The following is a 143,145-nucleotide window of genomic DNA, read 5'->3' on the forward strand; positions in this document are numbered from 1 at the left end:
ACCCAGGCGCCCCTACAGTGACTGTCTTGCTGTTTCTGAGAGGCTTCACAGACTTCCTTTTCAGTACGACCTCTAAAGCGTGTGTCCCATTATATTAAAGGACAGGGATATTTACATCTGAATGTGAAAGCTTCCACAGGTCTTTGATGACAATAGTAGATTATATTTTGCATATGGTGATATTTCTACATATCCTGTAAACATACATTCCTATTTATGTGATCAAGACTTCTTCATCTGGATGAAATGAAACAGAATAATAGTGTCGTGGATTGTGCCTTCCATTGTATGCTTTTAAAATGGCAGACACAAGGGGCGCCTGGGTGGCTCAGTCGGTCAAGCATCCAACTTTGGCTCAGGTCATGATCTCGCGGTTCGTGCATTCGAGCCTTGCGTTGGGCTCTGTGCTGATGGCTCAGAGCCTGGGACCTGTTTCAGATTCTGTGTCTCCCTCTCTCTGCCCCTCCCCTGCTCACATTCTGTCTGTCTCTCTCTCTCAAATGAATAAACCTTTAAAAAAAATTTGTTTTTTAATGGCAGGTATGATAGCGCTATGATCCACAATGGAACATGTCAAAACACATCAATAACTTTATCAGACTTCTTTGTCACACCCCCTTTATGCATGTGAGCCATTCCTGGATCATGTGAGGGAAATGAGGGAGAAGATTCTTGGACGCCATCAAGTGGCCATCTGGGGAATACCCAGGGTGAGCTGGGTGAAGACCATGGGGGCCTGGTTTGGAGCAGAGCAATTTCCAGGAGAGATGTTGGAGGAGCCTGGTTGGTGGGTGAGGAAAACCACACGATGGCCTGAGAGGAGAGAAATGGTTGCAGCAGCCAAAGCATTTCCAGCGGGAGCATCTCACAAGGTTTCTTCAGAAGAACAGTTGCAAGGCATAACACGTCCTTAATCTAAAGACACTCGGAGATTTATTTCTCTTCGTTGTTTTCCCAATTGGCCACAAATATGAACAACCCCAGAGTCATCTGGTGCCAATAAAAATATTGGCAAATTTATTAGAAGAGTAGTGTGTTGATGAAAACAGCCCATCGCCTGTGCAGACGGCAGATATCAAAGGGGACATTACCCTGCCTCACGAACTGAAACCAATGAACAGATCCATCCATGTAAAAGATGACAGTAAAATGTCTTTGAGGCCATTACAGGCTCTGTCAGGTGAACGGTGCCCACATCAGTTGAAAACCCGATGTATCAGGCAGGATCCCAACAGAAAAGAGGCGGCACACTGGAAAGGGGACATTTCAGAGAGGCTAATGGAGGGATTACAAAAGTTTGAGCAGGGTTCCTGAAGCCAACGGGGAGGGGAGCTAGCAACAGAGGGAAGCTACCCTCATACCTGGAAGGGCAAAAGGAAGGGGTGGTTATGGAAACTGCTCTCTATCCCTCCACGTTGATCTGCCGCTGATGCACACCATCGGCAAACCCAACTTCCTGATTCAGAGAGGAGTGGACAGTGGACCCGAAGGGCCAAAGAGAAAAAATCTAGTGGACTCAACTTCGCTTTGGCTTTAAAAATTAAGAGTATTTTATTGAACAAGATTCCCTGAGGGGGGAAGGCTCCGTGGTTAGTATAATTGGGGACGTCATGGAGGACCCAAAGTCTTTCATCTGTCTCCTCTCCTCTCCCCAGGCTAGATTCTGTCTCAGTCACGAGAAGGCTGCTGTTGCTCGAGGTGCCACACTCAGACCCAACAATGATCAGCAAAAGAGGATGACTCTTCCTGGGGGTCTGTTTTTGGGAATGAGGAAACCTTTCTCAGAAGTCTCCCCAGGAGATTCTCTCTCTCCCTCTCTGTCCCTTCCCCACTCATTCATTCTCTCTCTCTCTCCCTCTCAAAATACATAAATAAACCTAAAAAAAAAAAAAAAAAACCTACCACCAACAAAAAAAGAAGTCTGAACAATCTCGTCTAGGGAAATGATACCCAACTAATCAAAATTTGCCTCTGAGCCAGTTTCTAGGGGAGGCGGGAGGTACATAGATGTTTGCACGAAATCGAGATTCTGTTAACAAAAATGAGGGAGAAACGTTGTGTGAAGGCAAACGGAGGGGTGTACAAAAAGCAGGAGCACAATCATAAGGTTTTTTTAGTATGTTGGAATTGGAGATAAAGGTGTGGGCTTTGCTTGGGCGCGATGTAGAAGGGTAATGTGGCCAGCCGAGATACATAAAATGAATACTGGCATACTTAGACAGCAGGTAGGGATTATAGTTTGGTTTTTAGAAGGAGTTCTGTACCTGAAGTGGAGCAGCCCCCTCGCCACTGAGAGAGGAGCCAAGACAAAAAATGGAAGAAGGTTCCAACCACATAGATGTCCCGGTCACAGAACACAGGCTGGAGGCACGTCGGGAGCTACCAACCGCATAGAGAACTAGAATAGGCAGAAGGGGAGTGTCCCCGTCAGTCTCCGTACAACAAAGGTACTTTTCCCACCCCCCGCCTCTCATGGCAGAAGAGTGAGGTGCTTACTAGAATCAAGAATAATTAATGCTGGGGCTGGCAGGACTTGTTTAAGGGAAGAAAAAACCTTTTAGATTTTTAAACCTAGGAAATCACTTAACGTTGTTAGCTTGAGTTCTATGCAATAGAGGTTTTATAGTTGAAGCATAATTTAATATTTGCTGTCATCAAAAGCCAGGCGTGTCTAAGAAGGTATGCATTTGTAAAATTGTGGTGAGCGCAGGTCCCCCCGAGGATGGCTGCTTCCTTAGAAGAAAGTGAGTGTCTCCCTCTTCCTGATTTATCATGTCCAAGTAATGGGCTGGGGACCAGCATAACTCTAATTTATTTCAGAGGTCTGGTGGCCCTTGAGAGCACAAGAAGACAGACAGATTAAGAAATCTCATTTGAGGCCTTTTAGTGAGGGGGAGGCCAACAGACGGCTCTTCACATATTGGATGAGAACGGTTTCCAGGAAGTGTTATGCTATTTAAATCACTTTTAAGACTTAATGCAGGAGTTCCGGGCTGTAACTGTGGATGAAACACGTACATCTACATTCATTCCCTCTAAAACCCTTATTAAAACCATAGTAAACTGATTTTTAACAAACTGCAATAAATCTACAAGGACAAGGAGAACAGAGGAGACAATGGTAACGCAATTTTGGAGGCCAGACAACAGAAGAGGGATGGTGATTGTCTTAGAAGATCCAAGCGACCATTCCCGAGCCAGAAGTGGGATTCGGTAAAAACCAACGCAGTTTATATTATACCACAGAATCCTAAAAAGGAACAACCACCCAAAGAACCAGGAATCCCAGGAATTAGGAGCAAAGGAGGGTCTAAGATAATGAGGATTGGGTAGATCAATTTGAGAGCGCTTAGATCCCTGGATCTCCTTACCTGCTGGTCTCCGTTTCCCATTGGCACGCTCATTCTGACCATATTTTCTTTTAGTTCTTTGGAACGTAACTTTCTCTTACATCTTTGGACATACTTATACTACTTAGAGTCTTTGCTAAATCCAACATCAGGACCATCTTGAGGTCAGTTTCTACCGACTGTTTGTTGTTTTTCATCTGGGTCACATTGTCCTGTTTTCTTGCCTGTGTAGGGATTTTAGATTGCTTAGTGGCCCCTGCGGATGATACCCTGGAGGTGCTCTAGGTTCAGTTATCTGCCAGACCTCCAGGATCTGTTTAATTCTCAGCCCTGTAGCAGCCTCTCGCCGGAAGCCCCGCGTAGCCTTTCCCTACACACGAGCGTCCCGGCTGTCAGCCAGCGGCTCACAGGGGACCTCCCACAGAGATTTCTGCCCCCCCCACGCATGAAGCAGCGTCCCTTCCAGTGCCATGACCTGTAGCTTGAAGCTGCTTCGGCAGCCCTGGACTGTGATCTCTGCTTCCTCAACACAGCCGGGCACCACCGTGTGCCACGATGGGGTTGGAAACCTGTTCCCCAGCAGACAGCCAAGACGATTTGGGGTCTATCTCCTGTTCCCCCTCTGAGATCAGTGTCATGCACTACCTGTTGTTCAGAGCCTGAGAATGGTTGCTCGTATCTTTTGTCCAGTTTCACGGTTGCTTTATGGCAGGAAGGCTAATCTGGTACCCGGATGACACCATCACTGGAACCCTTCCGGGATGTATTTTTATTTTCTTGTTATATCCTCCCTCCTGCCCTTCTTCATCTATCTAAGCCAGTTCTCTGTTTATTGGCTCCGATGAGAGATGAAGCGGTAATGAGAGGAGAAAACGATACAGTAGGCCCCCCTTATCCGCGGTTTCGTTTTCCACGGTTTAAGTTATCCACGGGCAGCGCAGTTCAGAAGCAGAGGGCATAGGCGAACGCCACGTCAGGGTGCCTACGTCACTCACCTCCCTTCACCTCATCATGTAGGCGTTTTATGTCACATCCTCACAGGAGGAAGGGCGAGAACAGTACAATAAGGTATTTTGAGAGAGAGAGAGACCACATTCACATAACTTTTATTACAGTACATTGTTAGATGGTTCTATTTTATTATTGTTGTTGTTAATCTCTTACTGAATTTATAAATGAAACTGTACCCTAAGTATGTATGTATGTATGTACAGGAAAAAATAGTTTATGGGTTCAGAATTATCCGTGGTTTCAGGCATCCCTTGGTGGGGGTGGTTTTGGAACATACTCCCTAGAGATAAAGGGGGGGGGGATCCTATAGTCCCAAAACAATAGTTTCCAGGGGCCTACACCTATAAGAAGACAGAATTCTAGGGGCAAATGGGTGGCTCGGTCGGTTAAGCGTCCGACTTCCGCTCAGGTCATGATCTCACTGCTCATGAGTTCGAGCCCCGTGTCGGGCTCTGTGCTGACAGCTCAGAGCTTGGAGCTTGCTTCGGATTCTGTGTCTCCCTCTCTCTGCCCCTCCCCTGCTCATGCTTTGTCTCTCAAAAAAAATAAACGTTAAAAAAGAAAAGAAGGAGAAGAAGACAGAATTCTCTATGGAGACCAGATAAAAAGCCCCTCACACAGAGGAAAAATAAATGAGGAATTAATTTGTGAGAACAGTGATGAGGTGGGTTCCAGAAAGAAAGGCCAGGGGCCCTGCTTCCCGGGAAGCACCCCAGGGAACACGATGGCAGAGAAGACACTAGCTGTCTAGGGTGTCAGGGCAAGCTGTGCCCCAGGCAGCCCCTCTAAGACCCCCAGGCCCTCGTCTGGCACCATAGCGGCAGAAAGATCCCCATGGCCCCCAAAGTGGGAAGGGAAGTTGAGGAGAGAGTCCGGAAGAAGGCACATGTACAGGAACAAGATACTTCTGGCTGACTCTGGGGAAACATAAGGACCACCCACCCTCCCCACGTTGGCACAACATGAGCCTCTAGAACACAGGTACCATTCAGCAGAAAGGAAAGAAGAGCCCCGATTCCTGAGATTAATTTGCTGTCACTCCGGCCAGTTGGGAGCCCAAAACATAGAATTATCTCAAAATAAAGACAATATTGGGGTGCCTGGGTGGCTCAGTCGGTTAAGCGTCCGACTTCGGCTCCAGTCACGATCTCGCGGGCCGTGAGTTCGAGCCCCACATCGGGCTCTGTGCTGACAGCTCAGAGCCTGGAGCCTGCTTCAGATTCTGTGTCTCCCTCTCTCTCTGACCCTCCCCCCTTCATGCTCTGTCTCTGCTCTGTCTCTTAAAAATGAATAAATATTAAAAAAAACACTTTTTTTAAATAAAGAAAATACCATTTATCACACACCTGAGTTGGTAAACTGAGATTCATGCTACGATAGGAAAGACCACCGTTTGTAAGGACTTGACAGAGCACTTTATATCCATTACCTCATTTAACCTCATTTCATGTGATGGGAGTTCACGACACGTGACAGGGCAGATGTCCCCAACGGGCATTTACTCTGTGCCAGGCCTTATGCTAAGGGCCTCGTGTCGCTTAATTCTCATCCTAATCCTGTGAGACGTGCACCACCACCTCAATTCTACAAATGTGAAAACAAATTCAGTTTTTAGAGTCGAAACTGCTAGAAGCTTTATTTTATGTTACTAGATCCAGGAGGCTAATAGGAGAATCTACAATATGATTTATAAAGTGAGTTTCTTTTTAGTTTAAATACACAAATTCTGTTTTCTTTTCTACAACAAACGTTCTAAGATTAAAGGAATGAATAATCTTCTTAGCCAAATATTATATTCTTTGCAGTTAACATTGTTCTTGCTACTTTATCTTTCTGTACTTTCGTTTGGATATTTCCCATTGGCCCGTTTTCAAGTTTACCAACCTCTTGCCTCTGCTGTGTCCAACTCTGCCGCTCAGCCCATCGGAATTCTTTATTTCAGATGTTACATGTGTCCACTCTGGAATGTTCATTTGGCTTTTACAGATTCCAGTTCTCTGTTGAAATTCCCCATCTGGTCCCCATTTTGTCTGTTGCCCCCACTATTTTCTTTAACATATTTAAATAGTTATTTATTTATTTATTTATTTTAACATTTATTTCTTTTTGAGACAGAGAGAGAGCATGAACAGGGGAGGGTCAGAGAAAGAGGGAGACACAGAATCTGAAACAGGCTCCAGGCTCTGAGCTGTCAGCACAGAGCCCGACGCGGGGCTCGAACCCACGGACCGCGAGATAACGACCTGAGCCGAAGTCGGACGCTTAGCCGACTGAGCCACCCGGGCGCCCCTTAAATAGTTATTTTAAATCCTTGACATCCAGATTAGATGTGGGTCTACTTTTGTTGCCTCACTTTTCCCCTCTTGATGATCAGGTGCATTGCCCTGCTGTATCAGTTTCCTATTGCTGCTATAAGAAATGACCACAAATGTAGTGGTCTAAGACAATGATGATTTATTATCTTACAGTTCCGGAGGTCAGAGGTCCAGAATCAGTCTCGTGGGGCTAAAGTCGAGGTATTGGCAGAGCTGGTTGCTTCTGGAAGCTCCAAGGAAGCATCCAGTTTTGTCTTTTCCAGCTTCTCGGGGGACCTGCATTCCTTGACTTGTGATCCCGTCTCCCCATAACTCCAACTTACTGCTTCTACCTTAATGCCTCCTTCTACTGACTACGACCCTCCTGCCTCCTTATAAGGACCCCTGTGCTTTTATTGGGTCCCCCTGGATAAACCAGGATAATGTCTCCATCTTAAAATCCTTAATCACATCTGCAAAGTCTCTACATTCACAGGCTCCAGGAATTAGGACAGACATATCTTGGGGAGGCCAATGTTCAGTCTACGATTACCTGCTTTTTCGATGACTTATAATGTTCTATTATATGCCAAATATTGTGTATAAAAGAGTCACAGAAGTTGAAGTTAACTATATTTCCCCCGGAGGGTTTACCCATCCTCCGGAAGGCACCATAGCTTAAAGGGATGATGCCTCAACCCAATCAGAATGGAGCTGAGTTGAAGTGAGTGGCAACTTTAGTTAGACTCTGTCCACCCCTGTTTTTAATTACCATGAGAATGAGATCTGCCTTGTGTTTGTTGCAGGCCCTTCCCTTTAGCGGGACTCGGCCTTCTAAACACTAAGAGAATGCAGATCTTACCCTGCCTTTCCAGCCAAGGCCCCAGCCAGGCCCTCCCCTATCCCCTGCCCCCAGTCTACCCCAGCACTTACCAAATATCCCATGGGCAAAAGAGCCTCATATCTAGATTCTAGCCTGTAACAATAGCCTGAGTGGCCTCAACAGTTCAGTGTAAACCAAGCCCAGTCGTTAGCCTATGACCAGACTTCACAAATGACCCAGGGAAAAAATGACCAACAATCTCAGCTCACCCAGAATGGGCTCTTCCTTCTCTGTTTTCCACTGCTCTTTGATGTCTTTAAAAATATGATGAGTCGGGGAGGGGTGCCTGGGTGGCTCAGCTGGTTGAGCATCCAACTTCGGTCAGGTCATGATCTCCCGGTTCGTGGGTTCAGGCCCCATATGGGGCTCATGGAGCCTGAGCCTGCTTTGGATTCTGCGTCTCTGTCTCCTCTGCCCCTCCCACACCCCGCGCGCGGGCGCGCTCTCTCTCTCTCTCTCTCTCTCAAAAATAAATAAATAAACTTAAACAAATATATATGATTTTTGTAGCTTATCCTTCCCCCCCAACTGCTGCAGCAGGAATGATGACGTACTGATACCTACTACATCCTACTCCGAGACAGAAGTTCCTTGTGGATAACACCGAATATTCTGGAAGAACTTTGCCGCTATCACTGGATATCTCAGAAAGCTTCCTAAATCTTCTCAGCAAACATAACACAAGGCAGGCTGTGTATACATAACCTTAACTTTATTTACTTATTTTTAAAATTTTATTTATTTTTTTAGTAATTTCTACACCCAATGTGGGCCTCAAACTCACGACCCTAGATCATGGGTTGCAATCTTGATTGACTGAACCAGCAGGCACCCCTAACCTTAAATTCAGTTAAGATCTTGCTTCATCTATTTGGTCTCTTAACTGTTAATGTTTTTTACTTTGCTCCTGAGTGATTAGGAGTGTAAATATACTTATCTTACTAGAACATACTTTGGAAATTCAATGTTGTTGATGTAATAGGATTTGTTCTTCCTAAGGTTTATAAAATACCATTGCAGCCTCTAGTTTTTGTATTTTTAGAAGTCTGTATTTAATACTATGAATGGGTAACACTCTCAGATGTGTAAATGTGGAAAGATAGAAAAGGATATACAGAGAAGTCTTTCTACGATTCTTTCACCCATTTACTGAGTTACCGTTCCACAACACGTATCTTTGATTATTAGTTTCTTATCAGAAAAAATTAAATGCATTTGCAAGCCGATACATAGAAACACTATTTTCCCCTCGTATTATTACATAAACAGTAGTATATTATGCCTATAGTTTGCACCTTGCAAATTTTTTAAGTATGAAAGGGAACTTAACATCTCATGAACTTGACCGCACTGCAGGATCCAGGGCGTCGGACAATCCAATCAGAACCCAGTTTCTTTCCCTATCTTGCCTGTACTCTCCTCTGTGGTGGTTTTTCCCAGGCTAGCTCCCACTCCTCCTCCACCTGGTGCTCCCTTCGCAGTCCCAGCTCCAAGATGACACCCTAACAGGTTGACAACCCCACCAGAAAGGGGACATCTGCACTGCTCCCAGTACATTCTAGCAACCGACCGGCTGGAACCACGGGCCCATCCCTGAACCAATCACGGAGGCCTAGACAGCGGGAGATGCTGATTGGCCAGCCGGAAGTCACGTGACCGCCTCTGGGGCTCCAGGCGTGAGAAGCCATTCCCGCAACGGCCAGAGCCGCGTGGCCTGGGAGTCAGAAGGGGTGGCTCTCCGAAGGGATATCAAGATGCGGCGAACAGACGGTCCTCCACGGGTGAAAACGACAGATGTTTACCGCGGAAGGTTCTCTTTTGTTGCCTTTGGGGTTTTGGGGGGGGGGGAGCTTTTTCATGCCTGGAAGCTCTTATGGTATGCCCAACACACACGTGGCCGCGGTGACACACTAGCGTCTTGGAGAGTGTCCCAGCGTGGAGAAGCGCTGCTCAAACCGTTTTTCTGGATTCTGTATTTGTGTGCCTGACATCTCCTAACCACAGGCCCGTCCGAACAGCCAAGGTTGTTTATATCTCGCGTGCGATGCTGCTTTTGCAAGCTCTGAAAGTCCTACTCAAACCCTCCCGCCTGTCCTACGCCCACACCCACAGGCCCCTCCTTTATATAACCCTCGATCCCTTTCCCCTGCCCTAGATCAACCCAGGGTTTGGGGCCAGACATCTAGGGACAGCCCCTATGCCCCCAATCCTGCTGGAATTATTCAGACTAGGACTTTATCAGGTAAACATTCGAAAGCAAAACAGAGGAGGTGGGGGTGGGGGGGTGAGCAGGGAAAGGTCTGGGACAGCCAGGAGACAGGGGAAAAAAAAAAAAAGGAAAAACTTTACCCATCTAGAGATACAGCTGTCTGGCTGTTCTGAAAGATTTTTTTTAAGTTTATTTATTTATTTTGAGAGAGAGAGAGAGAATCCCAAGTAGGATTGAACTCACAAACTGTGAGGTCATAACCTGAGCCAAAAAACAAGGTCTGGCGCCCCTAAAAGATTTTAAGAGGAAAAAAAAGATGTGTGTTGGGAATCTTCCAAGAAAGGGACAGGTTAGGTTGTGGAAATATTGGGGCTCTTCTCTCTCCGTCTTTCCTCTTATCAGCTGGAGACAGAAACTAGAAACCACTCTTTTGGGCAGCTAAAAGCCTGAAACAGGAGAAAAACAGTAGGCAGAGAAAAAAGAACAAAACATCCCTAGATGCAGAGGGAGAAAATAAAAGGTAACTAAATAGATTTTGTATCTATATAATATTTTAACACAAATGTATAACAGATACTTTACATATGTATACATGATATCTAACTAAAAGACATTTCCTTAATTTGACCCAATTGGAAATCCAAAGTTTATATACAAAAAACTTACATACTAAAACAATTTGTATAACAAAAAGATAAAAACAGGGATGATTGTCTTTTGTGTGTCTGCAGCCAAAGCTCTAAATTAACTCTAGCAGTTGCAAAATGTACCAATTGACAAAACTTTATGGTTTTAATACTGGGGCTCAAATTGTAGTTAGAGCCAGAGATTCCACTAAACTTAAACATCGTGCCTGCTATAATCTTAAGAAAGTAATTAAATATAAGCTAGAGAAAAAAAAAAAAACAACTTAGGAATGTCTCACTTTATAGCCTTGCCTAAATTTTCCATAGTCAGAATACCCATTGCCCTAAAAATATGCCATATTGGACAAACATGCTCTAATGCAATCAACAATAAATTAAAACTAAATCCTTGGCTGGGGCACCTGGGTGGCTCAGTTGGGTAAGCGTTTGACTCTTGATTTCAGGTCAGGTTGTGATCTCGTGTTTCGCGAGATCTAACCCCGAGCCAGGCTCCGCACTGACAGTGCAGAGCCTGCTTGGGTTCTCTCTCTCTCTCCCTCTCTCTCTCTGCCCCTCCGCCACTCATTTGTGTGTGCTCTCTCTCTGGCTCTCAAAATAAATAAACATTTTTTGAAAACCCAACAAACTAAATCTTTAGCAGTTACAGATTGGCTCAATACACTGGACTCCAGACACCCCTTAGTTGAAATAACTATTATGGCCCAATGTAAGTTACAGTAGGGCCTTCAAGGATTAAAACCTAATTAACAAAGGGGTGATGATCCCCACTGCTTCTCCATTTGACAGGCCAATTTCGCCTGTTTCTTAAACCTGGAAAATACAAAAGGTGCTGTATCAGCTTGGGTTGTCATAACCAAATACCACAGAATGGGTGACTTCAATAGCAGGAATTTATTTTCTCACAGTTATGGAAGCTGGGAAGTCCAAGATCAAGGTGTTGGCTGATTCAGTTTCTGGTCAGGCCTCTCTTCCCGGCCTGTAGGCCTTCTCACTGTGTCCTCACGTGGCCTTGCATGTGTGGTGCAGGGAAAAAGAAATCTCTCTCTTCCTCTTTTTGTAAAGCCACCAGTCCTGTTGGACTAGGGGCCCACCCTCATGACCTCATTTTTTTTTTTTTTAACGTTTTTATTTATTTTTGAGACAGAGAGAGACAGCACGAACGGGGGAGGGGCAGAGAGAGAGGGAGACACAGAATCAGAAGCAGGCTCCAGGCTCTGAGCCATCAGCCCAGAGCCCAACGCGGGGCTTGAACTCACGGACCGCAAGATCGTGAGCTGAAGTTGGACGCTTAACTGACTGAGCCACCCAGGCGCCCCTCTCATGAACTCATTTAATCTTAGTTGTGTCCGTAAAGGCCTTATCTCCAAATACCGTCCCAGTGGGGGTGGGGCTTCAATGTATCAGTTTTGGAAGGAGACTAATATTCAGTCTGCAACAGGTGACTCGTGGTGGATTACTGCATCATTAATGCTCTGGCCCTCATACCCAACATCTAATATTATTAAAATTACTGAATCTAGGGGCGCCTGGGTGGCTCAGTCGGTTGAGCATTTCAAGTCTTGATTTTGGCTCAAGTTGTGTTGCCAGGGTCATGGGATTGAGCCCCAAGTGGGGCTCTGTGCTGAACGTGGAGCCTGTTTAAGATTCTCTCTCTCTCTCTCTCTCTCTCTCTCTCTCTCTCTCTCTCTTTCTCCCCCCTCCCCGCCTCTTTCCCCAACTTGTGCTCACTCTCACTCGTTCTCAAAAATAAATTTACTGAATCTATCCAGTCAGTAATGGGTTTATATTTTGCTCTTATAAATGTGGCTAATACATTACATCGAGTCCCCGTTTCAACAGCCTCTCATCTGTGCTCTGCCTTCACCTCTGAGGGGACACAACGTAGCTTTTCCAGGCATGGGGAGCCTCAACAGATTTCCCACTGCATGCAGTCTGTGCAGATAAGATCTTCACCGTGTCCACCAGGAGCACAGGTATGCCATGATGACATCTTTCTGCAAGGAGACTCATTTGACACACTCATTGTGGACATATAGTTCCTGTACCTTTTAGTCCTTTGGGGGGCTGGTGGCAACATACTCCTCATTTACAAGTTTTACTTCCAAATTAAAATCAGCGGGCACTCCCATTAATGCCCTCAGAAACCCCTTCACTGTAGAGTCTTTGGCAACCTCTTCTTATGCCTCCTGGAGTTTCTAGACTACTTACGATGGCAATAAGTTGCTCAAAGGCTTGTGATGCAAGAAACGAGCCCTCTAAGCCTCATGCTGTACGCTATTAAAACAATGATAACTGGCTACACACTGGACTCTCCTGGAAATAGAGGCTCTCATAGACCCTGAGGCTGTGACCTTCCGTATCCAACTGGGCCACCCATTGTGCTTTGGGTCATGGAGACTGACTCCCACAAGACACCTGCCTCATGACCTGAGATCATGACCTGAGCCGAAGTCGGACGCTTAACCCTATGAGCCACCCAGGCACCCCTTCAACATGTTTTTAATACAGTTTGCAAATTTGACAAAAATATTATTAGAGGGGCACCTGGGTGGCTCAGTCGGTTGGACAGCTGACTTTGACCCAGGTCATGATCTTGCAGTTTGTGAGTTCGAGCCCTGCGTCAGGCTCTGTGCCAACAGCTCAGAGCCTGGAGCCTGCTTTGGATTCTGTGTCTCCCTCTCTCTGCCCTTCCCCTGGTAGTGCTCTGTCTCTCTCTCTCTCTCTCTCTCTCTCTCTCCCTCAAAAATAAATAAACATTAAAAAAATTTAAAAATACATTATTAGAGGCCAAAAATTTCAAGTCTGTTTTTTTTTTGGCTAATGCCATATAAATGGAAAACTGAGTTATGGGCTGGCCTGGAAGGACTCCTTATACTTCCCACCTGTTCCTCTTTTTCACGCTCATAGTAAAATGCTCTGAAAATGTTTCCTGTGTTGTTTCAAGCAACTTAGGCCCTACTTCCTGAAAGTCTCCGCTACTGTCACCTGAAAGTTTCCTTGGTACCAGACAGCCACAGGGCCAACTGTTCTGTGTTTTGTTTTTTACATTCTGTATTTGCCCTTTTGACATCTGCTAAACACACTGCCAAATGAAGAGCCAAAGCGTGTGATCCTACTTTTTCAAGCACAGAAAGTCATATCAGAAACCCTGCAGCCAATCTCAAGTCCCTAACACAGCCGCCTCCTTATCTGACTCTCCTACCCTATGCCAATGTTTGCCCTGGATGAAATCATTTCAGGGCCAGGTACTAGACATCTGGGAACAGTCCCCAAGCCTGGGGCCTTCACACTTCACAGGATTATTCACACTAGCCAATCCCAAGCCACTTTCCCTGCCCTGGCTTGCCTTCCCTGTACGAACCCCGATTAAGTGTCTGGCTTAGGTTTCTCCTTGCTCCTCTCTGCGTCCTGACCACACCTGTTGCTTCCCCACGTGGCCCCGTGTGGCGTGCTTCCTCCTCTCAGGAAACACAGAGTAATAAAATCTCTCTGTGTCCTCACTCAGTCACTTCTATAAATTAAAATTTTACAGGTTCAATGGAGACAGGAGCCACTGCTCAGTTCTCAGACCCAGAATACCAGGCTCGTGTGCATACCTGTGTATCCCTGTGTGTGTCAAAGTGTATAGGACATAAAATTTAACATTAAACATCTTACGTGTACAGTTGAGTGACGTCAGTTACATTCACAGTGTTGTGCAACCATCACCAGCATCCATCTCCAGACCTCTTTTATCATCCCAAACAAATTTTACCTGTTTAACAGCAACTCCTTCTTATACCCTCCACCCCAAACCCTGGTAACCACTACTTTACTTTCTGCCTCCGAATTCTGGGTACCTGATGTTAGTGGAATCACACAGTAATTGTCCTTCTGTGCCTGGCTTATTTTATTTAGTGTAATTTCTTCAAGGTTCATATTGTTACATGTGTCAGAATTTTATCCCTTTTTAAGACTGAATAATATTCCGTTGCCTATAGATATCATATTTGTTTATCCACTCATCTGCCAATAGATGTGGTTTTTTGGCTATTGTCAATAACAATGCTATGAGCATTGGTGTACAAATGTCATTCTCCACATAACAACCAAAAAGAGCTTTCTAAAATCTGTTCAAGTTACTTGTGTTTTGTTTTGTTTTTGTTGCAGTTTTATACCTTTATTTGACAATCAGTGATTAGCTCCCATCCACATTACTGGTCTGTGGATTTTTGAAAGTGGTGACAGGTACAGAGGCAACTAACGTATAGAGCTGTATTGGTGAATCTTCATCCTCGTTATGTTTTCTAGCCTACCGCACACGGATACGGTGTGGAACATTCCTTACACCTTTCGGCCCAGAAAGTTTCCATCTGGAGTTTCCATCTCCCTCCTGGAAAATTTCTGGATCTCTTTGAGTACCCGAGGGGCACGCTTCTTGAACTCCACTCCATGGATGTGCTCGTGAATGTTGATGATGTGTTCTCTGGTCAGTACCTCAGTGATGGCAGAATGGCCCGTCTCCTTCTCACCACCCTGCTATGCAGGAGCCATTCTGCTGGGCCCAGGGTTGGAAAGGAACTATCCAAGTTACTCTTCTCCTGAAAACCTTCTATAGTAAGTTAAACAACAAGGAGATACCATTAAACATCCTGCAGAATGGCTAAAATGAAAAGGATTGGCAATTTCAATGTTGATGAAGATACAGATAATGGGACACTTACACGGTGTTAGTGGTAGTATAAAATGATACACCCGCTTTGGAAACATGACTGTTTCTACCAAAGGTAAATATACGCTTACCCCTATGGCCCAGAAACCCTATTCCTAGATACTGTTTACCCCCCAAGAAGAAGTGATGCATACGATCACAAAAGACTTACGTAAAAACGTCCACAGCAGTTTTATTTATGATAGCCAAAGGGAAAAAACTCAAATGTCCATCATTAGATGAATGGATAAATAAATTGTAGCATGCTCATACAATTGCATACTGTTGATAAAAGAATGGTTTTTAAAATCAAGTATAATCATGACTCTTATAAAGACATAAAATAAACACATGTCAAAGGTTTTATTTAACTCATTAATTAATGAGATCCAGAAAGATAGTACAAAGGAAAATTCAAAGTACCACACATATATACTATAGAGAAATAATGAAATACTTTACAAATAGATGCAAAACTGGCAGAACTGATCAAATTGACAATAATTAAATGCGTTCCTCTGGACACAATTTGCATTTCTATAGACAAGAACCTGTCTTTAAAACAATTTAGAGATGTTCTTTACCTCGAAGACAATGAAAGGCATAGAGCCTACATGGGATCAGATACCCCTGAGGGTGTGCTAGACAACACCTTATTTTTCACTGGACAAAAAGGATTTTGGGGGCCATTTCACAGTTTTCACAAAATTGGTAATAAAAGAGAATGAGTCTCTGGTACATACAATATAAATAAAGCTCACAGATACTATGTTGAGAAAAAAAAAAAAAAGCAGTTATAGAATATACACTGTGTAATACCAGGTTGCTGCTGGGGGGAGAGCGAGCTGGGAAGCTCCACAAGGGAATCTTACCAGGTGCTGGAAATGGTACGTACCTTGATCTGGGTGGTGGAGATACATACATATACACGTATATGTAAAATCATTGATTTCACTTAATATTATGGCACCAGGCTCTCCCCTATCCCACTTGTCGCCACATCCAACAATTGCCACTTACCTTTAGGGTGCAGTCCAAACCGCGATCTGGTCCGTTTCCTCTCGAGTATCATCTCTCCATATTGCTCACTTCCCTGCCATTTCCTCAAAGGTACCTTATTGTTGTCTTTCCAGTTTCCTGGCCTTTGCTTCCAAATCATACCTCTTACTCATCTCTCAGAATCCCACCTAAAGCTGTCACTCTGTGGATGTGTCCTTCCTAGGTACTCCCATAATATGATCACTATTCCTATCGCTTTTGTCATCAATGTGCAAGTGTCCGCCTCCGCCACCGACGTCTACGTCTAACATCCTGTGCGCTCCATGAGAAAGTTCTCAAGAGCTTCGCACAATGACTGGCACTAGGGAAGGCAGAAATGTGAAGGACAATGAAGAAAAAAGCTAAAGGAGAATTCAGGCAGTGTGTGGCCCCGGCAATTTCAGCTGGGTTTCACACCTCATTGAGTTCTGAGACGACCCGATCATTCTGGGTAGTACCCTCCTTTTGAGTCTAAGTGTACTCAGCTTTCTCTTTTGGTAGATTTTTCATACCTTGTACCTTGTCTCCATCTTGCTTCCTATTTGGCCATTTGGCTATTAAAAACCTGCTTTTGCTTTTTCCTGTAGACAGTAATTTAACAATGTGTTTTGTTTGACTGCAGTGTTATTTTTGTAGCATTTTAAAATCGGCGGATTTCACACATAAACACGTTTTCAATTTTTATTAGAAGAGAAGGGAAGTTAGGAAGGGAGGAAAAGTAGAGAGGGAAGCGGAAGGGTGGGAGGAAAAGAAGGAAGGGAAGGACATTAAAAAAAAAAGATCTGGCATCACAGAGCCCACAGTCGCGCGTGTCAACAATCAACTGGAACAGCAGCATGGCTTCTCACTCAGGTACCTCACCTGTCCACCGAGGCATCTGAGTTTGAGATCCCTTTCCCCGTCAATGACAATTTACAGTCGCTCACGTATTGGGGCAGAGGCCAGCTCTACAAGGGGGTGGAGAGCAGAATCCCCCCAAGTCTCACAGAGACAGCGGATAAGAGCCAAAGAGGCAGGGGTGCAGAGCTTTGACCTGGCCTGTGGGAACTGCCTAGTCTCAGGCTCCTCTCAGTTCCGGGGTTTTTCACCCCAGCTCGCTTCTAGGCGCCTGTCTTCTTTAAAGCCTCCCCCGACGGTAAGAAACACAAGGACAACAAAGATCCCGAGCGTGCCGGAAGCCCACGTTGAACCACGGTCACCTGACCTCGGATCTCAGACTCTGATTGGGTGTTGGGAACACCCCGCCCCAGCAGCCCACGGGGGCGGGGACAGGTACCACGGGGCAAGGGCACTGGTCGGTCTCCTCAGGAAGCAACCAATCGGAATCGGCCGGCTTCCGGCGCGAAGTGAGCTGGCGCGCGGCGCGGTGCTGCGGCGGCGGCGCGGGGAGTTTGGACCGGGGTTCCGCCCGCTGCGGGCCTGCCGGAGAGGTGAGTGCGGCGCGCTGGAACTTGACAGGACTGCGGGCCCGGCGCCGCCCAGCCCCGCTCCCGGCGACCCGGCCCGGGGCCGGAGAGGAAGGTTCTCCGTTGCCCGTCCCAGTTGGGCGAGGCCCGCGGAGCCCTCTGTCGCGGCCCGTAGCCCGAGAGAACGCGAGAAAAAGCACGCGTGTTCCCAGATGGGGAAACAGGCCCCGGGGGTGGGGCCGGGATCGCCCCCGGGGTCGGTGGAAGAGCCGGCCTGGCACCCATTGTGTTGTTGTTGGTGTACTCCGGTACCTACCACAGGGCCAGGCACACTGCAGTCTGTGGATGATACCAGCCCAGACCTCTGGCACTTCCCCCATCTCCCCGGTGAAGACCGAAACTGTGCTTTTTCTCGAGCTTTCCACGGTCACGAGCCGGGCTACTGTATTTTGGGCGTACTGTGTGCCACGTGCCTGGGACCCATTTGGTTACAATCGTAGCCCCACAATACCTCCGCAGAGGGAGGTGGTTAAGGACACAGACCGCATCACTTTTCCTGGCTTCGAATCCGGGCTCTTCCACCTACTAGCTCTGTGATTGTCCACTCGTCATTTAAACTAAGTGCCTCGGTTTCCTTCTGTCGTGTAGGGGAAATCATCTCTTCTGCACCCTGGAGGTTTTGTTAGGATTAAGTGGCTTAATATATACAATAAGTGCTCCAAAGGGGACTTGCTACATGGTAAGGGTTCTGTTATCACCATCACCCGGAGAAGTAGGTAAAATTGTCCTCATTTTTGACAAGGAGAATCTAAAGCACAAAGAGCTTGTCCCTGTGTGGAAAGAGCTGCCTGACTCCCAGGCATCTGCCACAACACCAGGCTTCCTCTCATAGTCCTCACCTGCCCTCAGGTTACTCAGAACTTTGGGCACCTATTGGCCTGAGATGGAGCAGGCACCTGACAGCTCCTGGTGCCACCAATGTAGATAAGTAGCGTTCCTGTGCCCCTGTCAAGGTTAAGGGACAGTAATGGCAGAGCCTGGGTTAGAGGTCAGAAATTGGGAAAGAAGGCAGAAGTATTCCGTATGGGAAATGAAAATAGACCTAAATTGAACAAACATTTTGTTAGCTAGGCTGCTGTCAGAAAGTAGCTTATAGGGGCGCCTGGGTGGCTCAGTCAGTTAAGCGTCCAAATTCGGCTCAGGTCGCGATCAAATGATTAGTGGATTCAAGCCCCTCCTTGGGCTCTGTGCTGACAGCTCGGAGCCTGGAGCCTGGAGCCTGCTTCGATTCTGTGTCTCTGTCTCTCTGTCTCTGTCTCTCTCCCCCCAAAATAAATAAACATCAGAAAGCAGCTTATGGTCTCCTTGGAAGAAGCGAAAATTTCTGGGTTTTGAGTTCCTTTCAGTGGCAGTCGTGATGATGATAGCTACCACATACGTTCTGTATCTTTTTTTTTTCTTAATTTTTTTTTAATGAGAGAATGATGGAGGGGCAGAGAGAGGGAGTGAGAGAGAGAGAGAGAGAGAGAGAGAATCCTAAGCAGACTCTGCACTGTCAGCGCAGAGCCCGATGTGGGGTTCAGACCCACCAACCGTGGGTTGATCATGACCTGAACCGAAATCTAGAGTCAGATGCTCAACCAACTGAGCCACCCAGGCATTTCAGCGTTCTATTTCTAATCCACTGACTGGGAAAGGTAGCTCTTGCCTTCACTTTACTGATAAACCCAGAGTTAAAAAAACTGGGCAAAGCCCATAGTGTTAGATGTGTAGTAAAAGAACAACATTCAGATAAATCATATGCATCCACTTTGGGGTAGTCAGTATTATCTGTGAGGAGGGAGGGAAGAGAAGGAGATGAGTGGAGTGAATGATGGATGTGTGTGATTTTAAATACATCCAAAATGTTTTATGTCTTTGAAAGAGAAACAGGACAGAATTTAACTTCTTAAATTTGGTTGGTGAATACATGGGTGTCAACTTTTTATTGTATGTTTGAAATTTAAAATTAAAAGGAATGTGTATAAAAGTTAAACATAAATATATTGTTAATACTAATTTTAACTAAGGGGTGCCTGGATGGCTCAGTCAGTTAAGCATTGACTCTTAATATCAGCCCAGGTCATGATCCCATCATTCGTGGGATCGAGCCCCAAGTCAGGCTCTGTGTTGACAGTATGAAGCCTACTTAGGATTCTGTCTCCCTCTCTCTGCCCGTCCCCTGCTTGCTCTCTCTCAAAATGAATAAATAAATATTTTAAAAAATACTAATTTTAACTAAATAGATATTTTAACATCAATATATGTTTTTTATATTTCTTATATATTTCTTTCCTTTTTTAATGTTAATTTATTTTTCAGAGAGAGTGAGCAAGAGCTGGGGAGGGCAGAGAGACGGGGACAGAGGATTCGAAGCAGGCTCTGCACTGACAGCGGAGAGCCCAGTGTCGGGCTTGACCTTGTGAACTGTGAGACCATGACCTGAGCCGAAGTTGGATGCTTAACTGAGCCACCCAGGCACCCCAATATATATTTCTCTTAAGGGAAAAAAGGATAGAACAAAGAGGTCCAAAGTAATTGCAAAATACTCTCGGGAGCTAAATGCTGAAAGCCCCAGTGGGTCTCCATTGCCCGTAGTGTGATCCCCGAGGTTTTTAAACAGTCTCCAGCCACCTGCTATGTGCCTCAGACTTGGTACAAATAGTGCATAGACTACCCTTCACATCTGCACCCTGTCTGGAAGGTTTCACCTGGGCTCCAATTCAATGTTCTTTGGAAAGCTTCTGTACGATTTTCTTGAGTTTTTCCTTCATCTGGGAAGCCATAGACTCACCCCCACCTCCTTTTGAAATTGAGGTATAGTTGAAGCACAATGTTACATTAGTTTCAGGTGTACATCATAGTGAGTTGACGACTCTATATGCTAGCTCACCACAAGCATAACTACCATCTGTCACCACACAAGGCTGTTACAGTACCACTGACTATTGCCTAGGCTGTACCTTTCAACCCCTCGACTTAGTCATTTCATTACTGGAAGCCTGTACCTCCCACTCATCTGTTTTGCCCATTTTGCCCATGTCCCTCCCTCCTCTCTGACAGCCATGAGTTTATTCTCCGTATTTGTGTGTCTGTTTCTGTGGGAAGTCACATTTTGTGTTTGTTTGTTTTTTTAAGTCTTATTTAAGTAATCTCAACACCCAACGTGGGGCTCGCACGCACAACCCCGGGATCAAGAGTTGGGTGCACTTCCTACTGAGCCAGCCAGGTACTCCAGGAAGTCCTAGACTTTTAAGAAGAAACCTTTTCTCGTGGGACTTACTTCACTAAGTTGTAATTATTTGTTGCCATGTCTGTTTCTGCCAGCCTAGGAGCTCACTGAGGGGAGTAATTATGTCTTGCCCATCTCTGTACTCTAGTGCCTAGCATGATGTCTGGCATTGAGTGAAAAATACAAGTTGAAGTCAATTTGTGAAAGGTCTTGGGGTTATGACATGGATTTTGTTCTCTAGAATCACAAGGAACTATTGAGTTTTCTTTGTTTAAAAATTCCTGTATCTTAATGAAACATATTTGCAGTATCCAGGAAAATACTACAGTCATGATCGTGTCTTTAAATCATATCAGCTATTTTCCTTTTTCATGAGTCCTTTACAAATTTTAGCTATGCAGCCTTCTTAGCTGTAAGCATAATGCACTCATGATTTAGTCTTTTGTTTTCCCAATATTAAATTATTCCATGCAGCTACTCAGTCTTCATGGTTGCCATTTACCTTATAAATTATCACAGTATTCCACTCTCCTTGATTTAATAGGTATGAAATGTTGCTTCATACTATTAATTACTAGAAAAGTTGAATGTTTCTTCCTAAGTTTATTTAATGTCTATATATTCTGGTGAACTGTGTGTTTATACTCCTGGATCATTTGTTCATGGCAACTTGGATGTTCTTTGTATGGTTTTGTTTATTTGTTTGTTTGAGTAGGCTCCAACATGGGAGCCTCGTGACCCTGAGATCAAGACCTGAGCCGAGATCAAGGGTCAGACACTGACTGAGCCACCCATGTGCCCTTCTTTGTATGTTTGTAATGTTAATCCTTTATTTGTTTTTGCTAATTTTTCTTTCTCAAATTTTTTGAGAAAGATACGTAATACCTTAGAAAGTACATAGTATATATAATTTAAAGAATAATTATTAAAAAATTATAAAGTTTAATTACACGTTAAAATTATGTAAACATAAAGATAATTATAAAGTTTCAATTGCACACAACCCTCAAACAGATCGAAAAATAGGTATTATTGGTACCCCAGAAGTGTGGCTCCCCTCGTCGTAACTTCCTCCCCACACTAGAGACAACTTCTCTGATTTTGTGGTAATTTTCTTGTCTTCATGGTATATTCTGTGTATGCATCCATAAGTAATATAGTTCAGTCTTGCCTGGTTTTGAGATCTACAAATAGGGTGAGAATTTATGTATTCTACTTTGTCTTGTTTGCTTCAACATTATGTTTGTGAGAGTCTTTCATATTGTAGATACAGGTTTTTTTAATTTTTTACATTAATTTTAGTAAAAATTTATGTGATCACTATAGAATATTCCTTTATGTGATTGTTGCTACAGTTTATCCATTCTGGAGTTTTTTTGTTTGTTTGTTTATTTTTATCCTTCCTGCTTTGATGGCATTTGGATTGGTTTCAGATTTTGGCTATTGATGTTGTTGGAAATTTCTTGTGCATATGTCCTCGGGTGCGTGTTCATGAATTTGTAAACGTAACTCAGAAAACTACTGGGTCAAAGAATATGTGTACCTTTTACCTTCCTAAAGGCCAAATTGTTTTCAAAAGTGGTTGCACCTCCCTTCCACCAGTGTGTGAGACTTAACCATTGTCCCACATCTTTGCTAATATTTGATACTGTGTTTAAAAAAATGTTTTTTTATGTTTTTATTTTATTTTTGAGAGAGAGTGCGAGTGGGGGAGAGGCAGAGAGAGAGGGAGACAGAATCTGAAACAGGCTCCAGGCTCTGAGCTGTCACCACAGAGCCTGACGTGGGGCTCGAACTCACGAACCACAAGATCATGGCCTGAGCCAAAGTCGGAAGCTCAACCAACTGAGCCGCCCAGGTGCCCCCCATTTGATATTGTGTTTTTATTTTTGCCTCTTTAGTAGGTATATGTATAGTAGTATTTTCTTGTGGTTTCAATCCCCTAGACTATTGTGAAGTTGAGGACCTTAATTGTGTTTATGGACTGTTTCTGCATTTTAAAAGAGCCTGTTCAGGTTTTTTGTCTTTCTTTGCAACTGTCTTACAGGAATTGTTTATACGTTCCTTACACTATTTGTCAGTTGTATATATTGCAAATGTCTTCTCTGTGGCTTTTAAACACAGATTTAATAATATGTTGGTCACCTGTTTTTAAAATATCTTTTATTGTGAAATATGTTCTATTTCATAGAGAAAAGTGCAAAGAACACCTGTGTATGAGTTAACATCGCAGGCCTGAGACTTCTCTTTAGAAAGTCCTGCTTGCAAGATTGGTTCTTGGCTGGCGAGTGGGAACTGGGCTTTTGAAACCTCTCCTACGTCAACATGGTTGTTTTGCCCACCTGGAACTCTAACGCCTGCTTTTATTCTGAGAGTCCACGTTTTTGGTGGGCAGAGGGTGCTTCTGGGACCAGCCCCCAATAAAAACCCTAGACTTTGAGTCTCTGACACGTTTCCTGGGGCAGAAATGTTGCACGTAGCTGCGTCTTCATTGAGAGAATGTGCCCTCGTGAGAGGAGAGAGCACAGGAAGGTGGCACCTGGATTCCCCCAGACTCTGCCTGGTGTGTCTTTTCCCCTTGCTGATCTGGCTGTGTGTCCTTAGCTGTTGGTAGGACTATGTGCTGAGTCCTGTAAGTTATTCCAGCAAATCAGTGAATGTTAGGGCGAGGTCTCTGGGGACTCCTGAAATAGCTTAATGATGTATTTATCAAAGCACATACCCCTGTACTTATGTCTCGGGTAAGAAATAGGGCATAGCTAACACCTTCAGAAGCCCTGTGTGTGTCCTGTTCACCCTCTATCCCAAAGATAATCGTTATCCTGACTTTTGTGTAATCGGTACCTTGCTTTTCTCTGTACTCAGCTGTTTCAAAAGTCTTGGTGCTGTTCCAAGCTAAATGACACATAAAAGATTCTTAAATAATTCAATTTTATTTTTTTCTTTTTTGTTAGTGCTTTTTGTATCTTATTTGAGAAATCCCTTAAAATGACAAGTTCTATTCACTTGAAAGTGACTTATGTGTCTGGAGTGAAGTAGGGTGTAAATTTCCTTTCTTCCCCATGTAGATATCCAGGGTACCAGCACCAACTACCGAAAAGACTCATTTGCTAGTGTTCTGTGGTGATAAATGTCATAAATTGTTATAAATTGTGCACGGGCTTGTTTCTGGGTGCTTTATTCTCTTCCACTGGCCTTCCTGTCCTTACACCATCACCCCTATGTTTTTAAAGAGTTTTTTTCTGTTTGTGTTGTTAAATCTTTATATGTCTGGCAGGGCAAGCCTTGACCACAGACAGTTCTGTTTCTTTGTGAGTGCAAGTTAATTTTTAAAGAAATTTGTCCATTTCATCTAAATTTAATTTTATTGGCACATTATTCAGAATCTGTTATGACATTTTTTAAGTTTATTATTTATTTTGAGAAAGAGAGAGGAAGCACGAGGTGCAGGGCAGAGAGAGAGGGGGAGAGAGAGAATCCCAAGCAGGCTCTGCACTGTCAGTGTGGAACCCAGTGCTGGGTCAGACTCACAAATGGTGAGATCATGACCTGAACCAAAACCAAGAGCCGGCCGCTTAACCTACTGAGCCACCCAGACGCCCCTGAAAACGATGTTTTAATGTCTGTGGGGAATATAGTTAATTTTAAGTCTCTTCTTTCACTCCTGATACTGATTTGTGTCTTTTCTCTTGTTCTTGCTAAGTGTTTTCACAGAAACACTTCTTTCTCTTTTCTCATCAGGCTTAGTTTGTTTTATATCTTCTAACTTCATTGAATAGATGCTTTCTGCTCATATTTAGCCTTCTTTTCTAACAATGAAGGCTGTACATTTCCCTGTCACTACCTCTTACGTTGCATATCACATTTTTATATGTGGACTTTCATTATTATTCAGTTCCAAATATATTCCAGTACCCATTGTGATATCTTACTTGATCCATGGTTTATTTGCAAGTATATTTACTTCCAAACATGAGATTTCTTTTTTTTTTATTTTTTAAATTTTTATTTATTTATTTTTTAATATTTTTAACATTTATTCATTTTTGAAAGACAGAGACAGAGCACAAGCAGGGGAGGGGCAGAGAGAGGCAGACACAGAATCCAAAGTAGGTTCCAGGCTCGAAGCTGTCAGCACAGAGCCCGATGTGGGGCTTGAACTCACAGCCGTGAGATCATGACCTGAGCCAAAGTCAGATGCTTAACCGACTGCACCACCCAGGTGCCCCTTACATTTTTTATTTTTAAAAAAATCTATGGCAAAGCAAGATCAGTACAGTAATGAAATATCTGCTTAAGTGTACATTTACATTCATAAAAATAGTTCGTATGTTAGGTCGCAAGAAAAAGGTTAGTAATTTCCATAAAGTAGAAATGTTACAAACAATCCTTACCGCTATGCAACAAAACTAGAAATTTAAAAAGAAATTTTAAAACCCATATGGAACATTAAAACCCTTTAATTGAAGAACTGTTAGATGTTGGGGCACTTGGGTGATTCAGTCAGTAAACTGTCTGACTTCAGCTCAGGTCATGATCTAAATGGTTCGTGGGTTCGAGCCCCGAGTTTGGCTCTGTGCTGCCAGTGCAGAGCCCACTTCAGATCCTCTGTCCCCTTCTCTCTCTGTCCCTCACCTGCTGGCACCCTCTCTCCCTCTCTCTCTCAAAAATAAACATTAAAAATAAATAAAGAATGAATAAAGAACTATTGGATGGAAAGGAAATACAAATTGAAGTAAAGGATTCCTGAAGACTAATGAAATGAAAACCTAACAAATAGGATTCTGTAAGATATGTATAAAGTAGTGGTTGGGGGGAAATTTATTGGCTTAAACACATTATAAACTTAGGGAAGAAAACACCTGAAGTAAATTCCAGACTTAGAAAGTTAGAATAAAAACAACAAAGTAAAACAAGAGAAAGCACAAGAGAATAGAAATAAAGATCGAAGCAGAGGTCAATGAGATGGAGAACAGAAAAATGTTTGATTGAGAAATCACAATCTTAGATCTTAGACAGTTTAACAAACCAGGTAAACTAATGCTAATTTAAGAAAATTGGGAGAAATCACAAATACAAAATAACAAATGAGAAGTGGGAAAAAAATTTTTAATGATATTAATTTGCATACTTCTGTGTTAAATGAATTTGAAAATTCAAATGAAATGGATAATTATTTAGAAAAATGCAATTTACCAAAAGTGATGCCAGCAAAGATTAGAAGTTAAATAACTCAATTTTCATAGCATGTGGTTATGAAAAAACTGTCTCACTGGAAGCAGAAAAACACACCAGATGTAAATGGTTTCACAGAGAAATTCTGTTGAAAATTTTAAGAGTCCAGATAATCCCAGTGCTAAATACATTGTTTCAGAGCATAGGAAATGAAGGAAAACTTCCAAATTATTTTTTTATTAGTTACTTTGTATTATTACAATCGTCAATTTAGTCGTCTTTAGTTGGTGAAGGGCTAAAGTGAAATAAAATTTGCCCAAAACTTTTCAGTCTTCTAAGATGTCGTTGGGTTTTGTTTTTTTTAAAAACAACTTTATTGATCTACAATAAACTGCAAATATGTAAAGCATACACTTTGATCAGTTTTGCTGTGAGGTACCATGACTGCAGTCAGGTTCATGAACATACTCATCTCTCCCAGAAGCTTCCTCGTGCCCCTTTGTAACGCCTCCCTCCTGCTCTCCTTCCCCTAGTTCAGAATGAAGAACTCCTATAGTTCTTAAACAAACAACAACCCAATTAAAAGTGGGCAGAGGATCTGAATGGGCATTTTGTCAGAGAAGATACACAGATGGCCAAAAAGCACATGGAAAGATGCTCACCACCGCTAATTTATTAGAGAAATGCGTGTCGAAAACACTAGATATCATCTCACACTCATTAGGATGGTTACTGTAAAAACAAAACAAAGACAACAAACATAAAATAACAAGTGTTGGTGAGGATGTGGAGAAATGAGGATATGGAGAAATTGTGCACTGTTGGTGGGGATGTAGAATGGAACAGACACTGTGGAATGTAGTATGGCTATTCCTCAAAAAACGAAAAATAATAGAATTACTGTGTGATCTACAAATTCCACTTCTGGGTATATACCCAAAAGAATTGAAAGCAGGGTTTCAGAGATACTCATACACACGTGTTCACAGCATCATTATTCACAGTAGCCAAAAAGTGGAAGCAACCCAGATGTCTGTGGACAGAAGAGTGGATGGGCAAAATCTGTGAGATCCATACAATGGAATATCATTGAGCTTTAAAAAAGGAAGGAAATTCTGTCACATGCTACAGCGTGAATAATCCTTGAAGACCATATGCTGAGAAACAAACCAGTCACAAAAAGACAAACACTGTATGGTTCCACTAACATGAAATGGAGACAGAAAGAATGGTGATGATCGGGGACTGGGGGAGGGGGAGGGAGAGAATTATTATTTAACAGGGATAGAAGCTCAGTTTTGCAAGATGAAAAAGTTCTGGCAGTTGGTTGCACGACAACGTGAACGCACTTTATACCACTGAACTGCACGCTTAAAGATGATTAAGATGGTAAATTTTACATTATGTGTATTTTAGCGCTTTTGAAAATAAAGAAGAGGGGCGCCTGGGTGGCTCAGTCAGTTAAGCATCCGACTTTAGCTCAGGTCATGCTCTCACGGTTGGTGGGTTTAAGCCCCGTGTCCGGCTCTGTGCTGACAGCTAGGAGCCTGGAGCCTGCTTCGGATTCTGTGTCCCCCTCTCTCTCTGCCCCTCCCTCCCTTCCACTCTGTCTCTCTCTCTGTCTCTCTCTCTCTCTCTCTCTCAAAAATAAACAAACATTAAAACAATTAAAAAATAAATTAAAAAATAAAAATAAAAAAGAGTGCACGAGCCAGCTTGAAGGAGCTCACTACTCCTAATCAAATACAAAACCATTTGAGCATGAAAATAATGACAGCAATAGATTACAACCCACCAAATACATGAGGAATCAATCCTTACTGATAAAAAGCGAATAGGGGAAAAGGGAAAGTTCTTTCCAGTAGCATGCCAGCTACAAGAGTGATGGATGGGGTTATGAAAACCATCATTATACGGCCGTACTGTTTACAGTCATACTATTATTTCTTCAGTCATGAGTCATTAGCGGATACTAAAACAGTTACTTTTTTCCAATTATCTTTTTATTATTGATTTCTGGCATAACTACATTTGGTTGGAGAACATGTGACTTTAATCCATTGAAATAGTTGGGACTTGCCTTATGGCCTAGTTCGTGGTCAGCTTGTGTAAGTGTCTGTTCTTGAAAAGAATGTACATCTTGTAGTTGCAAAGGTGGCGTTATTCAAGTCTTCTGGGTGGTTCCTGATTTTTGTAGTTGCTTGTTTTATCCATTACTGAGAGCTAATTTTAAATCTAGAATTATAGTCTGTTTCCTGTCATTCTATCAGTTTTGCTTCACGTGTCTTGCAGTTACTTTATGGGCCATACAAATTTAAAGTTGTCATATCTTTCTGGTGAATTGAATTCTTTGTCATTATAACAGTGGCCTGTTTATCTCTGGTAAGGCTTTCTGTCTTAAAATCTGTTTTGTCTGCTACTAATATAAAAACCTTAGCTGTCTTCTGGTGAGTTTTCACGTTTTTTTTTAATCTTCTTACTCACTTCTGAGAGACAGAGCACGAGTGGTGGAGGGGCAGAGAGAGAGAGGGAGACACGGAATCCGAAGCAGGCTCCAGGCTCTGAGCTATCAGCTCAGAGCCTGAAGTGGGGCTCGAATCCACAAACTATGAGATCATGACCTGATCCGAAGTTGGACCCTCAATCGATTGAGCCACCCAGATGCTCCTTATCTTTTTACTTTTAACCTCTCTGTACAACCCAGTGTTTTGGACATGTTTCTAACAAACAGCAAATACAGTAGTTAGATCTCATTTTTTAAGTTCGGATTGATAAACTTTTTAGCCAAAGTAATTGTTCAGTTTATATTTATTGTAATCAACAGATATTTTGACTTAAACCTACTACTACCTTCTTTTGTACTTTGTATTTTTTTTCCCTTTCTTTCCTTTTTAATAGCTTCCTTTTAAGTGAGTTTTTTTTTTAGATCATTTCATTTTTCCCTTCTAGATTTTAAGGTGCATGCTCTGTTTTTATACTTCAGTGGTTACCTAGAAAGCACAGCGTGCGTATCTGTCCTCTCAAGTCGGCAATTAATCAGCACCTCCCACCCCTCATAACACAGAGGCCTTGGAGCATATTAAATCTCTTTACCTCACTTATGTGTCATTACCTTCGGGTATTGTAACTCTTTGGTTTTTTAGCCCTGTTGCTTTGTGCAGTCAAAGTTTGTTTAGAGTTAGCCACATGTTTCACCACCTCCTTGATTCTTTCAGTCCAGCCGTCGTCATCTGAGAACTTACATCTAGGCTCACTTTTCAACTACCTTAAATATTAAATACATCCTTCAGAATCTCATTTAATGAGACTCACTGGTGGCAGACTTGGTTTTGATTATTTGAAAATGTTTTTATTTCATCTTGATTTTGTTTTAATAACAAGTTTGACTTGTAATTCACGTAGTCCGAAATTAACCCATTTAAAGAGTACAACTCAGTGGCTCTTATTATATTCCTAGATTTGTGCAGCCATCGTCACGGTTGATTTTAGAACATTGCCATCAGCCCAAAGAGGACCTCCACACCCCTTGCTGTCACCCCCCAATCTGCTCACCACCACCCTCCCCCTCCTCCCCCCAGGTAGTTACTAATCCACTTTCTTTATACAGATGTGCTTATTTCGGACATTTCATATACATAGAATCGTACCATGTGTGGTTTTTTGTGTCTGGCTTCTTTCACTCGGCTAGTACTTCAAGGTTCGTCATTATCGTAGCATTTATCAGTATTGAATATGTATTTTCAGTTCTTTTGAGTATATGTCGAGGAGTGAAATGGCTGGTTACTCTGTGTTTAATCTTTGAAAGTGCTGCCAGACTTTTCCAACGCAGCTGCACCATTTTATATGCTCAACAACAGCGTATGAAGATTCCAGTTTCTCTGCATCCTCACCATCACTTACTATCTGTTGCTTTTGTTACAGGCAGTTTTAAAAGTAACAGCTTTATTGGGATGTAATTCATATATCACAAGATTCATCCTTTTAAAGTATACAATTCAGTCTCAATTTTTGAAGGACGTTTTTGCTGGGAAAAGAGTTCTAGGTTATTTTCTATCAGCACGTTGAAAATAACATTCTGCCGTCTTCTGATTTTCATTTTTGAAGAGAAATCAATTTTCTATCCAAATGTTGCACAATGATGTATTTCGGTGTGGGTTTCTTTTTATCTATCCTGCTCAGAATTTGTTTGCTTTCTTGAATCTGAAGATTTGTCTTTCATTATGGAAACACCCCAGCTGTTATCTTTTCAGGTATTAATTCTGACCCGGTTTCTCCTCTCTTTCTGGAACTAGATTTCTGTTTAGATTTCTGTAATACTTTCTTACCGTACCTTCATGTCTTCTTACTTCTCGTATTTTCCACCTCTTTTTTCTTTCCTTTAAGTTTGTTTGCTTGCTTATTTTTGAGAGAGAAAGTGAGTGATGGAGGGGCAGAGAGAGGAGAGAGAGAATCCCAAGCAGGCCTTGCCCTGTCGGCACAGAGTCCGACAAAGTGTGAGGTCATCACCTGAGCCGAAATCAAGAGTCGGACGCTCAACTGACTGAGCCACCCAGGCCCACATCCACCTGTTTTCTTTCTCTCTCTGTGTGTACGCATTTGTTAAGTCGACAACTTACTGTGAGGGATCTTAGATTTTGCCCTACTTTTAAACTAGCAAGCTAGCCTGCTACAGTTTTTTTTATACACACATACGTTCACATTTATGTATGTACTGACAGAACACAAGACCGGAGACACAGATGGTTTATTACAGCAACAACAGCCCGCGATATCTTGCATCAGTTCCCCGCGCCCTAAATCCCACAAGGTGAGGTGATAGGGGCTAGATGATACTGGTGCATACAGTCCAGCGCATCCCAGCAAAAGGAACACCAAAACTTAGAGACTCTGAGCATTTAAGGGTTGCTGGCACACCTGCACATCCTCCCTCCAGAGAGATTGCTCCTTACCCTAGGATGTGGGCGCATCTCTCCCAGATGGGATGGGGAAGGTGCCTCAAGGTTTATTACCCTGAAATGTAAGGAAATGTCTCCAGGGAGAGGAAGGAGAGGGCTTTGTCATTGTTACTGTGGGATGTCGCTGGGGAGATATGACTCTAGATCTCTCTGGAGGGATATGCCGTCTCTAGCTGCCAAAGACTTAACATGTCCTTTGCTCAAAAGACTTGGACCATGTAGGAATGTGAGAAATCCCTGGAGACAGATCCTGGACACGTTCTTCTGATTTTCCCTCCCGTTTTCTAAGTACCCCTTCAGTTGTGTGTAACGTGCTGGTAAATCCATTCACTGAATTCTTCTTTTTGGTTATTGCACTTTTCATTTTTAGAAGTTCTCTTGGCAAGGTCATTTTTATAGTTTTCTGGTTACTGCAGATAATTCCAAGCTTGTCTTTGATTTTTCTAAGCACAGTAAGTTTAATTGCTTTATATACTTTTATGCCCAATACTGTTTGGCTTTCTTAGTACAACTAATTCTTCTTCCTGGTGCCTCGTTTCCTTGTGTGCTTGGCTGTTTTTTGTCTGTGTTTGCTACATATTGTCTTGAAAAATTATTTGTGGGAATTACTTAAGGCCTAAGGTAAAGGTACATTCTTCCGGAGACATTTTTGCATTTGTTTCTGCTTTGCTTTAGGATGCTTTGGCATTAGGATTGCTTTACTCTAAATTCATGACTCAAAGTTTTAAAAAATTATTCAGGTGTAAAAATTGATTTGAAAATATTCTCGGGCTTGTGGGTTCAGGGTCTCTCCCTCTCAGTCCTTCAACAACTGGTGACTTTCCTTCACTTACAGATACCAGCGATAGAAATGGCATTTAATTTTACTTTACCCCTTTGGGGTGCTGGTTTTATAGCAGAACATTTCCCACCCTGGTTAGGCCTCAACTCGGACTTTGTCCATCTTTTCACTCCAAGGCTGTCAAAACTGATGTCTCGATTCTCGGAATTAGACAACCGTCTTAGGATAAAAGCAATTTCAGGGCTTTCCGTAACTCTCTGATTGCTCGCTTTCGTTTACATTTTGGCCTGATAATTTTTTTAACTTCTTATCAGAGATTTGATGTATTTAATAAGTCCTTTTTTTCCTCAACAATAATCTAGAGCAACTCTCAAACTTCTTTTATAAAGGGCCAGGTAGCAAATATTTTAGGCTTTGCAGACCAGATAGTCTTTTGTGATAACTACCCAGCTGTGGCGCTAAAGCAGCCATAGGTAGTATGTGAACAAATAAGCATGGTTGTGTTTCACTAAAATGTTTTTTACAAAAACCGGCTGCAGGCCAGATTTGGCCCGTGAGTCATAGTTTGCCAGCTCCAGATCTAGAGTCTATTGCTTACTGAACATCCCAGTAACACTTGTTAAATACTGAATACTTTCCCTGTTTTGTTGTGTTTCTTTCATCACGCATTAAACATGTTTTAGAGACTAGATTTTCCTGTATTTCTTTTTTTTTTTTTTAAGTTTATTTTGAGAAGAGGGGGGAGAGAAGGAGAGCATGTGGGGGAGGGACAGAGAGAGAGGGGGAGAGAGAATCTCAAGCAGGCTCCACACCCTCAGCGCAGAGCCCGACCTGGGGCTTGATCCCATGAACCCTGAGATCACCTGAGCCAAAACGAAGAGTTGGACACTTAGCCAACTAAGCCACCCGGGCACCCTTATTTTTCTTTTCTAAAGATGAGTACCATGACATTTAAATGACTGTTACATTTAATATGATTGTATTTCTAATGCTAGTTACAACCCCAGTGTTACTTAATATTCTTGTCTTGTGCTTTTGTCAGATGAACTTTAGAAGCATTTTTGTTGAGTTTTGTGAAGTATTCTGTGGTGTTTTAATTGGAATTTTGTTAAACTCACGAATTAATTTATGAAAAATTGTTATCTTAATGATGTTTAAACCTTTTCATTGAAGAACATGAAATATTTCTCTATTTTTCTAAATTTTTCTTTTTTTCTCCCAGTAATATTTGGTCATTTTCTTTATATCATGAAGATATATGTCTTTTGCTAGATTAATTGGTAGTTTAATACTTCTCATTGCTATTGTTAACTGAATGCTTTTTTAAAAATTGTATTTTCGGGTTAGTTATTACCACTACATGAGAATGCATCTGACTTCTGTGGATTTATATTTATCTTTTATTTAACCATTTTGCTGAAGTTTTAATTATCTATTGTTATGACTGATTTTCTTTGGATTGTGTTGGTATATAATCATATTGTCTGCATGTAATGATATTTTCATCTATTCTTTTCTAGTATTTCCTTTTTGAATAATTTTGAATTGGCAAAAATGTCCACTATGAGAGTGAAAATAGGAGAACAGCCTTGTTTTTTGCCCCTATTTTTTCATGGATTCACCCCTATTGTAAAATACAAGATAATACAGTGGGTCTCAATTTTAACTTCTTTTTTTTTTTTTTTTTTTTTAAGTGGGCTTCATGCCCAGCACAGAGCCCAATGTGCAGCTTGAACTCACAACCCTGAGATCAAGACCTGAGCTGAGATCGAGTTGGATGCTTAACTGACTGAGCCACCCAGGTCCCCTTTGACTTTAACTTTAATTCTGTGTTTTAATGTCTCAGAAGTGGTTTGAGTTTTATCAAATGGCTTTTCAAAAATGTACTAATAGTACATACTGTATGATTCTCTATATGTGAATTAGGCAAAGCTAATCATTGGTGATACAGTCAGATAGTGGTTACATCTGGCATATATTAACTGGGAGAAGGAACAAGAAAGCATATTGTGTTAGAAATGTTCTGTACTGTGATTTGAGTGTTGCTTTTATAGGCAAATATATAAGTAAAACCATATTGAGATGTTTAAGATCAGTGCACTTTACTGCATGTATGTTTTACCCCAATAGGTATTTTTAAAATCTGTTGATCTGATCATACTGATTGAAAAAAAAATTTTTTTCTGTTTATTTTTGAGAGAGAGAGTGGGCATGTGTGCTCGCACGCAGGAGAGGGGCAGAGAGAAAGGGAGATAGGGGACCTGAAGCAGGCTGTGTGCTGACAGCAGGGAGCCCAATGTGGGGCTCAAACTCAAAACCGCCAAAGTCAGGTGCTTACCTGACTGAGCCACCCAGGCGCCCCTGATCACACTGATTTTTATTGATTAAACTGTTAAAATGATATATCGTTAATTTAAATACATTTTTACTATTGATTTTAAAAAGAGAGACCATTAAAAACCCGTGTAATAAAAACAGTGATACAGAAGATCTTTGGGCAAATGGACCCAGCAACCACCTGATACCCAGTAATTAATAAATTTTGCTTCTTGCGGGATACAGTGGGATTACAAGTTTTGACAGCTCTGCTTTTCTTAGGTAAGTCATACAGAGCTATGCCTCTTCCCAGAAGAAACTATGTATGGCAATAAATGGAAGAAAACCCACTTTTATAAGATCCTAGTCAAAAGTCTCTCTCTGTCTAGAAATTGTGTTTGCTTGATGTTTGATTTGATTACAAGAGAGAGGTGTTACTTTCCCCTGGTGCCCCATCGAGGTGACCTTGAGGTTCATAAGGTTATGATTGGCTCCCGCTCTTGCCCTAGAAGGTAGCTTAGCCTTTGAACAGTAACCACATGGAGCTCACCCCCGAAACCTCCACTTCTAGCGGAAGACAGGAAGCAGTGCAAGACATACCTGAATGTTAGTTGGCGCTGAATTTCTTAAGAGCAGTCTTTTTGGCCGTCTGTCCCCCGGTCCTGAAATAGCCATCTCAAGACAACAAAAAGAATAAAAGGAAGACTTGACCTAGAGAAAAGGTAGTACGGATTTTGATAGATCCCAAAATAGCAATAGTCTATTTTGATCCCAAAATGAGCAATAGTCTCATTTATTTGAAAGAAGAGGAATTCTGCCTTTAAAAAAAGAAAGAAAGAGAACTTTGCTTCCTTTGTCCTATGTCTTGCTGTTTTCCTGCAGTCTCTTTTTAACCTTTTGTTGTAATAACTGCATGTCGCAATAACAATGCTTTTCCTGCTAGTGTTACTAGGACGTTGTCTGACGGACCTGGTTAACTCAGATCATGTGCTCCTTCCACTAACTTCTTACATTTTTGTTTTTGTTGGTTTTTAAATGCTGAAAAAAGTTAACAGTTTATTATAATTTCTTTTATTTAACAACCGAGGAAGTTCGTGGCCACCAGCAGTTGCAGTGCAATTTCAGGGGTGGGGAGAGTTCAGGCGTCTCTGTTGGAGCTGTGAGTGTAGCGAACCGTGTAGGTGAGATCCGCATGTACTTTTGATAGCGCCGATGGAGGGATCCCTCCGAAATTGACTTCATTAGCCTCCCGCGCAGCAGACTGTCCTGGGCCACGCAAAGAGGCTTTTATTGTTCCAGATGTTAGCGTAAGTCCACGACCGTCCAAAGATAGCAGCTTGGCACGTGATGTCAGGGCCTTAAAGGACATCGTCAGTTTTCTCTTCTCCATCCGTTAAGGGTTCTTTAAAAAAATTTTTTTTTTTAACGTTTATTTATTTTTGGGACAGAGAGAGAGGGAGACACAGAATTGGAAGCAGGCTCCAGGCTCTGAGCCATCAGCCCAGAGCCTGACGCGGGGCTCGAACTCACGGACTGTGAGATCGTGACCTGAGCTGAAGTCGGATGTTTAACCGACTGAGCCACCCAGGCGCCCCTCCATCCGTTAAGGGTTCTTAGGAAATTCTGCTTCAAATCCACAGAGATGTTAGTAGCTTCCTGGTGAGGCCGGGGCGCAGAATCTGCTGCCCGCTTCCATCTACCTAAGCTTTTGTTTTTAAAATCAGTGTTGCTATTTGTACGTTTCTTAACAGCCAGTTTTGAAGGTAAGGCTTCAGTCTTACAATGTTCAAACCAAAAAGGTATTTCTCCTGTCACATGTGAATGAAAGTTGCTTGGGTCTTGTATGCTGAGGATCTTATAAATGCCGTGTCCCTCAAATAGTCAGAAGTAATTCTGTTTATTACTACAAATGTGATACTTTTTTTCTAAGCTACTTGTAGAATTTTTTAAAAAAATTTTCCTTGTGGAGGCGCCTGGATGGCTCAGTCAGTAGAATGTGCAGCTCTTGATCTCGGGGTCATGAGTTTGAGCTCCACATTGGAGGTAAAGCGTACTTAAAAAACGATAATAATAAAATCTTTTAAATAAAAATGTTCCTTGCAGTTTCATGTCCTTAGACTACTTCTTAGTATCATGACCTGTTTGTTAAATAAAGGCCCTTTCAGTTTCTGGCCTAAACTATTTTTGTTTATTCAAGACACTGTTCAGATGGGACTCTCAATCCTTTATTCTTTGCCATTGGTTTCTTTTAATTCAAAAGACTTTAAGTCTCATTTGCTGGGTGTATGTTTTGTATCCCAGCACTGGATTGTTATCATCCTCTTCCTTCTTTTCACTGATTTATTTATTCTGTCTGTGCATGGATATGGTCTTCTGGTTTATTATGTTTCATTCGGTAAATTTTTTTGCACTGTTGAATTAGTGTTTTGGTTATTGCAACGGCTTAAGGATAACTTCCCCCTTAAGTAAGAGAAAATTGTGATCATTTTCCAAATTATACTTGTGATTCCTGTGGCGGTCTAATTCGGAGATTTACTTTAAAGTTTTCTGGGCTCGTTGCTTTGTTCCTCTCCTTCAGTATTGTAGAGCCTTTCACTGGTCTCTAGTTTCAGTTTATTCTCCTCCTTTCATTTTATACCACCGATACTTGCTGTTGTTGGTAAATCATTTTGTGCGTGTCAGACAACTTAACGATGTTTTAATGGAGTGTACAAAGGAGACCCCTTTGTGCTTCTCACCGTTCTCCGTCTTCAAAGTGTTCTCACTGAAGGATTTGGAGTAGAAAATTGTGTACTTGCTACCATGCTTTGGAGTATGTCCCTGGCTAAAGGTTGCTACCCTGTAGCAATAACCAGAGTCATGTAGCTTAAAAGTAGGGGCCCCTGGGTGGCTTAGTCAGTCGAGTGTCCGACTCTTGATTTTGGCTTAGGTTCGTGGGATCGAGCCCCGCGTCCAGCTCTGTGCTTACATCCCGGGATTCTCTCTTACTGCTTGGGATTCTCTCTCTGCTCCTCCTCCACTTGTACTTGCATGCGCACACGTGCGCTCGCTCTCTCAAGAGAAATAAATAATAAACCATTAAAAAACTAGAAGTAGAGGGGCGCCTGGGTGGCGCAGTCGGTTAAGCGTCCGACTTCAGCCAGGTCACGATCTCGCGGTCCGTGAGTTCGAGCCCCGCGTCGGGCTCTGGGCTGATGGCTCGGAGCCTGGAGCCTGTTTCCGATTCTGTGTCTCCCTCTCTCTCTGCCCCTCCCCCGTTCATGCTCTGTCTCTCTCTGTCCCAAAAATAAATAAAAAAAAAAATAAAATAAAAATAAAAAAATAAAAAAAAACTAGAAGTAGAGAATAGCCCAGGGTTAAGGCTGCCTGCGTGCCAACTATAAATCCATAATGTTATCACTACAGTTATGAAATATCTCATCAAAATTCGTACTATCGAGATGGCTGTATACACATATCATCATGCTGCGGAGTAATGTTAGAAATCTCTATTAGAAGACCATGGCTGGTTTTGGAGCACCTGGGGGGCTCAGTCGGTTGAGCATCCGACTTCAGCTTGGGTCATGACCTCACGGTCCGTGAGCTCGAGTCCCACGTTGGGCTCTGTGCTGACAGCTCAGGGCCTGGAGCCTGCTTCCGATTCTGTGTCTCCCACTCTCTCTGCCCCTCCCCTGCTCATGCTCTGCCTCTCTCTGTCTCAAAAATAAATAAAAACATTTTAAAAAATTAAAAAAAAAAAGAATACCATGGCTGGTTTTGATCCAAAAATAAGTAAGACATGGAAAATTCATAGAAGGATGCGATAGAAACTATAAAAGCTTAGAAGGAATATAGGACAAGGTTAAGTAACTGATACTATGGACCATTTTGTTCTTAGTGTCTTAAGGCTGGAGGCCTGTGTGCCTCTGCCCCCCACATCAGTTGCTGAGGTTGAAATTCTGAGAGGCAGCAGTGTGACTTCAGTCTTTCTCATTTAGACTGTGAAAGACTTCCACGTTGGACGGACCTTGGAGAGGGCATATTTAAGCAAAATACTAAGCCTTTTAAACTAGATGCAAAATGGGGAGGTGCCAGGATGCCTGGCTGGCTCAGTCAGAGGAGCATGTGACTCTTGATCTCGGGGTCATGAGTTTGAGCCCCACAATGGGCACAGAACTTACATTTAAAAAAAAAAAAGAAGGTACCGAAATGGGAAGGTGCCTTTGGACACACAGAGACTGTGGTCTTAACATATTCTCTACGAGGGGTGCCTGGGTGACCCAGTCAGTTAAGCGTCTGACTCTTTGTTTCAGCTCATGATTTCACAGTTACACAAGTTCAAGCCCCACATTGGGCTCGCCCTGACAGTGCGGAGCCTGCTTCGGATTCTCTGTCTGGCGCTCTCTCTGTCTCTCAAATAAACTAAAAATATGTATATATACACCACGAAAAAAGAAATCAGGGCCCTTTGGGGAAATGGCTGATTCTAAGTCTGGAGCAAAAAATGCAGAAGATTAGCCTGGGATATCTTTTCATTCCAGATAGTGAGGGAGCTCGCAAAGACTATTTTAGGACTACTTTAGCAAGGACTCTCAAGGTTACGTCAAAAAGACTAAAGAGGCTCCCGCTGGCCAAACATGAAACAATTGGAGAATCAATAAGGACGATAAGTGTATTGGACTAAAATATGCCTAAAGCGGGAGCACATGGGTGGCACCGTCAATTAAACATCTGATTCTTGGTTTTGGTTCAGGTCATGATCTCATGGTTTGTGAGTTCGAGTCAGGCTCTGTGCTGGCCGTGTGGAGCCTGCTTGGGATTCTGTCTCACCCTCTCTCTCTGCCCCTCCCCCATTTGTGTGTGAGTATGTGTGCCCTCTCTATCTCAAAAGATAAACTTAAAAAAAAAATAAAATACACTAAATATGTTTAACCTATGAGTTTATAATAATAATGAAAGATAATTGAGCATAATTGAAGGTTGTTAGAAAATCAAGTCATTATTTTGAAAATTAATAAAGGCAAGACTCTAACATCCTGTCTTTCCCACGTGAACTGTAGTATACTAGGTAACAAAATAGTAGATTAGAGAAGGCTTCTCTTGATAGAAATATTCAAGATAATGAAAAAGGAGGGATGACAGGATTCAAATACATCATTTTAGGGGCACCTGTGTCTCAGTCAGTGAAGCATCTGACTCTTGATTTTGGTTCAGGTCACGATCTCAGGTTCGTGAGATCAAGCCCTGAGTCAGGCTCCACGCTGAGCATGGAGCCTGCTTGTGATTCTCCCTCCCTCTGTTCCTCCCCCGCTCACTTGCGTGCATGTGTGCTCTCCTCTCTGTCTCTCTCTCTCAAAGATCAATAAACATTTTTTGAAAAAATGAAAATAAGGGAAAACAGGGGTGGCTGGTTCAGTCAGAGGAGTCATGTTGCTCTTGAGGTCACGAGTTTTGAGCCCTACATTGGATGTAGAGATTACTAAAATAAATAAGTAGACTTAAAAAAAAAACCAAGTGAAACAGTTGTTAAACGTAGTTTATTTTAATGATCAGTGAGTGGATTGTGATTTATGCAGAGCGTCATATTTCCGTGAGTATCATCTAGTGTTGTTAACCCTTCCTCCTCAGTTACATGGCATTAAATGAAAGTAGGTTTCTGATAAAGATGGAATGGGAGAGGGATTGTAACTATCAGCTCGAGTGAGACTTTTCTTTTAATGTTTATTTATTTGGGGGAAGAGGCAGAGAGAGAATCCCAAGCAGTCTTCGGACTGTCAGCTCAGAGCCGGATGCAGGGCTTGAACTCGTGAACCGTTAGATCATGACCTGAACCAAAATCAAGAGTTGGATGCTTAACTGACTGAGCCACCCAGGTGCCCTGGAATGAGAATTTTTAAGCCTAGATTTCAGCTCTCCCGTCTTCCTTCAGCCCCAGGAACTTTCGGGTCGCTGAGGCCGTGCGTTACCCTGTGCTGTCGTTCAGCGATTTCACGCTTGTCACACGAGGGATGTAAATCTGCTTGGTAAAGAGTACTCTTTCAGGCTGAGACTTGATAATGTTGAAGTCTGGCCTCTTGCTGGCAAACCGTCGTTCTCGTCGGTGATCCCTTTCTTCTTTTCCCGATTTTCCCCTCGGGCCGAGAACTGCATTCATCTGTCCTTTGGGTTTTCAGGGTGCCTTCTTCAGTTTCTCACACCGCCCTCCCCGGGCAGCTTCTGCTTGCTCCGCAGGCCCAAGCCGCGTCCGGTTTTCCTCCAGACCGTTTCCAAATAATCTCTTCTCTGATGTCTTTTGTGCTTATTTTAGCATTGGGGGAGTCCAGGTCATTTTGCTATTTAACTAAGCCTTCAGTGAGTTAAAGATTATACATTTTTTTTATTTATTTTGTCTTCAAGTACGTTCCATCTGTTTAATTCCTCATGTCATTCTTATGAGACCAAATGTACATTGTGACATCCTTGCATAATCTCTCCTATCCACTTCCTCCTCTTTGCTGTGTCTTCTGACCATTATGTAACAGGACTACAGATTTCCTAGGCCTGATCCAGCTAATTAACATGCTACTCAGCTCATCCACTGACAGCTTTGTAGCAACTACTTTATTTTTTAAAACAATTAGTTCTTCTTTTTTATAACTGAATATCCAACTTCATATTTCCAATATCTTTCATTAAGTCTCTGAGGACGTTTTATCCCTCCTCTCAAAGTAGGATATTTTGGTTTAATGACTTTCTATTCTATTTCATTGATCCTGGTTTTTTTACATTAATTAATTGATTTTTTAATTTATATCCAAGTTAGTTAGCATATAGTGCAACAATGATTTCAGGAGTAGATTCCCTAATGCCCCTTACCCATTTAGCCCATCCCCTCTCCCACAACCCCTCAAGCACCCCCTCAGTTTGTTCTCTATATTTGAGTCTCTTATGTTTTGTCCCCCTCCCTGTTTTTATATTCTTTTTGTTTCCCTTCCCTTATGTTCATCTGTTTTGTATCTTAAAGTCCTCATATGAGCAAAGTCATATGATATTTGTCTTTCCCTGACTAATTTTGCTTACCATAATACCCTCCAGTTCCATCCATGTAGTTGCAAATGGCAAGATTTCATTCTTTTTGATTGCCGAGTAATACTCCATTGTGTGTGTGTGTGTGTGTGTGTGTGTGTGTGTGTGTGTGTATACACACCACATCTTTATCCATTCATCTGTCAGGGACATTTAATTTTTTGAGGAATCTCCATACAGTTTTGCAGAGTGGCTGCACCAGTTTGCATTCCCACCAGCAGTACAAAAGGAATCCTCTTTCTCCGCATCCTCGCCAACGTCTGTTGTTGCCTGAGTTGTTCATGTGAGCCATTCTGACAGGTGTGAGGTGCTATCTCATTGTGGTTTTGATTTGTATTTCCCTGATGATGAGTCATGTGGAGCATTTTTTCATGTGTCGGTTGGCCATCTGCATGTCTTCTTTGGAGAAGTGTCTATTCATGTCTTTTGCCCATTTCTTCACTGGATTATTTGTTTTTGGGGTGTTGAGTTTGATAAGTTCTTTGAAAAAATTTTTTAACGTTTATTTTTGAGAGGGGGGAGGAGAAGCAGAGAAAGAGAGGGAGAGACACAGAATTGAAGCAGGCTCCAGGCTCTGAGCTGTCTGCACAGAGCCTGACATGGGGATTAAACTCACAAACAGGGAGATCATGACCTGAGCCAAAATTGGACGCTTAACTGACTGAGCCACGCAGGCGCCCCTGGTAAGTTCTTTATAGATTTTGTATACTATCCTTTATCTGATATGTCATTTGCAAATATCTTCTCCCATTCTGTAGGTTGCCTTTTAGTTTTGCTGATTGTTTCCTTCGCTGTGCAGAAGCTTTTTATTTTGATGAGGTCCCAGTAGTTCATTTTTGCTTTTGTTTTCCTTGCCTCCGGAGACATCTTGAGTAAGAAGTTGCTGTGGCCAAGATCAAAGAGGTTTTTGCCTGCTTTCTCCTCTAGGATTTTGATGGCCTCCTGTCTTATGTTTAGGTCTTTCATCCATTTTGAGTTTATTTTGTGTCTGGTGTAAGAAAGTGGTCCAGGTTCATTCTTCTGCATGTCGCTGTCCAGTTTTCCCAGCACCGCTTGCTGAAGAGGCTGTCTTTATTACATTGGCTATTCTTTCCTGCTTTGTCAAAGATTAGTTGGCCATATGTTTGTGGGTCCATTTCTGGGTTCTCTGTTCTGGTCCATTGATCTGAGTGTCTGTTTTTGTGCCAGTACCATACTGTCTTGATGATTACAGCTTTGTAATATAGCTTGAAGTCCAGGATTGTGATGCCTCCAGCTTTGGTTTTCCTTTTCAAGATTGCTTTGGCTATTTGGGGTCTTTTCTGGTTCCATACACAGTTTATGATTGTTTGTCCTAGCTCTGTGAAGAATGCTGGTGTTATTTGATAGGGATTGCATTGAATATGTAGATTGCTTTGGGCAGTATGGACATTTTAACAGTTGGTTTTTCCAATCCATGAGCATGGAATATTTTTCCATTTTTTTGTGTGTCTTCAATTTCTTTCATAAGCTTTCTATAGTTTTCATTGTATGGATTTTTCACCTCTTTGGTTAGGTTTATTCCTAGGTATTTTATGGTTTTTGGTTCAACTGTCAATGGGATCAAGTCCTTGATTTCTCTTTCTGCTGCTTCATTATCGGTATATAGAAATGCAACCAATTTCTGTGCGTTGATTTTATATCCTGCGACTTTGCTGAATTCATGGATCAATTCTAGAAGTTTTTTGGTGGAATCTCTTGGGTTTTCCATGTACAGTATCATGTCATCTGCGAAGAGTGAAAGTTTGACTTCCTCCTGGCCAATTTGGATGCCTTTTATTCCTCTGTGTTGTCTGATTGCTGAGGCTCAGACTTCCAATACTGTGTTGAATAACAGTGGTGAGAGTGGGCATCCCTGTGTTGTTCCTGACCTTAGGGGGAAAGCTCTCTGTTTTTCCCCGTTGAGGATGATATTAGCACTGGGTCTTTCATATATGGCTTTTATGATCTTGAGGTATGATCCTTCTCTCCCTGCTTTCTTGAGGGTTTTTATCAAGAAAGGATGCTGTATTTTGTCAAATGCTTTCTCTGCATCTATTGAGAGAATCATGTGGTTCTTATCCTTTCTTTTATTGATGTGTTGAATCACATTGATTGTTTTGCGGAAATTGAACCAGCCCTGAATCCCAGGTATAAATCCCACTTGGTTGTGGTGAATACTTTTTTTAATGTATTGTTGGAGACGGTTGGCTAATATCTTGTTGAGGATTTTTGCATCCATGTTCATCAGGGAAATTGGTCCATGGTTCTCGTTTTTATTAGGGTCTCTGTCTGGTTTTGGTATCAAGGGTAATGTTGGCTTCATAGAATGAGTTTGGAAGTTTTCCTTCCATTTCTATTTTTTGGAACAGCTTCAAGAGAATAGGTGTTAACTCTTCTTTAAATATTTGGTACAATTCCCCTGGAAAGCCGTCCAGCCCTGGACTCTTGTTTTTGGGGAGGTTTTTGGTTACTAGTTCGATTTCCTTGATGGTTATGGTTCTGTTCAAATTTCCTATTTCTTCTTGTTTCAGTTTTGGTAGTTTATATGCTTCTAGGAATTTGTCCATTTCTTCCAGATTACCCATTTTATTGGCATATAATTGCTCACAATATTCTATTATTATTGTTTGTATTTCTGCAGTGTAGGTTGTGATCTCTCTCATGCTTCATTTTATTGGGTCCTTTCCTTTTTCTATTTGATCAAACTGGCTACGGGTTTATCAATTTTGTTAATTCTTTCAAGGAACCAGCTCCTGGTTTCGTTGATATGTTCTATTGGTTTTTTGGTTTCAACAGTATTGATCTCTGCTATAATCTTTATTTTTTACTGTCTTCTGCTGGTTTGGGTTTTATTTGCTGTTTTTTTTCCAGCTCTTTAAGGTGTAAGGTTAGGTTGTGTATCTGAGACCTTTCTTCCTTGTTTAGGAAGGCCTGGATTGCTATATACTTCCCTCTTCTGACCGCCTTTGCTGCGTCCCAGAGGTTTGGGTCTGTGGTGTTATCATTTTCATTGGCTTCCATGTACTTTTTAATTTCCTCTTTAACTTCTTGATTAGTCCACTCATTCTTTTGTAGGATGGTCTTTAGTCTCCAGGTATTTGTTATCTTTCCAAATTTTTTCTTGTGGTTGATTTCAAGTTTCATAACATTATGGTCTGAAAATATGCACGGTATGATCTCGATCTTTTTGTACTTGTTGAGGGCTGATTTGGGTCCCAGTATGTGATCTATTCTGGAGAATGTTCCATGTGCACTCAAGAAGAATGCGTATTCTACTGCTTTAGGATGAAATGTTCTGAATATATCTGTTAAGTCCATCCAGCCCAGTGTGTCATTCAAAGCCGTTGTTTCCTTGTTAATTTTCTGTTTAGATCATCTGTCCATTGCTGTAAGTCAGGTGTTGAAATCCCCTACTGTTATGGTATTATTATCAATGAGTTTTTTTTTATGTTTGTGATTAATTGATTTATATATTTGGAGCATAAATGTTTACAATTGTTAGGTCTCCTTGGTGGATAGACCCCTTAATTATGATATAATGCCCTTCTTCATCTCATGTTACAGTCTTTATTTTGAAGTCTAGATTGTCTGATATAAGTATGGCTACTCTGGCTTTCTTTTGGTGACCATTAGCATGATAGATGGTTCTCCATCCCCTTACTTTCAATCTGAAGGTGTCTTTAAGTCTAAATGGGTCTCTTGTAAACAGCATATAGATGGATCTTGTTTTCTTATCCATTCTATTACGTTGTGTCTTTTGATTGGAGCATTTAGACCATTGATGTTTAGAGTACTGAAAAATATGAATGTATTGCCATTATGTTGCCTGTAGAGTTGGAGTTTCTGGTGGTGTTCTCTGGTCCTTTCAAGTCTTTGTTGCTTTTGGTCTTTGGGGTTTTTGTTGTTGTTTTGTTTGTTTGTTTGTTTGTTTGTTTGTTTTGTCTTTTCTCCCCTCAGAAGGTCCCCCCTTAAAATTTCTTGCAGGGCTGGTTTAGTGGTCATGAACTCCTTTCATTTCTGTTTGGGTAACTTTTTTATCTCTCCTTCTATTTTGAATGACAGCCTTGCTGGATAAAGAATTCTTGGCTGCATATTTTTGTGATTCAGCACATTGAATATATCCTGCCCCTCCTTTCTGGCCTGCCAATTTTCTGTGGATAGGTCTGCTGCGAACCTGGTCTGTCTTCCCTTGTAGGTTAAGCACTTTTTTCCCCTTGCTGCTTTCGTGATTCTTCCCTTGCCTGAGTGTTTGTGAATTTGACTATATGATATGCCTGTTGATGGTCAGTTTTTGTCCAATCTAATGGGAGTTCTCTGTGCTTCCTGGATTTTGATGTCTGTATCTTTCCTCAGGTTAGGAAAGTCTTCCGCTATTATTTGCTCACATAAATTTTCTACCCCTTTTTCTCTCTCTTCATCTTCTGAGACCCCTACGATTCTGATGTTATTCCTTTTTAATGAGTCACTGAGTTCTCTAAAGATTATATATTTAAAATTTCACCATTCGCAAAAAATGTCAAAACAATTTATTGACCCAGAAAACCCTAATTAATCTGGGAACAGTTGAAACAGTGCTCCACCCCCACCCCCAAGGAATACTATGATTAATGCGATGTATATAACTCTGCTGATAGTTCTTTTCCTCGCCGTTTAGGATCATGGCTGCTATTCCCCAGAATAATCTACAGGAGCAACTGGAACGCCACTCAGCCAGAAAACTCAATAACGGATTAAGTCTTGCAAAACCGAAATCTTCGTAAGTATTTTGGCTGTCGTACAGACACTGACCCACAGTATCATACAGATGAGATCTCTTCCCTTTCGACCCTTTCACTGCACATCAGGAAATGAAGCTGAGAGGGCCAGTGACTCTCCTACTTTGCAAATTAATGGTAGGACATGTTTTAGCAGCACCAGGTGCTAAATTGTTCAGTGACTTTGCGTTGTTCCTGGTGCATAATGCTTGCTCAGTGAATATTTGTGGGATGAATGAATAGTGAATCCTATAAATTTGGCCAAACAGGTATTTTTAATATTTTAATATAATTTTATATCCATTCCAAGAACAGTTTATATGGAAATGACAGCTCTCCAGTTCTGTTCTCTCCTCTAAGCTAGACTCCAAACTGCTTGTAGTGATACTTGATTTCTCTTCTTAACTGTGCCTGTACCAAGACTAGACACTGTTCTGGGCGCTTGGCTTTAAAGTTACCATTGACCTTCATGTCACTAAACCTCACAGACACCCAGGATACCTGCCTGTCTCTTTTACTTGTTTTTCAGATTTCAGTGGAGCCTCTTTGGGTTTTGCCTCTTTTCCCCATAAAACTTGTATCAGAATGGCAACAAGTTGCCACATATGAGTTTCTTCTCTGTTTCTTTGATGCTGTCCCCTCCCACTGGAGGTGCTGCTGGCTGAGGATGGCCAGCCTGAGAAATAAAGTAGTGGGAATGGCCCCGACACTCTCAAAACTGAATAATTAGCTTCTGCATTAGAAAGATCAGAGCATACTGCGGTGCCCGGGTGTCTCAGTCGGTTAAGTGTCTGACTCTTGATTTCAGCTCAGGTCATGAAGTCACAATTCATGAGTTCAAGCCTGGCATTAGGTTCTGCACTGACGGTGTGGAACCTGTTTGCGATTCTGGCTCACTCTCCCTGTCTCTGCCCCTTCCGTGCTCGCTCGCTCGCTCGCTCTCTCTCTCTCAAAATAAATAATATAAACTTTTAAAAAAAAGAAAGATCAGCTCATACAAAATAAAATTTAAGTTACCTTACACATTTAAAAACCAGAGAGGGAACAGGTTCTTTGATCACTTGTGATATAGTTAAGGTGAGTTGCTGTATAAATCAGGAACAGATTTTAGAGTTTTGTATAGTTGGTGTGTTTGTTAAAACTCATCAGTCTAATTCGGTTTTCCAATTATTTTTCAGAGGTTTCACTTTTAAAAAGAAAATATCTTCAGCCAACGATGTATCTGTCACTAGCGTATCAGTAGCAAAAGCACCTGTGTTAAGTGATAAAAGCGTTAATGTTACTGAGACCTTTTCCTTTAGTGAACCTTCACCTCGTGTCACAAGTCAGCAGACAAGGGTCAGTGACTTTAAAAATGCTCCAGCAGGACAGCAAACCAGGAGAGCTCTTTCAAAACCATCATTGCCAGATTTGCCGCAGGTTCCACGGGGAGTTTTTTGTAATACCCGGAACACATCGGTGGTAAAGAAACCCAGTAATGCTACTTTCAAGAAATTAGAATTTAGTTCTTCATCAGATTCTTTTGTTACTGTCGATGATTGGGATGATCTGGACGACTTTGATATTTCTGGAAATTCAGAAGCATTTGTGACACCGTGCAAAAGTCACGTGGTAAGAGTAAGCACTGCTCAGAAATCGAAAAAGAGCAAGAGAAACTTTTTTCAAGCACAGCGTTCTCAAGCAGATACAATAAAGGCTGATGTGACTCTGTCCTCCTCTGCAAGCGAGCAAGCATGTGTGACTAAGGAACAGAACAACTACTCGGAATGGTTAAGTAACGACGTGATTTGCATTGACGATGACCCTATTCCCGAAGAGCTTCTAGGTGGAGATGCTCAGGATGGGCACCCTGTAAAAACTCACTTGGGAAAAGAAAGAGGTAAAAATTATATTTTATCTCATTTTAGTATGTTGATTGTATTAATTTATTCAAAGCCAGGCGTTGGGAACGACAGCAAGGAGATACAGTTGTTTTCCTTAGGCCCTTTGGAGGAACTTACTGAACAATGTTTTGGCCACGTTCTTGAGGCAGGACCTACAGATGAAATGAAAAGATTTTATTCTGATAATATTATTATATAAACACGAAAAATAGCTCTATAATTTTACTTGTGAAGAAAATAAAGTCCATAGAGGTTAAATGGTTTCTTAATGGTCTCCTGGCTAGTTAGTGGTAGAATTGGGATGTGGAACTAAGCCTTTCTGTTATAATTCCTTCATGGCTTGCTCCCACCTAAAATTAATGTAGAATATGACGTAATTCTGCTATTAAAGTTTTACACATTCAAATCATTTTCTGTGTAGCTGTCATAATTATTAGGTGTCCAGAACCTACCAGCTAAGATTAGCCATATGTGGAAGTACCCGACGTACGAAATAGGTATAAATACGAGACCAACACTTTTAGGCCTGAATCCCATCAAGGTTACTAGCGGCTGAGAGGGGATGGAGAAATGATCGACAGCAAGCAAAACTAAAGTCTAATCAAATGCGTTGCTGTTCATGGACAGAAAATTGGGTGAAAGGTGAGTTAGAAAGCAACCATGTGGCATCGTTATCCCACACAGTCAAGAGAGAGGGAGAAACACTGAATCCAGCAGGACGCAAGCGACTGGGATGCCTTGGCGGCACGGTCAACTGCGTTTGTGCACTTATCATACTGACTTGTTCTACTTCCCTCTTAAATAAGAGCGAAAGAGCAAAACGGAAGTGCCGACGCTCAGTTGGGATCCGTAATTCACCTGGAGACAGACGCGGAAATCCTTAAGCAGATCTTTAGCCTCATTCCCACGTTCATTGGACTTAACCCGGTTGACTCAGTAATTCTTCAGGAAGAACCCCCACCCCCACCCCGCGCCCAGGTGTGGAAGGAGGGTGCCCTCGCCTGGTGTGACTCGCCCGGAGCGCTCACTCGAGTGACGTCCCCGGAGTGATGAAAGTAACCCGTGTCCCCGGTTTTACTTTAGAGAGTAGCGAAAAGAAGATCTCAGAAGAAACGGAATTACATCCAGTTGAGAAGTCTCCGTGTGTTGAGCTCAACAAAGAGGATTACGATGCAGATTTCGTTCCACCTTCTCCAGAAGAAGTCACCTCTGCCTCTTCTTCCGCTTTAAAATGTCTCAGGTAAAACAGCTAGTTCATAAACGTTGTTTATTTCTGGGATGTCTGAAACAATCCTCTTTAGCTTGGTAGCATCTGTATAGATTTATATCCTGCGTCTGCACAGTTTATATCTCAATGAAAGCGTCAGAAAATCCCTGTTTATACATTTTATTTAATTGATGACATTCTAAAGCTGTAAACTTCCGTTGCTCTTAATTACATAGGACCTCCGAACAGTTTTATTGAGTTGATTTTTACAGGTGGAATATATTCCTAAAAATACTATATTTCCAAACTCTTAGACCTGAAATGACATAAAATGAACTCATTGGGAAAGTGACTTAGTAAATAATATGCCCTTTTTTTCTTTTTCTTTTCCTTTTTTTTGGTCTTGCAGTATAGAATTGGCCATCGTATTTGTCATTCTCTGAATTCTAGTAAATCGGTGACATGGTTGTGGTTAATTGGTAGTGTGGGGAAAAGATGGTACATATAGCCCGTCAATAGCTTAAAAAACTAATAGTCCACATTACCTCTGTCTCCCACCCAATCCGGACCACAGTCCAGTTGAGTGATAGAGGATTTACTGTGCTGTTAATCAATATTTTAATGAGAGCAGGTCCGTCTAGGATCCCACCTTCATCAACAAGGAGGTGTTTGCCTGCATAACCTCTTTCTCTGGGCTTGTGTTTTCACAGGTGGGTTGGGATGTTTGAAGAGATGGGAAAGGTCACAATGTCATTACTGTTTGATGACGAAACTAAACAACTGTAAGAGCTGCCCTGTCCTCTTTGTCCTTCCCATAGAAATTCAGACAGAGCTATAGGAAGTGGAGGAACTGAGCAAAAGTTCATATGGAGCGTAGATTCTAAACCAGATTCTCCTAGAACAGTGAAGCAGCCAAGGCCCGGGGAGGAGCAGGCGTTGCCTGGGATGGTACATTTAATGGCAGATGGACAGAGATCCAGTGTAAGGCTGTTCCCCGGGCCAGACCGCTTCCCGTTGAACGCCTGCCTTTCTTTCCTCTGTTCATCAAAAAAGTGTGTGTGGCCCAGATGACACTGCAGCCTGTTTAACGGGACACTTGCAGTGCTGCGGTTCCCTCAGACCAGACATTCTCTTTACCCGTGTTAAGTTCTGATCCTTCTCTGCATGTGTGTGTGATTTTTGCATTGCTGTAATCAACATGTAACTATAATGTTTTATTCTGCTGCTTTGCTCTTAACGTTATTTTAAAAACATTTTCCATGTTTCTACGTAGTCTTTATCTTTATTCTTTTTAATGGCCACGTGATCTTTTGAGTTGTCATACCATGGTTATAGGTTGTTCGCAGTTAGAAAATGTTTATTTCCAAGGTTATTCCCAGCGTAGATTCTCTCTCTGTGTTTTCCATTGCAACCTCAAATATATATTTGTGTATATTTTAAAACCAAAACAGAATGTTCACAGACAGTACTCTAACCGTGGGCAGTACACACGTAAATTTTCTTTTGTATTTTATCTTGTTTTAAAACACTGCTTGTGACTTCTGAATTAACTTCCAAGGTGGAACGGTCGGATAGTAAATAACCAGACGAGAAACATGTTTTGTATCTCCTGTGTGCCTAAACCTCCTTAGCTGGCCCCCAGACTTCTGCCTTCAGGTCCCACGTCACCTCTTGAGCTCTGTCTCCAGTTATGCCCGTACAACAGCTCTAAGTTCCAAAGAGCTAAGTGAGACGAGCTGAAAATCCGGAAAACGTTGCTAAAAATAGAATGTCTTTCCTTTGATTATATTATCTTTTTTTTTTGACATTTATTGATTGATTGACTGAGAGACATAGAGAGACAGAGCACAAGTTGGGGAGGGGCAGAGAGAGAAGGAGGCACAGAATCCGAAGCAGGCTCCAGGCTCTGAGCTGTCAGCACAGAGCCCGACACGGGGCTCGAACTCACGAACCGTGAGATCATGACCTGAGCCGAAGTCGGACGCTCAACCGACTGAGCCCCCCAGGCACCCCCTATATTATCATTTTTTAAGACTGTGTAAAGCATAGTTATTCCTCACTGTTCGATTTATTTAGAAGATTGCATTCTAAAATCCTGCTTTAGGTACGTATAGTGATTCCTGAATATCAAGTAAAGAGAATTGTCTTTATTGTCTCCCCTCATGGTCCGTCACCTTTCCCTTACCCACCATTCAAGGTTTCCTCAAGTCTCCCTCCTTGACAGAGCCTTCTCACGTTCCAGAAGGCACTGTATTTCCATGGTACCCTCTCTAACACCATTTAGTGTGCATTTATTTTGTTTCAGGTATTTCTTGTATCTAGTCAGACTGACCACGTTTGTATGTGTTGATAATTTTCGTATAATCTGCATGAGTTGATCTTACGTACAGATAATGTATTCGCCATGCTGGCCTAGCAAGAGAATCTGGAAAAATGCTTTGGAACCTCAGAAGAGAGGAATGTGAATAACTACGTGCTAGAGGAAGCAGAAGAGTAAGACTTGGACCGGGCCTAGAAGAAAAGTGTGATTTGGGTCGGAAGAGATTAGACGGTGGGGTTGCCAAATTGAGAGGAGAGCAAGGCACAATCCCTGAGGCAGACCACGCCGGGCTTCTGTGAGGAGTGGGAGCGATGCTGTGTGATGCCACCTGGGGTTACTGAAAGGACACCTTTGGAGGTAGAGCTGAAAGGTCTCTTGGGGCCAGAAGATGGGAGACTTTGAAAGCCAGCCAGAGAAGTTCTAGAATGGAAGAGACAAAAAACATGTTTCTCTGTTCTGTTCCATATTGTCCGGCCAGTGGTGGAAAAACATCACAGAAAGAATTATGCATTTGGTCTAAGTCTGTATTATGGTTGGTTTTATATTTTTTAATTTGCAGTATATTAAAGGACCTTGACGCCTCTGACACAAAGGATGGTCCTAGCACATCAGAGGACTCAGCAAAACCCAAGGAGACGACACTGTGGCAGCCTGATCGAGAAACCAGCACAGACTATGAGGGTACAAAAATTATTTTAGACATAGCGCGTATTTTACTTACGTTTGAAAACAAAGCGTGATTATATTTTTAACCTGTGGCTGTCTAGCATGAGGTGCGTGAGATGGCTCTTACAGAGCCAGGCCCCCACACAGAACCGGGCCCCCCCCCACAGAACAGGCCCCCCACACAGAACCAGGCCCCTCAGATCCAGCCAATCCTCCTCACAGAACTGGACATCCACACAGAACCAGGCTGTCACACAGAACTGGGCCCCCTACAGGACTGGGCCCCCCACATAGAACCGCCCGCCCCTGGGTGCCGTGTAGCCAGCATCGACTTCGACGACTCAGAAACTTGTGTTCTCACAAGATAATTCATACTGTGTTTTGAAAACACTACTTGTTAGAAAATCATTTCTCATACTGAGCCAGAATTTGTCTTCCTGTAACTTTAATCCTCGTGAAATAAGTCTAAAGTTCTTAGAAGCCTCTCTCCCTACCCCACCCCCTGCTTTTTTTAGGGCTAAATATTGTCAGGTCTTTTAACTCTTTTTCCTAGACCTTACATCCTCCTGATTCTCCCTTGTATGTACTCTGGGGTTTGCATCTTGATGTCCGTGCAAAGTTTACTACTTTGTTTATTTGATGTTTCTAATTCATTTTTAAATTTTCTGTTAACTAACACGAATAATCTAGACGCACTGCAAGATTTTGAAAAGCAGCAGCCTCCTTTCCTGCTCCTGATTTCTATTTCCCAGGGGCTCTGTCAGTCTGGAGATCTGTGTCCTTCTGTCCTGGAGTTTTTTGGAATTTTTCTTTTTCTTTTCTTATTTGTTTTCTCTTTTCTCTTTCACTCTTCCTGGAACTTCTGTAATTTGGATTGTAGGCCTCCATGAGTTATCATTTGTATTTTCCACTTCTTGCTTCTCTGCTTTCTGGGAGATTTACTCAATTTTATCTTTAACTCGTCTATGGGATTTTTCCATTTAATCAAGCCGTCTTCCAAGAGCACTTGTTTTATTCTCTGAGTATTTCTGTAACATGTTGTTCTGGTCTTTTTTTTGAGAGAGAGAGAGAGAGAGAGAGCGCATGCACATAATTGGGGAAGGGGCGGAGAGCGAGGGAGACAGAGAATCCCAAGCAGGCTCCATGCTGTCAGCACAGAGACAGACACGGGGCTCGATCCCACAAACCGTAAGTTCGTGACCTGAGCCAAAATCAAGAGTCGGATGCTCAACTGACTGAGCCACCCAGGTGCCCCTGTTCTGGTCTTTTCCAGTGGGTCCTGTACTTGTGGTGTGTGTGCACAGCCACGTGTGTAGTGTGTGTGCACACGCATGAGCATAGTGGTGTGTGTGTCACACGCACGTGTGTGGTGTGTGTGCATGTGTATTGTGTGTATACGTGCACGTGTGTAGCGTGCACATGTACATGCACGTGTGCGGTGGTGTGCGTTATTTCTGTTTCCTCCAAATTTCTTTTTCTTTATTTTGGTCTCTGAATTTATTGTTAGGGAAGTCCCTGAAATACCTGATGTCCTACTAGGACACTCTTCTGGGTGTTTGACAATATCGACTAATTTAATCCTCACAGTGGCCTTGAAGGCAGTTTCTGTTATCCCCATTTTACAAATAAGGACACGAGGCCCAGGAGAATGAAATAGAACTACACATGGTCGTGGAATTAAACAACAGCAGAGCAAGGATCGAAATCCAGCAGTCCTGAGGCTCTTGAGTTGACACTGGTAGCCGCCACACTGTGCTGTTCTGTGGCATTGTTTCACTGATAAAATGGTTGACTAGGACGGGGACAAGGACAGAGCCATATGGAATGTCGTTAGCGGTCTCTCAGGTGACATCAGTCCATTCATCCCTTCTTGCTCAACTTGCTTCACATCTGCCTCCAGACTGTGTTTCTCTCCCTTGTCCACGGTGGGGGGGTTGGGGGGCTGCTGCAGAAGACTCGGTCATGTGGCTCCGCAGGTCCAGGGTCTAAGGCAGCAAGAGAAAGAGCCTGGGGCGTCAGCTCTAGAGCGACGCGGTCCTCAGGTACAAAACCCTGTCTTCTCCTACCCCTGGCTGTGTGATTATGGCAAATTAGTTAAGCTTCTCTGAACCTCAGTTTCTTCTATAACATGAGACCGGTATCTTGCTGGGTATTTGTCGGGATTCAAGGTTAAGTGCCAGAGTACTGTAGGCCTTCAGTAAGTGGTAGCTGTTATCATCTGCCAGTCTAGTAATCCCTTCAAAGAAGGAAATACATTAAGATTACTGGTTTATTTACATGAACTCTTGCTAACTCTATAATTGTTTCCTCTCCTCTTGAAGCTCACAAAGCAGCCATTTGATAACATGTTCTAGAATTTTGCCTTGAATTAACATCCACATCACCAGCCTGTAGCTTTTGGCAATCTGTTTAGAATTCTTTTTTTAATTAGAACAATGTTTGCTTGTCTTCACTCTTCCATCAACTAACTGTCCTATTCACTGGATTCCTCACATATCAGCGGGATCTTCTTTGAGGGTTTGCTTTGTATTCTGAGGTGTAACCTGTCTAGACAAGAAGACTCGAGCTCCTTTTCAATAGCCGTATCTACCTCTGAGCCTATCTTGGCTTTCATTTCCTTCAGCCCAGTGTTTATTCTCCTCTTTCCAATCTGATACCCGGTTCGCCATGCAGAGAAAACGCAAACACGCAAAATGGGGACTCAGCAATTCCACTTGACCGTCTCATACCTCACGTCCTTATTCGTGCCAGTCTCTAGTAAAAGTCCACTTTTCCCAAGTCACTGTCGCACAGATGCTTGTCCCCTGAGCCTCTGCCTGTCTGCTCTTCCCCTCCCTCCTGCCCTTCGGAGCCTGTGACTGGCTGTCCTCCCGCAGTCTCGTTCTCTTCTCTGCACATTCTCTTCCTCCTACTTGTCACATTGTCTCCTGAGAATGGTTTCCTCTGCAGCCCACCTAAACCATTGATTTCCTGTTTATTTCTCCTGCTAACCTGAGGCCTTAGGGGTGGAGGAGGCATCTTCCTTGCTTCCCATTTCTACCCCGACCCAGTCTTTTCTTCCTTCATCTAAAGCCTCACCTCCTTTGACGTCCTTTTTCTTAGTTATGTAATGTAAATTTTGGAAATGGGGAAATTGATCAGGAATCTCTCTCTCACACCTGCTTGCCTCTCTTCTACCCCATGTCTCCCTCTCAGTCCCCCACTCCTTTCCATCTCCGTTTTCTGCTGCCCTCGTGTTGGTCTTCCTTTCAGGCTGTGTTTCCCTGTGTGGTGGCGGAGGACGCGGCCACCAGCAGCCTGTGCAGCTTCTTGAAAAGAGAAGTCTCCTTTTCCAGTCACAGAATTCCCAGACCTGTTTCTCTCTTGAGCTGCCTTACACCAGATGCCCACCAAGGGAGAGGGGCAGGGGTCTCCCCAAAGAAGGTCTAAGTCTGTTACCACTGAAAGGAAGTGTGGATGCCAGGCGGACCAGAACAGCAGGCGGGGCTCTTGCCTGTCCAGCCCTGTATGATATACCTTCTATGGGCCTGGTAAGATTTACCCCTGAGGTTAGTTAAAAACTTTCCTAAATCGATCAACTTTTGTAGCTTACAATGACGTAGGTTACCCTAAGCGAAATAGTAAGAATTAACCTGAAATGAAACGATGGTCACACAGTTACGGGCTCTCATGATACAGAATGGAGATGACGTGATTTCAGAGTATTTCACAGGCAGATAATAGGGCAATACGTGGTAGTTTACAGTCTTGTTTTTAAACTACTTCAAATTGTACATGCATGACTTATAAAATTTTAAGTCTTTTTCAAGGAAAAATATTGACAAAATAAAATTTTATAGCTAGACAGACCAGTTTACAGCAGCAGCTTATTCACGTGATGGACCACATCTGTAAATTAGTTGATACTATTCCTGACGATGAACTGACAGCTCTGGATTGTGGACAGGAACTGCGTCAGCATCGGGACATAAGGTATCTGACGTTTTCTTCTGGAATATATATCTGATTGCCTCCCACCAACGTAAGTCAGAAACACACGGGGCAGAATTTCCAGGCATTCTGGCTGGGAAATTGAATAGGATACTTGTCACTCTGTTTTGTGTTTTAAACTTATTTATTTATAAATTTATTTGTTGTTTTCAAACTGCCCCTTTAGAGATTGAGAAAAAGAGACTCTGTTTTGCCACAATTTGGGATGGAAACTAACGATATACTTGTGCGGCCTACCGTGGTAGACTACTCCCATTGAATGTGGTGTTCTGTTTTCCCTTCAGAAGGAAGCTCCTGGCCGACGCCGACTCAAATACAAGCGATGCCCGTGTTCTTGGTTCAGTGTGGAGGTGCGGGCCCAATGCACTTGGTGGCCCCCTGGAGGACATGGCGTCTCTTTCCTCTGCGGAGGCATTTTCAAACAGTGATTCCTGTCCTACGGGAAGTTGTGTTTTTGTTAAGGAGTTACATTTTCCACACCTTCCCTCAAATTCCAACGCTGCTAGGGAATGTGTCCTGGCCACTACCCCAGGAAAGACAGGATTCTCAGCCACCACGAAGAATCCCTTTGAAAGACCGTTATTCAGTCCCCATTTACAGAAGTCCTTTGTAAGTAGCAACTGGGCTGAAACACCAAGGATAGAAACAAGAAATGAAAGCTCTTATTTCCCGGGAAATGTTCTCACAAGCACGGCTGTGAAAGATCAGGATAAACACACTGCTTCACTAAATGACTTAGAAAGAGAAATCCAGGCTTCCTGTGATATTGATAATTTTGACATAGATGACTTTGATGATGATGATGACTGGGAGAATATAATGCATAATTTAGCAGCCAGCAAATCTTCCACAGCTGCCTATCAACCTATTAAGGAAGGTCGGCCAGTTAAACCAGTATCAGAAAGAATTTCTTCAGCCAAGACAAACTGTCTTCCATTGGCATCTGCTGCTCAAATTAAAAACTCAGAGTCAATTCAGAATTACGCTGGTAAGTTTAAAATAAACTGATGCTTATATTTTATATGAAAACATAACTGTCCAAAATCGGAATTGTGTAAGAAAAATGATAGCACGTCGTCCTTGCCTGAAAAGTACATTGTCTCTATGCACATTTCTGCTGATAATATGAATTCCAAATCACCGTTTCAAAAGCAGGTTGCTCCTTTGTCTCTGCGGCAGCTGTAGTTTTATACAACGCGTAATTATAACCTATTGTAGTAAAGCTCTGAAGTCATTACAAATGTGCTTTGCCTCTGAATTAACATATTTTCGTCCCTAAAACAATAAAGCTCATAAGGGCCAAGTTTGTAATGATTTGAGGGATGAGTAAAAAGCAAAACTGAATTTATATGTTAAAAATGTAATTGTGTATTTTTAGAACTCTGATGATGAGAACTGATCAATTTATAAAGTGGAGAAACATGTCTTCTGTCTTAAAATATTAAAATGCAGGGCAATCTAAGAAAGACACGAAGTCAGAAATTCCTTAAGTCAGATTCTTTCTTTGGGCCTAAAATCCTTTTAATTCATTCAACAAATATGTATTGAGAGCCATTCCGTGCCACGTTCGGTGTCAGGTTCTGGTAAGAGGTGAAGAACGGGTCATTCCTGTCCTCTTGGAGCTCCCGGTTTAGCAGGAGAAGTTTTGGGAGGAGTGCAGTTAGCCACTGTAAAGGCTGCAGAGAGAAGCCAAAATTAATTTTAAAACCTTACGTCAACCGTATAAAGTTGCCACAAAGTGTGTTTTAACCGGAACGAGTTTCTATGTGTAAGGTTTGATAAAGTACAGCCTTCCCTGTTTTTGCCATCGCTGACTTAACACCATGGAGGTCGTTCTCATAGTTATGCCGTTGACCTTTAAAATAACCATTAATGGATTTATTTTTATATCATGTTAGAATGTGTCATACTTGATGCTCGCAATTATCGTTGAGACAGTCGAGTGTTGGGATTAGAGAGGCTGCCCCAGCTGGCGTGAGCACCTCTTGTCCTCTGTGCCAAGCAGGGGGGCGGACGTGAGACACACGGTAGCGGAAGAACCAGGGGAGGCTGAGATGACTCCGAGGTTTCAGACCCGGCGACTGGGGAATCTGTGACACCATTAGCAGAGCAGGGGAGTCGGGAGGCAGAGCAGATTGGGAGGAAAGCCGAGGGGGGCTATTTTAAGACTTGTTGAGCTTCAAGTGTTGGTAAGTCGTTCGGGTAGAAATGTCTTGCAGACTTTTGGAGATGCGCGCAGGGCTGGAGCTTAGGAGGGCGTCAGCGGGGCCTTACGGAAGAGATCTGGGCATTCTGTGCACACAGGTGATGTTGAAGATCAGAGGGCTTGGAAAATTCTAGGAAAGGATGGCTGAAGAGCCCGGTCCCAAGGGTCTGCAAAGACTCCCACAGTTAAGGGGCAGGTGGAGGAAGTGGAGCCAGGGAAGAGAATTAAAATAGAAAACCCACGATTGTCTCGAAGGTCAAAAGAGCAGGAACAGGGAATAAATGCAATAGTTAGTGGTAGGTGCTACCGAAAAACCAAGAAAAAGGCTGAATTTGGCCCTCAGGACGTCTCTGGTGGCTTTAACATTTGGTGGGGATGAAGCCCTGATAAATGGTTAAAGAACGACGTGCTGCAGGGAAATGTATGCCTTGGATTACGCGGCAAAGGGTAAATGCTAAAACTGACTTGTTAACAATAATGCACTGATTTTTCTTAACATCGATTATTTTCTCAGACAAGTCGGCGCAAAATTTAGCATCCAGAAATCTGAAGCGTGAGCGTTTCCAAAGTCTTAGTTTTCCTCATACAAAAGAAATGATGAAGATTTTTCATAAAAAATTTGGCCTGCATAATTTTAGAACTAATCAGCTAGAGGCGATCAATGCTGCGCTGCTGGGTGAAGACTGTTTTATCTTAATGCCCACTGGTAGGTATTTTTAGATGTAAATTGGCAGGAGTCCATTGGCAGATGTTAAATGAAAACCCTTTAATAGAAATAAAATGAACACCCACACGATATTTCTGTCATTAAGGGACCTCTGAACCTCCCATGCCGTCGTGAGAAAGAGTATTGCTTCCGTCCTCTGTTGATGCGATAACATTTAGACCTTTCAAGATGTTCACGTCAAGGCTGCTTGTGTTGAATTGATCTAGAATTTTTCTTGGGGAATTTCTCTCTCTCGCCCTCTCCCCCTCTCGCCCTCTCTCTCTGTCTCTCTCTCTGTCTCTCTCTCTCTCTCTCTCTCTGGTCTAAATTAGTCTGGAACATGAATAAAAAAAATTACCACCAGAGACCTCGACCATCTCTGGCACTTTATCCAGTACAGTCTGATGTTGAAGGGTTGTCGAGACCGTCAACTGTGGAGTGATGGCCTGGCCTTAACGCTCAGCTCTGCCACTTATTCGCCGTGTGACCTTGGGCGAGGCACTTCACCCCCAGCCCCAGTTTCCTCGAGTGTGCGGCAGGGGTGATAGTAAACTGCCTACTTCACAGAATGTCCTGGGGATTAAATGAAAAGCATTTAGCGTGGTTCTTCCTTGGCCTCAGTGTTGAAGAGATCTAGGACTTTCCGTCGTGTCCAAGTAAGAATATTAAAGATGCAGTCTGGGTAAGAAGCACAGGAATCGGAGTTGCGGACTTAGATATAGACTTCCTTCTGCCTTTTACTCAGCTCGTCTGTGACTTTTAGTAGTTGGTTACAGCCATCGTTATAAAAATTATGTTGACCGAGCTTTGGAGTTTTTTTCAAACTGATTTTAAAATTTAGACGACGCTGATTTAATAATCAGCATTTCTTATCTCATTAACTTGTTGTTCACTCTGTCTCATGCTTTGACTTGTTTGCTATTTCAGAACTGAAGCTGGAAAGGACCCTGACAGTGATCCAGTCCCATGGTTTCAGGGCTTTTCATGGTCCTCTTTAGGGTTGGGGGGGCCTTTTTCAGGGTCTTCCCATCCCAATTTCAACCTCTGGATTTATGCAGATAAAGATTCCAGATAAGGTTTCTCTTAGACAAAACAGACAAAAACAAAAACCAAAAAACCGCCGATGTAGTACATTTTGCAGGTGAAGACGTTGAGGCGCGGAGAGGTTGGATGGCACATCTAAGTCAGACAGCCTGTAAAGTGGCAGAGCAGAAACGAGAACTCAGCTTCCGGATCTTTCCTTGACATTTACACGTATACGCCAGAATGAAATGTACTTACTCCACGTGCAGAAGAGGGGAATGTGGTGGATAGTTCTAAACAACCAAACAAACAAAAACAGTCGAAGGCCTAGAAACTGCCTGGCATGGGCTTCTACCATTAGCGAATGGGAGAGGTTGAAAATCAGAGACGAATCTTTTTAGTTATCCTTAAATGTGTACTGATTGTCTCACCATTTTGAATTGGAGCTACACGGAGAGATGGGGACGCATCTCAGAATTTCTTTCTCTTCATCTTCTGCTGGCACACACAAGCGTAGTTCTACCCTTCTTTGATCTCAAAGGAAGATTGGGAATATTTCCTTATCGATAAAAGAGTACAGCGAATAAAATCTCAGATTTTAAGCGTTGAAAGGTTCTTACTAGTGATTTAAAAAACTGAGATCCTGAAAGCGCTTTCTGGATCATCAGAGAAATATTAAACCGTGTTCACCATGGTCTTTAGTGTTGTATATTTTATCACGTTTTAACTCTTTAAATATTGAATATTATCTAAAGTAATTATTTTCACGCTAATACTGTGATAGAGTACCCCTTGTACTGCATTTGGATTTCTCAAGTAGACTTTTAAAGCAATTGTCTTGCATTTCAGTTCCCTGCCCTGATCCCTGCTTTTGGCTTCACGTGTACCTACATAAGATGTCCTGATAATTTTCACACACTTAAATTGTCTAAATATTTTGGCTCATTCTAATACGGCAAACTGTTGGCACCATGGGGACTGTCACTTGGTGTCCTGTTAATTACTTCTAAATATTACTCTGTGATTTACTTTTCAACTTTTGCCTTCAGCTCTCAAGATAGAACCTGATAGGTTTTGTTTGTTTGTTTTGTCCTTTCAGGAGGTGGTAAAAGTCTGTGTTACCAGCTCCCTGCCTGTGTTTCTCCTGGGGTCACCATTGTCATTTCTCCCCTGAGATCACTTATCGTTGATCAGGTCCAAAAGCTGACTTCCTTGGATGTAAGTTAAAACACTACCAATTATAACTAAAAAAATACCCATAAAAACATGAAAATAGTTATATGTCAGTACTCTGGGTAACACCTTTTTTATTAAGTAGTTCCTGGATTATAAGAATCAATCAGCAGTTACGCATGTGAGCGAGTCTTTGAAAATTCTAAGGAGATAACCTTCTGTAGTTGAGTCTAGAAAAATGTACTTTAGCAAGAACGTTTAACCTGTGTTTTGCTGATGTGAATTTCTTGTACTAAATGTGAGGCTTTCTTTTATTCCTGCGAGATAAGCATACTGGCTGGTCCCTTAATACCTTAAAATGCATCACGTGAGCGCCCCGCCCGCGTGCCCTCCTCCTCTTGGCTCTGGTTGAGGAAGTATATGAATGCATCCTCCCGAATCCCACAGATTTTCGAGGTTATGAGCCACCACCCCTCGAGACCACTGGTTTGATTTTTCTTCCCAAGAATGTCTTTGTGCCGTGCCAGTCACCACTGTGCAGCCATCCGTGATGCTTCCTGTGGCCCTTCCAGTGTCCTTGTGTGGGAAAATGCTGGAGATGCCTTTACCTACGCCAACAAGAGCCGTACATTGGGATGGGAATCTCCGGGGTACTGAGTTCATATCTACAGATAGGAAAAGTAACAGCAGTAAAGAAAACAGAAAAAAAAAAAGAGAAGGAAGTAAACAATGGGAATATTTTGACTTATGCTAAGAAAAGTTTTCTTTTTAAATATGTGCCAATTATTTAATTATATTGAGACTGTCTCTCCTTTTGACAGGTTTGCTATGTGACTTGTGAAATATTTATGAAACTTAAGGATAAATATATGCTTAAGTCAGATTAATGTATAAAATATAAATTGTTTACTACTTTTATCCTTAGATTCCAGCTACTTATCTGACAGGTGATAAGACTGACTCGGAAGCTACAAGTATTTACCTGCAATTATCAAAAAAAGACCCAATCATAAAACTCCTGTATGTTACTCCTGAGAAGGTTTGTATTGATGTCATTATTTTAAAATATACTAGAGCTGTGTTAGGAAAACAATCTGGTTCTCCGCCCTGAGTAGGGAAGCACCCAGTTTCCCTCCTGTGTCTTCCTCCTTTACCATCACATAGAGTATGTCACTCCTGGTGACCAAATGTGTAGAGGTTTTTCCTCACACCGAGCTCTCTGTGACCCCAGCAGGGTGTCCTGCAGTTTAAGTCAATTCTGACATGGTCTACACGGACAGTGTCAGACACCACAAGTTAAGGGATCGGCTCCACAAGATGGTTCCCACCCTCCTTCACATGCCAATTGCAAGTAGAAGATCCCCAGGTTACCCACAGTTTCTGTCCAGTTTGGCTGACAAATCGGAGGTTCCCGTGACTCCCTCCTCAGGTTGGGTTAATGTGCTAGAGTGGCCCACAGAACTCAGGGAAACACATTTACCAGTTTGTTAAAGCATATGCTAAAGGCTGCAGATGAACAGTCCGATGAAAGGTCCACAGGGCGGGGACTGAGAAGGTCCTCAGCACAGGAGCTTCTGTCTCCAGGGAGTTGGGAATGTGTGACCCTCCCACGTTGGCGGACGTGTTCACCAACCTGGAGGCTGATCGAACCCTGCGCTATTGGGACTTCATGGCAGCCTCCTCATGTAGGCATGACCAGTTATTAACTCCATTTCCAGCCCCTCTCTCCTCTAGAGGATGGGGGTGTTACTGAAAATTCCAGGTTTCTGATCATGGCCTGGTCTTTCTGATGACCAGCTCCTATGCAGAAGCCATCTAGGAGCCCACCCAGAGTTGCCTCTAGAAAACAAAAGACGCTCCTAGTGCTCTTGTCACTTGAGAATTTAGAAGGGAGTGGCTCCTGGGTGGCTCAGTCCGGCTGAGGATCTCCTCTTGATTTTGGCTCAGGTCACGATCTCCTGGTTGGGTTCATGGGATCGAGCCCCAGTCAGGCTCTGCCTTGACATCTTGAAGCCTGCTTGGGATTCTCTCTTTCCCTCGCTCTCTGCCCCTCCCCCGCTTTCTTGCCCTCTCAAGTAAATGAACTTTAAAAAAAAAGAAAAAGTCAGACATGTAACCAGCTGAACCACTCAGGAACTCAAGACAAAAGACAAGTCAGATGCTTGTCAAGACATGGATGCCAGTTGTGGTCATGGCTACTGGGAGGTCACTGCTTCTAGGCCCTGTCACAGGTCCATATGTGCATGTGTGCGTGTGTCCCCAGACAACGTGTATGCCTGCAATATACATCTGTAACCCTGTTACCAGTGTAAACGTGTGGTAAACCTCAGTGCTTGCTAAATGTAGTGAATATGCTAGAAGGTCTCATTTGCAAGTTTCCATTACTCCTGCTAATTCTCTTGGTACATTGAAGTTAAGTGCTCATTTATGTGGAGGTTGTTGTGATACAGCTTCAGTTATAGTGGAGCTTGAAGACAGCAAAGTCTTTCAGGTGATGTGGTGTGTAATGTTTTCACATCTCTAACGCATATACTTCTGGTCTAGGTGTGTGCGAGTAATAGACTGATTTCCACTCTGGAGAATCTGTATGAGAGGAAGCTCTTGGCACGTTTCGTGATTGATGAAGCACACTGTGTCAGTCAGGTAAACACCAGCTTTTATATCTTGAAATATCAGTAAAGACGTACTGCCAATGGTCTGTATATTTGCAGAATAGAGAAGGGAACAGTGTTATTCTATCTCGCTGAAGAATAAGGTGGTTCTGAATAGAGTGAGCAGCGTTTGCTGTTTATGTAAGAAAGATGCAAATAGTCTGAAAAGCAGTATTTTCTTTCCAACTAGTGGGGGCATGATTTTCGCCAAGACTATAAAAGAATGAATATGCTTCGCCAGAAGTTTCCCTCTGTTCCAGTGATGGCCCTTACTGCCACAGCTAACCCCAGGGTACAGAAGGACATCCTCACTCAGCTGAAGATTCTCCAGCCTCAGGTGTAAGTTGCTGGAAGGCATGAATTTAAAAACCCTGGGGCAGTGGTTCCCACAGCGCTGCACATGAGAATCACTTACCGAGCTTTAAAAATCCTGGTGCACAGATTGCACTCGATGTCAATTAGATCAGAATTTGGGGGGCTGGGAGCCTTTATGTTTTTAAAAATCCCCAAGTGATTCCAGCGCTCAGCACAATTTGGGAACCAAAGCCCTCGGGCTTTTCTTTACTTACTGAAATTAAAACTATCCTAAATACCTATTTTGGAAATAGGGACAAAGTATGTACTGTACCTGTTAATGATTTATGGGACCTGTTATCGTCCCGGTAGCAAATTATCTTTGATTTATCTAATTTCGGCTCCTACGTATTCTAGAGTATACATCAGGAAATAATCGGATGGCCCTGCTTTGTCGTTTTCCTGAAGTCCCAGGATGTTGAAAACAGTCCAGAAACTGTGTATATGACAACGTTTATACTTTGTTTTCATCTCAACAGCAGAGTGCTTCTTTTGGCCACCAAATCCATAATCACTGGTAATGGAAACCACTGTAAACATTATCTCCACATATATAGGTTGTACTGGATCGTTTCTTACCTCTGTGTGAGTTTGTGGACAGGTGCATTCTCTGATAGGCTCATTCACTCAGCAAGTATTTACTTAAAAGCTGTTGTGTGCCAAGGTTAAAATATTTTTCCCTTCTAACTTACCGGTGGGTGCTTTGAGTTTGAGGAATGCATGAAGGAATGACTAGTATATTGGGGTGAATATTTAAAAGCACCTCTTTTGTTCCTTTGGAAATAAAGACAGTAAGCCGGCTCTGTCAACACTGTCATCAGTAAAAGCAGCATTTCTCAACAGGTTATGAGAAGAACCGAAAGGCCATGTGGAGGGTGTGAGGGGGTCAGGAGAGGAAGAGAGCTGTAAGGACCTTTGCAGATTAAACTGTCATTCTTGAGCACACAGATCTTAGAGTCCTCCAAATTTTGTGTGTGAAGTCGCAAATTTGGAATGGAAGGTTTTCATTTAATCTCACTTGCGGGAAGGATGTTTGTGTAGAATTTGCGGGACGGGGAGATTTTGCTTCCGTAATTGATATGCATTACATTATTTTAGGTGTCATACTTCAGGTTCTAGTGAATAACTTACATGCTAGAGATTTGCTTCTTTAAGTACTACATTTATCTGTGAAAGCTTTTTTTTTTTTTTTATAGGCAAATGTTTTAGCTTTTTTTTCCATCAATTTATACCAGATACAGCCTACCGTTCTTCTAGGCCAGTAATATTAATTGCTAAATCCATGGAACTAAAATTGTGTAAATTCAATTCACTTTTTGAGTAACTTTTTGTAAGTATAGAATTTGTCATTTTTGTTTGAATAAACATTGCACATATGTATTTAGAGACAGACACCTTTAATATCTTTTCCTAGTTTTGTGGGGAGATCAGCCTAGAAAAGCAATAGATTGTACATTTCCTGAGTCTAGCATGTGGTGCCCTGTGCATAATTGGCACTCAGTAAGAATGAATAAATGGAACATATGGAGGAATTTTGGTAAATGTGGGTAAAATATGAAAATTTGGGCAAGTCTGTTGATTCCTTAATATATTTGGTACTTCTATATTTGGGAGGGTTTAAATCTCTTAGTGGAAGTAAAAGATTTTTAACAGACACTTTCTGGTACATTTTTTCCTGATCTTTTTTGCCAGTAGGCCCCTTGTTTGGATTAAATTTACCCAACTGCTGCTGCGTCACGGCCCTGCTGAAGGCAGGTGTCCCCAGAGGTGGGGTCCTGGCCCCCATGCTCTTCTCCTACTGCTAGTCTGTGGTAATCTTCTTCCTCTTTGGGAAATACGAGGGTGGATAATAAAATAGACTTTATCCCTTTTCCTTAGGACCTTAAAATATAAACTGAGAAAGAGAAGAGAGACAGCCATGTATGGACAGTAGATACAACAACAATATTAGAATACAACAATAATAACAGCTAATAGTCACATATGTAGCCTATACAACGTGCCAGTTACTGTTCTTGACATTTGATGTGTATTGACTCATTTACCCACACAAAAGGCTTCTGAGGTAAGTTCTCCTGTTTTCCTCACTTTGTGGATGAGGAAACTGAGGCACATGGAAATTAAATAATTTAAGCAAGGTCATATGCCTCACAACTGTGGGAGTGAAGAGACTTCAACCCAAACAATCTGGTTTTAGAGCCCTTGAAATACTTTCTAATAAATTGCAGAGTGAAGTAAGTGGTAATTAGAGATGTAAATTATGACTGCAGGAACTCAGGAAGGCAAGATTGGTGATAACCCAGAATAACAACTCCTTGTTAATGAGGCGGGGGTCAGATAGGGTTTCATATAAAGGAAGAGGGCTTTGTAGGATGAGTAGTCTTTTTTGTAAGCAGCTGTAGTGAGATATAGTTTACATACCTTGAAATTCACCTATTTAAAGCAAGCAATTCTATGATTTTTTTTAGTTTACCCACAGGGTTGTGCATCCCGACCGCTGTCTAATTTTAGAACATTTTTGTCTCCCTTGAAAGAAACTCCATACCCATCAGCAGTCAGTTCCCACTTTCTCCCATCTCCCCAGCCCTAGACAACCACTAATCTGCTTTGTGTATTTATAGGTTTTTGCCTCTGCTGGACATTTCATATACATAGAATTTTACAAAACGTGGCCTCTTGCGACTGGCCTCTTTCACTTAAGTGTAATGTTTTCAAGGTCCATCCGTGTTGTAGCGTATATCAGTACTTCATTCTTTTTTATTGACAAAAAAATGTTCCAGCGTATGGGTACTCTACATCTTACGTATTCATTTATCACGTGGTGGATATTTGGGCTGTTTCCACGTCTTGGCTCTTAGGAAAACTGTTACGATGGGGCGCCTGGGTGGCGCAGTCGGTTAAGCGTCCGACTTCAGCCAGGTCACGATCTCGCGGTCCGTGAGTTCGAGCCCCGCGTCGGGCTCTGGGCTGATGGCTTGGAGCCTGGAGCCTGTTTCCGATTCTGTGTCTCCCTCTCTCTCTGCCCCTCCCCCGGTCATGCTCTGTCTCTCTCTGTCCCAAAAATAAATAAAAAACGTTGAAAAAAAAAAAAAATTAAAAAAAAAAAAGGAAAACTGTTACGAGCGTCTGTGTCTGAGCCGTTGCGCGGACACGCGCTTCCATTTCTCTTGGACGTATATCAAGCAGGGAATCGTTGGGTCACATGGTAACTCTTTGTTTTACTTTTTGAAGAGCTGCCAGATCATTTTCCAAAGCGGCTGCACCACGTTACATTAACTTCAGTGTGTGTGTGGGGGGGGGGGGGTGCAGTTTCCCCCCACCCTCCCCTTCCCCATCCATGTCACCATGTGTCTTTTCAATGGTACCCATCCTACTGGGTGTGAAGTGGTGACATTTTAACAGGTGGAGAGTGAGAATTCAGGGCTGAAGTTCCTGGCATCAGAGTCCAGATCAGATCCAAGGAGCGGTGAATAATCTGTAGGATAAGCGGAGCAACCCAGAGAAGGGCCAACCCCGGGAAGGAGGCTTGATCCCATATCGTGGGGGGGCCTTGGCGTTTTGTGATGCTGAAGCGTGTGGACTTTATCCTGTGGACAGCTCGACCTGGGAAGTGGTGACCTGAATCTGATGGTAGAACGATGACCCTGGCAGTGGAACAGAAGATGGAACAGAGGAACAAGAGATCAGAGGCAGGACGGCCCGTAGGAACCCCACCATAGCGTTCTAGGAGAGAGGGGACGGTGGTGGAAACGGGAAGAGGACGGAGGGGACAGGGTCAAGGGAAAGCACAGTTGCATCCGTAAGACTGGCAACCAGTGGCGTCAGAAAGGTGAACAGTGGAAGTTTATGTTAGTTTCTGGTACCATTGACCACGGACATGCAGGAGAGGGGGTGGAGGGATGGGATGGGTGGTGAATGTGATTTTTAGATCTGTGGCATGGGGGGTGTTCAAGGGGTCGTAGACGTGGCCACGTCCTCGGTCTTCATACTTTCTTTGGTCACAATGTGCTTCCTGAAAGAATTGGAAAACTGTACCCCTTGTATATCTCTAACCAGACACCAAAAATGTTTCAACACGAGTTTTAAATAAAGAGAATGAGGTCTATTGTAAATAACATTTTTTTTTTTTTTTTTTTTTTTTTGGGGACAGAGAGAGAGAGACAGAGCATGAACGGGGGAAGGGCAGAGAGAGAGGGAGACACAGAATCGGAAACAGGCTCCAGGCTCAGAGCCATCAGCCCAGAGCCCGACGCGGGGCTCGAACTCACGGACCGCGAGATCGTGACCTGGCTGAAGTCGGACGCTCAACCGACTGCGCCATGTAAATAACATTTTTAAGTTAAATTGTTACCTAGCCCTTTTATTTTTTTTATTTTTTATTTTTTTTTAAATTTTTTTAATGTTTATTTATTTTTGAGACAGAGAGAGACAGAGCATGAACGAGGGAGGGTCAGAGAGAGAGGGAGACACAGAATCTGAAGCAGGATCCAGGCTCTGAGCTGTCAGCACAGAGCCCGACACGGGGCTCGAACTCACAGACTGTGAGATCATGACCTGAGCCGAAGTCGGCCGCTTAACCGACTGAGCCACCCAGGCATAGCCCCACCTAGCCCTTTTAAATGTATCCAGTAGAATGTAAATATAATAGCAATTTTATACCTACTTTCACTCACAAAACACACTAAAATGTTTAATTTTACACGTCTTTAAAAATATCTTTAACAGATATTTTACATCTTTCCTCTTCCTCTTTGAATTCATACTTCTCTTCAGTTTTCCTCGCAGATTTTTATCCTAAGGTGATATATTTTTCTGCATGAAATCTTGTTTACTCTATCGTATCTATAAGAAAAATATGTATACAAATGTATGTATATAAATGAAAAGTTGCTTTTAAATTTCCCATACTAAAATTTTCTTCCAGATTGAATTATTATAATGATTAGCTATATATAACTGATCAGAATAGACATTTTTTCAATTAGCTGATACATCTGTGGATGAATCGACTCCGTCCATATTTCTTGTTTTCGTAGATGTAAGCAGTGAGAACTGTTACTCACGTAAACTTGTAGATGGGAATGGAAAGCATTTTATTTTAGCAGCGACACTCAATTATTTGAGTTTTTTCTGACGTATATGCCAAAATTACATAATGATCTGTCATCAAAAATTATTTTTTGTGATCTGTCAGCTGACAACTCAACTAGGTCCTTTAAATTTTGTGAAAAGCAAAGACCTGTAAACTCTCTGACTGGCAAAATAAGTCAGATCATTACTCACTTTACTTTTTCTGGGAAACATACTATAAAAAGGTTTTACCAAGATTTATCTAATGACCATTGCATGTTCTTGTTCCCCCTTCACTTAAATGAGTCTTGTATCCGGTGTATTCGGAAGAGTTGGGGAAATCAAAACGCTGTTAGTTTCAGTAGGCCTTTTCTAGTACATTTTGACGCGTGTTTTTATTGTATGATACGCTTTTCAATAACAGCCGTATCAGAACTTTGTGGCTGCCAGTTAGCTCTTTCAGATACCGGGACATGACCCTGGAACATAATTGGCCAAGCAAGTGTTCATTGCCAAACCAATCACCTACATTAAAGTTATTTCCATTTATTTAAAGGGAAGAGTCTGTCTCGGTTTCTCAGTTCACATGAACTATTTAGTGCACATTCCCATGACAACTATCTCAGCTCCGAAAGCAACTAGAGCTTGAGCACAAATTGATTCCATTTCCCGACACATCACTTAAAATGACAGGAGTTTGATACCCTGGACTTAATCATAGTTACCATGTTAATGTCAGTTCATATCACTACTCCCTCAGTGAAGATACAATGGAATCTCGAGCTTTTTGTAAAAAAAGTAAAATCTTTATTGAGATACAGTCAGGGTGCCTGGCTGGCTCAGTTGGTGGAGTATGTGACCCTCTGTCCTCCAGGTCATGAGTTTGAGCCCCACACTGAGCAGAGCCTACTTCGAAAATAAAAATAGATAATTGACACATCATAAAATTCACCCATTTAAAGGTTAGAATTTAGTAGGGTTTTGGTATTTTCACAGAGGTGTGCAACCACCCCCCATATCTAAGTGTAGAACGTTTCTGTCACCCCAAAAAAGGAAGCTAGCACTCATCAGCAGTCACTTCCCATTCTTCCCATCTCGCGTGTCCATCATCTCCCCCCGAGCGGTGTTTTCAAGGCTCATCCGTGTTGCCGCATGTATCAGGACTTCGTTCCCTTTTATGGCTGAATGATCTGTTGTGCGGGCATTCCACGTTCACTTACGTATTCTTTAGTTGATGGGAATGGTCTCTGACTGAATATTTGGAAATTCCAAACATCCCATTTTCCAACAGGCCAATAAGACAAACTCGAGGAGACTGTTAACATTTTCATCAGAGCACATGGCGCACCTGCTGCATTTAGTCAGTGGCCCCTGTGCTGGGCTTGGGCAGTCGTTTTGCAGTGGAGATTCTTGTTTTGGTTTTGAGTTTGAGGTCTGCAACTTTACTTCCTAATCTCATGTCACTTTATTATTTTTAGTAATTTGACTAAGTTAATTAGTTAAACGTTTCTAAGTTTTTTTCAATTACGTCACAGGTTTTAAAACTTTTTCAGATTACGTGCCAGTTTCTGATCACTGCTTTATTGAGAGGTAGTCCATGTATCATACAACTCTCCCATTTGAAGTGCACAATTGAGTGGTTTTTAGTGTACTCAGAGTTGTGCAGCCATGACCGCAATCAATTTTAGAACGTTTTCATCACCCTGCACGAAAACCCACGTCCATTAGTACTCACCCGTCTCCCCCTCACAGCCCCCTCAGCCCGTGGCAACCACTCACCCACCTTCTGTTTATAGACTTGCCTATTTGGGGATATCTCATATAAATGGAATCATGTGATCTGTGGTCTTTTGTGAGTGGTTTCTTTTACTTAGCACAATGTTTTCAGAGTTTATTGTTGAGTAATATTGTTTTTTGTCTGGCTATGGCACATTTTCTTCATCTGTTGGTGAATACTGGGGTTGTTTCCATTTGGGGCTATTACACATCGCTCTGTTCACACACAGGTTTTTGTGTGGCCCTGTTTTCATTTCTCTTGGGTCTGTACCCAGGAGTGGAATTGCCCAATTGTACGGTATCCCTCATTTTCACCTTTTGAAGAACTGCCAGACTTTTCCAAACATCCCCACCGGCAGCATAAGTGGGTTCTGATTCCACCTCTACTTTTTGACCCCGAGCTCCTTTTTTTTTTTTTGTTTTTAAATCCATAACCATTATTGTGCAGTTACAGGTTACAGTGTAGGTAACAAGACACTTCCTGATGGTAGTCATGATGTCAGCGTCATGCTGGTGGGGGGGGTTCCTGCACCATTCCCAGCCTGCGCCCAAAGTAACTCCAATAAGTTTTAACATTATCTACATCGTTGGTACTCCTGGGCCGTTCTTTTTATGCCGTCATTTTATCAGGACTGTGGTCTCCTTTGCTGTGGCAGTGATTATAAATAATTGACTGAGAACGATCAAAACAGTCCATGGATGAGGCAGTCTTTTACCTCCTGCCTCCACCCCGCCCCCGTTGTGATCCACTACCCACCATTCTTTCAAGCACTAGAAGGGAGGACTCCGTGCTCTGTGCACGTGAACAGCCTAAGAGGCAGGTTCAAAGTGCCGGTTAGCAGCAGTCTTGCAAGGCTCCCAGAGTGCTGCATCCTGCGACAGCAGCCAAGGGCGCTACACTTTACTCCCAACACAAATATGGAAAACCCTCACGAGACATGAAGCCCTACCAAGCGTTTCTCGCACTTTGATTAAAGAAAATTTCACCTGCACACCCGCACTGCATTCAGTTTGCTCCGTGTGGTGTCCTGGAGGTTCTTACCGCCAGACCAGTGCGCGGCCGTGAAGTTCAGGACAGGTGAAGAGCAGGGTTGGTTGGTCGGTCGGTTTTTATAAAGTGAGAGGACAGCCGCGTAAAGGTGGCAGGCGGGGCCGGGGTGACGCGCAGGGTGTCTCGGCCACAGGAGTGTCCTCAGATCAGTCTTCTCGGGAGACAGTCCACGTGCAAATGGAGGACCCGCAAACTGACTCGTTTGCAGTTGTTGTCTTTGCTGATGCACCTTTAGAAGATCTTTGTGAAGTTGGGGTACGCGTACCCCTGTTTCAGACCACTGGTTGAGAAAGAAGTTGGACGGCGGTTTAGAAGTGTGAGGAGAAGCCTGAGTCGGGGCGGGTAGGGCCGACACTCAGTGCTGCTTAAAGAAGGCGATGCGGGGAGGAGGGAAGAGGCCCCCACTGCAGGAGCAAGCGTAGGAAGCAGAGAAGGAGACAGAGAAACTCGAGGGCTCGGCAGGGAGGGAGCAAGCCCGTGGACCTGAAACGGTCGGTGCCAGTGGAGGCTTTCAGGGACGATGCCGACGACACGGAGTGACAGAGGGGCCGGAGAGTGAGGTCTGAACGGAGACCAGCGCACACCCTGCAGGCAGCCCCACTGCTCCCCGGCCGTCTTACCTGCAGGGTGGTCCCGTCAGGAACGCGGCTGCCCCCCCACATGGAAGTCATTCGTTCGTCCTAAAACCAAAGAAGTTGATCCTTTGGAGCCTGGGTTAGTGGGGGAGTCCCTGCAGGGCCCGGGACCCCGTAACAATCCCCTCACCTTTCTTTAGTTTTAAAAGCTTAGGGGCCCCTGGGTGGCTTGGCCGGTTGGGCGTCCGACTTCAGCTCAGGTCATGATCTCACGGTCCGTGAGTTCGAGCCCCGCGTCGGGCTCTGGGCTGACGGCTCGGAGCCTGGAGCCTGTTTCGGATTCTGTGTCTCCCTCTCTCTCTGCCCCTCCCCCGTTCATGCTCTGTCTCTCTCTGTCTCAAAAATAAATAAAAGTTAAAAATAAATAAATAAATAAATAAATAAATAAATAATAAAAGCTTAGATACGGGGGGGTGCCTGGGTGGCTCAGTCGGTTAAGCGTCCGACTTCGGCTCAGGTCATGATCTCACAGTTCGTGGGTTCGAGCCCCGCGTCGGGCTCTGTGCTGACAGCTCAGAGCCTGGAGCTGCTTCAGATTCTGTGTCTCCCTCTTTCTGCCCCTCCCCCACTCTCACTTTGTGTCACTCTGTCTCTCAAAAATACAAAAATAAAATTTAAAAGCTTAGATAAAACAATCTTAGTAGCATGGTAATGGCAAAAGCCAGAATGGAGGTGACGAGAATTGAAATTGGTTGTGTGGTCAGTTGGTTGGGGGCGTGAGTGTCTTCTGAGAAATTTGCCACTGGCGGGCAAGGCAGAGGTGAGGTGCCACCCGCAGGGGAGCGCAGGGACAAGAGAAGCTTCTGCTGTTGGGGGTATTGGTGGCCCTAGAACATATTCAGAGACAAAGGGGAAGAATTGGCAGACGGGCCTGAAATACAAGAGCAGAGAGAATGGAGAAAAGCCCCCTGAGGAAGCAGGAGGGAGGAGGCAGGTGAGCCAGCAGAGAAAGGGGGCACATGTGTGTCAGAATCAGCCCATGCCCTTTGGGGCGCAGAGCACAGGGCAGCGATCCGTGATCCGGAGGGCTTTGGCTCCCGCTGCTGCCCTGCAATCAGCTCTTTATGTCCGCCATCAAATTTTGGGAACATTGGCGGCCTAAAGTGTGTGTTTTCTCTGTGACTTTTCAGTTTTATCCACCTCTGCTTGTAATTGACCTCGTCTTAGGGACCGGGCTCCTGACTCACCTGTCCTCTCTACGTGTTATCTTCCACAGCCCTCCTGATTCCTTGTCATCTCGTCCCACAGACATTTGTTCCCTATCACCGTTCCCTCCGCAAACTCTTAACCTGACTTCCCCTCGAGCGTCGTGTAACGCAAGCTGCCAGGGACCATCGTCCGCTCAGGTGGCTTGATCATTAGGTTCGCATTGTGGAAAATCAGTGTTTGATGTATAAAAGTGAGTGAAACTATATTTTCTCTTAATAACAAAATTTTCTCTTTGGGGCTTCTAGGTTTAGCATGAGCTTTAACAGACATAATCTGAAATACTACGTGTTACCGAAAAAACCCAAAAAGGTGGCATTTGATTGCTTAGAGTGGATCAGAAAGCATCACCCACGTGAGTACATGTGACAAATTATGTCTAGAAGTAATAAGTAAATATTGTGGTATTGGTACCACGATAGAATGTGTGTGTGCATGTTAAACATCGCTTTTCCCATAACAGTAGCACTAACTAGCTATTTATAGAACAGCAAATCACAACTGCCTCCCTGCTGGAAATTGTAAAATCCCATTTGGTTTGATAACAATAAACCCTAAGAAGAAGTATATGAGATGACCCCCCCCACACACACACCCGTGCTGTAGTTCGTGGTTTCGGCGTCTCTCCTCTGGTCCCTGTCGGTACGGATTCTAGCAGTCTCTGTGTTAGGGGCTTCTCCCGAGGGTCTGCCTCGGAGTTCTGTTACCTAAGATGAGAGATTGCGAAACTCGTGGTAGTTTTCCACGTAACCCCCCCTGCTCCTTTCCCAGAGAGAATTGTTCTTGGTGACCACCTCTAGTTCGTGTTTTGAAAATTAGTATACGTGTTTGTTTGAGCAAATCAGACCGTGCAGAGAGGTAGACCAAGAAGTCGTCTGTGATTTCCCTTCCAGACCCCCTTGTCCCGGGTGGCGAATATAGATAGTCAGCACGTTTTTGTCTGCACCTTTGGCTCTGCCACGGAGAGAGGGCTTTTTCTTTAACGCCTCTCATTTTGTGGTTTTCAAAACGACACACAGAATACGTGCTCCTTGAAGAAACCAAGAAAGCAACAAAAAGAAAGAAGCAAAAGACAAGAGTCACCTCAAGACAAGTCGCCGGGACCATCTGGGGTTTACTTCCCTCCAGCAGTTGTTTGTGTGTGTTTCTTTCCATTAGCGTACTGTGTGTGCACTTTTTCTACCCTTAACCCGCTCTGTACCTTGAACATCGTCAGGGTTCCTCAGAAAACTTGGAAACCACTTAATAATTACGGTATAGTTTTTTTCATGATGTCCTTTCTTAATTAATCCCCTGACGGTGGCCATTGAAGTTTTTCTAATTTTCAAAAGTAGAAACAAAACTTTTGGCAGAAGCCGTGGTACCCCTAAATTTCCTAGATGAGTTTCATAGAAGGAACGGGGTCAAAAGGCAGAAGCATTTCTAAGGCTGATGCACACTGCCTTACGCTTCCCACAATGTTCGTGGAAGGGTGCCTTCCCGCTGCACGGCCAGTGTGAAACAGCCCGGGCTTCCTCCAGGCCCACCTAAGGAGTCATCTGGGGGCAGAACGGAAGGTCCCGTCCTGTCTTCTCCAGTGCGTGTGAATTCGTCGCTTGAATCACTCTACGTCTGTGACCACCCTCCACTCTAGCAATACCCTGGAGGTCTGCTCGCGGTGCACATATTTCTACGAACACAATGAAAATTGTGTTGTTATTTACGATTAAAGCTCTGTTTTGGTTTCTCGGCAGATGACTCTGGGATCATCTACTGCCTCTCCAGGCGAGAATGCGACACAATGGCTGACACTTTACAGAAGGATGGTCTCGCTGCTCTTGCTTATCACGCCGGCCTCAGCGATTCTGCCAGGGATGAAGTACAGCACAAGTGGATTAATCAGGATGGTTGCCAGGTAACATTTTCTATAATAAACAAATCAAGGAAATGATCTTTTATAGGACACGAGCAAACGTGCACACACAGGATGAAAATTGTTTTTACTTTAAAGACAGTAAACATCGGGGCGCCCGGGCAGCTCAGTCGGTTAAGCATCCAGCTCTTGATCTCAGCTCGGGTCATGATCTCATGGTTCGTGAGGTCGAGCCCCGCATCGGGCTCCTTGCTGACAGTGTGGAGCCTGTTTGGGATTCTCTGCCTGTCTCTCTCTCTCTGCCCCTCCCCCTGCTCATGCTCTCTTTCCCTCTCTCTTTCGAAATAAATAAACATAACTAAATAAAAAATAAATACCATAAACATCAAAAGAAGACTGAAATTTAAAAACATCTTTTTGAGACTTCCAAAGTTGCTTTTTCTTAAATAAAAATTTTTTTTTTTTTTATTCAGCTATAATTCGCCCTTTCAGAGTTTACAAGTCAGTGGTTTTTAGTATATTCACAAGGTTGTGCAACCACCACCACTGCCTAATTCCAGAGTATTTCATCATCCCCAAAATAAACTCCATACCCATTAGCAGCCACTCCCCATTCCACCAACCCCCCAGCCCCTGGCAACCACTAACCTAACCACTGCTAGTCTGTCTATAGGTTTTCCTGTTCCCGGACATTTCACGTGAGTGAAATCATACAGTATGTGTTCTTTTGTGGCTGATTTATTTAGCATAATGTTTTTAAGATTTATCCACATTACAGCGTGTATCCATACTTTATTTCTTTTGTGGCCAGGTAGCTTCCATGGTAGGGATATAGCCTAGTTTGTCATCCCTCCATCAGTTGGTAGACATTTGGTTGCACCCACTTTTTGGCTATTGGCGCATAATGTAATGCTTCTGTGAACGTCTGTGTACGTGTTTTTGTGTGAACACGTTTTCAGTTCTCTCAGGTGGGTACCTAGGAATGGAATTGCCTAGTCATACGGTAACTGTACGTTTAGCTTTTTGAGGAACTACCAAACTGTTTCCAAAGCAGCTACAGAATTTTACACTTCGAGCAGCAACGTGTGAGGTTCCAGTGTCTCTGCCTTCTTATTACTACCCATTATTGTCTTTTTTACTGTAGCCATCCTAGGGGATGTGAAGTGGCATCTCATTGTGATTTTAATTTGCATTTCCATAATAACTAATGGTGTTGAGATTTCTGAGATGACAGATGTATCACCCAAGTGGATCAAGAGGAAGACAACTAAGAACACTCTAGGCATCTCCTATAGCAGCAGGTGCCGGCCTTGGATAGATCTTTCTCAGTAACATGGATGACTTTGAGGAAAACAACTAAATAACTTTTTTTTTAGCCTATGGAGTTTTCAGGTCACAAAAAGGGAAATTACCCTGAAGATTTAGAGGAAAAACATCTCTCAAAAGTATTTTCTAACGGAAAACAGAAGAAATCTTAGAGTATATTAGCCTAGTGTCCTTGGAAAGATGTCAGAAGACTTGACTTATATGAACCAGAAGCACTCTACCATAGGAAGATTACAGGCTGAGATGAAGGCACAAATAAAAATGAAATTTATCCAGATAAGAAAATGCACGAAAGGCAAAACAAATAGAATTATGTATCAGGACACAAATGGTTCAGATCAGTGCAGACATTTGCATCAATGAGGTAGCGAATAACTTGAAAATGTGAAGGAAAGAAAACAGATTAAAATTAGGGGAAAAGATGGGGCGCCTGGGTGGCGCAGTCGGTTAAGCGTCCGACTTCAGCCAGGTCACGATCTCGCGGTCCGTGAGTTCGAGCCCCGCGTCAGGCTCTGGGCTGATGGCTCGGAGCCTGGAGCCTGTTTCCGATTCTGTGTCTCCCTCTCTCTCTGCCCCTCCCCCGTTCATGCTCTGTCTCTCTCTGTCCCAAAAATAAATAAAAAAAAACGTTGAAAAAAAAAAAAATTAGGGGAAAAGAGGAAAATGGTATTGGTGTCAGGGCATCCGCCTAAGAATAGTAAGTGTGTCCAAGAAGGAAGTCAGGACAGTTGGGGTAGATACAACAGGCAGATGTGTTCTAAATGAGTACATAAGAAATATTTAACCAATGTAAAAGCTTTATTTCCGTGTCACTGGGGGAAGAGATAAATGTAGACATAGTTCACCGCTTTGTTGGATTAACGAAGAGCTAAAAGAAATTACATTCACCGAGATAAAGAAATAAGATACTCTACAGAAACCAGACAGACCTGAGACTGTTTCACTAAATAACAGAAGCAGGACACGCGGTCTTCAGAATCAGAGAAGGGAAGCCTGGGACTGAAGAATTTCACAGCCAGCTCATTGTCGTGTGTGTTGAACACAACGGAAGAGCACTTTCAGATTGTGAAGTCCAGAAAGTGGATCACTGCCTTATCGTCCGCGAAGTAATCACAGAGGCCAGTCCTCCCTAACTTGTATATTTCAGCAAAATTCCAGTGGGCTTTTTTTTTATTATTATTCCTTTGATAAACTTTTTCTAAAGTTTGCCTGGAAGAACATCCCAGTTTAAATAACCGAAGGAATTTGGCAAGAAAAGGAAAACACATGAACACTGGCTTTGCAGTACATCACAGACACATCAGTGACACAGAAATCCAGAATTCACCTGGAAAGCGTGTAAAAACAGTGTGTGGCAAGGAAGGCACTGAAAAATTAAAAAAGGAGGGTGATCCAACCAGAGGTACCACTTACCTACTGGGAGGGATTGTTTTGGATCCTCCTATCAAAATCACAGGTAAGTAAAGCTATTGGTATTTTTAAATGTTGGAGCCCTGGCTGGAAGAGAACCTGAGCTTAAAAAGAGCTCAAAGGGAAGGAATTGATAGAAATGATTAAAAACCTATATACCTAAACACTTGCGTGTTGGTGAGCAAAATTAAAGGCAACAGCAAACTGGGGAAATAATGTCTTCAGCAAATAAAACATCCCATAGAGCGTGTAAAACTTTGATAAAGACATGAATCTCAAATAGTAAATTACCCCACGCTATCAAGAGACATCGAAAAGGAGCTGAGGGTGCTTAGGTGGCCCAGTCGGGTAAGCATCCGACTCTTGACTTCGGCTCAAATCACGATCTCATGATTCCCAGGTTCGAGCCCTGCATCTGGCTCTGTACCGACAGTGAGGAGCCTGCTTGGGATTCTCTCTCTCCTTCCTCTCTCTCTGCCCCTCCCTCACTCACACACACACTCTCTCAATAAATAAATAAACTTAAATGCTTTTTAATAAAAAATGAAAAAAGGAGCCAGCAAAGTCTAAGCACAAATGTATTCCAAAGTGCAACTTTGCTAATTATTAAATCCAAATTTAAAAACAGTGAGCGACCATTTTCACCTCTAGTATTAGCAGACTTCTATTAACTGTTGGGGTCGATGCTGTAAGAGGCAATTTCCTACAGTGCTCCCGAGAGCCTTTCTGGAAAAGAATACTGTAGACTGTACAAGAGCCTCAGATCTGAAATATGGGCATGGAATTTACATGGCTGTTTTTTTACATTTTGTGTTGTTGTTTTTTAATTGAAGTGTAGCTGACAGACAATATTATATTACTTTCGGTTCAGCACAGTGATTTGACGATTGTACTTACCACTTATCACCACACAAGGTTACTGCAATGTTGTTAACTGTATGATAGTGTTATATAAACAGCCTAAATGTCCTGAGAGAGTGACTGGGTACATTATAGAGCATTCCTGACATTGAAAATGGTTCGTGAAGAATTTCATAATGATTTGAAAATGTTCAAATGTCAACAATGGAAAAACGCAGGGACAAATAGAATCCAGAAGTGTGAGATCTCAACCGTAAAAAAGAAAATTGAAGGACACCTGGGTGGCTCAGTCAGTTAAGCATCTGACTCCAGCTCAGGTCATGATCTCACAGTTTGTGGGTTTGAGCCCCGCATCGGGCTGTGTGCTGACAGCTCAGAGCCTGCTTGGGATTCTCTGTCTCCCTCTCTCTGCCCCTCCCTCGCTCACTCACACTCACTCTCTCTCTCAAAAGTAAATAAACATTTTTTTTAATTTAAAAAAAAAAAAAGAAAAGAAAATTGAATAGAAAAATAGAAAAGAAAGAAATAGAAAAATAGAAAAAAAAGAAAAGAAAAATAGATGAGAAAAAAGCCAAATATTTTCAAGTTCTTTAAATCTCTACGTATAGTATAACTATTCCACAGTACACATGCATACAGATAACGTATTTGTATATATGTACATAAAACACTTGATCAAAAATATGGTTTTAAAAAATTGGTGAGTTTTTGTTTGTTTTCAGACTAGCTAATCCTTACCGTCCAGGTATAATAATACAGTCACTGGACAACCTTGATCTTGTTAGATTTGTGAGATAGAATAAAAACTTCATTGTTTTTCTTCACAAAGAAATTATTATAGTCTGGCGTTTTAAGAGCAACACAGAAATAAAGAAGGAAGTAACAGCTCGACTAAGCCAGTTTTCCCAGTGACAAGGCTAAAGGCTTTCAGGGGAAGTTGGCTTCAGGGTCACCTCCCTGGGAGCCTGCAGACTGCCCCTGGCCCACCCCTCGACCTCAGGAGACCTTGACCTTGGGAGACTTGCCCTTGGGAGCCCCCCTACTTGTGGGACCGCTGCAGGCCATGCCCTGTGGGCCTGTGGGCTGCCACCCCACTCTGCACAGCCTCCCCGCCTGCTCTCAGCCACTAGAGGCTCTGGCAGACTTTCTCTCTCCAAGGACATTTCCTTCGATAAAAGTGCCATAAATCTGGGGGGACGACTAGCCTGTAGTTCAGGCCACAGCCGTCACCAGTGTGGACAAACACGCCCGTTTGCTCTCAGCCTACTCCACCGCGTGCCGTTCCTCTCCCTGGTGCTCAGTGACCGAAATCATGTCATCGGCCTCAGTCTGGCTGCCAGGTAGTTTGGTTGCTTTTGAAATACTGGTCTCGCAGCTTTATTTGTATAATATAATTTTGCCTGGAGATGTAATGTTTTTGGGTTAATAAGCCCTAAGTTTGCAACTGCCATGGTTATTCTTGAAAATGGTTTTTTTTTTTTTTTTACTAAAAATCAATTTATGAAGCTCCTGAAGTTCAACTGTCACCTTGGTTTTCCTAAGTAATTTGCATCAGCCACGATGCATGGTCTCCAGTCTTTTTTTTTCCCCCTAATATAAGCAACTCTCAGACTTTTACCCATGTGAGTTCCAATAAAAATTTCACAAGTTTTTACTTTGAAATCAGCTGTTGAGGAAAAGAAGCTGGTGTGTGATTGATCAGCTGCTCCCACTAGGGAAAAATGGATGGTAAACACGGGCACAGGTGACATTGCCACGGTTCCTGAAGCATCAGAGACACTGGCAGTGGTCATCACCCTGGAGCTCCTGAGCGACCCGACCCGATCATGACCATGACCTCGGTGCTATGGCTGTGTGGGCAGTGCCCCTCATACCTCCATATCAAAAACGTAAGAGAGGGGCACCTGGGTGGTTCAATCGGGTAAGCATCTGACTTCAGCTCAGGTCAGGATCTCACGGCTCGTGGGTTGGAGCCCCGCATTGGGCTCTGTGCTGTCGGCTTAGAGCCTGGAGCCTGCTTCGGATTCTGTGTCTCCCTCCATCTCTGCCCCTCCCCCGCTTGTTTTCTGTCGCTCTCAAAAATAAACATTAAAAAAAATCAAAATTGAAAAAAAAAAGCTTAAGAGAACTAGATGTGGCAGCACGTTCGGAGGTTACTGATTGCTCTTGAGTCTGTCCCCTTACGTGACAATACCAAATCCATGAGAAAGTGCCTGCCACCCCACCACACGAGCCTCTCTTTACCTTTTTGGGTCTCAGTAGTAATTGCAAATTATCAATATGAAGATCTCACATTAGTCATGCAAAATAATGGGACCAACTTAAGAAACTAGATTGTTGTTATATATTTTTTTAGTGGTCCACCAGAGTCGGGAGGCAGTAACCCCTGGGTTACTTTGAGTTAGGGTCGCTGCTTTTGGTGTAGAAGAAGAACTGCCAGGGTACCAACCTTTCGGAGAAGTGGTCGGGGTTGAGGACAGTCCTCGAGTGGAAGAGAAGGAGGTGCCTTGCACAAATAAAGAGTGACGGTGAGGATAAATATTTGGGTCATGTCGAGGTGAGCTTCCTGTTGCCCAAGCTAACTAGCAAAAAAGAAGAAGACCAAGCAATAAAAAGTACTGCAGAGAAGGCGTTGGTTCTCAGGTTTGGGAGAGATGAGGATCCTGTCTGTCTGCAGCCAGATGATATTCCTTCTAAGACGTCTTCTGACCTGAGTAGAATGGCTGCCACGTATCTGGTAGATGTGGACCGAACTCCCGTTCACACGCACTATTTTGACATCAGTTATATTCCATCTACTGTGTTCTTCGATGGGCAGCACATGAAAGTGAATCGGGGGTCTCCTGATCACACTAAGTTTGTGGGAAGTTTCAAAACCAAGCAAGACTTCATAGATGTGGTTGAAGTAATTTATCGAGGAGCAGTGAGGGGAAAGCTTATTGTCCAAAGTCTTACTGATCCCAAGAATATTCCCAGATGTGACCTCTATCAAGACATTTAGCGCATTCACTACTGTCAAAGTTGAAGGAAAAAGCACATCATGAAACAGTACCTGAACCCAGCTGTGGCATTTTCCTGGAGTCCTTCGGACGTGTGTTTAGCGTCCCAGCGGAGAAGAGTGCTGACTTGGGTAGAAAATACCCCACCCCCAAGTAGAAAGACCACGCTGACAGCCACCATGAGCAAGGATGCTTAAATGTTCCCTGCAAACCCCAGAGCAGTCAAGACGACTGGGGTCACTTTGCCCAGCGGGATTTTTTTTAATTTATATTGTGCTTCTCTTTAGTCTTTAAGATGATACAGAATCCTTCTGAACATTGGCTAGTATATTTATGTTGATTTTGATATACAAGTAAGATAGGAAATCACTTCCCGTAAGAGCAGAAGTACTTCTTTTTTACCCTAAAGGTACCTACACACATACCCTCGCCCTCACCTGTTTCTCCACTCATGTATTTGTCTCATGCTCTCCTGTCTCCAGTCCTTGTTATCTCAGTTTCTCTTGGAATAAATGATTCTCTACCGATAGGAGAAAGGAAGGAAGGAAGGAAGGAAGGAAGGAAGGAAGGAAGGAAGGAAGGAAGGAAGGAAGGAAGGAAGGAAGGAAGGAAGGAAGGAACTAGATAGTTGTATAGAGTGCATTTTAAAGTAAAATAGAGGATAGAGCTTTTAGAGGCATCTGTGATTAAAATGTGTCTTTAAGTCTGTTATGAGTCTAACAGGCTTTTGCTCTCCCATCAGGTTATCTGTGCAACAATAGCATTCGGAATGGGGATTGACAAACCCGACGTGCGATTTGTGATCCACGCGTCTCTCCCTAAATCCGTGGAGGGTTACTACCAGGAATCGGGCAGAGCGGGGAGAGATGGGGAAATATCTCACTGCCTGCTGTTCTATACCTATCATGATGTGACCAGACTGAAGAGACTCATCTTGAGTAAGTCAAGCCCCGTTGTAGAGACATCCTGTCCTTTTCAGCCTCGTGATAGTAATCTCCTCCTGCTGTTGTGGTACTTCTGGTCCAGTTTCCTTCAAATAGTCGTAGAAAACTAGAAGTGTTTATGTAGATATGGAAATTTTACTTCAGTTCACTTTTATTGCACAAGTATTACACGCTTGTCATGTAAAACTCAAATGATACAGGCGTGTGTATATGGACGTGCATGAGGCAGAAAATTTCCAAAGCATGCTTGTATACAGTTCTACTCTAGGAAAGAACCCCAGCTGTTGGTCTCCTTTGTCCTTCCAGATTCAATCTCTGCATGCGTCCTTGCGTGTAACACATATTTCAAACACGCAGAATGGTAGAATGGAAGGAGTAACGAACGCTCATGTACCACCAGGTTAAGAAATAAAACCCCCCGTATGTCCCTCTCCCATCTCAACGCCCCCACCCACCCCCCATCAGAGATAAGCAGTATTTTGTATTTGCTGTTTACCCCTGCCAAGTGCATGTATTTTGCAATGTGAGTGGGATGTGCCTTTCTTACGTAGACCTACAGTGACCTTACTGTTTTCATTCTACGCTAAGATGTAGCCACGTGTGGTTTGACTACCGAGAATTCCATGGTACGGTTTATTCCATGTCCACTTAACCAGTCCTCTTTGAATAGAGACCTAGATTATTTCCTGGTTTTCACGTTATCAGCAGTGCAACATCGAGCATCTTTGTACGGGTATCTTGGGGGGTTTGTGCGCTTGTGTACATAGGATACGTTTCCAGACTTAGACTTGCCAGGTCAAAGCCGATACGTATTTCAGAGTTTTGTTATGCCCTTTGCCCGTTTTTCTATTACGCTGTGCTAGTTAAATGTACTTCCTAAGTACGTTTTCTATTTCGAGACTGCTTTTGAACAGACCCCGCCAGAGATACTACATATGGGATGTGACACTTACCAGGCACCGTGCCAAATATTGTATCACCTTTTTTGCTCATAGTCCCTAGCTTTTCAGACAGAGTTTGTCCGATGAAAAAAGGGAGCTTCGTTAAGGTTTTGTAACTTGCCCCCAGGAGCCCCCGTGAGCAGCAGCAGCAGTAGGATGGGGGGCAAGTGGAAGGACAGTGGTAGCGATACTGACAGAGGGCATCGCTTGGCACCCCTTCACTGCCACCTTCACTGTTGATTATATCCCTTTGCTCAGGCTTCACGATAAGCCTGACAGGTGCTGCCATTTCTCCCCTCATTTCACGGACGAGGACGTGAGATGCGAGCCAGTAAGCGGCAGCGCCCTGTCGGGGCCCGGGTCTGCCTGACCCCCAAAGCCCACGCCCCTTGCACTCTATGTAACGAGACGATTCTCGGTGAAAAAATGAAACTTTTAAACTCAGTGTGTCCATGTGTGTTTTTAAACAGAACCTGTATTAAGTTAGGTCCAAACAGTTTAATAAGCATTTAAAGTCTTAAACACTTAGCAGCATTTTGGAAAAAAATAGTACTCGTAAACTAGAAAAACAAATTTTATTTTCTTTCTTAACTAACCGCAGTTGCTTGCCAATGGTAAGTATGTGTGCGTCATTCTCAAACCTTGAAATTAGATTAGATGCTGCTACCCTTACTTCCTGTTTCACACGGGTTTTCTGGAGGTACTTGTTTTTATCCCAACAGCCTCCACCACTTCAGTTTCACAGAGACGAACATGGGGCGGCCCCGCAGACTAGCATGTTGTGTGGTGCCAGGAGATGTTAGGTACTGCTGTGTTTCCCTGACTTTTAAAATACCCCGCAGTATTCACCGCAGCACCCCGGGGCTCCTCAGCACGGTTCTGGAGCCACTGGCTTAACTGCTTCCATCCCAGATGCCCAGGGAGGCGTGCGGCCCGCCGCCATAGTTCCATGCTCTGCTGACTTTGGACGTGCAGTCAAGTACATGAGTGTCTGATAAGTACAGTAAAGTTCAGTCAGATTTTCACTGTTGGGAACAACGAAGATTTGAAAAAAATTGTTCAGCCACTCTTGATGACAATCTTCATTTATTCCTACGAAACTAAAAATTTGAGGGATAAACATACTCAGTTGATTATACTATAGAATGATGTTCTGTTGATATATAATGGCTACTAGTAATTTTATTTCATTTAAGATTTAAAATTACATTAATCTATTCTAAACATTTTTGTAGTGTTTTCTTCTATTTTTCTACTCTAATAAGTGTCTTTACTATGTGCTTCACCTCTTTCAGTGGAGAAGGATGGAAACCGTCATACAAGAGAGACTCACTTCAACAATTTGTATAGTATGGTGCACTACTGTGAAAATATAACAGAATGCAGGAGAATACAGCTTTTGGCTTACTTTGGTGAAAATGGATTTAATCCTGATTTTTGTAAGAAATACCCAGATGTTTCTTGTGATAATTGCTGTAAAACCAAGGTAAAATGAGAAAGTTTTAAATTCTTTGTAATTCAGGAAATTGCTAGGACTTCGTTTTTTCTTTCTTAATTTAGCCAAGTTAGGTTACCGTACGTGGGCCCTCGGGGACTGAACTGGGGAAGGTGGCTTCTTCCCCATAGTAATTTGGAATGGAAACATTTAGTATTAATTCTGTGGAATAGTTTTCAAATTAGAAGCCTATGAAAAGTTTACTGGACCTGTCCAAAATGCTAAGGTTATAGATGTGTACCAAAGGTTACAGAATATTTTAGAAATATCGTTAATCTGTAGATAACCCAAAAAGATGTGACATGTACAAGTAGAATATTTAAATCAAATTCCAATTTATATTGGAAGAACTCTTTTTCAAAAGAGTTATACTAACTAGTGGACCGTGCATTTGAATCAGGTCAATTACGTTATTCTATAAATTGGTTATTTAAAACCTATGAAGAATGAATAGCAGTAGCTTCTAGATGAGTTTGCTATTGTCTGTCCTAAAAATAACTGTGAGAAGTTGTTAAATTCATTCATCAGGTACTTTATTTGACCTATCATGGTGATTCTGTTTGTTTGTTTGTTTTTTAACGTTTATTAATTTTTTGAGACAGAGAGACAGAGCATGAACGGGGGAGGGTCAGAGAGAGAGGGAGACACAGAATCGGAAACAGGCTCCAGGCTCTGAGCTGTCAGCACAGGGCCCGACGCGGGGCTCGAACTTACGGAGCGCGAGATCGTGACCCGAGCCGAAGTCGGACGCTCAACCGACAGAGCCACCCAGGCGCCCCGGTGATTCTGTGTTTTAATGTCTCTGTACTTAACAGAGCATTTTCACATTATTTGAAACGTTGGTGGGCTCCCGGGTGGCTCAGTCGGTTGAGCGTCCAACTTCGGCTCGGGTCACGATCTCGTGCTTCACGAGAGCCAGCCCCCGCGTCGGGCTCTGTGCTGACAGCTCGGAGCCCGGAGCCTGCTTGGGATTCTGTGTCTCCCTCTCTTCGCTGCCCCTCCCCTCACTTACGCTCTGTCTCTGTCTCTCAAAAATGAATAAACGTTAAAAAAATTTAAAAAAACAAAAAAAAGAAACGTCTGCAAGGTGCTAGGGATTCACACATGAACATGGTGTGGGCCATAGACTGGAGGGGGACAGACAGACATGGATTCACAGAACCGTGATACCAGGTGAAGAATAAAGTAGTTACAAAGATGTGCAGCGCTGGCCAGAGCAGAGGGTGATGTACCCTCCCTTGGGGTGGAATCGTGGATCGGCGGCCATCCCCCACCCCCCCCGCCGCCCCTGCCTCAGCCTGCCCCCAGCCGTCCCCTGTAGATGCTGCCAATCACTTCTCGTTTAGCAAGTATTTGTTGAGTGCCTGCTCTGGGTCAGGCGCTGTTCTAGGAGTTTGGGATGCATCGCTGAACAGGATATAAGCATCCTTGCCCTCGTGGGGCTTATGATCTAGCAGAGGGAAGCTGAATACAAAAGCGTAAGTGCGTGTCAAGCAGAGCAGTATAAGGAGTCAGGAGTAGCGGGTGGGGGGCACAATGCGGTATTGGGTAAGGTGGCCCAGGGAAGTCTTATTGCAAAGATGCAGTTCCCTGGATGTGGGCATTCTTGGCCCCAAGGTGGGGCGGGGGGGCATACCTGTGCATTGGGGGGCATAGTGGGGGAGCCCGTGTAGCTGAGCAGGGCCAAGAGTTAAGGGGAAAGGAAAAGGCAGGCCAGAGCAGTGAATGGAGGGCCGAGTAACTGGAGGCGTGGTGTGACCCTCCCCCCCCCCCCCCCCCCAGCCAGGACATTTGGGGCAGGACGTTTGGCAGAATGGATCAGTTAGGTTTATGGTATATCGAGTTAGGTGTGTCTGTTAACTGAGGAATTCTGGAAAGAGGCTTGTGGTACGTAGGGATTTGGGCATATAGGTGGTGTTCGAAGCCACGTGCGCAGATGAAATCTTCCGGGATTTAAGTTTAGACCGAAGAGAAGAAAACCAAACCTCTGAGCCCTGGGACATTAAGAGGTTAAGGAGAAGAGGAAGAGCAAGGAAAGGCGACCAAGAAAGAGAAGTAGCAAGGTCAGAGGAAAACCAAAAATACGCCCAGAAAGTGGTTCAGAAAGGAGGGTGTGCGAGCCACTCAAACCCTGCCGCTAAGCTAAGCAGGGAAGGGGCCAGGAAGACGCCACTGGATTTAGCGCCACGGGAATCGAGGCGGCTTGCATTTGTTTGACCGGTTTCAGTAGATGGGGGCAAAACTGGAGACGGTGAATATAGAGAACTCTTACCAGTTGTGCTTCAAGGATGAGCAGAGAAACGAAACAGCAGCTGGCAGGGGAAGCAGCCCGTGGCTGCACTGATAGGAATGCACCTGTCCGGGATGAAACGTTGACACGTGAGGAGAGAGGAGAGAACCGCTGGAGCAGTGTCCTTGAATAGACGGGGGTGGGGGGGGGGCGTCTAATGTGCAAGTCGAGAGATTGGCTTTAGGCAGGAACCTAGAGAATTCATCTGGAATAGCAGGAGGAAAGAGAAGGCCGTGCAGGACTGGCACCAGTGATCGATGTTGTGAAGGAATCTGCAAAAGCTCTCTTCCGGCTGCTTCAGTTTTCTCAGTGAAGAAGCAGGCAAGGTCGGCAGCGGCCAGGATAAGAGAGTGATTGAAGAGCAAGCAGAATGGGAAGTGGCCGGCTAGGACAGTTTGGCAAACTTTATCTTAAAGGGCCAGAGGAAATCCGTCAGGCTTTGTGCGCCTCGGTATCAGGGTCTCTGTCACGGGTACCCAGCTCTGCTCTCTTAGCCCAAAAGCAGACATAAACCATAAATACATCGATTTTCCATGGCTATGTTCCGGTAAAATTTGATTTACAGAAACCGGCATCCAGCTCGTAGGCCACAGTATGCCGACTCCTGCTCTAAGAGAGCAGAGGAGTGATAGACTGGGGATGTATGATGATCACCTGGCCGCGGTCAGGGTCCCCCTGAGCTCTGTGGCCATTTGCTGAAAGCGCAGACATTCAGCATGGTTGCATGTGTTTCTCCAGCCAAGTTCAGCTACTGAGGTACAGGCACGGAGTGGTGAAGAATTGGATCTACTGTCTGTCAAGCAGTGAATGTGATGAGGTGGCCTAAGGGCCAGGGAGTTGAAGTTATGTGGACCAGTAGTATTGTAATGACAGGTGTGGAATTTAGGCTGAGTCAAGAGATCGTCTGATGGGAACCCGTGGATGGGCAGGCCCGGTGGATTGTTAGGCTCAGAATGTACTAGATGGCGTGAGGTGGCAGTCGTAGAATGAAGGGGTTGCCGTTATTAGTGAGGCCAAGGTGGTGGGCATGACCGTGGACGTGAGCAGCTGGCACTCACAGAGGACAGGGTCACTAGGGCAGAGGAGATCAGGATGCCAGAGGCCAAGGTGTGGGGGATCATCTGTCTGCTGAGTCACCAAGAATCAAGGCAGGAATGGTGTGGGAGGGGAGGGCCAGGGCCATGTTTCATGACGGTCCCAGACAGAGCCTCAGAATCACCACTAATTTGTAGAATAAGACAAGAAACCTGTTTGTCTTGAGGTTGTTAGACTGCAGCAGATGAACAAGGGTTAGAAGGTAAGGGGGCTGCATAGACGGAGGCCAGGAGCATGATGCCACTTTTGAGAACAGCGGGTGGTTAGTACTGCGAGTTTACAGAGCCAGGATAGATGAAGCAGACAGGTCCTGTGGTAATGGGGGCTTAAAAAAGTAGGCCGCGTTGGGAGACCAGTGAGAAGGAAAGAGCAAACTGACGAGACCATTAAAAGGGTTGACTGTGCCATCAAAGCCCCAAAAGTGATCAGAGGTCACCATCCAAGTAAATGCCGGAGCACTGTTCTAGAAGGTATGAAGGGTTTGAAAAGAAGTAGACAACAGTCCCACCCACAGCATGCTATCGGGTAATTGAAAGATGAGAGGTATGTCTGTAACACAGCAATAAAACATACATAGTGGAGTGCTATTTGTTCTAGACACAGGGTCAGTGTAAGAACTTAGAAAAGAAAGAACACTTGGAACTTGGGTTTTGGTCTTGGTTTTGGTGTGGAAATGGTTTGTTGTGAGACTACCGTTGTTACTATTAAACCCTAGCAGTCTAGGTTATCATCTTAATTACACCGAAAGTAATCTCTTTTTATTCATAGGATTGTAAGACAAGAGATGTGACTGATGATGTAAAAGATATTGTAAGATTTGTTCAAGAACATAGTTCAGCACAAGGAACACGAAACAAGCCCCCTGCAGGTCCTTCTGGGAGATTTACTATGAATATGCTGGTCGACATTTTCTTGGGTAAGTTCTCTGTTTTATAGTTGCAGTTACAGCAGTTGAAATTGAACATCTACAGAAATCATCTCAAGTACGTGGAAAAAAATTTCTTTTGTCTGTCTTGTAGAACTTAAGGATTTCAGAATAAAACTTCTTGAGTAACAAAAGGAAATCAGCTTTTATGAATGATAACAATTATTTGTGTAGAATTTATATGTTACTAAGGTGAGGTTTTCACATTCAGAAAAGCAAGTAATAGGGCAAAGTGGGTACAGGGGATTAAGAGGTACAAACTTACAGTTAGAAAATGCAGATGTCACGGGAACAAGAAGCACAGCACAGGAAATATAGGCAATACTGTTGTAAAAACGTCGTGTGGTGTCAGTCGGTGTCATGGCGGGCGGAGCATAATGTGGATAGTTGTTGAATCACTATGTTGTACCCCCAAAACTGATATAACGTTGTATGTCAACGATACACCAATAAAAACAATAGGAATAATAAAAATAGATACAAAGAAAATATTAACGCATATACAACCTCATCTGAATGAATGGACTATAACTTGCTTGGAGAGTCGCCTGTTGAGTGACTCCCATTTCCGGACGGCAGCCTGGGCAGAAGTATCTGTCTTCTTTTTTTTGTTTGTTTTGAGGCCCTGTCAAAATAATAGTGTGGAAATAAAATGGGGATTTGATTCACAAGGGCATCGGTAACCAGAGAGAGCCCATCATCAGATTCAAGATTTTTCAAATCTTTTAGGGAACGAATGGAAGCATGTTGACAAGCGGAATGAAATACAATAAGCCACCGTGCAAAATTAATGAAGGAGAGAGTCTTAGACGAGGAGGGCTCTCAACCAGGCAGAACTCCCATTATCAGGAGGCCTCAGACTGAGTCTCCAGGTCCTGGGGGTGGGAGTGTAAGCAGAGGAGCCACAAACAGGAGGGGGCAGTTAAAGTCGGCCCACGAAAGAACTCCATCAAATGCCAGCCTGGAATTGATCCCAAAACAAAAATCAAGTACCCGAGGAATAGAAAGGCAGCTGAGTTAGGGGGCAGAGCCCCCAAGCGGCATTTGGGGACCACCCAGCCTAAAGCAAACCTGCAAACTGGATATCTCTGTTCACTGGAGGGATTTAGGGGGAAATAGATACAAAATAACGGGGGGCAAACCACTTCAGAAGTTTAACCTGATCCCTGAAGGTTAACTACAACTGGACAGTCAAAGGAGAAACCAAGTAAGTGTTTGACCCTGAGTACAGAGACAATTTACAAAATAAGTAGTAGCTTTAGGGAGAAGGGAGGGCAAACTCATAATTTAGTTTCTTCGCAAAGACTTAAGTAATATTAGAATTTACGGGAAAGAAACAAAGAATGAGAAAGAGCTATTAAAAACTCTAAGTGATTGACGTAGTAAATTTAGTGGAAATGTTGGAAGGTAAAGTCAAGAAAATCTTTTAAGACTTGAGCAAAAAGATATATGGAAAATATGAGAAAAAATATAGATCACTTCTTAGGAGATGTGAAGTCTGACAAAATTTTTGAAATAGAATTAGAAGGAATTATCAAATTTCCCTGAATGAAAGAGTAAAAAGCTTTCAGATTAAAATGTCCACCGAATGCCAAAGGAGATGCTTTATGAGATTTAAGAATACCAAGAGTATGGGGCACCTGAGTGGCTTAATCGGTTGAGCATCTGACTCTTGATTTCAGCTCAGATTAGGATCCTAGGGTCATGGGATCGAGTCCAGCATTGGACTCTACGCTGTGTATGGGGCCTGCTTGGGATTCTCTGTCTCTCTCTCTCTCTCTCTCTTCCGTCTCCTTCTCTCCCTCTCTCTCTTTCCCTCCCTCTGCCCCTCTCTCCCCAGCTTACTCACCCTCTAAAAATAAAACAAATCTTATTTAAAAAAAAAAAAAAAAAAGGATAAAAAGAATACCAAGAATAAAGTGATATTGGGGAAGAAAAACTTTTCCTCCACCCTGTTAGATTTAATGTTTGGGGGCCGGTGAATTAAACTGACAAAAGACAGATTTAATCAAAATGTGGCTCAAAGGGCCTATTAAAATTGGGGCTTAGGGGTGCCTGGGTGGCTCAGTTGGTTGAGCATCTGACTTTGGCTCAGGTCACCATCTCAGGGTTTGTGAGTTCGAGCCCCACATCAGGCTCACTGCTGTCAGCAGTCAGCATGGATCCCACTTCAGATCCTCTGTCCCCCTCTCTCTGCCCCTCCCCTGCTTCTCTCTCTCTCTCTCTCTCTCTCTCTCTCTCTCTCTCTCTCTCTCTCTCTCTCTCAGAAATATATAATCATTTTTAAAAATTGGAGCTTATATACCATCTTAATAGGGGAAGGGGAAGAGGGGAAAGGACACTTAAAGGAAAACAAATGTTGGGGGTGTTTTTGGAAAGATGAATGGGCCCTTAGAATAGAAGAGAGGGAGATAAGATAGTTTTGTGACAATGTTTAGGAGTGGTATGGAGGCTTCTCATCTCCAGTGATAAAAACCGGTCTTCTCTGGTTACTCCCAGGGAGAGAATTTATGACATTGGAGTTTTGGGGGGAGGTCTCTGCTTTTTACAGATAAGAGATTTCAGGAACTCAGATGCCTTCTGCTCAAGGTAATTTTTATGCCACAGTGGCATATTGTGGACCCCTTCAGAGATAATCCTGAAAACTGGAAAGAAAGAAACCAAAGCCAAACTGGCATCAGATTAATATCAGCAACCCTAGAGACTAGAAGGCAAAGAAGTGATACCATAAACAGGGAAGCTGACCCATGGGTCCAGAGGGAAGAAAGCCCAGATCCATAGCTGTGAAGCAGGTCCAATGAACAGTCTGTGCAGATTGTAAGAGAAAGTCAAGAAAAACAGGTCCCAAGCAGTGTAGAGAAGGAATAAGAAATGAAAATTTTTGAGAACAGTGAAGGACGCATATTATTTCTCAACAGAAAGAGAAAGGCACTTAGAAATTCCATGGGAAAGATTATGGAAAGAGAGCCAAGGTCAAATATAAAACAAAGGAAATTGTCACACGATTTTGAGTCATTGATAAAATGTACCAAAAAAATGATCCATTTGTCTGGATGCAGTAAACATTCTCCAGAGGGTTACACAGGAGTCAGGACTTTCTTAGTAGGGACGGAAACTTTGCTGACAACCTACAACAGTTAGAGGCAATGTACAGACTTCAACGTGTGGGGCGCAGGACAGGATGTGTTAATCTTGATGATATAAAAATATAAGTACAGTAAATAAAAGAAAGTACTTGGAATACTCGAGGTATTAATAACCTCCGAGGTAGAAGGTAGAGGGAGTAGCCAAAAGTTCTATCTAAAGTTAGAAAATAGGGGCGCCTAGCTGGCTCATTCGGTTGAGCAGAGTCCGACTTCGGCTCAGGTCACGATCTCACAGTCTGTGAGTTCGAGCCCCGCGTTGGGCTCTGTGCCAACAGCTCAGAACCTGGAACCTGCTTCAGATTCTGGGTCTCCCTCTCCCTCTACCCCTCCTCCGCTCATCCTCTGCCTCTCTCTGTCTCAAAAATAAATAAACATTAAAAAAAATTTTTTTTAATAAATAAAGTTAGAAAATAATCAATACATGAACCAATATTTATGTATAACTAGCCAAATCTGGGGCAAGGGAAAGTGAGAGGTAAACATGAGATACAGCTTTATCTTTCACAGTGGGGGTCAGCAGCTAAATTGTCAGGCAGTGGCTCTGGCTGGTGGCATGACAGCAAGAGTGAGGGTTGCCTGTGGAGGTTGCCACCAGAAGGGCTAAAAGCAAAAGCTACTTAAAACATGACTGCCTGGGGCGCCTGGGTGGCTCAGTCCAAAGAGCTCCAAATCGGGGTTGTGAGTTCAAGCCCCACACTGGGGGTAGAGATTACTAGGAAGGAAGGAAGGAAGGAAGGAAGGAAGGAAGGAAGGAAGGAAGGAAGGAAGGAAGGAAGGAAGGAAGGAAGAAACGAAGGAAGGAAGAAACGAAGGAAGGAAGAAACGAAGGAAGGAAGAAAGAAAGAAACGAAGGAAGGAAGGAAGAAAAAAGAAGGAGAAGAGAAGGAAAGGAAAGAAAAGAAAAAGAAAAGAAAAGAAAAAAAAAGAACAACACAAAACATGATTGCCTTCCAGAAGAGAAGAGGGGAGGGGAGGGAAGGGTGGGACAGAGGAATGCTGGTCTTCATTCTAAACCTTTCTGTACTATATTTTATTTTTCCCACATGTGTGCCTTACTTTAATTCAAAAACCAGATAAAGAGGGGCGCCTGGGTGGCGCAGTCGGTTAAGCGTCCGACTTCAGCCAGGTCACGATCTCGCGGTCCGTGAGTTCGAGCCCCGCGTCAGGCTCTGGGCTGATGGCTCGGAGCCTGGAGCCTGTTTCCGATTCTGTGTCTCCCTCTCTCTCTGCCCCTCCCCCGTTCATGCTCTGTCTCTCTCTGTCCCAAAAATAAATAAAAAACGTTGAAAAAAAAAAATTTAAAAAAAAAAAAAAAAAACCAGATAAAGCAATTAATAGGTGTATTTATTTTTTAAAGCATTAATAGCTGAGGGGCACCTGGGTGGCTCAGCGAGTTTAGCGTCCAGCTCCATCTCGGCTCAGGTCACGATCTTGCGGTTTGTGGAATCGGGCCCCACCTCGGGCTCTGCGCTGCTGACAGCAGGGAGCCTGCTTGGGATTCTCTCCCTCCCTCTCCCTCTGCCCCTCACTGACTCACGAGTGTGCACACATGCCAGAAAGGGAGGGAGGAAGGAAAGGAAGGAAGGGAGGAAGGAAGGGAGGGAGGGAGAGAGGGAGGAAGGAAGAGAGGAAGGAAGGGAGGAAGACATGACTAGCCTATAGGAAGGTGGTTTTCCTCATTTCCTCATTTGTTCCTTCTGAACGTGCTTGTTCCTCAGGACCAAAGCTGCTTTTCAGGCTGATCTTCTTTTTGTGGATTCTTGCCTTCTAGTTTGGGCCTCTTTCGGTGGGTCAGGAAGAACAAGGAGTTGCAGATAAAATAATTGATTTTTTTAATGTTTATTTATTTTTGAGAGAGACAGAAACAGAGTGCAAGCCGGGGAGGGGCAGAGAGAGGGAGACAGAACCTGAAGCAGGCTCAGGGCTCCGAGCTGTCAGCACAGAACCTGTCTCGGGGCTCGAACTGACAGACCCACAAGATCATGTCCTGAGCCAAAGTCAGATGCTTAAACAACTGAGCCACCCAGGTGCCCCCAAACTGCTAATATTTTAACATGTTTGTGTACAACCACTTACTTATCATACTGTACATATAATTTATATCACTTCTGTATCAGATATATAAGCATTTCTTAATTTTTCTTTTAAAGTAGTTTTTAGTAATATATATGTTGTCATATTGATAAAATGTATTTTTTAAGTAGTCTTATTTAAGGACATCTTTTTCTGTTGTACTTAAGGATGCAGTAAATGGTGTTTTAAGTACAGCTTCAGCTATATCTCTGCACCTTCCATGTAAATTCCTAGATTACTAAATCAAACGTTTTTCTGACATACTCAATTTCTCATTAACTCTTACATGTTATTAAGAAAGTTGTGTTTCACTTTGCTTTCTTTTTTTTTTCTTTAAATTTATTTATTTTTTTAATAACCTCTACACCTGGTGTAGGGCTCAAACTCACAGCCCTGAGATCAAGAGTCACATGCTTTTCCAACTGAGCCAGCCAGGTGCTTTCCTCCCTTCCCCCCTTTCAAAGCTTACTTATTTTTCCTGCTTCTTAGCTATCCCCAGCACTAGGGCTGGCCCATGTCACCCAGCCCACCGATACCAGAGCGGTGGTCTGATCTGCAGTGCGACATTTCAGGGATACAAAATCACCTGAAGAAAGAAAAACTTGAATCATTGAGTATATATGACCAGAAGCCATCTGACATTTACAGTGTAATTATTTGAAACTCTTAAAGTAGAGCTAAAGCTTTACAAAGTAACTGTTAATTCTGGTTATAATCAGTGTCACAAGACTTCTTAAGTAGATTGTTATAATAAAGTTGTGTTTACAGTGAAGACATTAATAATTACAGCAGATTGGATTCGAAACCCAGGACCCAGCCCAGTGCGGTGCTCTCAGCCAGAAGGAGGAGGAGGGAAGGGTGTAGGCTCGTGCCCTGATGTGCTTTTGTTTTACAGTTTGGGAAGGCTTCCTCTGTGAGGGTCACAAAAAATAGAGACTTAAATACTGGGATTGTAAGTGAGAAGTGCTTTCAGGACAGGACCAGAGACAGTATTTATAAAAATGATTGTCCACATTTTTTTGTAACTGGATCAGTAATGCACAGTTATCCTGATGTAGCACAGTGATACAAAGTGCTTAAAGTTTATGTAAACTCTCTCTGATTTCTTTGCTCTAATGTAATGTTATAAGCTATAAATGCCACAGCCTAAAACGATAAGCTTTATTTTGCTGCTGGTTTTGGCCAATGCAGATCATAAAAAGATGAGGAAAAGTACATATAACCATCGAAATTTTAGAGTTCTACTCAAATATTCCCATTTTATGGAAACGGGTGTTTATTTGTGCCATGGGTTTTCCTGTGGAAGAGATTACCTACCTCATTTATCCAGACTGTCACATAAATGACTTTTTCAGCCTCTCCTACTGGAGGCTTCTGACATACCTATATTTACTAATCTAACTTCTCGGGATTTCTTACCAGGGAGTAAGAGTGCAAAAATTCAGTCGGGGATATTTGGAAAGGGATCTACTTATTCACGACACAATGCCGAAAGACTTTTTAAAAAGTTGATACTTGACAAGATTTTGGATGAAGACTTATATATCAATGCCAATGACCAACCAATTGCCTATATGGTGCCAGGAAATAAAGCCGAAACTGTACTAAATGGGCATTTAAAGGTATGGTATTTTAAATGTTTATTTTACTTTATTACCTTACAGTGAGTGGGCAGAAAATATATTACCGCACATTAAAAGATCTTTTCCAAAGCTTATGGATGCTAAATTTCTATATGCTGTCCTATGTGAACGTATTCTGTTCCTCTTAACTTGGAAAGAGATCTTAAAATTGAACCCAAGTAATGTAGTACCTGTCAAAGTGAATTCGATGGGTTGTCCGATCTCTGAATCATCCTGTATTCGTTAGGTAAACATTTACTAAGAAGCCGTTCTGTGCTAGGTACTAGAGATGGACAGAGGAGAAGTGCTCAGCCCCTGTTCCCAAGGGGCCTCCAGTATCTACTTGGCATAACCGAAATACAAAAAAACAAAAGCCAAAAAATGCAGTTAAGGATTAAACAAAGCCTATATTTGGATACAAGCGCACGTGTCCCCACTCCTATGATCACTTTCTTTCTCACAAAGGTAGACTTTATGGAAACGGAAAACTCCAGCAGTGTGAAGAAGCAGAAAGCTTTGGTGGCAAAGATGTCTCAGAGGGAAGAGATAGTTAAGAAATGTCTTAGAGAACTGACGGAAGTCTGCAAATCTCTGGGAAAAGTTTTTGGCGTCCATTACTTTAATATTTTTAATACTGTCACTCTCAAGAAGCTTGCAGGTGGGTATGTGTGAATCTTCTGTTATGTGGCGTAAATTAATAAGCCAAAAGTTAATCCTGCTATGGAACTTTTTAAGTGCTCTGATATAGCTCTGTTTATTTTCATTATTTAATCTCTAAATTGAAGGCTCAGGTATGGAAACCAATTTGATAATAAATTTCATATAATGAAAAAAAGACTCTAAATAATAGAGATCAGACTAAGGATAAATAAATAAATAAATAGATAGATAAATAAATAAATAAATAAATTGAAAGCTCAGGAAAACAAATGTAAGATGAAATACAGCCTTTAAGTTACATATAATACTTTGTTATTCAGACATACAGTAGAATTTTAATTTTATACTTTTTCCTCTAATGCCAGACGTTAGGATGTGGATATTTATAATCTCTACCACCAACTGTCACTCGTTGATTGTGTGTCCATTATCTGCCCACTTTATGATGTTTGGCCATGTTATGCACAAATGCCTTTGCCACGAGGAGCCAAGTTCCTTATGAAAAGACATTATGTTTTATGCTTCTTTGAACCCGGCCCTAGCACACTGCTGGTCTTCAGTTGAAAAAAACGTGCTGACCTGAGTTATTTCCATAGCTCAGATCCTAATAGGATTGCTCCTGTAAAATTAGGCGTCCACATAGTTGACTGATGAGTGTACATTACCTTCTGGACGCTTCCTTCATAAAATCCCATGATCAACACCTTCTCTCATTTCCATTCCGGTTCCTGCCACTGTAGGGCATGACAGCATTTCATCAACTCTGAGCCACCATCTATGTTAAGACACTGCTATTTTATAGACAATTAAGGAAGAAAAAAAGGTGCTAATTAAGTGGTGACATGGTGCTTTTATTGAAAGAATTGTTTTTTACTTATTTACATATAGATTTTTATCATTATACAATTCTCTGCATATATGAAGAATGCATAGAATCAAAGCAAGTTGATTTAGGTACTTGTAAAAGTTCATATTCAAAGCCTGACTCTTCGGAATCAGTTTCTGACTCAGTCGTCCATGTCTTTTGTTTGCCCTCGTGTCATTGAGAATGTTAGTGACGCGGTCTTTTTTAGCATGGTCCACTCTTTTCACCAGTATTTTAATCAAAGCCCGTGTCACCCACGCTGATTTGATGGTGGCGTTTCCCTGATGATGCCAGAGAGCATCAGCGGGCGGAGGCACATCTCAGAAGCACGAATGTGACCCTGTTCTGTCTGCTCTGGGGGCCCTTCTATAGGGCATGCGAAGCACTTGGCTGTTGCTTGCAAGAAGGTACAGAATCGTGGCCATTTCCTCAAAGACAGATACTTGTTTTATTAGTGGCAGATCTGTTCCCCGTTACCCGGAGCTTCTCTGCATCCACAGTCACTTGTCCTGTGTTCTCTGGTGGACATCTCGTAGGGCAGGTGAACTGCGCACATGCTGACAGCCCGGACAGCCATGACCAGGCCTCATGTGTGCAGGCGGCAGTAGGCATCTGGCCGTCAGCACTTGTAAGCTGCACCTTGACCTCAGGAACGCCACAGCGTGGAAAAGTGTGTGTCTCAGAGTTGATGGAATACAGCATTTTGTTGGTAGGCTCTTAGCGTAGTTTCCTCCCTGGCCTCCTTAACTCCAGAGGTGAACATTCTGCACATTTTAATCTTCCACAAAGTCGGCCGATAACTCCAACATCTTTCTAGAAAAGGTACAGATTCTTTCAAGGGTCTGCATTTCTGCTTGCCGGTCCGACTTCGTCTTCTGTTAACCCTCCGTGATCCTGCTGGTCTGCCCCTTCTCCTCTCGACATAGGAATGATGTGAAAATCACAGATTTGAGATCTGCCCTTTCTTTCCTTTGCTCAAGTTGAATAGTAGGAATGATCTCCTCCTCCCTTCCCTAGCCCCGTGCATCTATAAATCCTGCAGACCTAGCCTCTGCAGTGTCCCTGGATCCCCCTCTTCCGTGCGAGTGCACCGCCACACTGTGACTCCCTGCGCCCTTGCCTGCCCCTGCGGTGGCTTCCTCCAGGCTCCCAGGTTCCACTCTTTCCCCCACAATTCATTTTCCATGCAGCAGCCAGAGCGATCTTTAAAATGACGGGCTTGTCCAGCTACAAGGCTGATGTGCCATCTGTCTGCAGAGGACTCTTAATGGCCCGCTTGTTCCAGTCCAAATACTTGCTTCACCCCACCTGCGGACGGACTGGAGGAAGAACGGGTTTGGGTTGGGGATGGAGTAAGAATTCAGTGACAGCCTCGGGTTGGATATGCGTGTCTAAAGTGCAGGGGAGAAGTCAGAGCCGGAAATGGAAACGTGGGTGTCCTCCGAAACAGGGAGCATCAGTGTTGCAGCTAGACAAGTCTTTGTTGTGAGAACAGTGGACGACAGCAAAGTGTGCTTCAGCTCTGAGACCCGCTGCACGGCTGCCCACCTCCCGTTTCCCCCGCCTCGTGTCCCGTGCTGTCCCTCACTGTCTGCCCAGATTCACGCACCTTTGCTGCTGGAATTGCATGATGGGCTCCTGTCCTCTGGACCTGTCTGCCGCCTCTGTTGGCACTAACTGCCTTTCAGAAAATTGGCCCGGGTGCCTGGTGCCCTGCAGTTGGCTGGCACTTGACAGACATGCGCTGAATGAGCGAATGAGCACGAATTCAGTGGGTTTTCCATGGGTGGTCATTTAAATTCCTAATTTTATGCCCATGCACAGAATCTTTATCTTCCGATCCTGAGGTTTTGCTTCAAATTGATGGCGTTACTGAAGACAAACTGGAAAAATACGGCGCAGAAGTGATTCCAATATTGCAGAAATACTCGGAGTGGACATTGCCAGGTGCAGTATGCAGCTAAATACGTGTTTTCTAAAAGCCTGTTCTAACGTGAAGCACCGCATGTCACTGAATTAGAATTTTGTGGTTTCTGGGTTGTGTCAGTGCCTCCTACACCCTGTCACACTGACGCTCCAGTGCCCAGAGCAGCCCCCGGTGTTTGTGATGTGCCAGGCACCTCTTAGAGGACACTGGTGAGCCCCCCGGGGAGTGCCAGTCCTTGGGCCTGGGAATAGGGCCCAGAGGAGAACCTTTGGGCCCAGGAGTTCCTGTTCTGTTAAAGGCAAGTGCCCAAGGAAATCCAAATCTGCCACCATCGCACTCTGCTATCCCTGGCAGGCCACAATAACCTCGTTGTGCTTGGTTTCCTTATCGACGGAAGGCACGCGTCATCTGACAAACACATGGAAAGACAAAATTTAGGAGTTTAACTGTTTGGGGAAAATGAACGTGTAATTGGAATGCTAGATAATCTCATCGTTACTGGAAAGAATCTGCCCAAGTGAGCTTGTTGTTAGCAGACGATCCCGAGGATGCAGCCCGTCACGTCACCCCTCTCCGTGTGAACCTCATCACTGAGCTACCAGACAGGATTAACTAGGAGAAGATCGGCACGAGGAAGGTTTTGTTATAGGAGACGCCAGTTCCTCTGCCCTCCTCCAGCATATTGCCATGCAGTGAGACACAAAAGACAAGCCAAGTTCAGTGTTTTTCCTGTTTCTGTAACAAATGGCTGGGGGTTCTTCTCAAGGCTAATGGAAAAGATTAGCAGGATGAGAAATGAGTGAGCCTGTGTTTCAAGTTCTGTCTCTCCTCATTTGTTTTTTAGCCATTAACAAAATGCTGAAAAGTGGGATTTTTAAAAAATTCCTCTGCATGGTAATTATTCCATTAAGAGCCTTGCTTTGAATATTGGTAGGAACTTAACATTTGTTTAGTGTAGTAACTTGTCTGGAAGGGGATTCTTGCCCACATAAGACGGGCTGCTCTGTGGAAACAGCCCACAGTGTGGTGACGATCGCTCCCACTTACTGAGGGACAGACGCTGTGCCAAGAGCTTTGCCTGTTTTGTATCATTCAATCCTCAGAACTACGCCCATTTCACAGCCTTTTTATGTCCAAGTCCCACAGCTAGGATGACGGGACGACAGCTTTGCCAGAGCCTCGCTGCCTCCCCGTGTGAACCAGTGTTGGACGGATGAGGAGGCCCGGGGATTAGGGCCCTTCCTGCCAGGCAGGAGGGTGGCTGGAGTGGCCAGGAAATACCTTCCTTCAGAAAATGGAGCTGGGGGGCACCTGGCGGGCTCAGTCGGTAGAGGCTGTGACTCTTAACCTCAGACTCTTAACCTCAGGGTCGTGAATTCAGCCAAGCCTCACATTGGGCATGGAGCCTAGTTAAAAGAGGAAGGGAGGGAGGGAGGAAAGGAGAAAGGGAAAGGGAGGGAGGAAGAGGAAGGAAGGGGAAGGAAAGGAAAGGAAATGTAGCTGGGATCCCTGTTGACCTACAGAGAGGTTTTATGCTTTTTAGGTGCCTGAGGGTGCCAGTGCTTGTGGAAATAGCCACCTTTTTTGCAAAGTGGCACTTTCATGCAGACCTGTTTCCTGCATAGTATATGAAATGTTTACAACTATAACGTAAAGAAGTGGTTTCTGACTTTAAAGAATATAAATGGGGGGGCGCCTGGGTGGCTCAGTCGGTTAAGCGGCCGACTTCGGCTCAGGTCATGATCTCACGGTCCGTGAGTTCGAGCCCCGTGTCGGGCTCTGTGCTTACAGCTCAGAGCCTGGAGCCTGTTTCAGATTCTGTGTCTCCCTCTCTTTGACACTCCCCCATTCATGCTCTGTCTCTCTCTGTCTCAAAAATAAATAAACGTTGAAAAAAAAATTAAAAAATAAAATAAAATAAAATAAAATAAAGAATATAAATGGGGCCCAGGGTTTTCTGACACTCGTTCACTAAGTAACCATTCAAAGATGAGGTGCAGAACATAGTTGGTTATGTTTCTCTTCCACTGGGCGCTTTTTCCAGCACGTGTAAAATGGTAAATTGGTCTTATGTAGCACTCCCTACTTTTCGAAGAGCTGAACGGGATTAGCTGCCCGAAGGATCACAGGGATGAAGGCCATACACGACAGAGTATGAGCTAGACCTGACGTCTCTAGTTAAGTTCAGGAGCGTCACAAACTTCTGGGGCTCCCGGCTGGCTCAGTCAGTAGAGCAAGTGACCCTTGATCTCAGGGTTGTGAGTTCAAGTCCCACATTGGGCGTAGAGTTTACTTTAAAAAAAAAAAAAAGGTATCTCAAGCTTTTTTAATGAATTCTGATCTTTTTGCTTTAAAAGTAAATTTCCACTGAGGACTTTGGGGCTCTGTGACATGAAAGAGAAATGTTCAGTTCTTGCAGAATTGTTGAACCCGTGTGGCAGGAGGACCCCCGGGAAGCAGCTGGGTGTCCGCCAGACCGCACCCCTGTGTTGTGTCCGTCCACAGGGACCATCAATCAGCGCACCCGGGCCAGCACAGCATCGCGTGTAAACGTCTGCCTTGTCTGCTTGCAGCCGATGACGGTTCCCCCCGGGTGAGTCCGGGCAGCAGCAGAGGCACCAGAAGAAATGCCCCTGTGGAGTCCGATGAGGAAATGCCCGTATCTTCTCACTACTTTGCAAATAAGACCAGAAATGAAAGAAAGAGGAAAAGGATGCCAGCCTCCCAGAGGTCTAAGAGGAGGAAGACTGGTTTCGGTGGCTCCAAGACAAAAGGGTACGTCCGTCCTGCGTTGCGGTCTGTGGGGTGGCGGGTCAGGGAGGAGCGGCCAGAAGCGGAGCGGCCCTGGTTCGCTTTGAAGCTCTTATTAAAACAGACTGTCGTTAAACGTCTCCTCTCCAGTTAATGGGGTGATGATTAACGTTTGAGCCCAAACAGAAACATTTGTTTCAGATTTTTTTAAATCTCTACTCCTAAATTGATTATCGCCTCAGTTTTCTAGTCTGCACGAACATCTCCCGTTTTGACATTACCCCGGGGGGGGGGGGGGGGGGGTATTTTTTTTTTTTTTTATCAGTGCTCTTCTTAAGGGACTTTTCCACCTAAAATATTATAAATCATATCCTGGCTGAGTAAACAAAGGGTTTTGTTTTTTATGACCATCAGTACCTGCTATGCCACTTTCACTGCTACAGAACGTGTGGGCCTCCACCTGGCAGTCCTCCACACTCCCAGTTCGGTTATACCTGGGGAGAGCCAATCTCCCCACCTTTGCAGGGTAGCAGAGAAGAGGCCACAGCAGGTGAACCCAAAGGTCATGTCAACCAGGCCTCTAAGGGTTGTGTCTCCCCTCCCCCACACTTGCCTGGCCCCTGGGCTGGGATGCGGTGACTTTGGGGCGCTGTCTGCACGCCTGCAGGGAGTCGGGTCCTGGGTGATGATCTGTGCGGTGTCCTTATTCTTGGTAGTTGCACTGGTCCTGACAGCACCTTCTTCTGACAGCCTCTGCCTTTGCCTTGTGGGTAAGTAAGGTCTGGCGGGACCGTGACCTTCCCATCAGTCTGGAGAACCTGGCCCCCAGCTACCTGCACATTCCAACACAAAGGGCTTACAGAAAAGAGGGAACAAGTCCTCGGTAAACTTTTACAAGCTGTTGTGTTTTTCTTTGCAGTTTTTCTCCTCCTTTCCTTCTGGGTAATAAAAAACAAAACTGGGCTGGGGGAAGAGGAAGGAAGGCAAATGTTACCAAATTGTCATTTTCCTGTTAAGTCCATAAACAAGCATCTTGTACATGCTAATCCTTCTGCCAGGGTACAGAAGTTAAAGGCATTAGTAAATGTTACTTTAATTTTGTGGCTTTTAGTGCGCAAGTGACCAGCAGATGTTCTTTGGTGGGGACATTTTCGTACTTTGCTCATTTACTCCTCCGTTTGGGGAAATAGCCATTTCCTCAGGAGATCATGGAGTAGAAGGAGAATGTAAAAGGCATCTGGTCTAGACCCCTGGGGTTTATGACGAGGGGAAGGCTTGCGCGAGCCTCTCCCCAGCCCCGGGGCTCCAGGTCCCAGGTAGGACTGGACTCTGGCTGGCCCACGCCTGGCCCGAGCACCCTCATTTCTGCACGTCGCCCACGGAGATCCCTCACACATGATTATGATCTGACCATTCTTACTTGTTCGGACAGAGCACCCCATATTTCAGTGTTCGTTGCCCTTGGCTCCCTTTCCAGTTTTCCCGACTTATGTTTATAAGAGTGAAGCACTTTGCCCTGTGGGTTAGAGCTAACCTAAGAAGAAACTGTAAAACTCACACTTACCCAAACGCCAGTACCAATTTTGATGCTGGTTGTTAATTAGCTTGCGTGTTTACAATGGGAGTCTTTTCTAATCCCTACTGGCCAAAACCACGGAGTTTTGTAACTTTTTTTTTTTTTTTTCACCCTTGTAGCAGCCTCAAACGTGTGCTTCATTCTCCTTGTTTGCACTAAACTGCTGTGATGGTTTCCCAGTCTCCAGTCTGCTCACCTGGCTGGGAGTCTGCGCAGCAACAGAATACAAGTGGCTCTTTGCCAGAGACCTTAAGTCCCCACCCCGCCCTCAGAGTTTTACATCTCCAGAATAACACACAATGAACCAGTTGTGTTCCAGGCCCTCTGAGTGGGAGTAAAATGGATGGCCCGGGTGAAATGGAAACTGCTGTTGGCAGATTCATTCTGTAAATCAACATAAACAGCAGGTTTTCGCTCAGGGCTTAATTTCTCAGCAGGAAATCAGCGTAGGGAAATTTAAGGCTGCTTCTCTGCCGGTGGAGCAGATCTTTGCCAGTTCTGCAGTAAAACTGCCCTCCAGCAAGAGTTTAAAAATGTGGAAAAACCACTCTTCACCCAGCCCTACCAGAATGTCCTTAGACCCTGGCCCCCAAATTCAGAGATAGGAGGCCACTTGGATACCCCGATGCCATGGAATTACCTCTGGGCATGGACTCAGCGCGGTTACAAGCCATGGAAAATGCCCGCACAGGGAGAGGCTTCTGCTGTTATCCTAGTAGAATGCTGGCTCCCTGACCCTTTCCTTTGGTTTCTTTGTGAGGAGAAAAAGAAAAGCTGGTATCTTCGGGTCAGTGAGGGAAGTGAGGTGCGGGAAGGACTCTGTAATTGGCTGGGCCAGGGCTCCTGCCTGGTTCGAAAGGCAGCAAGCAGGAGGTGAGAGTGGGCTAGAGAGCCGGCTGCCGGTGACGTGGCCCTGACACGCAAGCAGACCCAAGCGCCTCCCCGGGGAGCCACATCTGCAGCCTCCCCCTTGCGGGTCCAGCCGGGAGGAGGCCCCTCTGTGCTCTGCTCACAGCCCTGCGGGCAGGCACTCGCCCACGCAGCTACCTTTCTCCGAACTGGGCAGTCACAGTCATTCCAGAGTGTCTATTGTCCGGGCATTTGGGACCTTAAGCCGAAGTATTCTCGCTTCCTTCACTTGGTCAGAATAGATTAAGGAATATGGATCTGGGCCATGTCGTCCAGAGGGAAGGTTTGACGATCAGCGGTGAAAGGGGTGGGTGGGGGCAGGCACAGGAGGTCTGTCCATCTCAAGTCACAGAATTAAGAAACGTCTAAGACAAATTCAAGGCAAAAGTGTGTGAAGGGCAGTAATCCTTCATTCCTCGAACTGTAACAGAAACTTCCTTACAGGGGCCCCTGCGGGCAGCAAATGCACAGACACGGAAGACCAAGGAAAATCATGGACTGATTATATAGGTCCGCGCAGGTTAAGAGCAAGAAGACTGTTCGCTTTTGGTTTTATTTAACATTTTCGTTTTCTTTTCTTTGTCACATTTTAGGGGGTCCACCACGTGCAGAAGGATATCTGCTAAAAGTAAATCCTCCAACATATTTGGACCCCGTTCGCCTTTGCCTGGTCCCCAAGCAGCACCGGGAGCCAGTAGAAAATTGGGGATTATGGCTCCACCAAAGCCTATAAATAGACCGTTTCTTAAGCCTTCGTATGCATTTTCATAACAACCAAATCTCCATGTACATAGATCTCCTTTCTCGTTTGTCAGCGTCTCACCATCTGTGAACATAAAGCTGTTAGTTTTGTTGTACCATTTGTAATTTTTACCCGTAACTATTAATATTTAAATAAATGCTTGGGGTGACAGTTCTTATTTTTAAAATAAACGTTTTCTTTTGAATAAGCATGATTTGCCGCCACGGCAAGCCTTGTGGCCGTTGTTTCTCAGAACGTCTGAAGCAGCAGCTGAATCATCTCAGAGAGATTCTGAGCACGACATGAAACACTGAGGCCGCAGGAAGAGACACGCGTGGGACACTGTGAAAGTGTAAAACTGCAGAAGGAGACGTAAACAAAATTAAAAGACAAATGACAGAGAAAATAGGAAAAAAAATATATGACAATGTCAATAATGCAGAGTGCCTATAAATCATTAAGAAGAAAAAAAGAGTCGGTAGAAAAAAATGAACAAAGGATGTGAGTAGGCTGTTCCCAGAGGAAATACAGTAGCCCACAAATATGGGGAAAACACCTAATCTCCCCAGTTAAAAATACAAATTAAAACTGGGGCACCTGTGTGGCTCAGTTGAGCGCCCCAGCTCTTGATTTCGGCTCAGGTCATGATCCCAGGTCTTGGGATCGAGCCCCACATCGGGGTCTGCGCTGAACGTGGAGCCTGCTTGAGATTCTCTCCCTCTGCCCATCCCTTCAAACGAAAGTAAATAAGTAAAATTTCAAAACATGTAAGTTACATTGCCAACAGTGGAGAAGATCCCCAAATCTGGGGTCAACAAGAGAACGGTCATTTTTTGGCAGCTGTTTTCTTCCTGTAGGTCCTGTCCCTGTGCTTTAATGAAATCACCTCTTTGTACCAAAAAACAAAGAGAATCGCCTTTTTTTTCCCCCTGGCACAAAAAGTGATTTTTTGGGATTGTTGAGAATGGTCAAACATTCTCTTGGTAAGCATATAGGAGCTGTTTATGTTTAATAGTAGGGAGACTTGACTTTTCAAGACCTTCCATTGATAGGCTGATTGGTCAGAAAGTTGGGGTTTTTTTGTTTTTTGTTTTTTTTTAATGTTTATTTTTGTTTTATTTTGAGACCCAGAATCCGAAGCAGGCTCCAAGCTCTGAGCTGTCAGCACAGAGCCCATCGTGGGGCTCAAACCCACAGACGGCGAGATCATGACCTGAGCAGAAGTCGGGACGCTTAAACCGACTGTGCCACCCAGGTGCCCCTGGTCAGCAAGTCTTAAAGTGGGATTTTAGCTCCTCTTTGGAGCTTTAGTGCCTCGTTTTTAGAAACCTCTTGTTTCTTAGCTGTAAGTAACCTTGGTGACCTGTTTGGTGTCCCAGTTTCTCTCCTTGATCTCCGGAGGGTTGGGGGTGAGGAGGCCTTCTTGCCTGGGACGAAGGTTTTGAAGTCGGAGTTGGCTGGTAGCCATGTGGCCTCCACCTGCTGGCTCAGCACTGAGGTGGACTCTGCACCCACCCTGAGAGGCAACCCTGGGCTGCACACCTACTTCCTGTTTCCTTGACTGCCACCTGGGGCTCTGGCTGCACGTTTCGTGGAGGAGACTGGCCAGGCAGGAGTCTGCTGAGGGCCGTACCCTATTCTCAAGACCTCCCCGGAGCTGACATTTTCAGAGAAACCGTCTTTCCAGGAAGCACTGACTCCAGTAGCCAGCAGAACCTTCTCGGGGTGAAGAAAGGAAACCGAGGACAGAGGAGCCAGTGGCTGAGGCTGCTGGGACAGTGTTCCCCGCATAAGGCCACCTTGGAGTGTGGGCGACGCACGAGGGCATCTGGCGGGTCACACCCTTCCACCTGTAGCAGCTTCGGCTTTGGGGAGTGGGGGGCGGCCTCTGCACAGCGCCGACGCCACAAATAGCCGCTCACTTCCTGGCTCCGACCTCACGCGTTCGTTCCTTCGCTGAGGCTGCTTCTGCCCAGACAGACACAGGAGACCGAGGTGTCTGAGGGAGCGCCCCTATCTCCGGAGGTTCCCAGAGCGATGGACACGGCCACAGGAACGGGGAGCTGAGGCGGACAGAGCCGACCCTGACCCCACCTCCCAGCAGGAACCTGAGGCCTGGAGACGTGTGACCAGCCCAGGGTCCTATGGCAGAGCGGCACCCTGCACTCAGACCCTTTAAAAATTCTGGGTTGGAACAGTCTCCTTCCCTAACTCCGGCCCCAGGAACGGGCACAGAAAATGCAAGCAGCGTCCTCCTTTTCTGCCTCCAGCCTTCCCAGATCCCCTGCGGGGAAGGCGGCTGCTTCCACACGGGGGCAATCTCAGGACGACAGGAGCACACAGGCTTTTTTGTGCTCCTGGCGGCCAAAGAGCCGCTGTCAGCAAAGCTCTTGGGCCCCGGTGGGGCTTCCACGTGCACAGAAGCCGCCACGGCCTGGAAGGAAGGTAGGGGACAAGTCCGCCAGAGTCCCACCCTGGTCACATACAAGAAGTTGTGAGGGCAGGGCCGGAGTCTGGGGCTCTACCACCTGTCGCCGTCAGCCCCCCGGAGGACACAAGGGTTGGAATCCGACTCCAGCTGTATACACACCCTCGCTAGGCTCTCCCGCCATGAGGACCCCGAAGAGCTGACAGGTCCTTGCTTACTTTTAAGGACGGGGACCCCACTTCTTCACAGGAGGAGAACAGACCAGCAAAGCCCACTCTATGCCAAAGGCTGTTCCAGAAATCTTCACGTAATTTAATTCTTTCCTTTAATCCCTCCGACAGCCCTGAGAGGCAAGCACATGATAGTAGAGCTGTTTGTATGCAGAAACCAGAATTCAGAGAGGTTATATAACTGCCCGAATCCACACAGCTAGGAAGTGGCCGATAAGTAGGGTAACATGCACCTTGGTTTGCCCTGAAGAGTCCCAGTTTACATTTGCTGTCCTGGTGTAATTAAGACCGCTCACTTTCATTCTGGAAAGTGCTCCAGTTTAGACCATAAACCGTAAGGAATCCAGGTCTGTGCTCTTTTCCCTGGACAATCCAGCCTCCTCTCCCAACCCCGATTTTCCATCCAAAGCCCCGAGGGCCACCTGCCACCACCTGCTAAGACACCAGGCCCCTGGGGGAGCCTGCGGGCATGGAGCTGCAGAATTATCAGCTAGCACAGCTGACCTGCGGTTTTTCTCCAGAAGCGAGAAGAGGAAGCAGAGGCCGTGCTCCAGGCCCCCTGGCTCTTCCCAAGAAACGGCGCGTCTCCTGTGACTTGGAGCTGCTCCAAGCCCCCGAGGCCCACCTACCCCGGGTCTCTCCTCTGAGCAGCTGCCAAGGCGGGCAGCAGCCACGGACGGGTCTCATCCAACCTTGGGCTCCCACCCCGGCAGAGGCATCTGGGCGAGAGACCGTGGTCTCTGGGCCCCTTGTGAGCATAGGGTGGAGTCCCCAAGAGGCTCCGGCAGCCACTTCTCCCTCAGTGCAGCTGCCACGGCCCCCACATGGCCTCCCAGACGGTCGGAACAAGCCAGCTGTTGGGACGCGCTCAGGGGAACCCAGCCCTGACCAGACCCCACTCGGCTCTTCAGTCCGCGGGCTCAGCCCTCTCGCTGTGAGGCAAGGCCTCGACGTCTGCAGCTGCGCACTCATTGTCCTGTTCTTTCCGCCTGCCCCCCCCCCCCCCCCCGCCCACTGGCCTTCCTCAGCCAGGCCCGTGCTTCCTGCTGGCTGGAAAGAAAGGCGAGGGAACCAAACCCCACAGTGGTTGGGGTGGCTTCTGGGCCCCTGTCCTCCTGGTTGTTGGGGGAGGACAGAGGACGGGATAAGGGGGTAGACAGAAGTCCAAACTTGAATCCACAGAATGCTGGGAAGGGGAAGCATCCCCCAGGCAGGGATGAGGGCCTGAGGCTGGGCCTTTGGTGTCCTCACAGCCTGACTGCGTGGTTCCACCATCCCACAGAGGGTTCGGTGGCTGTCAGTGACCATCGGTGACCCAGAAGACCTAGACCTACTCAGGATGCTGGAGTTCACCCCAGTGGGCCTCTGCCCCTTTGGGTCCCACACCGAGCCTGGCACACACACAGGCTGCAAGCGTCAGCCTGTCCTGGCCCCATGTCCTCAGTCACTGCCAGGAGCCTTGAGGCCCCACAAAGGTCAGGCCCTGGCCTTTTGCCCAGCTCTGGGTCAGAGTGGTGCACGCAGGTCCCTGCCTCCCACGGGAAAACTCCCTCCATTGGGCAGAACCCAGAGCAGTGAACCCCAAATAGGAGGTAGGGGGGTAGCTGCGAACCCTGACCCAGCAGCCCTTCGCTGATTTAGGAAGGGTCCAAAGAGCCTGCCTCAGACTGAATCCCAGCCGGGAAGGAAGTGTGTCTGAGGAGCCGAGGCCTCTGGCTGGAGCCCTGCCCGGTCCCAGCACCTTGGGGCCTCCCCAGCGAGGGACCCGGAGCCTCTCGTGACCCTCGGGAGGCTGTAACCCAGCTAACCTCAAGTCAGAAGGGTGAGTGTCTGCGGCAGCTGTGGTTTGACAGTTAGTGCCAGAGAGAAGTCGCCCACACGAGCCTCACTGTCTGCACGTGTGCAAGGCAAGAACGGGGACTGTGGTCCATCTGTCACCGCCGGCTCCTCCGCGCCCGGCTGAGCAGCCCTGCTCCTTCCACGCTAGGTGAGTGACCTTTGCAAGCCCCGTGGCTTCTCTGAGCCTCAGTTTCTCACCTACACAAAAAAGAAAGGGACCACCTACCTGGTCCCTGCGTCCTAAGGTGGTGGTGGGCACCCCTGTGGTCAGATACTCCACAAACACCTGCTGGCAGGAACACAGAGACTCAAGCATGGCCCCGGCCTTCAGCAGGGTTCAGTCAGTGAGGGACAGATGCTCTCACAGCCCAGGAGGAGGAGAACAGAAGCAGTATTGGGGCAGCTGGGGGAGCCCCCCCAGGTGAGGCCTAGTCCAGTCCAGGGGACACAAGAAGTGAGGCTCAAGCCCTGAAAAAGGAGTAGGAATTCAGAACAGGAGAAGGAGGCCCCTGGCGAAAGAGCTTGGAGGTGTTACAGAGTGTAACCTGACAGGGGACCTGCCCAGGCTCAAGACAGGCTGAGGGAGGGGGAGAAGCCAGCCCAGATGGTCGCCACCGAGGGGCGTGGCCTTGTGCCCGGGGAAGGCACTGAAGAGGGGAGGTCTAGGATCTGAGCTGACCACAGGGTCGGGAGAGCCCGGAGCGGTTGAGCTGGACGCCAGCAGACGCACAGTAAGGCTCTGGCTCCAGGGAGAGACTATGGCAGCTTCCAGGGTCACAGGTCACAGGAGCAATCCCACTGGCCAAGCAGGGGGAATGGGCAGGGAGAGGGGTTGCCGATGTGCTCTGATGACATCCCGGCGAGATGGCACATCTGTACAGTGATATCAACAGTACCTACCGCCCGCAGGCTGGAGGTCACTCTGTTGCCCGAAGGGCCAACCGGGGGCCCCTGGAGCAGGCCCCACCTCAGCCCCCTGGGCTCCAGATCTCCCACCATGTGTGGGGTGTGCGTGTGCACGTTCTCTCGCCCACGCTGCCTCCCCCAAGCTTGGCAAGTAATCCTTCAAAGGCCACACACCCCCCACAGGAAGAAATCCAGCTCTGTGCTAATTTATGTTTTATCGAAGAGCATGTGGTGAATGCCCTGGGCAATGCCTGGAGAGTCACCCACAGTGGTTGTTGGGGAACAGATGGGGCCACCGCCTCACGGGGAGTCCCTCCCGTCACACTGCCCAGCCTGGGGCCACAGGGCCACACCAGCGCAGGGGGCTCAGAAGTCCTCGCCTTGGAAACAATAGCTCTTTTTTTCCTTGAAAGCAGGCTACAGAGCAGCACAGGCTAAAGAGGGGTGCGTGTGTGTAAAAAGTTGCTCATCAAATAGTAAAAGTGGCCAGATTGAGGTGATTTTTACTTTTCTGACTTGATTGACTTTTACAACAAGCTCTGTATCATTTTTATAATCACATAAAGCAAGGAGACAGCCACTCAGCCACCGTGGGGTTCAGCTTTGCTCCAGAAGGGCTATGGGGGAGGACCCCCATGGATTAAGAACAGGCTCTGGGGCCATGGTAGCCACCCTCTCCCAGAGCCAAGCCAGGCCTGCTCGCGCCAGTGGCGTGGGACTGGGGTGGAGGCTGGAGTGGCCACCTAGCCTCCAGGTCACGGGTCCCAGGCTCTTGCAGCCCCACGCGGGTCCCCTGTACCCCCTCCTCTGCTCTCTTCCTCACCTTCTGGGAAGGGTGAGAGGGCCAAAGAGCCCCCCCAGGAACCCACTCCTGAGCAGAAAGTGACACTTCGCCACCTGACTTCAAGGGGACAAGTGCCTGGGGCTGGGTCACCTGCTTAAGTGACCTCAAGGACCACAGCAGGAACTCCCACTCAAGGAGCAGGTGCTGCACAGGGGATGGGGGAGGGGGCCCTTGTCAGCCTGCAAGGACCCCCGCCACACAAGTCCCCATCACTTCCAACATAGTCCTTAGCTTAGCTTTGTGCTTGGCCCCAGGCAGGGGTTTTGGCCAGAGGACCTGGCACACAGCAGTTGCCTAATAACATTTGTTGGACAGGAGGTGGATGGATGGATGGATGGATGGGTCATGGGTGGATGAATGAATGGATAATAGGTAGATGGACAGATGGATGGGTGATGGGTAGATAGGTGGGTGGATGGATGGATGGTTGGATGATGAGTAGACAGATGGATGGGTTATGGGTAGATAGATGGATGGATGAAGAGAGCCACTGTAAAGTCACCTGCCTAGACTGCCCTCTTCATGGGAGGATAGGGTAGGAGAGTGGGGACAGGGGCCTAGGGCTTGCCGAACCTTAGAATCCCACAGTCCAGTTGGCAGTTCCGGGCCTGTGGAGCACAGTGGCAGACCAGTCCCTAAAGGCTTCTTCCCTCACCACTTCTGGATTCACCAAGACAAGTGGAAGCTGGCTTTGGTTTTCACTTAGGTTCCCTTTTGTGTGTGTTTACTGACGTTTTTGGTTGTTAGTGTGTTATTCTCAAAGAGCTAGCCGATTTCCCCATTTATTGATTTGGCGATGCATCATTCACCATGTGCTAAGATTTGTACGATCACCAGTGTCTGTTTCTAGCCCCTCGTGTATCTGGTGTCACTCACGTGTGGGGCAGGCTTCAGGGAAGGACCAAGATGCATAGAGGGGTTGGAATTCAAATTTCAGTCATTCCTACTGGTATCGGGCTCCACCTTCCAGCTGAGAAGGCAGAGGCTTAGGCCAGTGGTTCTCAACAGCTCCAGCATCATTGGAGGGCCAGTTAAATCTGTTTCTGATTCAGAAGATCTGGGGCCCGAGGGTCTGCAGTCCTTTCAACCTCCCCCCCCCCCCCCCCCCCCCGCCGTAAGGCCGATGTTGCCAGTCACCCCCAGCCCACATTTTGAGAACCACTGGCCTCAGGTAGAGGAGACGGTGCCCTGAGGTCAGCCCTCAGGGTGGATACAGACCTCAGCTGCTGGGAATTTTAGCTCTGGGCCTTGGGCAAGGCATTCTCCTCTCTTTCTCTCTTGGTTTCCCCGTGATGGCTAGGCTACCTCCATCCATGTTGTTGGACGTGCCTGTTGGGTGGGTCAGAACCGTCTGGAGGGTGTTTAAGAAGGTGGCAGTGGAGGGGCGCCTGGGTGGCTCCGTCAGTAGAGTGTCCAACTTCGGCTCAAGTCATGATCTAACAGTTTGTGAGTTCGAGCCCCGCGTCGGGCTCTGGGCTGACGGCTCAGAGCCTGTAGCCTGCTTCAGGTTCTGTGTCTTCCTCTCTCTCTGCTCCTCCCCCACTCATGCTCTGTCCCTCTCTCTCTCTCTCAAAAGTAAATAAACATTAAAAAAATTTTTTTTTAATTTTTTTTTAACGTTTTATTTATTTTTGAGACAGAGAGAGACAGAGCATGAACGGGGAAGGGGCAGAGAGAGAGGGAGACACAGAATCTGAAGCAGGCTCCAGGCTCTGAGCCGTCAGCCCAGAGCCCGACGCGGGGCTCGAACTCACGGAGCGCGAGATCGTGACCTGAGCTGAAGTCGGACGCTTAACCGACTGAGCCACCCAGGCGCCCCTAAAAAAATTTTTTTAAAAAGGTGACAGTGGAACAGCCTTGTTTGGTGGGAGCCCTTTGTAGACAGGGGTCTGGTGTCACAGGAGCCAAGGCTCTACAGCCCCTTCTGGCACCGAGGGACACCCTAAAGAGTGACTCGGCAGCAAGGAAGCAGGACGGCCATTCCCTGTAGGCACTTTGCAGGATATACTGAGGGCAAAGGAAACCCCCTTAGAAATTGTGGAAACAAGTGTGAGCTGACATTTCCCAGGCCTTGCCAGCCTGTGGGGTCAAATGGAATCACGTTACCACCCAAAATTGCCTGAGAGTGGAGTTCTGTCTCCCGGCCAGGCCAGGCAAATGCCACTTCATGATACGGTCCACTGGGGACTCAGACAAGGGGGCTGGGGCACCAGTGTGTTACAGAGGCCTTCCAGAAAAACACCATTTCGGTGTTGACTTGAAGCCTGCTCTCTGCCCAAACCCAACAGGATCCAGCCGAGCTGGAAACAAAATAGGCTCAGAACAGAATGGGGCCCGGCCTCCCCTGGTGGTGAGTCTCACCAGCTCGTAGGAAGGAAGACTGTCAAATGGCTGCTGGGTCAGAGTACTTGAGGTCAGAGGCCAGTCAGGTCAACTTATTGTGTGACCTTGAGTCATTTACTTAACTTTCCTTCGCCTCAGAGAGCTCCTAATAGCATAACCCTGTGGGACTGAGCGTGAGAAGGACTTCACAAGATAATGCATGAGCCACCCGCAGCACGGTGCCTGGCACCCACTGAACATGGGCGTCGTCACCCTGGCATAGATCTGCTCTGCGTATTTGTCGTCTGTGGTGTATATTTGTGCCAAAGTTGACTGCAGAATAATCCAGACATCATTCTCACTCAGTGGGCTCGGCCATTTTCAACCTGATCCTTTCATAAAACCGTTCTTTCAAACCAAGCTGCCTCCTTGAAGTATGGCCTCACCCAGCTATCCAGCCATCAGAAGCATCCAGATTCTGGGGTCCTGGAGATTGGCAGACAGCACCCCGTAACATAGGAGGCCTTAATCCAGACCAGGAACCCCTGGAGAACTCAAGGAGAGGTCAGAGGGTGTATAATCTCCTAAATTATAAGAGGGTTTTGTTTTGTTTTTTTAAATACTCATTTATGTATGTATGTATTTATTTATTTATTTAGAGAAAGAGAGTGTGCAGGTGCATGCAAGTGGGGCAGGGGCAGAGAGCGAGGGAGAGAGAATCCCAACAGGCTCCACACTATCAGCGCAGAGCCCGACTTGGGACTTGAACTCACGAACTGTGAGATCATGACCTGAGCCAAAACCAAGAGTTGGTCATTTAACCAACTGAGCCACCCAGGTGCCCCTCCCAAATGGTCAGGTTTACGTTTGTAAGTCGGTGCAGATTTCTGGGAAAGAGGCCACAACTTTCATCAGGTTGTCAAAGGGGCCAGCACCCCTGATTTGTTAACAGACCCACTTCAGAGAGGCTGAAGTCCTTGCCAGCACCCCGCCCCCCCACCCCTCCTGGCCTGGACAGGATAGCCACTCCTCGGGACACACAGGCATCAAGGCCCCGGGGCAGAGATGGGAGCAGCTCGGCCCAGCCTCTCCTTCCTAGAGAGTCAGGCTTTCTCCAAAGGGGGAGGAGGGCTCACTTGCCACACTAAGATGGCGAGAGGAAATTCGGAGCGTAAAATCCCAGGCAAAACTGGGGGACCATGGCTGGGGGTCACAAGAGGCATGTGCGGCCTTGTCCAGGAGGCAGGCCCCGTCACAGACCCGGCAGACGAATAGCACAGTGGGATGGCCGGGCAGCCTCGGAGCCAGCCGGACGGATGTGGAGGGACGATGGGAGTCTGGGCCGAAGCTCAGACAAAAGCGGTTGGAGGACTTTCTGAATGGGGTGGGTCCGGGCCCTGCACTCGTCAGCCACACGAGCCCTTAACTTCTCGTTTCCTTGGGGCCAGAATCCCGGTGGTAGCTGCCTGGCCCATCTTCCTCTTGGGGTCGCTGTGAAGAGTCAGGAAGCCCATGAATGGGGGTGATGTGTTCGGCCCGGGGCCCCTGAGTTTGAATCCAGAGCCGGCCCTCCCTCCCGGGGTTCCCCTGTGTCCCCTGCCGTGTACACCCTCAGCGCTGATTCACACACTGCCGGGACGCACCTGGGGGCCGCTGTCGGCCCCCTTCTGGTGAGGGGGCTGGGACTGAGCAGTAGAAGGGACGGTGGCAACGGTGGGGGTTGGGAGAGGGGGAGGGGAATTGAGCAGGAAAAGATCAGAAGCGCCCCCAGAGAGAAACGAGATTGCAGCCCTGTGGTGAACGGTGAGATTCCTTTTCCTCATCACCTCACCGAAAAACTCCAATGAAGTATTTCTTGTTACCTTGTGGAATAGATCTATTTTGGGCTCAGTGGCTCCGTTACCCGAGCGCCTTGCTTCCCATGTGCCTTTGCAGGAATTAATCCTTGCCACAAGCCCATGGAGAGCGTCCTGTTCTTTTCCCAAGCCAGCTGAGTCGTGAAGGGCCGTGGAAGGAGTAAGGGGGTGGCCCCGGGATTCTCCTCAGGCTGCCTGATGTCACCAGGCTGGTGGGGCCCGATGAGAACAGAGCCGGGGGCCAACCATACCCAGTATTCGCCGAGTGGCTCACCCCAGCTGCCCTGGCCCTCTGGTCGGAGGGTGAAGCCGCACTGCCCAGTCATGGCCCTAACTGCTCTGGCAGCCCCTTCCCCTGGCAGATGGAGGAACCCTCTCAGAAAGGCCTGACCCGAGCCCTCTCCAGCACTAGTCCCAGATTCCCGGCCTTTTCTGTTGCTGCTTCCTTCACCAGGGCCGCTGCACCTGCTGCCTGGCCCTAGGTCACCACCCGGCCCTCAGCTCAGCTGCCAGAGCAGTGGGTGGATGGCGGGGGCAGGCATGAGAGGAAGGGGGGCCACTCCTTCTGGGAGGGTTGGGATTTGATAGTGTGCCTCCTGGGGCGACCACCCACCGCCAGGGAAACTCATGGCCAAAGTTTCCCAGAGCAGGGCCACGATCATTTCCTCTCTTTGAGGCCAGTAGATGGGAAGGGGGTTCCTCCTGCCGCGGACAAAGGCCTTCCTGCCCTCAGAGGTGGGCTACCTGATCCCCAGGCCCCAGGTCTGGGGTTGGCACTTCTACTTCTTCAAACCTGCCTGTTGCTAACTTGCTGTATGACCTTGGGCAAGTCACTTCCCCTCTCTGGGCCTCAGAGGCCTCAGCAATAGAACGAGTGATCCAATTTGCCCACCCACTTAGACATTCTAAAACCGGGAAACATTCAGACCCACGTGATTTCACATAATCAGAGCCGTCTGTCTTCCTTTAATCTGACCAAAATGCAAATGGCCCTGGTAGATGACTCAGCAGGTCTTACCCCCAGGCCTAGACACCTTCATCCCTCTGCCTGGGGAGGGAGAGGTCCCACCTAGACCCACGGAATCAGCTTCTCTAGGCCTCGGCAGCAGGACCTGGAGCCTGACATGTTTAGGAGGCGGCCCAGGAGGGCAGGCTGAGGGGAGAGCTTGGGCTCCCCTCCCCCATACAGACAACTAACAATGACAGTTTATGAAAACAATGACCCACAAACCAAGAAGAGTCTCTGGCCGCTGCCTCCAGGACCTTCCATGGCAGGAGAAGGGCACACCCCCGGCTGGGTGCAGAGTGTTGAGAGGGCGGCAGGAAAGACCAGCCCCTGCCTGGATACTCGGGCTACCCAGAAGGCGGCTGAACACCACGAAGCCCTCGCGGCCGTCCCGGGGGGGGGGGACGCAGGCTGGTTCCCGTAGGACACAGGACTTGGGTCTTGCTCCAGTTAACCATGCAGATGAAAAGAACTTGCAAGGCCACCCTGCCAACTGCCAGGAAAGGGAAGAAATCGCAGGAGGGTGCGAAAGCGAGAGGGAGCAGGGGCCCAGGATCAAAGGCAGCTGCCACGAAGCCAGTAGCCCCAGGCTGGAGGAAAGTGCATGAGCATATGAATCAGATGGAAGAACAGACAGTCAAGGAACAACATCAGGGCTTGCAAAGCAAGCTCAAGACCAGAAGACCAACCGACATGGAGAACCCGAACAGGACCCCTGCGCATCTAGAAACCGAGTCATGACGTAGCACGCACATCCGAAAAGCAAACTAACAGCACGGAGAAAAAGTCAAGATCATCACAGTGAAGTCAGAGAAAAAGGACAAACCCCAACAATTAGAGATTGGAGCCCAGACCTTCCAGCATAGAGGGATCGGGGTCCTTGGAGTGAATTATCCAACAGCAATGCGGAAGAATGTTTAGACATTGAGGGGACACAAGAGGGATTCGGTATGATCAGCATCAGGAACATGCTGACTCGGGCTGAGTTAATGGACTCTAAGGATAAAGGAAACAACTGTTCAGGTGCCCAGGAGGAAAAACCAAGTCACGAACAAGGGGAGAAAAAAGTCAAGCTGGCCTCACATTTTTCCACAGCAACATTCAATACGAGAAGACAGGGGAACTTAGTCTTCAAAGGTGTGTGTGTGTGGAGCGGGGCGGGGGGGGGGGGGGCGCCGAGAATATTATGCCCAATGAGGTTGTTTGGATTTATAGGCAACACGGAAAGGATCAGGGGAAAACGGCACCCTCGGGCTGCCTTTGGAAAAAAAAAAAAATTACTCAGCAATGAAATCTAGCTGAGAGTTAAAAGGGTCAATGTTTTTGAAGGCAAAATCATGCCTCTGATACAGTATAAAATGAGCACCTGTCAAAAATTGTATTTAACTCATTAAATAATTAGGGAACAAGCAATACGTTCCAACTGGTTTAAAGGAAAATTAGAACACCCCCGAAATGAATTTACAGACGGGTGCAAAACTGATCAGTAGCCACAGGGCATCAATCAATTGCATTCCTCCAGACAAAATGCATTTGCGTTTCTAGGAACCAGAATGATTTGCATTTTCTACCACCTAGATTTGCTCAGAGGTGACGAAATACAGGACCCCCGGGGGTGAGTGGCTTTCAAAGTCTCTCTCAATTTCTCTTGGTACAACTAAGAGATGACTCCGGGTGCAAAATCCAGGGACATAATATGCTTTAAAAAAAAAAAAAAAAAAGAAGGAAAGGAATCTATTGAAATGCAGGACTGAGATGAAATACTAGGAGAATTATGGTTGCAGAACAGAATTTAAGTGTTAGAAACCTTGACAAAAGGAAAATATTAGAATCAAAGTCAGGAACCCAGGCAAGATGCGTAAGGGAAGTGATTGCCTTTTGCATCCCAAGGAATAATTGAGCCTGCCCAAGTGAAGCATTTATTATTTTTTCCCCAAGACTCCAATCTCTTGATGAATTTCATAATCTTTTCTCTTAACAGGAGAGAAGTTCATTATGAACCAATATTTCTGTGGAAAGTAAAAACTTATCTAAGATTCAGCAATTTTTTAACTTTTTTTTTTTTTCTGCTCAACTCAAGTAAAATTGCTTTTAGTTTTATATCTAACGTATGGTACAATCCCATCTTTTAAAATTATTTAGACCAGGAGCTCCTGGGTGGCTCAGTGGGTTGAGGGTCTGACTTGGGCTCAGGTCATGATCTCACGGTTCGTGGGTTCAGGTGCCACATCAGGCTCTGTGCTGACAGCTCAGAGCCTGGAGCCTGCTTCAGATTTTGTGACTCCCTCTCTCTCTGCCCCTCCCCCACTCACGTTCTCTCTCTCTCTCTCTCTCTCTCTCTCTCCCTCTCCCTCTCCCTCCCTCCCTCCCTCTCTCTTTCTCTATCTCTCAAAATAAGTAAACATTAATTTTTGTTTAATTATTTGGACCTATTTACCTGTCTACCTAACTTCTTTATGTCTCCAAAGTTCTCTGTAGGTGACATTTCCCCAGTTGTTAACACTGGATGATGAGCCATATTAAGCATCTGCTTTGTGTCGGGGGGAAGTTCTAGGTGATGGGAATACAGCAGAGAACAGAACAGGTAAAGACCCTGCCATCAGGAAGCTGGCCTTCTAGTGGGGCTGGGGGGCATTGCTTCCTTCTTTGTGCTTTTCTGTATTGTTTGTTTTGTTTGAGAATGAGCATGTATTATTTTTATAAAAGCAGTGGCCATTACCTTCACACACACACACACACACACACACACACACTTCAGATGATTCTTCTAGACAGCCAGAGTTGAGGACTGCTACATTTCATTTGAGCCATTGACACTCTAGTGTGAATTACGTTTTCAGGAAGACAGTGTGAGGACCCAGAGTCTCTGCAGGTCCCAACCCAGGCAGCTAAATCCTCGGAAAAACTGAAGAGGTGAGCTGCTCCCCGAGGAATTCAGCCTCTCTGGCCTGGAAGAACCATTGAGCTTGTCTCCCAAGCCCCCCTTGCCAGGGGTTCCTGTCCCTGTCCTAGGATCCTAAGCCAGTGAAACAGATGCGTGTTCTAGCTGACACTGGACCCAGGCAGCTGGGGGCCCAGCCCAGCCTTGACTAGTGTCTGGGACAAGCCTGACAGCCAAGGCTCTCCTCCTTCCCGACTTGGGAGCCCTGTCTGACTCCAGTACCCTCATCTGCTCTCACTTCTTGGGTTGAGCCCTGACGCCTGCCCTTTTCCATTTGCACCCTTACTTTAGCCCCACTGGCCTAAGCTCCCCTTCCCCCACACCCCCGGGCCTTTGCACATGCTTTCTCCTCCACCAGAATCCCTTTCCCACCTGCCCTCCCTTGCCCCAGATCCCAGGTCTCTCCCCTGGAAGCCTTCCCGACATACTCCCAAGCCCAGAGGGCAGGCACCTGCCGCCACCAGCTCTGAGCTCCCCACAGGCCAGCAAGCATGGCTCTACTCATTCCTGTGGCCTAGTGACCACATAGGGTCACAGTCTTCCTCTTGAGGTCGTTGAAAGGAGTAAAAAGTGCGCATTTCTATTTTAAGGTTTGTTAAAAGAATGACAATGAGTGTGAAGGAGGAGGGGGAAGTGAAAGGGGGAATCATCAAGTCAGTAAGGGAAGGAAAGTAATAGGAAATGGGGAGAAAGGTCTCACTTTCCTGGAGCCAGCTGAAGGTCTGTGGGGGCTGCAGGGTCAGACAGGGCTGAGTCCCAGCGGGAGCTGCCCTCTCGGCCCCCCATACCTCCCAGGGCCTGGGGAGGCACCGCCACCCAGTGTCCACCGTTCCCACAGAGCCCCCCAGATCACGCTCTGCTCGCAGGGCAAGTGAGCGCGTCTCCAGGGCAAGTCCCAGCACCAGTGGTGAACTGAGGTCACCCCACCGCTAGCAGTGCTGGGGGGGGACCTCAGGGCAGGCAGGGATGAGGGCTGTGGCTGTCACCACGGTGTGGCCTGACGTGCCTCCTCCGCCCTCAGAAGTAGTGGCGTGAACTCTTCCTCTCAGGGGCGTGTCGTCTGCTGTGGGGGCGACCTGGGGAGCCCAGCCCAACACTCGAAACACTCACACAGAGCATGTGACAGGCAGGGCACATCTCCTGCCAGCAGACGACTCGCGGCGCCTCCCTGAGCCCGGCCCTGCCCCTGTCTGCACCCCTGTCTTTCCCACTAGGCAAAATTTAACTTTGTTAAATGCTTATTTATTAGAGAGAGAGAGAGAGAATGAGCGGGGGAGGGGCAGAGAGAGAAGGAGACAGAGGATCCAAAGCAGGCTCCTTGCTGAAGGCAGACAGCCCAATGTGGGGCTCCAACTCAGGAATGAGAGATCATGACCCGAGTTGAAGTCGGACACTTAATTGACTGAGCCACCCAGGCGCCCCATATTCACCCTTTTTTTTAAGTTTATTTATTTTGAGAGAGACAGAGAGAGAGAGAGAGAGAGAGCATGGGGGAGGGGGAGGGGAGGGCAGGGAGAGAGCATCCCAAGCAGACTCCACTCTGTCAGCACAGAGCCCAACACAGGGCTCGATCTCACAAACGGTGACGTCATGACCTGAGCCTAGATGGAGTCGAGTCAGAGGCCTAACTGAGCCACCAGATGTCCCAACCTTGATCTTTTTAAGGGCTCTTGAGGACTCTGCTGAACGGACACTCAGGATCACCAACCCCCTGCTGTGGCACATGCAGGTTATTTCCAGCCTTCTGCAAAGCCGAGCAGTGCTGTGAGGACATCCCTTTGCACGGCGGTGTGTGGAGAATAAATCTTCCAAGGGCTCTGCGAGGTCCCACAGGTGAGATGCTGGAGGATGCAGATTTTCGAGGAGGGCCCCTCACCAGGGACCCCTCCAGAGCCAGCCAGCTCCCAAGAGCGGGTTCCCCAGAGAGAGACCCCTCAGGAACCCCAACAGGTGTTCCTTTTACAGGTGGATCCGTTGTTGTGGTTGTCCTTGTCGTTGTTTTGGCCGGGGGGGGGGGGGGGGGCAGTGCTGGGCTCCAGCCCGAACTGCAGAAGGTACAGAGCTGGTCTGGGCAGGTGGTTATGCAAATCAAACAAGGAAGTAGGGCTCAGGGGAGCAGAAGGGTTGGCTCTGGGCTCCCTGCCAGGGAAGAAGCTGAACTAGGCGCATCCCCTCTCCCTGCAGGAGGCCTGAGGGGTTCAGGAAAGGGCCCACGGACCACCCACTCCCAGGGGAATGGGTCCTGCCATGGCCCTGGCCCCTCCGTTCTATCCCCTGTGTTCCTAGAGGTCCCTACAGGGTGTCTGTGTTGAGCTCAGAGTCCGGTATGGACAGATACTATAATAGGACGGCCGTTTCCTTCCCCTGGGCCCAGGCTGGCATCCCAGTTGCCCACCACAGTGCCCACCAGTGATGTAGGAACGTCCAGTGGGGCCTCCTTGGTGCCTACAGCTCCCGGGGTGCCCATCCTAGCCCCGATCCCTCAGCGTGACACTGTCCTCTTAACTGTGAGTTCTGGGACAGCAGAGTGGGTCACAGGGGCCCAGCAGGTGGCAGCTGCCCAGTGCTGCCTGTCACTGAACATCATGACCAAGTCACACTGGCTGGGAGCTGCTGGTGCCTGCCTGGCTGAGGGCCCCCCCCCCTTCACCCCCGGCAGGGCCTGTCCGTGGGAATGACGAGAAACAGGGTTCCTAGCCAGAGCTGCCGGCAAAAATCAACGAGAGGGAGCCCACCCCAGAGCCTCAAGCTAACCAGGGCCTGCAGGCCAGTCCAGGTGAGGCCGGAGGAGCCCAAGCCAGTCTCCTTCAGATGCTGCATCCATCTCCTAGCGTTCCAAATCGGAAACACCAGTTTCTTTGCTTTTTTTTTTTTTTTACGTTTATTTATTTATTCTGAGAGAGAGAGAGCATGTGTGTGAGGGAGCACATGAGTAGGGGAGGGGCAGGAAGTGGGAGAGAATCCCAAGCAGGCTCCACACTGTCAGCACAGAGCCCCACGGAGGGCTCAAACCCACAAACCCTGAGATCATGACCTGAGCCAAAATCAAGAGTCGGATGCTTAACCGGCTGAGCCACCCAGGCGCCCCTCTTTTGCCTTCTTTTGAACATTTCAGGCCTCTTAGCAAATTGTTTTCAGGCCTCTTGCACCTAGGATTGGCAACTCTGATAAGCATTTGTGGAATCCCCCCAGGTTTCAGACACAAGGCTGTTGTGTCCCTGCTCCCCTCTGTTCTTGGTGAGCTTTGCCTGCATTTGTGCACAGAATGAGCTCATTACACAAAGTGGCCTGTGCTCCCCGACGAGTGAGGGATGCCTGCCTCAACGGCAGCATCAGATGTGATGGGTTCCACCACAGAAGTGCATTTAGTTCCCCTGCACACACACCAATCAACGTGACACTGAGTCATGCCGTCCCCGGTTATATGCACATCAACACCTGACAAGTGATCACCAGCGTGTTTTCATTTGACTCCAGCTGCCCCCACCTCTCATGAGTCGGGGCTGAAAAATTAGCCCATTTCACCAGCTCCTGATGGTCTGGGCTGATAAGGATCCGGGTCAGGCTACGTGTTACTCACTGCCTGGTGCTGAGAACAAGCCTCCAGGTCTTTGCACATGTGTCTCTCTGCCCAGGGAACCTCTTATTATCAGCCCTTAAAAAAAGACACAGACTCATGACTGTCATATAAAACTGAACATGTGTTAAAGTTTATTAAACTCCTAAATCAATGGGGGAACCAGGCACATGTTATTACCAGTTCACAAGAGAATCTGAAGAACAGGCGCAATTATCGATCAGGAATATTGAAATGAACACGCAAATGAAGGCAACACTGGGGAGGGAAGTCAGTTGGTGTTCTATGAGACGGGCCAGAGTCCACAGGTCTGTAACAAGAATAATTTTGCATTACTTATCTATAATTTGCAGAGTTGTAAAATAACCCTCATAGAATGGAATCACATAATCCAAGAGGTGTTTCCCAAGAGTCAAGATAATGCATCGCTTTTCCACAGGTGTACAAATATTTCCCTGCAATCCCGACCACCTGGCTACTGAACCCCCATCTTGTCCAGGAGGCCCCCCTGGCTCCCAGCGTGGATGATGCCATCCACTGGACTCCCCCAGTCCCTTGAACTTTTTTTTTTTAATGTTTGTTTACTTTGAGAGAGAGAGAGAGAGTACACACACACACACATACACACACACACTCAGGGGGGAGGGGCAGAGGGAGAGAGAGAATCCTAAGCAGACCGCATGCTCAGCACAGAGCCTGACTTGGGGTTTGATCTCCTGAACCGTGTGACCATGACTTGAGCTGAAATCAAGAGTCAGATACTCAACTGACTAAGCCACCCAGACACCTCTTCCTTTTTCTTTCTTTCTTTCTTTCTCTTTCTTTCCCTCCTTCTTTCTTTTTCTTTCTTTCCTTCTTTCTTTTGTTTCTCTTTCTTTCTTTCTTTCTTTTTTTCCTTCTTTCCTTCTTTCTTTCTTTCTTTCTTCCTTTTTTTTGGAGAAGAGGAGGGGCAGAAAGGGAGAGAATCTTAAGCAGACTCCTCGCTGAGCTTGGAGTCTGACATCAGGCTCCACCCTACGATCCTAGGATCATGACCTGACCCGAAATCAAGAGTCACATGCTCAACTGACTAAGCTACCCGGGTGCCCCCAGTCCCTTGAACTCCTTATCACACTGTTCTGTCTCCCCCATCGGTCTTGTAAGACGCTTAAAATCACCACTTGTGTCTACCTCTGATTGTGAGGGAGCACTTGAGGTTGAATAGATGGTTGAATAGATGAATTAATGAGCGAACAAAGGAGTAACGGCCTAAAACCAGGGGGTCGTGGAGCACCGCTGTAAGACAGGCAAAGACCTGCAGGTTGTGGAAGTGTGTCGGTTCCGAGCTTGATCTTACTAAGGGCCCCTCAGATAATACAGCCCCGAGAGCAAACAAGCTCAGAAGTACTAGGTTAAACACGAACGGGTTGTTTGCTTCTCCCCTTTCACCACAGCACTTCCGACGGCCTTTACCGTATCGAAGTCCCCCGTGAATGTCTCAGAAGGAGCAGGCAACATCCCGGCGTCTTCCGTGCTTATCTGATGGCGAAGCAACTCTTTAAAAATGAAGGAAAGATGAGGGTTCTGGAAAATTCACAATGAGAAAGACCAATTTAATCCAGCCCTCCTGATTTATGGAGTGGTGCAGATGTCATTACTGCCTGTGTCAGAGTGCCAGCCCCAGCGTTAGAGCTCCTGTGTGGCTTTCGACAAGTTCCTTAACGTCTCCGCACCTCAATGGCTCCATCCATAAAACGGGACTAAAGGGGCGCCTGGGTGTCTCAGTCGGTTAAGCGTCCGACTTCGGCTCAGGTCATGATCTCACGGCTTGTGAGTTGGAGCCCCGTGTCAGGCTGTCTGTGCTGACAGCTCAGAGCCTGGAGCTGCTTTGGGTGCTGTCTCCCTCTCTCTCTGCCCCTCCCCCGCTTGTGCTCTGTCTCTCTCTCAAAAATAAATAAACATTAAAAAAACAAACCAAAACAGGACTAGAAAGAGAAATCGCCTCAAAGTGGCTGGCGGGGGGCGGGGAGGAGGTTAAATGAATTTCTGGGAGGAAGACTTGCAACATAGAGCCTGGCACAGTCTGTCCTCAGTCAGTGGTAACTGTGTCACTATTACTTATAAAAACACGTGCCATTTATTGACTTGTCTTTGTATCATCTTGCTTGACCCTCACTTCAGCTGAGACCAGATGAGGAAGATAAGGCCAACGAGGACAGCACGCTCGGGAGGTGAACTCACAGGCCCACAAGGCCCTGCAGCTGGCAGGGGGCCAAGGTTCTCCGACCAGGCACGAGGCCTGAAGAACGAGCCAGCCAAGGGCTTGGCATGAAGTAGGTGCTTAGTAAAGACTGGTTTCTTCTATTCCTTCCTCCTTCCCTTCCAACAGCCATCTGGGCCCCCAGTCAGGAGGTCACCTCTGGCCAGGGCTGTGGTAGGACAGACAGAGCCCCAGGCCGGGCCTGACCTTCTCCCCCACCAGCTGAGGTGCCCCCTTCCATTTCTTCTTCTCTTCCTCCTCGCCGCGCCCCCCCCCCCCCTGCGTGCCCGCTCAGTTATCTGGTGACTGGAGGACCCCGGGAGTCCCTCTATTCTCCTCAGCCACCCTGGTGACAAAACAAAGGAAGAGCTCAAAATCGGCCTTGATTCAGTGCATGAAGCCCGTGGCCTGGGCTTGAGTGGCCCTGCCAGGCCACCTGGGGCCGTCCACGGGCGCCACACAGACCCACACAGGGCCCCACGCCAGGCCCGGCCAACACTGTCGCCCCAGCTGACGGCTTGCTCAGAGAAATGACTCAGCCCGAGTGCTCAGATGCCCTGTCCACGTTTTATGAACTAAAGGTGTTTTCGTAACAACTGGGGGTGATGAGCCAGCAGCAGGCTGTAAACAGAGCAGTGATCTGGTTGAAACGCCCAGGTCCGAGCCCCCGCCCACAAGCAGGGCCTCCGAGGTTGTCAGCTTCTCCACAGCGGTGCTTCCTTCACGCCCAGGTGGGGCCACGGGCCCCTGGGCTCGTCCTGGCAAACAGCACAGACTCCCAAAATAACGTGGAGACGCGCCCAGCCGCATCTGTAACCCAGGAGGGAAGCGAGTGACAGAGCCAGACCCGTGGCCTAGACGCCTGCTTCTGTCCTTCCCGGATGCCCCGGGGCCTCCTGTGGGACCAGAAGCCATCCATGAGCCAGGGTCCTGGGACCAGAACTCTGGGAGGCCCAGCCCTGAGCTGGAGTTCGCAGGGCAGGGAAGGTGTACCTCGCCTCCCACAAGGACAGTGCCGCTGGGGGTGTGTGACACAGGTGCCCTAGAACAACAAATGGTGTGAAACAAGGAGGGCGGTGCTCAACACCCCCCCCCCCCCCCCCGCCGGAGGATTCTAGAGCTGCCAGAGGTGAGACAGCACGGCCTGCTCATTCACCCTGCCCCTACCCCCGCTCTTCCTTCCGTCCATCAGGGCACTTTGGGAGGCCTACCTGTCAGCCGTACCCCAGGCTTACCCATAAAGCCAAGCAGTCCTCTTCGATCCTAATTTTTCCAACCCACGGCAAGTCCCGTCCACCTTACCTCCAGCCACTTGGCCGCCGCCACCCACGCCCAAGCTGCTCGCCTCTCGCTTGGACAGCCACCCTACCTCGCTGGGGTCACCTCCTGACCCCTCAGCCTTGGCCTCTAAAATCCTTCTCCACTCGTCGGCACGACGGTGCCACACCATCTTTCTGAGGCCCCACCCACACCCCACCCGCCTTCTTGGCCTCCACCAGATCCTGTCAGCTATTCAAGCTTTTTATTTTTAAATTTTTTTTTTCAACGTTTTTTATTTATTTTTGGGACAGAGAGAGACAGAGCATGAACGGGGGAGGGGCAGAGAGAGAGGGAGACACAGAATCGGAAACAGGCTCCAGGCTCCGAGCCATCAGCCCAGAGCCCGACGCGGGGCTCGAACTCACGGACCGCGAGATCGTGACCTGGCTGAAGTCGGATGCTTAACCGACTGCGCCACCCAGGCGCCCCTATTCAAGCTTTTTAAAGAAACTGAGCACAGCAGCTTTGGCATCAGGCTATGAAGAGATGAACTGAACAGGAGGAGAACTCAGAGGCACAACCATGCATGAAGGAGAACATGTGCTTGTGACGGAGAGACACCACCAACGGGTGGGGAAAAGACTCATACGTGGTGTTGAGACAGTTGTGATCCATATGGAAAAGAAGTAAAATGAGATCCCCACCTCAAGCCACACACACACTCCAGGTGGGTTCAAGGCTTACCTGTGAGTAACAAAAGTTTAATACATTTAGAAGAAAATCCAGGAGAATATTTTTTAAATTAATTAATTTTCTTTTTTAAATCTACATCCAAGTTAGCATCTAGTGCAACAATGACTTCAGGAGTGGATTCCTTAGTGCCCCTGACCCGTTTAGCCCATCCCCCCTCCCACACCCCCTCCAGTAACCCTCTGTTTGTTGTCCATATTTATGAGTCTCTTCTGTTTTGTCCCCCTCCCTGTTTTTATATTATTTTTGCTTCCCTTCCCTTATGTTAATCTGTTTTGTCTCTTAAGTTCCTCATATGAGTGAAGTCCTATGATATTTGTCTTTCTCTGACTAATTTCGCTTAGCACAATACCCTCCAGTTCCATCCACGTAGTTGCAAATGGCAAGATTTCATTCTTTTTGACTGCCGAGTAATACTCCATTATATATAGACCACATCTTCTTTATCCATTCATCCCTCAATGGACATTTGGGCTCTTTCCATACTTTGGCTATTGTGGATAGTGCTGCTATAAACATGGGGGTGCGTGTGTCCCTTCGAAACAACACACCTGTATCCCTTGGATAAATGCCTAGTAGTGCAATTGCTGGGTCATAGGGTAGTTCTATTTTTAATTTTTTGCGGAACCTCCATACTGTTTTCCAGAGTGGCTGCACCAGTTTGCATTCCCACCAGCAATGCAAAAGAGATCCTCTTTCTCCGCATCCTCGCCAACATCTGTTGTTGCCTGAGTTGTTCGTGTGAGCCATTCTGACAGGTGTGAGGTGGTATCTCATTGTGGTTTTGATTTGTATCTCCCTGATGATGAGTGATGTGGAGCATTTTTTCATGTGTCGGTTGGCCATCTGGATGTCTTCTTTGGACAAGTATCTATTCATGTCTTTTGATCATTTCTTCCCTGGATTATCTGTTTTTTAGGTGTTGAGATTGATAAATTCTTCATAGATTTTGGATACTAACCCTTCATCTGATATGTTGTTTGCAAATATCTTCTTCCATTCTGTTGGTTGCCTTTTAGTTTTGCTGATTGTTTCCTTCACCATGAAGAAGTTTTTTTATCTTGATGAGATCCCAATAGTTCAATAGTTCATTTTTGCTTTTGTTTCCTTTGCCTCTGGAGATGTGTGGAGTAAGAAGTTGCTGCGGCCAAGGTCAAAGAGGTTTTTGCCTGCTTTCTCCTCGAGGATTTTGATGGCTTCCGTCTTATGTTTAGGTCTTTCATCCATTTTGAGTTTATTTTTGTGTATGGTGTAACAAAGTGGTCCAGGTTCATTCTTCTGCATGTCATTGTCCAGTTTTCCCAGCACCATTTGCTGGAGACTGTCTTTATTCCATTGGATATTCTTTTTTTATTTTTTTTTATTTTTTTTAATCTTTATTTTTACTTTTGAGAGGCAGAGAGACACAGAGAACGAGCAGGGGAAGGGCAGAGAGAGAGGGAGACACAGAATCTGAAGCAGGATCCAGGCTCTGAGCTGTCAGCACAGAGCCTGAAACGGGGCTTGAACCCACGAACCATGAGATCATGACCTGAGCCGAAGTCAGACACTTAACCCACTGAGCCACCCAGGCACCCCTCCATTGGATAGTCTTTCCTGCTTTGTCAAAGATTAGTTGGCCGTTCGTTTGTGGGTCCATTTCTGGGTTCTCTATTCTGTTCCGTTGATCTGAGTGTCTGTTTTTGTGCCAGTACCATACTGTCTTGATGATTACAGCTTTATAATACAGCTTGAAGTCTGGGATTGTGATGCCTCCTGCTTTGGTTTTCTTTTTCAAGATTACTTTGGCTATTTGGGGTCTTTTCTTGTTCCATACAAATTTTAGGATTGTTTGTTCTAGCTCTGTGAAGAATGCTGGTGTTGTTTTGATAGGTATTGCTTTAGGAGAATCTTTTTATGACGTCAGGGGAAATAATTATTTCTTTTTTATTTATTTTTACTTTCTAAATGTTTACTTATTTTGAGAGAGGGGAGGGGCAGAGAGAGAGGGAGAGAGAGACTCCCAAGCAGGCTCCGCTCTGTCAGAGCAGAGCCCAACACGGGGCTGGAACTCACAATCCAGAGATCATGACCTGAGTCGAAATCAGGAGTCACACACTTAACTGACTGAGCCACCTGGGAACCCCTGATTTCTTTTTAAAATAAACTTTTTGTTAATTAACAACATGCATAAAGAAAAGTGCATGTCATAAATGTGCGGTGTGATAAAATTTCACAAAATGAACCCAGCTTTGTACCCAGCACTCAGGCCGTGAAAATAGGACACAGCCAGCAACCTGGAAAGTCCCCTCATGCCTCTCGATAAGGAAGACTATCCTGGGTACAAAAAGTATCAGCCATAAAGGAAAATATTAAATGAGTCTGATAACATTTACATTCAAATCTTCAGTTCAACACAAAAACATACCACAACCAACATGATAAGATAGGCCACAATCTGGGAGGAGATGTTTATAATACATACAACCGACAGGAGATTAGTTTCCAGGACATGTAAATGACTTCTGCAAATCAGAAAAGACAGACAACCAACCCAACCGAAGAGTCAGCAAAAGTTGTGAGCAAACGCCTCACAGAAAAAAAAAGTCCATAAGGCCAACCACAGGAGAAGAGATGCTGTTCCTTACTGATATCAGAGAAATGCAGATTACAACAATAGCAAGATATTCTGTCTCCCCCATCAGATTGGCAAAACTTAAAACAAACAAGGGGCGCCTGGGTGGCTCAGTCGGTTAAGCGTCAGACTTGATTTCGGCTCAAGTCATGATCTCACGTTTTGTGAGGTCGAGCCCCATACATCGACTCCCTGCTTGGGATTCTCTCTCTCCCTCTCTCTCTGCCCTTTCCCTACCCATGCGATGCTCTCTCTCAAAATAAATAAATAAGGGGCTCCTGGGTGGCTCAGTTGGTTAAGCATCCCACTGCAGCTCAGGTCATGATCTCGTGGTTTGTGAGTTCGAGCCCCGCGTCGGGCTCTGTGCTGACAGCTCAGAGCCTGGAGCCTGCTTCTGATTCTGTGTCTCCCTCTCTCTCTCTCTCTCTCTGCCCCTCCCCTGCTTGAACACACACACACTCTCTCTCTCTCTCTCTCTCTCTCAAAAAATAAACATTAAAATAAATAAAATTTTAAAAAAGCAAAAGAAACAAACAAAAAACTGCTGCTACCAAATGTGGACCCCAGCCTCAGACGTGGCTGGAGGAGGAGATCGGGAAGGCCCCCTCCTCTCTTAGCCCTGTGGTCACTACGCTCCTTTGCTTCAAAGCATCCGGCAGCGCCCGTGGCTCCTGACCTCTGAGCCCAAGCTCGTAGGGGTCTCCCGTTCAAGGGAACAACTGTTAACTGGCCTCGTAGAGTCTGTGGGCCAAGAATTGGGACAGGGCCCAGAGGGGAGAACTGTATCTGTCTGCCACACCTGGGACCTCAGCTGGAAGACTTGCAAGCAGAGGCTGGAATCCGGAAAGCCCTTCATTCCTATGAGGTGATTGATCAGCAGAGACCTTGGCCTGGCATTGGCCAGAGCCTCCGAGAGGCCCTGCCAGGGACTTCCTGGCACTGTGGCAATGGGTTCAAAGGTCAGGAGAGACTTGGGGAGAGAGAGGCTGAAGCCTTATTATCTTTATGACCTCGCTGTGGAGGCCACACACCATCGCTCCCGCCACAGTTTATTCATCAAGGCAGCCGCAAAGGCCTGCTCAGTTTCAAGGAGAAGAGGGACTGACTCCACCTCCCGTGGGCGAGGTTTCAGGCCACGTGGGACTGAAGAGATTTCTGTGGCCACTTTTAGATGATAGACATAGGAAAACCCTAGTATTTAGAGCCGGGACTGAGTTGAGGCAGAATTGCAGCACCCTGAAGGCCTCTCAGGGGAACCAGAGGCAGGGAGGCCGCGAGGAGGCTGCCGCACGAGGCCAGGCCTTTGTGAGGAGGGGCCGCCGGTTAAGTGGAGGGGACAGAACTGCAGGTGAGGCCACTGATCACTTCAGCTCGGTCACCAGTGCCACAAGTCACTGTCCTCCTTGGGGCCTGTATTACCTACAACATGAATGAGATGAAAATATGAAGGCAGGAGGGCTCCCGTTCTGTTGTGGACCCTTTGAGAATCTGGTAGAAGGAATGGAATGCTCCCCTCAGGGGAAGAAAAGTGCACCCAGGCACAGGCATAAAGAGCTAGCCCAGGGGCGCCCGGGTGGCTCAGCCGTTGAAGCATCCGACTTCCGGATGCACCTGAGTGTCCCAGTCGGTTGAGCGTCTGACTCTTGGTTTCAGCTCAGGTCGTGATCTCACGGTTTGTGGGTTCAAGGCCCGCCTCACACTCTGTGCTGTTAGCGTGGAGCCTGCTTGGGATTCTCTCTCTCTTCCCCTCTCTTTGCCCCTCCCCTGTTGGCGCGCACACACTCCGTCTCTCACAAGATAAGTAAATAAACATTTAAAAAAGAAAAAGAAAGAAAGAAAAATCTCTTCAGCCGAAGACCTCCCCTTGATCTCATTGCCCCTAGTGGGGTCACGTGAGCAGTCCGCCATCAGTGAGGATGAAGACCGGAGGGTTAGCTCACAGGTTCTCAACCAAGGGCCGGAACCGCAGCTCAACAGGGTGTTTCGAAATGTGGGAGGGACGTTTCAGGTTGTCACAGTGGCCGGTCCTTTAGTGGAGGCGGGGTGGGGCACCGCAGCTCATGGAACAATTGTACCTGAAGAACGTTCCCCCGGAAAGGCCACGAGCATTTTCAACTCGGAAGCTCTTGTGTGTCTAGAGTGGAAGCAATGGAACAGAAAGGGCTGGGAATGTGGGCCATTCGGCCAGCCCAGGGGTGTCTGCGGCCACCCTCCCCTCACAGGCTGCTGCCAGGGGCACGGGTAAGTGCTCAGGCCGACGCACACGCAGATGTTAGCATCTGGAGAGCGGGCCCGCGGCCAAGGCAGAGAGAGAACCAACTGTAGGACCAAGAGGTGATGTGTGCAGGGACACACGATGTCTCCGCTCATGCTCTCGTTTTCCTTGGAACTTCTTGCCTGGCCCCCAGGGGGCCGCCCAAAGCGTCACCACATCCTGCTGTGTCATGCCACATCCTCTGGTCAGTCCCCAAAGGGACCCTGACTCAGCAGCAGACACAGTGGGGCAGGTAAAAGGAAGTGGGGGAAACGTCACCGTTACCATGTCCTTCCGCCTGGCCCAGTTCCCGGCAGGCAGGGAGTCGCCACCCCCCTCCCCGGGGTGGCGGGGGAGCCCAAACTATGGCTCGGCCAGCGGGCCGGCTTGGTGGCTGCCGGGACCTCTGCCACCTTCGGGATCAGAGGGCTGGCTCTGATCCCTGAGCCAGAGGGAGGAGGTGTCTCCCCAGCCTGAGGGACGGAGAACCAGATCTCACCCTTTGGAGGAGTGGACCTGGCCCCACTCCTGCCTGAGGGTCCCCAGCCCCGGGCGGAGGGCGGGTGCTTTGACAAAGTCTGCCCCCTGCTCAGAGCTGGGGCCTAAACAGCCGGCCCCGTGGACACTGTTTAAAGGTAGCAGGTTTTGTTGTTGCTACCCTGATGGTAAAAGCAAATCGTGTTCACGGTCGAGAAGGTTGAAAGGCGCGGGGAAGAAAATAAAAATCCAGCCTGAAGCCCGTCACCCAGGACAACTGCCCTCAGCCTGTTGGTGTATTTCCTTCTAGTTCTTTTTCGGTGCATGCATATGAACTTCATTTATATGTACTATTTTATAACCAGTTCCTCTTTTTTTTTTCTTTTAAAAATACAGTATGGGGGCACCTGGGTGGCTCAGTTGGTTAAGCGTCCGACTTCAGCTCAGGTCATGATCTCACAGTTTGTGAGTTCGAGCCCTGCGTCGAGCTCTGTGCTGACAGCTCAGAGCCTGGAGCATTCTTCCAATTCTGTGTCTCCTTCTCTCCCTGCCTGTCCCCTTTTGCGCTCTGTCTCTGTCTCTCTCTCTCTCTCTCTCAAAAATAAATAAACATTAAAAAAAATGTTTTAAGAAAATAAAATTACAGCATGAGCCATATTGTTGTTTGAAAACACGATACAGACAAAAGGCACAGCCGGCTCGTCCTTCTCCCACTCAGTGCCACCAAAGTTCCCATCCCAGCATTGCCCGTGTGACGTGGGTGGGCACAAAGGAGCTGAGGTCACTGAGGAAGGGCCCTTGGGAAGCCAGAGGTAAGGAGAGTCACAGGCCTCTCCTTGCCAGAAACTGCTTCCAAGCAGGAGATCCCCTGACCTACCTGCCCGGTCCCCAGCCAGCCGGCCACACGGGGAGTTCCCTCCATGAATGTAAGGGGCCCTTTGTCTGCAGCTCTCGCCACAGACCGTGGGCATCAGGGGCAGCCATCTGGGGACTTCTGGGCCGCTCTGCAAATCCAAGAGAAATCCATTTTCTCACCCTCCAAGCTTGGCCAAGGTATATCAGTTCCAGTGACTAGAGAGCCAGTTGTCAGGTGGCCTGTTTCCCACAGGACGGTGTGGGTCACAGGCTGGGCTCTCACAGCTGGACAAGTCCTCAGGTAATTCCAGCTACCTTCTTTCAGCACCTGCCATGTGCAGGGCATTGTGCCAAGCATTTTATAGAATTAGTCCATCCCATTCTTGTGACATCTCGGCAGGGAGGTATCATTATCCCCATTTAATAGATGAAGAAACTGAGGCTCAGCAAAGTTAAGTCATAGGTCAGCTTCCTCATCGACGGATCAGGCATGTGAGGCCAAGAGAGCAGAGACGGCCTGCCCAGGATGGGCACCACCCTAAAGCAAGCCCTGTCCCCTGGACTGGGCCAGGCTGCCTCTGTCTGAGGGTCCTGGGCAGTTGGCCCCGGACACAGGCCAGGGACTAAGGTTCAAAAGGACATGTCCAGCCAGCAGCCACGTTCCGGGCACCGGGCCTCCCCAACACCTGCCCACCGCAGCCCTGCTGACCCAGGGAGCCCAGAAAGTCCAAATTTTATAAGGCCAACCCAAGCACCCTGGGACTTCACATTCTGCACTTGGTGGCAGATAGACCCGGAATGCTTTCTTCCACCGGGCACGGGGACACGGGGACATACACGTGTGCCGTGTCTCCCGCACCAACTGTCCCGTCATAGGTGACAGCTTCTGGGTGAGCAGGGAGAAGACCAGCGCTCCGGACCCACTTCTCCCCACCAGCGTCCAGCGTGACCTTGGCCGGGTCTCACTCCCTCTCTGAGCCTCGGTTTCCTCATCTGAGGTATCCTAACCCCGTGATTCTCGCAGGGCAGGCGAGGTGAAGACAGTTCTTCGGCTCCTCCCTCAAGGACGACCCTTCCGCCAGCGGACAGCCGCTACCTTTTCATTCCACGTGCGGGCTCCGGTGGGTTAGCGGTGGCCGGAACACGGTAGAGAGAAGGATCCCACGGCCTTGTGGCGACGGATTAGCTGGGTCCGCCACGAGTGAGGACAGACGCAGGGGGCGGGTGTGCTGTGCGTTTGCCGTACCTGTGATCCCCCAAGTGTCCCAAGTGAACCCTCTAGGAGTTCCCCGAACGCGCCCCACGGGTGACGTGCCCCAGTAACCCCGTTTCTGTGCAGATGGACTCCTTGGAGAGATTACGCAGCTCTTGAGAGGGGATTTCGCCTTGGTGCGTGTTTCTCGTAGCCACTTCCTGTCCCAGATAACTGGCTCTCCAGTACCTGCGCCGGGGTGTATCCGTGAAGTCACGCTCCCTTTGATCTCTTCGACGCTGGGGACTCCTGTCATGGAGAACAGGGCTTCCGGGCCGCCTCCTTTCCTGGCAGTGCCCCTGCTTCTAAAATGCCCCCATTACCACTTCGGCTCAGGTCATGATCTCGCGGTCTGTGAGTTCGAGCCCCGCGTCGGGCTCTGTGCTGACGGCTCAGAGCCTGGAGCCTGTTTCAGATTCCGTGTCTCCCTCTGTCTCTGACCCTCCCCCGTTCATGCTCTGTCTCAAAAATAAATAAACGTTAAAAAAAATAAATACATAAATGCCCCCGTTACCAAATCTCGCCGTCCCCCCATGACCCGTTCAGGGCCGACACGCAAATTCGGGCCTGGTTTCTGTGGCTCACGTGGTCTCTCCAGTGCCAGAGCTCCAGACATCGTGGCTGGCGGCTGGGACGTGACTGGTGATGGGGGGATGGCCTGACCTATCTCAAATCAGTCCAGCCGGTGAGCGTCTGGACCGGCTTCCGTCCACCTTTGTCACCGTTTACAGGTCTCTTGTATTTCCTCCTGGGGAAGTCTTGTTTGGCTCCGATAGGTGACTCCGCTCCACCCTGTTTCCCAAGCCTTCTGGGTCAGAGGGCTCCCCACCCGGTGCTGGGCACCAAAGGGAAAGTCCTGTGCTGGTCAGTGGCTCTAAATTGCAGAGGATGCCTCTGAGTGGCAGAGAGCATTTTGCAGAGCGTAGGAATCTCACCTCCACGCAGCACGCACCATCCCGCAACTCGTCCGGGAACGGGTGCTTAGTTTGCCCTGAGACGCCTCCAGAGATGGGTAGCTCATTGGAAAGGATTGGAAATTCTAAAGCATCTTCTCTTTCTTCTTTGTGCCTTTATGTAGATTCAGGTTTTCTACCACGATGAATGAAACCATTCATTCACCAAATATTAATATTTTATTTATTTTTGAGAGAGAGAGAGAGAGAGCGCCAGTGGGGGAGGGGCAGAGAGAGAGAGAAAGAGAGGGAGACACAGAATCTGAAGCAGGCTCCAGGCTCTTGAGCTGTCAGCACAGAGCCCGATGTGGGGCTTGAACCCACTAGCGGTGAGATCATGACCTGAGCCGAAGTCAGACACTCGACCGACTGAGCCACCCAGGCGCCCCTCATTCACCAAATATTTATGGAGGGCCTACTGTGTGCCAGGCACTGTTGTAGCCCCTGGGGATAAGCAGTGAACAATACAGACAAAGCCCCCGCCCACATAGAGCTGACAATCTAGTGAGGGAAGAAAGGCAATACATCAACCCGTAAGGAGAATATAAAGTATGTCCAGTGGTGAAAAGTCATTGGAGAAAAATGAAGCAAGGAGAGGGGGATGGGAGCACGCATTTGCATGTTAACATACTATAGGCAGTGAAGGCAATGGTCGAGCAAAGTCCTGAGAGAGATGAGCATTGTGCAAGAGAAGTCCAGCTGGAATGGCCAGTGCAAAGGCCCTGGGGTGGGAGTGCTGTTGGAGGGACCGAGAAGTAGCAGGGAGGCCAGTGCGCTGAAGCCAGACAAGCCAGGTGGAGAACTGGGAGATGGGACCTCGGGAAGGCACAGGGATGTCTTTGGTGACGCAAGAAGCCAACTTTTTTAAATAGGAAAGGGTTGGTGGGGTTCTAATAGAAGCTCAAACCCAGATGAAAAGAATGCCCTGATCCAATCCTGGCGAGCCAAGTGAAGACCGCACTGGGAGCCGCACGACGGGACCAGCATTTCTGGAAGTCACATGGTGCCTGGCCCATCATCACCTGGAGCCGAAGAGATGGGGCAACTTCGTTTTACAAGCAATTGTATTGATGTAGGGAAAATGGAAAGCAAATGACTACGTGATTTGGTAAGAGGCTTCACAGAAAGGGCTGGGCTTCGATGGGCCTAGCTGGGGTGAGGGAGAGGGTATCCGTGTTCTCAGGCCTGGGTCTGAGGAAGGGTACACAGGTGGGCGTGGAATGGTACCCCCCGCCCACCCCCCTCCCCCCAAGCCGGCTACCTCGGGCCTGTGCGTGCCTCTCAAGGAAGAGTTTTTGACAGAGGGTGGGAGTGTCCAGACACAGAGAGGACCCGGGCATTCGTTATGTGAACCTCAGAGTGAGTCAGCCCCAGCAGCCTGACTGTCCCGGGCCCGGGGACAGGGAGAGAACAAACACGCAGCGGCAAGAGGGGCGGGGGTTGGGAGGTGAGGCAAGTCGGGGCAAGAGGAGGGGGAAGAAGAAGGCCACCGGGAGGTGACGGCCACAGAGTCTGCCTCTTATCTTGGGCACTGCCTGGGCCCTGCCCGGCCCCAGCCCAGCAGAGCCGGCCAGGGACTCTAAGGCACATTTAGAACTCTCAATCCGTTCCTTTGCCAGGACCTGACAAAGTGTCATTGTTACAGTCACGGACACAGATCGTTTTCTTCCAAATGGTATTTTTGGCATCTGTGTGTGTGTTCATTCGCTCTGATACCGAGAGAGCGGAGGCAGGGTCACGTAACAGGCTCGGTGCACAGAACTTCAGGGGGACGGTCCCTTGGGAGTCTAGGTCCCATCAGGGACTGTGACCCCCACATTCCCCTTTTGCCCTCTGCTCCAGACCCCCGTATATCCTGCTTCACCCAGCCCAGCAGGGCCTGGCCAAGGTGAGCAATTATGCCCAGGATCTGATGGCAAAGAGCTTAGGAAGCCCCCTGCGCCGGCCACCAGCCCTTAGAGTGGTCACTGGGGTCAGCCTGACACGGGTTCAAACTTCTGACTCCACACTTCCTGTACACGTGACCTGGAGCAAGTGATTTAATCCCTCCAAGGCCGAATGTTCTCATCTGTAAAATGGGTAGTGCCTTCTTGATGGGGTTTTTGGAGGGTTACATAAGACTTTGTCCAGCATGTAGCACAGGGCCAGCGCATAGCAAGTACTCAGTACACGTTGGCCACTATGATTATTTTCATCATCATTACTGTCGGCCTGACTGCCTTACGATCTCCTTTTGACACGGGATTTCACTGCCCAAGTTTGCATTTGTGTTTATGATTGTATTGGCATCCAGCAGTCCTTTTTAATTGCTGCTGGCTAACAAGAAAAGAACAGAGGCGGATTTAATGCGTCAATGATGCGTTGAAGCCAAGTGAGGGCCAAATGATGTAACAGCCCGCTGTGTAAACAGAACCACTGCAGTAATTCAAATAGAGAAAAGTAGTGGGAGAACTGAGTCACGCCCAGCACAAGGCGGCATCCCGTAGGCATGTCACAGCCGCGAGGAGACCCGCTCTCATTGGTCCGTCCCACATCCCTGCAAGCGGCCATTGGTTTCGGCCCAACGACATCATCCTTCCCTTTAGACTGATGTTCATTCTGAACTGTATTGGGTTTGTAGACTTGTTTATCTTTATCATGTGAATTTCTCCAGAACGTGTATCGCTAGATAGAAAACAAATTGTTATAGGCTACCTTTTGATTAAAAAAAAAAAAGAGTACAAGCATACATATGGAGAGCGATAAATGTGTATTTTTTTTTTTTTTTCAGGAAGAAAACACTGGAAGGATAAATCGGATCTAGTCAAAATTGGTACTCGGGTGTGGAGGGGGACTACACAGTAGGGGCAGAGGTAGGGTTGCTTTATGTGTATTTTTCTGTACAGTCTTGACCTTTGAATCATTTTGGATTGATGGTTGCATAAGAACTGGGAAAAGGGGGGGGTGCCTAGGTGGCTCAGTCAGTTAAGCACTGGACTTTGGCTCACATCAGGACCTCACAGCTCGTGGGTTCGAGCCCCATGTCAGGCTCTGTGCGGATGGCTCGGAACCTGGAGCCTGCCTGGGATTCTGTGTCTTACTCTCCTCCTCTGCCCCTCCCTCACTTATTCTCTCTCTCTCTCTCTCTCTCTCTCTCTCTCCCTCTCTCTCCCTACTTCCCCCACCCCAAAAAAAGAACTGGAAAAAGGAATGTGTACCTAATATAACAAAAATAATTTATCTCAATCACCACTGGGGAGGCTGCAGGAGTGTCTGTCCCAGGAAGGTAATGTGCAAGGGCTCAGATCGGAGGCGCGATGTCGGTGATAAAGATACCCGTTGCTTCCCAAGAGAACGATCTTCCTAGAATCCTATCTGGAAGTATTTCTTCTCTCTCAACGACTCGCAGGTCAGGAAGATCAGCCCCGGCAGGACTCTGATGAGAAAGCCTAGAAAGCACAATGTTGCGGACAGTGCGGGGACATGGTCTCTGAGGGGCACCTAGCGGTGTGGCCCCCATGTGGCCAGACTGCCAGGTGCCCCCTGGAGAGCAGTGCCCGCTAGTGTGCCTGAAACGGCCTCTACAGCCCCCAGCCCCCCAGCAGGCATCAGGGTGTGGAGTGGCACCTGCCAGCAAGGCCTGCCGGCCTCCCTCAGCTGGTCCATTCGCCCCAGTGGGCTGCCCGCATATTCTGCGGTCCAGAAGCACTGCCTCACTATCCGCTGATCTCTGGCCTTGGGGGCAAGAGGTCAAAGGAGTAGGTGGCTTGTAAAATGGGTACAAGGCACCTTGTGAGCCACCCGGGGACCACACCACACCAAAGGCTGCTTTGAGCACAGAGCAGTGTGAGGAGGCTAGCAGCTCTCCTGGCTAGGGGAGGAAAAGGTCATCTGTCAGCTCCCAAAGAAGAGCTGGGGTGAGGGCAGAGATTTCATCCCCAAAAGCCTGGTTTGAGGCCCATGTGGAAGCATCAGAAAAGCATTCCTGGGGCGCCTGGTGGCTCAGGCGGTTAAGCATCCGACTTCGGCTCAGGTCATGATCTCACAGTTTGTGAGTTCGAACCCCGCATCGGGCTCTGTGCGGACAGCTCAGAGCCTGGAGCCTGTTTCAGATTCTGTGTCTCCCTCTCTCTCTGCCCTTCCCCCACTCGCGCTCTGTCTCTCTCTGTCTCAAAAATAAATAAACACTGGAAAAGCATTCCTGTCTCGGAAGGAAAAAGGAGGCCACTTAATCCCAGCAGCCAGTGCATCTGGCCAGATGCTGTGCGGAGCACTCTGCAGGCGTCACCTGATGAGCTGGGTAGATTTTTGTCCCATTTCACAGATGAGGACACTGGGGACCCAGGAGTTTACGTAATTTGCCCAGGGGGCGTTCAGAGCGGGATTTGGACTGGTAATCAGCACACTTGGGAGGTCTCCTGCAACGTTTGGGGGGGGGGGAGGGGGGAGGGCAGCTCAGTAGTGGTACACACATTCCAGAAGCAGCCACAGGTACTACGGGCAGGATACAGGCAAACGGGCCTCGTCCAAGAAAGAGTCAAATGTGAATCACAGCTGAGCAGCCCGCACCACCAGCTCGAGGAAACCAGCGTCTGATTCAGCCATGGTTCACCCTCTTCTAGAGGCAGATAGCTGAGTGGTTTAAGTGTGGGGGCTTTCCGTTACGGGTCCCCAGGTTCAAATTCTGGGTCTCCCTCTTCTTCACTGTGACTCCCAGCAAGCTGTCTAGGCCTGTTTCCTAACCTGTAAAATGGGGATAATAATAGCCTGCCTCAGGGTCGTTCTGAGCAGTAAATGAAGCAATTAGCATAAAGCACTTAGAGAATCAGCAAATGAGTGCTCTGTAACTTTCCAGTGTTAACCCAAAGAAACTTTTCTTTTTTTTCATAATTTTTTAAAAATATCTTTTTTTTAAAAATGTTGTTGTTTATTTTTGAGACAGAGAGAGACAGAGCATGAGCAGGGGAGGGGCAGAGAGAGAGAGGGAGACACAGAATCTGAAGCAGGCTCCAGGCTCTGAGCTGTCAGCACAGAACCTGACGCGGGGCTTGAACTCACGGACCACAAGGTCATGACCTGAGCTGAAGTCGGACGCTCAACCGACTGAGCCACCCAAGGCGCCCAAAATTTCCTTTTTTTTTTTTAAATGTTTATTTATTTTTGAGAGAGAGACAGACAGACAGAACATGAGCGGGGGAGGGTCAGAGAGAGAGGGAGACACAGAATCCGAAGCAGGCTCCAGGCTCCGAGCTGTCAGCACAGAGCCCGACTCGGGGCTCGAACACAGGAACTGCGAGATCATGACCTGAGCCGATGTCAGACCCGTAACCAACTGAGCCACCCAGGCGCCCTTTCCCAAAGAAACTCTTGTTGCCAAGTCACCTGCTAGGATGCCCACGTAGGTATGGTTTAGGAAGCGGTACCTGAACCCACCCAAGTAGGTGGGCAGTGGGACCCCGGGCCTAACAACCCTGGCCAACCTGCCTAAGTGCTGGTTTCTCAAGGTGATGAGTGACAGACACCCCGTCTTTCCCAGGCTTGCACCGGAGCCCACAAACCCATTTACTGAGTTACGAAAGTTGCTCAAATTCCCCAAGGCAGTCCCCGACCTCACAGGTAACGTGGGAGGGTCACGGACAGTGCCTCCTGGGCTGGGCTGTTGTGGGGCTCCCCCTCTGAACCCCTATGTGGCTTCTCTCCCCACCATAGAGAAGCTTTCAAAAGGGTAAATTAGCAAAATTCTCCAAAATCTGTCCCGTGCTCTGAGAATTCAATTCAGTACCCTGACTAGCCCACCACCGGGCTCCATGACCCAGCCTGGCCTCCCCTCCCTTCTCATCTCTTCTGCTCTGACTGCCTCCCACTGCACCAAGAAGTGTCTGCTTTCCAAGCGCACGAGCTCATGTCCAGGCCTGTCACTTCCTGGTTTCCTTGGCCTGGGACGCCCTCTCTCCAGATCTCTACATCACTGTGTCTTTCTTGAGCCTCGACTCAAATATCACCTCCTCCAAGAAGCCTTCCCTGACTACCCCAGGAACAGCAGACCACCCCCTCCCCCAGGCACTACCGCATTACCCTTTTCATTACTTGTGTCCCAGAGTTTATGCTGCTCTGAACTTCTCTTGTAAGTGCTTACTTACCTGCTGTCTGCCTCCCTCACCACAACTGGAGCCCTGGAGGAGGTCCTGCACCCAGCACGTCCACAGGCACCATCTGAGGGATAACTGAATGAAACGCCTGGTGCACAATCAACCCTCCACACATGGGTCTTTACAGTCCCAAGAACTTATCCCCACCCCAAGCCCTCTCCTCCCTCCCTGGCCTGTCTCACAGGCTCTTGAGAACCTTGCTTGGAGGTCTCCGTCAGCTAAAAAGTCTCTCAAATTGTCAGCCAGAGGCCCCTCACTGTTTGC

The 143,145-nt window shown here is 46.1% G+C and overlaps 2 protein-coding genes and 1 pseudogene across 5 annotated transcripts; 2 read left to right on the forward strand and 1 right to left on the reverse strand.

Annotated features, from left to right (window-relative positions):
• Nucleotides 1–14,265: 14,265 nt before the first annotated feature.
• Nucleotides 14,266–16,976, reverse strand: LOC131515993 (large ribosomal subunit protein eL31-like; annotated as a pseudogene).
• A 449-nt stretch (nucleotides 16,977–17,425) lies between these two features.
• On the forward strand, nucleotides 17,426–106,361 carry BLM (BLM RecQ like helicase). Of its 4 annotated transcripts, none has more exons than XM_058736499.1 (22): nucleotides 17,426–17,552; nucleotides 45,725–45,826; nucleotides 47,003–47,703; nucleotides 48,791–48,947; nucleotides 51,794–51,915; nucleotides 55,740–55,872; nucleotides 56,175–56,878; nucleotides 58,611–58,802; nucleotides 60,925–61,043; nucleotides 61,924–62,037; nucleotides 63,543–63,641; nucleotides 63,840–63,988; nucleotides 73,990–74,096; nucleotides 75,475–75,635; nucleotides 82,932–83,127; nucleotides 85,370–85,560; nucleotides 89,723–89,870; nucleotides 96,521–96,720; nucleotides 97,186–97,378; nucleotides 100,070–100,192; nucleotides 102,746–102,947; nucleotides 106,002–106,361. In XM_058736499.1, the coding sequence occupies exons 2-22, from the start codon at nucleotides 45,729–45,731 to the stop codon at nucleotides 106,177–106,179; spliced, it is 4,287 nt and encodes a 1,428-aa protein (XP_058592482.1). In that variant the 5' UTR covers nucleotides 17,426–17,552; nucleotides 45,725–45,728; the 3' UTR covers nucleotides 106,180–106,361. The 4 variants fall into 4 exon arrangements, with proteins under 4 accessions (XP_058592482.1, XP_058592484.1, XP_058592483.1 ...); XM_058736500.1 differs by lacking the exon at nucleotides 17,426–17,552 and adding an exon at nucleotides 34,432–34,557; XM_058736501.1 differs by lacking the exons at nucleotides 100,070–100,192; nucleotides 102,746–102,947; nucleotides 106,002–106,361 and having other exon boundaries at nucleotides 97,190–97,351.
• Nucleotides 81,017–82,726, forward strand: LOC131515840 (thioredoxin-like protein 4B). The gene is made up of 2 exons (XM_058736262.1): nucleotides 81,017–81,079; nucleotides 81,616–82,726. The coding sequence occupies exons 1-2, from the start codon at nucleotides 81,017–81,019 to the stop codon at nucleotides 82,189–82,191; spliced, it is 639 nt and encodes a 212-aa protein (XP_058592245.1). The 3' UTR covers nucleotides 82,192–82,726.
• Nucleotides 106,362–143,145: the final 36,784 nt, after the last annotated feature.

Source organism: Neofelis nebulosa, chromosome 7 (genome assembly GCF_028018385.1).
Source record: "Neofelis nebulosa isolate mNeoNeb1 chromosome 7, mNeoNeb1.pri, whole genome shotgun sequence".
NCBI lineage: Eukaryota > Metazoa > Chordata > Mammalia > Carnivora > Felidae > Neofelis > Neofelis nebulosa.

What these genes read in the sequence shown, in the direction of transcription:
- BLM (XM_058736499.1), top strand. Translation starts at nt 45,729, where the DNA reads ATGGCTGCTATTCCCCAGAATAATCTACAGGAGCAACTGGAACGCCAC. An exon ending in TTTTATCTTAATGCCCACTG is followed by an intron (nt 58,803 to 60,924) that starts GTAGGTATTTTT and finishes TTGTCCTTTCAG; the next exon opens with GAGGTGGTAAAAGTCTGTGT. An exon ending in ACTGAAGAGACTCATCTTGA is followed by an intron (nt 83,128 to 85,369) that starts GTAAGTCAAGCC and finishes CACCTCTTTCAG; the next exon opens with TGGAGAAGGATGGAAACCGT.
- LOC131515840 (XM_058736262.1), top strand. Translation starts at nt 81,017, where the DNA reads ATGACCATGACCTCGGTGCTATGGCTGTGTGGGCAGTGCCCCTCATAC. An exon ending in CATACCTCCATATCAAAAAC is followed by an intron (nt 81,080 to 81,615) that starts GTAAGAGAGGGG and finishes CTTTTGGTGTAG; the next exon opens with AAGAAGAACTGCCAGGGTAC.